Here is a 142847-nt window from a genome sequence, read left to right as displayed (position 1 = left end):
CATTAGAGGGGAAAAAGAAGGGGTTATCCAAATAAGACTGTACTATCAAGCAATGCTGCATCTGGTGTCAACCACAGTTAATGAGAAAAACTAATCAAAAAAGTAAATGATCCAACACCAAATCTGGAAAATGTAACCTCTTCAAGTTGCAGAACTCATTGTATAATATGCAACAAGCATGTAGAATCCTTCTCTGTGATCAGATAATCAAGAAAGAAAGAAAGAAAGAAAGAAAGGACATAATTAAACCTGCATGTTTTTATATTTCTTGGTAAACAACTGATGGTGACTTGTGAACATATTCATCTGGTCTGAAAGTTACCAAAGCTTGTTTTTTTTGTTTGTTTGTTTTTTTGTTTATTTTTTTTTTAACTTAACATAACCTAAAATCCAGCAGTATACAGTATGCTCAAGGTGGAAGTGAATCGAGTATACAAGGGTGAGTAGCACAATGAACCAAAGCTCCAAAGATTATAACAGGGTATTTTTGTTTGTGAAATATTCTCATCAACTGAATACATTTTATATTTTTATGTATACTCATGTGTTAAAAGATGCAGATTTAAGAAGAATGCTGAAATGCCAGAAATGCCAAAGACAAGTTTTCTTGGAGACCTCTCAGAAACAAAGTGCCTTTCTATGAGAAATAGTGGTGGATCACTCCTTTGCAGCATAAAAAACATCTGCTTTTAAAAGTTTTGGGTTTGATAATGACCATGCTCTTTCGGTGGCACACTGCCTGAAGAATTTCTACATAAAAGTAAATCTGGGAACCATGATAAGATTGTGACCAGGCTGGTGAAAAAAAGTCTCAGGTTAAAATTTAAGACTGCTGGATAAAACCCCTTCCTTCTGTTTAAACACAATAAAACAAGCATAAACTCTTCTTTTTTTATTTTAGTGAAATTTAGGGTGATAATATTGTTTTAAAATTGTAGATAAGTCAAAAAACATGCCAAGAGCCTTTTATGGTAAATCTGTGTTGGCAGTTATAGTGAAGAGACAGTAACTTTTCAGACTTTTTATTTCCCATGACCTCCAAATTCAGTCTTGGCCTTATCTGAGGAATGGTAAATGATATGTCCAAAAATTCAAGCCAAGATTCAAAGGAACCTATACAGAGGGAGTAAAAGTGATTCAAAATACTGCAGTGGTATTTAAAGAGGAGTTCAAGCTGACCTCATCTGATGTATGTCATTATGTAAATAACATGCTGACAACGTATAACTTGAACCTGTGTGAACTATCAGCAAGTTCAGATGCCCTCAAGTCTTTTTGCTCACTCTTCTGGGGATGAAGACATTAAACCCTGCTTTAAAAAGATGTAAAATCTTGGCCAAGGGGATGACTAAAATGCAGAACATACACGTTTTATTCTATGAGTAGAAATGTGTGTAAAAAGAACAATACTTTGGTGGAAATAACACCAAAAAGAAGCAAATTAGAGATGCTGTAATGTATGGCCACCCTCTTACCATAATCAGCACATGAACTATTGCATTGTATTTGGTTTGCAGTTTAATCAAAGCTTAGAGAGAACAGGAACAGGAAAGGAATATTAGCTGAGCCTAAAGGAATTAAAAACAATAAAAAGTTATACAATTATTCACTGTAAAGGAGACCGTAAAGACTATTTCTCTTGACATGATTAAAGACATTTGTAGGGCAATAACAGTAAAATCAAAACAAAGCAAAGCAAAGTATACTATACAATGAGTTTCTTAACTTATACTGAGCAACAAAATCAATTTTATTTATTATTTTTAAGCAGTTTTATTCATTATGAGAGTAAATATGCATGCTAAAAATACTTTCACCTATAGACTAGAAGCAGATGCAGCACCGGGGTGTTATGAGCAGTTGATGCAATAAAAGTATATCAAGCAACTTTAATAGCCACTTATGTAGAAAAGACTTAAAGACACATCACATGTGATGTCCATAGACAGTTCATTAATGGCATAATTGCTACGGTGTGGACTGCTGAAGACCTCTTCCTGTTCAAAGCAGCACTTAAGAGTTACACTTAAACTAATGCTGGCTGAGTACTCTGGTTGGTACTCAGCTTTAAATAATGTTCTCCAGTGAGTTTCACACCATTTAAGAGCCACAAACCTTACTGACGTGTACTTATCAGATCAGATATGAGTGCAGTCTTCAAATATATGTCTTTCTGTTTCTTTCTCAGTCTTTCCTCTTTACTTACCTATTCTCCTGAATAATTACTGAGGGTGTACTGCAAACTGGGGAGTGAACAACAAAACATTATCCCCAGGTTTTATAGCTGCAATTTTAAATGTTTATCCTGTGTAGCAACTGCATCATGCTCACAAATAAACATAAATTTGATGACACTATAAGCAACACTTTGCTTTGAAGTGTCCCCTGGCAAGAGTTTATTACATTTTATTAATACCTTAATTAGGCAAGGCATGAGAAAAATGACTCCCTTGAGAAATGGCTCCTTAAAAAACACTGTCCAGCCACCCCTGAAACCCAACGGAATAATTAGGTAGAGCTGAGAAATGTGTTTGGAGTAGTTTCCTTCTACCTCCTTGCTTGCGACAGCAGCTGTGCTTTTTCTCTGCACGCAGATTAAACTCTTGTGAGCAGCAATCATGAAGCACAAATCAGTTTTAATAACAACAGAATGTTTGACATTCCCTGGAAACTGGAAATTTCAAAATATCTCATGAGAAGGAACGTCTAGAGTGAAACTGTCAAAACCGTGGCATTAATTTTGAACCAACATGAAATCTGTTTTTTAAACTGCTGTTTGTTTTATTTCATTGAGTGAGTGGAAATTAAGATGAAGGTCAGCAGACAATCAGACGTCCAGGCAGATTTCTGCCCCTCTAGCTTTGTGTATGCTTTTATATTCCCATCGCAAATCTTCTGTCCTCCCTACAGTCTCAATCAGACATGAAACATTGTGTTTTAACTGACATGCAGTGCAAAATAAACCAATAAAATAGCCTTACCTTTAAAACAATTACTTAAACACAAGCAGATCACTATGATAGAAGTGTGTGTACTGTGTGCCAAGCAGTCTCCCTCCTTTCATGTCACATTCAACCTCTTTGTCAGGACCCCTTTCTGCAATCAACGAAGTACTTACTGTCAGGTTAACAATGTCAAATTTGGTGTATTTGAAGCAATTAGCCCAATTTTCTTAACAAAACCAGCAAGTTTTGCTTAAATTCTCATGGTTTCTGTTTCCATTTAGCTACTCCTTCATGTTGCTTCAGTCTTTCTTCACTTCTTTGCATCTTAGCTCTTCCTACCTGAGACACAAGCAGAGGAGGTGAAGCAACCAGCTAATTTAAAATTAAGATGATCCAGATTTGTATTTATTTATTCATTTGGTTTTGGTTGTTTTTTAGATTTAGATTTAATATTTGTTATAAAAATCAATTTTAACTGAATATGATGCATAAAACTGCAATCTCACTCCATTGTTTTGTTGTAGATGAGCATTAACGAACAAATGTTTCTCAATCTAGTTCTCGGGACATATTGCCCTGCATGTTTTAGATGTGTTCCTATTCCAACTCTCCCGATTCAGATTAATGAATATCTTCATCAAGTTGCTTGCAAGCCTGTTAACAATCCATTCCTTTCATTCAGGTGTGTTAAAGAAGGGTTAACTCTAAACATGCAGGGAAGTGGGTCCTGAGGACCAAGATTGAGAAACACTGTTTTAGATGTTTCCAACTTCAGCAGACCTGATATACATTAACTGAACTGCTTGTGAAGATTTTTGCAAACCTGTAAATGAGCCATTTATTTCAGTAAGGTGTGGTAAAGAAAGGAAACATCTAAAACATGCAAGGCAGGCAGTCCCAAGGACCAGGATTAGGAAACACAGATCGGTGTTCTTTTGATATTCAATCAAGATGTTAACCAGCTGCCAGTTAACATAACTGTTCTACCCATATTCATATCTAGTTCAAGTTACTATGTGAGATGAATGTGGCATGCCCCCTTCAAATCCCCCCCAAAAGACCCCTGCAACAGATATGATTGTGCATTCCCTCTTGTAGCTCCAGCAAACCTCCTCTCTCATCTAGGTGCATTGTACGAATTTGAGATATCCTTCAAAATTTGCTGCAGAGATCAATTTCCTGGCCATAAGCACAAGGATGGAGGACTGAGGAGACAAGGGGACACAAATGATAAAAATAAGCCTCTAGTGTTCACCTTTTCCCTCTATATATTTGTTACGATGAGTCAGGCAGGAATGGTTACTGGACCCCAAGATGCAAACGCTGAACAACCAAACAGCAGAGAATGGTTAGTTTTTAGTAACAGGGTTTAATAGAGTTTCTGAGCTGAATCCGGAAACAGATTGATCCGAGTGTGGGATCCAGGGACCACAGGAGTTCACGGTTGACCAGGTAGAGTAGGTGGCAGGTGGAGCGTAGCACGGAGCTGACAGGAGCTGGAGACAGACTTATCCAGGAGTTAGGTGAGGCAGGCTGGACTGATGAGATCCAGAGAACCAGGAATCTGGAGACAAGACAGGATTATGAGAAACGAGTAGAATGTAGACAAAGAACTAGAGAAGCCACGATATACCAGGTGAGTAACTGGACGATCCGGCAAGGAAAGAGGAAAGGTCCGGTGTTTAATATTGTGGTGGTTGATTGGTGGATGAGGTCCTGGTGTGACGATCAGCCCAGGTGAGGTGATTGCTGCTATTGTGATTCTCCTGGCTGGGAACAGACATGACGTACAAGACAGACAGAGGGTGCCAGACGCACACACTAGGGCAATCCAGGAACACACACACACAGGGAAGACAGACAGGAACCCTAACAATATTCTGTCCTTTATTGCTCTCCCCTTGTTGTTTATGTATGCATTCTGTGACTTTCTTATTTCTTACTTATCCAGTGTGTCTCCACTGTTATTGACTTCTCCCTTTGTGTTTCTTTTCCATCCTTTTGATTGCGTGCTCCATCCTTGTTAGTTTCACCTGTCCCTTGCCTGATTGCCATGCAGCCCACAACCCTACCTGTCACATTTTCCATATCTACTCTCACCTGGTTTCCCTGTTCAGGTCTGCTTTGCTCTAGGTGATCATTGGTTTTAAATTATTTTAATTAGATTAGTTTGTTGTAGTATGGATTTAAATAGTGTTTCCCCTGGATTTTTCAGCCACCCTTTGTTAAATTTGTTGGTTGCCTCAGCTTGTTCCTTCAATTTTTTTAATAAATTTCTTTCTTTTAAAAATCTACTAATCTTTTTTTCTGCAACCTACCTGCATGTTTCTATGTCCAGATTTTGGCTCTTGCCAGAATGGAAGCCAAATATGAAGGGTACAAACTGGTTTGGGTGCTCAAACCTGACAAAAAAGCAACAGTAAACATAACAAAGACATGAATGGACTCATAGCAGAGATGAGACTCATTGACATAGATTAAACTGAGTGGAAAAAAATATTCTGATACAAGAGGGGAACTAGATATCCAGAAAAAGTCTGACGACTATTTCACCATTATCCCTCCATTTAAATTTCCCAGACTGTTCAATTATAATATAAACATGTAATAGATTGACATGTTATCTAATTATAAAGCAGTAAAAGAAAATAATAAGAGATCCTGACTGTGATTTGATATTTATCAATGTGACCGGAAAGGGGGAGTGGCAGATATGAAGTCTATATTATTTTTAAAGGAGGACTCAATGATACTAATACATTTTACAAATTTGCATATTTACAACTGTAAATAGATTGTTTACTGGAAACAAACCTAAACTGATTCAGTCAAACTCAAACCCTTACTGGTCTGCCTGGACTTCCTGCAAAGTGATGCTGGTTTGTGACAATCAAATGCATCAGCAAACAGCTGCCAGAGGCCTTTTTTGTTTGGTATTGTGCCTTTGCCTTTACCAGAGGATTCAGCATGGCTGTTTTAATTTTCTCTGAAAGCTGAAGTCCTCTCTGCTGCCACATTACAGAATAGAATTATCACTTCAGTGAGCACTGTGCAATTTCTCAACTCTGCAAACACTGAATTTGGGTGAATAAGGGAAAAATAATTAAAGGACTTGTATATTAAAAATGCAGCATGACATGGATGTGAAAACAAGGTTATTTTGATGTGACAATGCAGAAAAGTTAAGTTAAAAAATAAGATAAGTAAAAATAATTGAGATAATTCTTTTGGCCATAATTATTTACCCCTTCATTTTGCATGTAACACTTTTGGTAGAAAACCTACTTTTATGGTAAACCTCGGTAAATGGACTTTACTTATAGAGCATTTTTCCAGCCATGTGTTGACCATTGAAAGCACCATTATACCACATGTCACATCCACCCATTCACACATACATTCATAGTGCATTTTTGTTTGTTATGCTAAGTGCTTTCAACCTATTACACTCATTCACACCCTGATTGGGAGGCAAGATGGCTTTCAGAGTCGTGCCCTAGGACACTTTGGCATTGAGTTGGGGGAAGCCTGAAATCGATCTGCCCACTTTCCAGTTGATAGCTGTATGGATTTATTGGTCTTTTTAATTTTATTTCTTTTATTTCCAAGCCTTGTACAAGACATGTACTGGAAATTAGCAGTAGCTACCAATGCTGTGATGTGTCGTTTAGAGAGCTGGCATTTCTCTTTCTACAAAATAAACAATAAATAAAATTAAATCAAATCAATCCACAAGACTTTGATCCATGGACTTGAAATTTGTTCACTAAATGGAAAATAATATTTTGTACAGCTACTGTCTGTGTTCTCCTGCTTCCTATTAGCCTGAGAAAATCTTTCATTTAAATGTTGTGGAGATGGCACAAATTTAGAAGAGTTACATAACCATCCTGACAAACTGATGCTAATCTGCATAAGGTTTGGATGCACACTCCCACCAGCTGCCTCCATTTACATAAAACTGAAATTTGATGAGCATTTGGGCTGAGTAAACAACCAAAAGAATGGTAAAAGAGCATGAGGTAGAGTATTCTAATTTCTCTTTGTGGGTATGTAGAGGCCACATCTACCCACATAACCATACATAACCTTGCCTCATGGTATGTTTGTTATAATTTTTTTAGCCTGTTTGCTGAGTATTACACCATGTCTGGGAAAAAAGAAGTAAAATAACATGATCTTAAACACAGTTAGAGAAGCAGAACACATGAACAGGAATAAGTTCGGTGGAAAATGGATGTTTTTATAGGTCAACAAGTGTGCTGTATTAAAATCCAAAATGCAATTTCAGTAGTGATAATCATTTACAGGGAAGGAGAAAGTTTCTAGTTGCTTGTGCAAATGAATTTAATTATTATCAAAAAATTAAAAAATAAAAAATAAATTATGGGCTTTGGAAATTTTGTACACCGCTGAAGTAAGAATCATTAATGAGCAAATGCAAAAGTGTGTATTTCACAAAAATGTCAATGCATGCCTAACGCATATGAGTATTTGTGTGTCATATGTTGGGATAACAACTCTTTGGCAACCTAAGTCCTGCAGCTCAGTGACCCAGAAATGAATGAAACTTGCACTAAAAGGCAATCAACACACACCACTCCATCATTTACCATCAATAAGGGTGACTGCCTGAACGAAGGGGTTAAATTACCTGATGGTGAAAATGAGAAAGCAAAACGGTAGAGGACTGAAGGATTGTAGGACACAAAGAAAGGAGAGACATTGATGGTGTTTGAGACAGCAGCACCGGGAGGGTCGTTAGGCACTCAGGAAAAAAGAAGAGTCAGCAGACCAGAGAAGCTGTAAATGAGGGAGTAATGAAGCCCTGCTGGTGGGGCAGGTGATCTATAACGAATGAAGCTGAGAGGGGAGGAGAGAAGAGATTGTTAGCTGAGCTTTGCTTGGTCTGTAATAAACAGGCATCCAATCACAGAAACTCTCTGACTGACCTAGCGAAGGTGTGCAGCGTGAAAGAGGATTGGTGTTTAATGATATTCGCATTCCGTGTATGAATGATACTAAGATTGATTTTCTGACATGGTTTTTGCAGCTCCCAGCAATATAGAAACATTTTCTGACAATACCAACTAATTTTAATTTAATTTAATGTGTTTTTGTTGTGCTCCTAAAGCAACGTTAAGTAGGTGGATGTAAGAAAAGAGGCGGTTAAATTCTGAACTTCTTACAATAGTTAAAACATATCATGTTATAATGTGATACGGTTCATGTTTTTACATTAAAAGGTTCCATTTGTTTTTTTCTTCTTGTTCTTTTATTTTTTTTGGTTGGGGGGTGGGGGTGGGGGGCGTTCCTACCATTTTTCAAACTCACACTCACAGATTTACTGCCTTTCTTGTGTGTGTACCAGTTTGCATGGCTCACAGCACCTGCAGACTGAGAGATTCTGGATAATTGCTCAACACAAATGGACAGACGTGCAGTCCTTTAAGAAGCTAACAATGCAGACAAAGAGGGGCTAAATGTTACTATTTACCCAAGGCCCAATGCAGGGTGGGGGCCCTTGAAAATCCTGGAATGAAAATTTTTTTGTGTGTTCCATTTTAAAATGATTTATTAATTAATATCATTAACAAAATCATTTTGCCTGAACGAAGGCGCAGAGAAAATTAATTTTCCACCAACGATAATGATGGATCTTCTTTGAGTTTCCCATCACTCCTTTAAAATTGTACGAAATGGTTGAAGCAACCGCACCGTCAGTTCAGCCGTTTGATTCTGTGTAATCAGTAAAGAGTTAATATTTACACAGTAAAACTCTTTTATTAACTACTTACCAAAGAAGTCACTTTCACCCTTATTACACAAACAACACAGAACCCCTCCTTAACCACAGCTGCCTACGCTCTGAATGAAGCTGTTGAGGAACATTAATGTGACATTAAAGTGATTCAATGCAGCCACTGCTGTTACATAATCCACATCTTAAAATGGAACTCTGACATCTATGATAAGGTTACCAACCTGTCATTCTCTGGTTTTGTTTTGCACTTGAATGTCAAGTGAGATAAAATTTCTGCCATGATAAGTTAATGAAGAGAAATCCTAGACTTCAGATGGAAAGAAACATAACTGCAAACGATTATATTGTCTTATGCATATTAGATGTTAAAATATGAAACTCTTTACTAATACAAGCAGATTATGAGGTGATATCCACTCAAAGGCTGCTTTAACAAAGTTTTAAAGCTCCACTACTAATTTATTTTGCATTTTCACATTTCTTTTCATTTTCATATTTTTCATAATGAGGCATAATGAGGCACTCCTAAAAAGCATAAAAATGGTTAATTTGGCATCTATCTTGTCATCTGTCTTGCATCCTGTCTCTTCTCTGAGATCTCTCCAGCCAGTAAAATCTGATGTTGACTCTTGTCCTCTTGGGTTTAGAGTGTATCCAGTCCCAGAGTTTGACTTGGTGCAGTAAAGCGAAATGCTGCTGTAAGGTAATGCACCAGGATGAGAAAAAAAAAGTTCTGAAGTGCAGTTTCTCAGCCTCTGTAAGCTGCGGGGCAACAACGACTCCTGTAATGTGCATAATAAAAGGCTATCAAACAAATCAGAAGCACAGAGTTTTAAGGTCTGAATGTTTTGTAGAGTTACTTTAAAGTGATTGTATTACACTTTTAGCTGATCGATTTGAACGTCAGTGACGAAGCTACAAGGACCTAATGTTTCCACGTGATTTAGCCCAAGTTAATTAGATCAATTAGATGACTACATGTTTAGTATGATGACTAATCAATCTCAAGCAATCTTCAAGTCTCTGAAATTTGATTAAAACACTGCACTGAGAGAAACTAATGGCTAAGTATAAAGTAGGAAATCAAAAAGTTATGGCTTGGAAAATCACTCTAAGTAATGCAAAGTAAAGATAATTTGCAGTTAATGGACAAAATCATATAAAATACAGATTTGGTCTTTCAATTGTGCACTTACCATCACTTACAAGATGCATAGGTAAAGCTTTTCTGCACGCCACAAGGGAGTAATGTGAATGTCATGTCTTTTAATGGAGCTCTTTTTCCAGCAGTCAGTCAACAGCTCTCCTGTAGCTCTGTTATAAATCAACATAATGAGGCATAAATCAGCATTAATTAGCATATGGGTTATGGGAACACTGGAAGATACATAATGGCAGATGACATATAGCCTTCATTATCAACTCACAGAGAGTAGCGCCAATCAACATATCATTTCACCCCCCCCCCCCTTTAGCATCTTTTCAACAGATCATCTTTATTTGCAATCAGTGTGTTGGGTGGCTTCTTCAAATTAAATGTGCCAGAGCAGAGAGCCGGACAGACGGTGGCTGCAACTGTTTTGCTCTGCAGAAGACTCTTCGACAAACACAGTGGTGACTCTGATGAGGTGGAGGGCAGGAAAGCGATGACAGGAACAATCTGGTAAATGCTGAGCTTTAGAAGTCAGTCCTGCTCACTCTGCTGAAAAGACTGAAACTTGTACAATCGGACTGAATAAGGAATGAAATGGAAACAAGTAAAGGAGAAGCTGAAAAACACATTTAATGTATCCATTAAGTTTGATAGGTACATTCCTCTATCCATCACTTTTTAATGTCTTTCTTTCCTGTGCATCCTTTATTTTTAAATCTTTTGTTTTACCCCATTGCTCTGGCACCCAAAAGAGAGTTCAGTCAATTGCAGCAGGCGTTTAAAGAGTCGCCAGTCACCAAGAAAGCAGTTCTGTCATTGGTGCTCGGTTGCTGGACCACAAACACACACCCTGTCGAGTCCCAGCAGTGATCTATCAGCTGAAGCGTCTACAAACGCCTCTCTCAGTCTGCCACTCTGCGTAATAAAGCCTCCAGTCTCAGTATGTGGTCCCGGCCCCCTTGGCTCAACTTTATCTGAAAAGACGGCATGTGTAGATAATCTAGAGCTGGGAACAATTTGTACAGTCTGGTATAGAAAAAGAAAATTATTTCTGCTATGTGTCTGGTGTCTGGTCGTAGGATCCCACATGTATTTAGGATTGAAAAGCAATTAACTCTATTTGTTTATTCGCATCAGAATCTTTACTTTATGCATATAATTCCTCTCCTCTTTTTTAACCTCCCTTTCTTCACACTTTCCAATGCTACATTTAGTAGTTTGAGATCCTGAAACTGACAGACCACACTGTCAACCATAAAATGTCAATGTTTTGACTAAAAGATGATGGTTCATACATGGTTCAACCTTATACTGTATATACAAAGGTTTATGCTCCTCTCCCGTTTAAGACCTTCTTCTTCAGTCATGGTGAGAACTATTCTGATATTTAATAACTTAGGCTGCAGTTAATGTAAAATCAAACAAATCCCCTCCATCAGTTTCCACAGAAGGATGCAGGGATAATAATCACAGCTTCTTATGCATATTTAAAATGGAAAAGCGTGCCTGGGGCAAAATGAATTTGCTTCTATTTCATGTTGATCTTTCTCTTGTCTTCTTGAGTAAAATGAAACAAAAGAGCAGCCAGGTTGCTATCTTATGGTGATGCCGTCGCTAAAGAGACAGTGATCTGGCTATCACAGTAATGAATTATGTTAGATATAATGCACATCTGTGTGGAGGTTGAATTTTGAATGTTTAAACATCTGCTTAAATCAGCTGTTTAAGTCAGATTAGAAGGAAAACCGCGTGATCTCTGATGGGTTAATGGCTTCAGCAGAAACAGCATGATGAGACCAAATTAATGTTTTTTTTTCAGTCTTTTTGCTTTGTTTCACACAGTTACGTCAATGAGTGACATTTCAGATAAAGTGACTGCAGTGCTTAAAACAGTATTGCATGTCACTTTCACTCTGCCCCAGCATGATGTCATTATATTCAATAATAAGCTAAAGGTATTTTCTGCAACTGTTCCTTTAAATAAAAAAAAAAAAAAACATGTAACCACCAATTCACTGCTGCATTTCCTAACTATTTCCTCATGCCAACACATGAAGAAAGCTTATTGGGGTCTGCCTGCTGGGACCTTTATTTAAAAAATGGACAGAACTGAGCAGCAGTAGTGTCCATATGGTTGCCTCCAGTTCTCCTCTAATTATCTTACTGGTGAATAAACTTGCAGACGCCCACTGAGGGAGAGGCTCGCAGACAGAGCTGGCACACTCTGTTTTCTTAGGGTGTCATTTGTACCACTGTTCTGGTTCCACAGGCAAAAAAAAAAAAGTGGGTGTAACCCATTTTTCCACAGTGAAAGAGAAACAGCTCACTTGGCAAGACATCTGTCCTTACATAGCTGCATTTGCTCTGCTTCATGCTGTATTGCACTTTCACACAAATACAAACACACCATGTAAATACACACTATTTACATAGTTGAGGCACCCCACATCTTCAGAAATGACATTTCTAAAGAGATGTTGCACTTCCTTCTCTAAAGCCTTTTATTAGCCTGCCAGGTTGCCCTACACATAATCTTTGGAACTTCCTAATCTTTATTCAGTGGTGTCTTATATGTGAGGACGTAAGTGTGTTGGGAATTTCTGTGACTGACACTGCTGGTTGCAAAGGTGTTTTGATAGAAAGCTTAATGTATATTATAAATGAGTGCCTAGAGTATTAAATGTCACGATAAAGGCAGTATTATAAAGTCCCACAGTATTTGAATGTCACATACATTCTTTTTTAAAACTGCTCTTTAAATGCTCTTTCTTCTGACTACTATCTGCTGCAGATAAGAAGAATGTTTGTACAAATACTTATAGTTAAAAACTGTTTTTATTAGCTTTCCCCTCTGATTTCATTGTTTATAATACTGTTTCTAAAATGTAGTAATTCCATCACAAGCAACACAGGAATGGTTTATAATACTAAATTCTACATTGAAACTAATGTTAAATAAGTGTTTTGTAAAGGAGAAACTTTAATTTATTTTCACTAATGTAATGAAGTTGATAAAATGTCTACTTAAACTGTGATAATTAAGATGCATTTAATTACTTAATTATAAGCATTTTGGGTTATTTTATGTATTATTTTTGTTACTTGGGTACAAATTGTACTGTTTACCAAAACCTAACATTTTTAACTCTAACACTATAAGTATTTGTTTCATTAGCCTATTAAAAAAAGAAAAAGTTTGGTGGAATCCATTGCTAAACGATGAAGCGTCCTATTGCAAAATAAAATTAATATTTTTTTTAATGGTTAGAAGACTTCAGAAACCTTCTGAATTACCAGATCTCTATAATAATATTACTGGCCTGCAGTAATATTATTATAGTGAACTTCGTCAAATATGATTAAAGCTGTTTGAGAGGCCAAAAGGATGTGGATAAATGCAATTAAGTTGTCTTCTCATAAAGAGAAAATAAACATTGGAGCAGATCTGTAATAGGTAGAGTGAAAACCTGACAAATTGTCAATAAATAAAAGATCCTGTAAATCAAATTCAATCATAAAGCTGTTTGAATCATTGATTTGTTGCTCTGCCTTATTGTTGGAATACAGCCAAAGATATTAAAGGGTTCATGAGCTCAATGCAAGGAATAGAGTAACCAACCTCTAGGGATCTGCTGACCTATGTCAATGTGCAAAATTATTTCATTTGCATTGTGTGAAAAAATTTTAAAAAATCAGATCTGCAAGATGGTTTAAAGATAAGTGGAAAAGAGGCTCAAGGGAGATTGAGAGCAAAAAAAAGGGAACATAAATGAAGCACCTTTAGCTAAGATTAGAAGATAGTGAGAAATGAAAAAGAGAAGGTCAGAGATGAGTGAAAGGAGAGGTGGCAAGGGACCTGGTTTGGGGATACAGAAGGATAAAGGGACGTAAAAAGAGGTACTAAGACATGCGTGGCAAAAGAGAACTCACACCATTCTTTGTAGGCCCCTTCCTGAAAAAGAGTATGTGTGCATCCCTGACTCATTAAACTCCAGATGACCTTTGCTTTCTGAGAAATCAACATAACTTTAATCTTGCATGCAGAGGCCTGTCTTCACATTGAGTTTCACCTCATTCCAGCAGTGTGGAATCATCAGGAGAGCGGTCTGGCATGAGGTGTTTGTCAGGGTGAATTAAACTGAAGACAAGAATATTTTCACATCCTATTAAAAATTCTGATGCCTTTATCAGAGTCTTCACACCAAAGCTTGAATTTTCTGGAGCCAAGTCCACAATTCAATTAATAGAATCAGTTACTTTATATAGTAAAGCATAGTAAACAGTATTCTCTGCAAAGATCCAGTCATGCCTCATTTCTTTATGCAGTATTTTGCATGGAAAACAGCAAAGAGGTGCTGCAGTTAATAGAAATTTGTGGAAACATAAATGGAAATATAGCATGTAAGGTAAAAACAGAAAATCAGTATTTGGTATGATCACCTCAAGTTTTTAACACAGTCTAAATCCTGTACTACAAGTATTAGGAATAGTTACTCAGGCGTCTTGAAGTTTTTGTTTTTGTTTTTTTTCCTGTTTTCTGTCAAAATGATCCCACGCTGCTTCAAAAGTATTGAGGTCCAGGTTTTGGAGAGGAGTCATTCCTCCATCAGACCTGTTGCTGCTGATTTTCAGTTCAGTTATTGTGTTCTTCATCCATCTTGCTTCCTACCCAACGAGTAAATGAGTCCAACGAGTCCAACGAGTCCAACGAGTAAAGTCCAGCCCAATGTTGTCTCTTGTCTTATTGCTTGTTCTATCCCTTTCTCTCCTTCTTTTCCTCTATTCTTCTGACAAAATCCTTCTGGGTTTCTTTGCTGAATCAGCCACAGTGCACCAACCGGTGTGTTGATATCCAGTTGCTGGCATGTGATGGGGTAAAGCAAAATTTAGTTGTAACATGGTTCCAGGCTGGAAACCCTGGAACTATGTTATGAAGTGCAGTTTTTCAGCCTTGGAACACTGCAGAGAAACAACGGCTCCTGGAATGTACAAAATAAAAGTTACTGCGCCACCAAAATGAGTCTAAAACAGATTTTTAAGGTTGTAAAATTACATAGTAATCCTTTAAAATTCCAGAAGTGGCTCAAAACTTTCACAAATATTTCTCATAGACAGTTTCCGTTTTATTACATGAAAATTAACTTAATTAACTTAAGTCACAATAATAAATTTTTTCTCTTTTTTTTATATTTTGCTGTACTCAATTTTGTACATTTTCTGTCTGTGAAAAGTTTTGTTTCCTCTCTATAATCTAGGAAGACATCCCAATATCAGTCACAAAAATGCAGCTGGGAGGAAAACAAGAAGACAAAAAAACAACACATTACTCAAAACTGTATTAAGCATACAGTGAAACGAGCCCAAAGGCTCTGGCAGTTGTTTACCCAAACTACAGCAAACACGCCATCACTTTTAATTTGCAGACTTTCAGGTTGTTTGGTGCTCCTCTCTCTGGTGCAGTTGATTAAAGATGGCACAAAAAGCAAATTAAGCTCATTAGAGATATTTGGTTTGCCAATATTGTCATACATACACAGACTGGCAGCATCTCTGCTGCCAGAAGTCCATTAGCGTAGCATAACCAGAGTAACAGTTCTTTACTGGCATAGAAAAACTTGCCTTTAGCTGCAGACATGTGCAAGCATTGCTTTGTCTCATTTGACAGTTGGTAAAGTAGCTGACTGGTAATCAGCTGCTTGAAACTGCCATAAAACCACAGTGGGACCATGAAGTTTATGGCAGACAGCTGAGACTCGGAGCTTTGTCACTGTAGGTTCAAAAATAAAAAGGCAGGGCTGTCAAATTATACTTTTAGAAAATATCAACTAAGATCTAAAATAAAAGAGTGGTTAAATAATTTGAAGCACTTCCTGTTTTATTTTTACTTTTCATTTGTGTTGGAAAAAAAGCCTTTGAGAGTAATTAATGCAAATAAATGCTCCATCTGAATGATTGTAATCACCATAAGGCTCCTATCTGGGCCACATCATTATCACCAAATATTACATCATAAAAAAAAAGAAAAGAAAAGAAAAATCACACTTAAGACTTAATTGAGTTTAAATTCTTAATTGGCTCCAGCTTTTCACTGGGGGCATTTGAAGAAATAGAAGCTTAATGGTGTTATATCTATCTGAGTTATTGGAAATATGATTTTAAAAAAAGACTCCTTTGCTGAATTGTGGAGTGCTGTGAGAATAAAGTACACAGTATTGATTGCTTCCATCCATCATTAGTTTACTTCTTTGTTCAGCACTAACTCTGAACAGTGAGGCCACTCTTTGAGCTGATGGACTCCCTCTCAACTTTCCTATTTCTAACCTCTTATTATGGTACCGCTGCATGATATATATACTTTTTTTTCTTTTTATTTATGCAACTGTGCACCACAACATTGAGCTGCTTTAGAAATTATGGATGAAGTCTCTTTCAAGATGCCGTCTCATACACCATGTCTGCTCTGTTTGATGTTGGCAGAGGAAGACAATTAAGGATATATAAAACCTGGCTTCTCTTGTGTTTCCTCCACTCTCTCTTACACTGTATCTGTCTCTCATTATTTTCTCTGGAAGCACACACACTGAAACTGTATAAACCCTCCCAGTGCTATATCATCCTGTACAACTGATCAAGTTGAATGTGGTCTTAAAATACAGAGGCTCTGACGTGTCTTTTAGATATCCATATATATGTGTAAACATTTCTGAATCAGTCAGCAGAAAGACAATATCTCTATTCTATTCTACAGTCATTTAGCAGATGCTTCTCCCCAAAGCAACTTACATCTGAAGGTGGTTAGGAAGTAGTGTTAAGGGTCTTGGCCCATGTGGAAGATGGATACGCCAACTGAGCTAACCAGCTGCTAGCTTATGTTCATCTGGGAACTCAGGAGCAATTTCCCTGCCACGATAATGTAAGCTTTAAGTCATTTAATGTCTGTTAATGGAAGGAGGAGGTTGAAGTGGACATCTGGGGTGGCGTCGTGATGAGCTTGGTGAGGGAGAGTCCGGGCGGGGTACCATTTTAGTTTCTTCTTGTGAACCTGGCTAATGGAACCCACCCACAGATGGTACCTGAAAATAGAGGGGACGAGGGATGGAGAAGAGGGGTAGGGCGGGAAAATGGGAGGCTGGATTTGATGGATGAACGTAGAAGGGAAGGCAGAATGGAACATCTTGAGAACTGTGATGGAGTTGAGGGACTGAACCAAGAATAAGAAGGCTCACCAGGTGACCAGGTGTGGTTGAGGCGTGGCCCCGCTCCCAAACACAAGTTAACCATTAACTTCTTCAAACTCCCTGATTTCAGCCACTTAATATGCATGAAATGGAGCTAAATTAGATACAGTGCAGCACATTCAGTAACTACATCAAACTGCATAAACATCCATGGTCAGAAACCTTACGACTGTATTGCATGTCATTTCTAAAAGACATCCAAAGTGGTGCTTTGTGTTTCTGCAATAGTAAGAGGAAAGCACAGTGAAACGAGTGTCAGTCATGTAGTATGATAGTCAAGGAAATATCCACATTCCATGATACTGTCTGAATATTGCATCTGTCATGAGTTTTGATGACAAAACACACATCGGATAATTGTAGTCGGTACTCTGAGGCAATATTAACGTGTTTGATAGCAGGATGCACCATTAACCTGGAGGCAGCTTAAATACGGGCTTAAAGCAACATTCAGTTTTAATTATATTGATGTTTTTTATGTTCTTATTTTCTCTTTTCTTTCTTTTTGCATAAAGATAAACAAATTCTTGTGAGTTATTGTAGTGCTGGACTGGAACTGTCACAGTGTGCATTTCTAGCTTACATAGCACTGTTTTTGATACAACAAAGAATTCCCATATCCAGGAAAAGCAGCTTTCAGTTTAAATAAGATGATGTTTTTTGTTATTATTATTATCATTATTCAATTTGCTTCCCACGAAACGCCCCTCAAACATAATCCAAATATTTATCACATATTCTATTTGTCCTCAAAAGGAAATGTTTTATTCATGAAGCACTACTTAAAAATTCCAAATGAGAAGTTCTAGGCTCGCCGAATGATTCGAGACACAATCACAATGCATCTAAGAAGCTATTATTTTTCCCATCACAACTCAGTTGTACCATGTTTATGTGCATACGTGGGGTGAGGAAGCCAGACAGACAGAAAGAAAAATAAATAAATAGAGAAATGGGCAACAACGAGCTGTCTAGAATTTGCTTTCCATGCTCTCCTTAACCCCTGCTGCTGTAGAAATAGCCCTGCAGCCCAGCAAACCTCATAACTGCCAGAAAAATCAATAATAAAAAAGTGACTGTGCTGACAGAGAGTAGTGGTGTGAAGGATTGTTTCAGCTTTATTAGTTAACTGAGTCTTGTGAACTGTTGCTGAAAATGTTTGTTTAGCAATCCTACGGTCTAACGAAGTAGCGATTAAGTCAAAATAAGTCATTTACAAAAAAAACAAAAAAAAAAAAAGAAAAGTGAGGGAATACTCTTTGGTTGCTAGTAGAAAGAATTTTCTTTTCCTGTTTTGCATTATGTCAGGCTGATTACATTTGAGTCCCAACAAACGATGGGAAAAAAAATGGCACATCTCACTGTGCCCTGAAACTGATACTTCACCTTGAATAATTGATGATAAGCAATAAATGTTAATTGTTCTCAGTTTATTTCTGTCCATAGCCTCTGAAAAACTCCAGGGTGATATCAAAATATGGGGATAACTGTAAAGACCCCATCAAATTGCTTATCATCATGGTTTTTGCATAAAAAAAAAAAATAACAAAAAGAAACTGGGCGGCTATAGCTCAGGAGGAAGAGCAGGAGGAAGGTCGGTGGGGTCAGGCTTTCCATGGCTACATTTTGGGCAAGACACCCCACGTTCCCCCTGATGTGTCTATTGGGGTATGAGTGTGTGTGAATGGGTGGAAAAGTGCTTTATAAGTACAAGTTTATTTACCAAAATTCCATTCCACTGTCCTGACACAAGGATGTTGTTAATGTTCAAGCTTGACTTTAGCAGTTACTGAGAAAATATAACTTCATTGTTTTGTTTATAGTTAAGATTTCACAAGCAGGACAAAACACTGGAACAGATACAGCTTCTTTTAAATGTGATTTGCATCATGTCTCCTCTAAGAGCTCTGCTCAAGTTACAGGCCCTTGTAATGTTTTTACAGGTTGTGCAGAAGGAAATTGTCTCTGGGTGAGGAGATGGGTTACATGAGCCAAAAAAATGCAACAAAAATCCACACTTTCGTTAAACATCAGCGCCTCAAAGTGTCCGCAGTTGGGGAGCTTTTGTTTTATGGTATTTTTGTGAATGGTGTGTATGAATCAAAGCAAAGAGAAGAGAAGACAGAAAAGATGCACGTTATTGTACTTCAACTTCTTTCTGCATGAGTAAAATAGTTAAAATAATTTTTCAGAAACTAATTCTGAGTTGCAGCAGGACCATCCCAGTGTTTTTAGGTTGGTCTCAATGTTAAAGCACTTCATACATCTGCATCTCTCTGAGCATGAAGCTTAGTGGCTGGAGAGAGATGAAAATGCATATCAATATTCTCTCTATAATCTTATTCACATGCAGAGTCCTCAAGTTCCAGATCTGTCTCTAATGTCTTTGCCTTTATGTGGAACGCTCCATATTCCTCTATACTTACTACAGAGGTGAAGTGAATGCAGTGATTTGGTTTTTTTTCTCTATCAATTCACCCACGATCCATACCCCCAGCATCTGGTAAATGGGCTATGGCTGGCAAATATAGCGGTTTATTATCATTTTACAGAGTTGGAAACTTATTCCTGCAGATACAGAAAAAATCATATTTCACCAGTCCTGTTTGACATTGATGTAGTACTTTGGTCAAGAGCATTCTCATTCACCTCTCAAGTAATTGCATTTAGATTCTACCACCTACAGTCTGGTGGAAAAATCTGAAATGTAAACAAACTACAAAAATACAATTATCCAGTTTTGAAAATGCACCCAAGGGGGCCTATATGACCGTGTCTGAGGCCGCAGCAAGTTTGATAGCAGGACAGCAGTGAAGACAGAGCTTTCACTGACCGAAACTTTTCAGTGCTAGCTGTGGTCGAGTAGAATTTTCACAAAATCAGCTGGTAAATTTTAAGCAAGAAAGGAAATATGATAAATATATTCCTGGGTTTGAATTCATTTCAGTTCAGTCTCCTTGTTTCCTGTAAGCTTTTCAATATTAAGTCTTCCGTGGAGATAAAATTATTTTAAAACAACTCATGTTTCTAAAACATATCCATTACAATTTAATCCTAAAAAACAAAGTGTGAGTAGTCCTGTAAATACCTCCATTTGTAAAAATGAAAACAGCCAAGTGAAATCAACACAAGACAAAGAAACCCGAGCTCAAATCTGCTAAAATAGACAAGCCGCTCTCTCATAACTCATTCTCGCTCACTTTTTGGGAGACAGTTTCAAGGCCAAACTTTGTTGTGACAACTGAAGAATCCTGTTGTCTCCAAATTTAGAAAGCTGAGTTATTATTTTAAAAAGCAAAAAGAAGAAGAAAAGAAATCCTCAAGCAGGTTAACAGTTAAGGGAGCAGAATAACAAATCAAGAATAATGAAAGTTTATGTGAGGGAATAATGCAATAATAATGCAGTACATGAATGCCTTATGGACTGAAATTGACTGAAAATGCCCATCTGTAACATCTTTTTCCTACCAGAAGCTATTTGGATTTCCCTAAATCCATCCATTCCAGCACACCAAAGTTCCCCCTGTCCTCCAGCAGACTCATCTGGAAGCTATTTACATCAGTTTTGCATTATTCATGACCTCCTGCTACTTACTACCATACCACCAACTATGATATCACCTTAGGTATGATGCAAAATTTATCATGCTGCATCTTTTCTGCAAATAATGACAGTAGCGATTTAAGAGCAGGCAGTGTGTGAACAGGAGTCTGATCCAGTTTGATGTTTTGTTTTTTTTTTTAGCAGATTGTGACAGCAGCAAAATTCTCTTTAACTGACTTGCTCTATAAAAAAAGGAGATATCTTTCAGCTGTTTTATTTCTATGCTGTGTGTTAGCAGTTAATACTGTTTACCAAGAACTTTTTAAGACACTATAATTGATGTAAGAGCTCTAAGAGGTTATGGGTGATTTGACACCAGATACTTGCACATGGTAATGCAATTTGTCTTCTGAATTCCTTCTTTCACCTTCTTGCCATCACTCACTACTTAAACCTCCCAGCAACAGTAGCAGGGTTCGTTGTGCCACCTGTGCAATAAAGTATAATTGAAAGATCTGACCATATGTTATGTAGGTGAACCAGAGATGGATGGATCTCCAAGTTACTTCCCCTGATGAATGACTCATTTGCTTTTAGATGCAGAAATTAATTAGGTCTGACCAAGAATTGTGTTTGTGTTGGCAGGCCAGTCAACATGCTGACTTGAACCTGAATAAGGCTTTGCAAGCTGCTACTAGTCAGTTCTTGTTTCAGTTTACCATAGTTTAGTCTAGTATTGCTTTTTTCTTCCTTTTTTATATAGGCTTATCCATTTTATTAGTTGCTAAAACAAGTAATATGCACATGAAGCACACCACCTGTCTATCCCCTTGCACATGAACCAGTCTTTTACAACTTTCACAATACACATCTCTCTGGTTGTTGCTTAATATGCTATTACTTTTAAAGTTCACATTATGCTTTTATTGTGAGCTTGTTCTAATGAATGCACCCTATTCTGCTAGCTGTATCATTAAAGAGTCTAACAGAGATGGAGAGAAGGAGGGAGCTGGGAGGAAGGGAGAAAGGGTTGTTGAAGGGTTTGCAGAAGGGCTAACTCAATTTTAGAGAACACAATGGAGCCAGAGCCTTACTTCCAAAAGGCAAATTGTCATTCTAAGCACTATGGCACCTGTCTAGTGAGTTCATCCCCCGTACGGTGGGTGTATTTGCTTGAAGAAGCCAGGGACCAGACGAGAGGGCCACATTATGGTGGGGCCTGCAATGGGGGGAAACTGAAAGTGAAAACGTCTGAAATGAGTCTGAATAGCATTGAAATGAAAATCAGGGATGCTTTTATGCCAGCCTTTGGAATCCATTCATATAGGCCTTCATTTGGTTTTCACCAGACTAAGTGGGCAAACAGGTGGAGTTAGAGTGAATCCACCCAGACAATGATGCTGTTGCCGCAGAGACAGAATAAGAGCCTCTGATCCCCAGGACCACATGCCGCCAGGCCTGGTGTCCCCATGCACACATTTGACGCCCATCCTCCACCTCTATTATTTCTTTATCATTTAGACTTTAGGGGGTGGGGGGGCACCATCAGCTGCAGGTCCCCTCACCATTCAGTTCTGAAATTACAAAGCTGTCTGCACAGATTAAAGAGGAAGCCCATCTGACAGCAGAGGAACACATACTCCCACACGATGTCACACAAGCTGTGCTGTTCAAGCAAAGAATACATCGAACCACAACGACCTATGTACACAAACACACAAACATCTGCCCATGCACACCTCCTCTCAACAATTACTCTTCTTCTCCGTAGCATTAACTTGACACTTTTAATAACACACACATAAACACACACCCATCAAGCCCCTCCACACTCTACAACACTGAGCAGGTCTTTGAAGTCTGCCACATCCACAATGAAACAACAGGTTATAATGAGAGTGAGAGCTCCTAATTGAAGGTGCTGTCTTCTTTAATTGTTGTGTAAACATTTAGCCACGGTTAAACTAGGTATCCTTGTAGTTGAAGTGTGCAGTCACAGTTGTCTGAGCAGTTTTTTCCAGCACATGCGACGACCTTAATCTGTTGCGCACACTCCGATGATAACACATGACCTCAAGATGACAGGCTAATTTTCCCTGTTTTGTACCCCCATCGCTCACTTGTCTGTCTCTTACATCATCAACTACTTCATTTGAATATCTACCACATGCTTGAAAATAAATAAATAAACAGAATTCCTCTCATTCCACTCTCAATCAATCACAAATTATTCATGTATGAACCACACCATAGTAAACAGCAATTAAATAGTAAAGACTCAGTGATGAATTTGGCAAAGACTAATTCAGTTTAGTTTTGTTAATGAGTAATATGTCATTTGCATTAATGTGTCAAAGCTTGATTTGACCATATAACCACAACAACTTGACACTTTTTCTCCCTGGCATAAAGTAAGATGAAAACTGAGTGTTATAAAGTGTTTATCTTCTTTTTGTGATGCTGTGACTTTGAGTCTTTGATGTTGAGGAGTCAACAGCCTCCTCATACACTGAGAGAATGAGGATGGGAAGGGTCTGTGAAGTGCCTCTGATGGTTGGTTTTCATGCTCACAAATTATGATGCTTCGAATAAAGTGATACAGAGAGATAAAGATGGTGAGAGGTTGAGCTGTCCAAAAGACCAGGATAAAGCTGGGTAGTATTAACTTACTGGGTGAAAATGTGAAGGTTCTGGAGAACTCAAAATACCCCCAGATTTATCTAGAATAAAAGATCTAACTGAAAATGGAAAGTCAACAAAATAAATAAAATAACCAGAGCAGACTCTACTGCTTAAGGAAACTTGGATCCTACAATGTTTGCAACATCTTGTCTTCGGTAATTCACAGTTGAGTTGAGTGCAGCTACAGTCATAGCATGAATATTTATTTGCACCACTGCCCACATCCCAGTATACATGCATGGGATAAGAATCAAGTTATCAGCTGTGGTATGTTGACACCACACAGTGGGCTGTGTGATTAATAAGTTCAAAACATTCTGCCACTTCTGTCTCTGTGGGAGGTCATTGTACTCGGTAATATAGTCAAATTCTCTACACAGATGTTGTCTTTAAGTTACTTGAAAAGTGAAATTTTTTATGACACTTTGGTTATAAAATCATGACATCTATATTACTATATTAATAAATGGCCTATTTAAGGCTTACTGATTTCACAAAAAGATGCAAAAAGACTAAATTTACGCACTTCCGTGGAGGGTCTAGCCTCATTTGAGTTGACTTTTTTGACTTCAAACTGCATCTAGGTGGATTAGTCCAATTAAAAAAAAGTTCCATTTAGTCCAATTTCAGTCAGACTACATACAGTTCCAAAAGTCCAGTCCTTCATCACTCTAACACAATAATTCTTTTTCTGGCATCATAAACGTGCATGGTGGCTGAAAGAAAATCAATAAAAAGATAATGAAAGTGGGTTTAATGCTGGGGATTGCCCTGGAGTCCTGGTGTGATTATGCAAAATAAAAAAAATAAAATAAAATAAAATAGTTATCACTGCATACTCTCTGAACAACACAGTGATCACACAACAGCTTCTACCAGAGGCTTCTTCAAATCTGGTTCAAAACCAGTAGAGAAGAAAATTATTTTATAAAAATAAATTTAAATTAAAAAATTTAGGACATTTAATTTTTATAATTTTTTTTCATATGATATTTTCTTAAATTATCAGTCTATTAATACCAATTGAATTTCCCTTACAGATAAATACAGAAGGACTTGTAATGGACTGGCTACCAGCTCATCTCAGCAATCTACTGATGGTAGCTAGCACTGGCTCTGGGTTGTTCACAACTCTGAATAGGATAAAGAATAATTAATAAATTAGTATTCTATTCTATCTAGTCAGGCTTACCCACTGGAATAATAACTATGAGGATTAGCTTTCCTCCGTGTCTAGACAGGTAGAGCTGCAGTAAAGCGAAAACAGCCACGTGTTTGACTTCAAAGAGCATAAAACAAACGCCATTGGTGCAGTCTTAAATGTCATAGCTTTGTGTCTGCTGTGTAATTGCAAAATCCGGCAACACCTTACAAAAAAACTACAAAATGTCACAGTCTTTCCAATCCAAGTAATTCCTCTACTGGTGTTCTATTCTCACACTATAACCTGAACCTGTGCATTCAAGATAGATTCCATGAACCATGAAATCCCCTGCCATTTCTCAGGACAAATCCCTGCGACCTCACCATGAAATGATACGCTTGGGTGTCTCTTCACACTGCGGTCTCCTGTGAGGTCTGCTAGCACATCAGTCATTACTATAGGTCTGTGTCTTTGCTCAGATATCACAGGCCAGGCGTGCGGTTGCGGTTGTGGAATTGCAAACTGAGCAGGGGTGAACGAGGCATGTCCTGTGGGCCTCAAACCACATCATGAGCAGGCAGGGATTCTGACTGCTAGGGCATGAAGTTAAGAGAAGGCACATCTCATGAATCCCACCCATCATGGCACCACACACAGTTGAGGGATCAAGGGGGAACAAAACATTGCTGATCTTACATGACCTGTTCAGCTAAACAATGTAATGATAATAATACATTTTATTTATAGAGCGCTTTTGAAGATACTCAAAGGTGCTTTACAACAGAAAAACAAGAATGCAAATGCAACACATTTTAAAGAAATGATTTAAAAAATTAAAACATTAGTTAAGATACCCATTAAAATCTATTATAAAAAAAGTAGCAGCATGTGTGTAATTCAAACCCATATCTAAAATTTATCGTTTAACTTTCCTTGTACCTTTTTGTTGCCATTTTTTTTCTATTATTCTGCAAAGTAACTGTGTTAGGTCTTTTGGACACAACATAAAGGTAAGTAGGCCAGTGGCATCATTATGCTCCAAGTCATCAGTGAATCTTATCAGTGCTAAATTGGCAAACCACAGCAGACTTTCAGAAAGTACACATCACAATCACATCGACCTGTTACCAGGACTTCTGGCTTCTGACCACTCAGAATCAATTAATATTGTATGGATCAACCAAGATGTCCAGCATGCATGATGAAGAAAGAAACAAAGATTTTATAGTTACCGATCAGTCTGTTGGTAAGTAAGACAAGTTCACGCAGAATTCAACTTTGTGTGTGGATCCCACATTCATACACAGAGATAAATAAGAGTTCTCTTTTGTTACGAACCCTTGAAGCTCAGGGTAAACAGGGCCTGTAACAAAACAAGACGGAGTCAGGATGCGTATAAGAAAATTAATTTATTCCCAACAACGGAGTCCTATTTACAATGTATACACCAAACACAAAAGATATCCCAAACAAAAGAAACAACTTACAAAAAAGAACACTCCGCCTTCAACTTAAAGCTCAATTACAAACAAAACCAATTGTAACTCAAGGTGTCCAATAATAGGTCATTTACAAATAACAACAACAAAAAAAAAAGAATACCACTAAGGTAAAGTATCTGGGTCTTGCACAGACACACAAAACAGTCAAACCAAATAACTAATAAGCTCAACAATCTGTCCACAAACCAAATACCAAAAACCCCACATTGGGTAGCAAACAGCCAACAGACAAAGATTTCTGTCCCAAAGTGGTGAGCTGTGTCCCAATAGTCCACAGCTGCCCCGAATGATGGCAATCCACAGCATTTGAAGGTGAGGAGTCCTCCTGAATGGCTAGCCACAACGAGTCTTGAACAGCCAGCGATCAATCCAGGCGGAGGAGGGCCTAAATATTATAACTTAATGGTATGATAAATTCTAATGTGGTGTGAGTTACTTTCAGTTACTTACTTTTTATTCTTTTTTTTTTTTTTTTTACAAGGATGGTTTCATTATTAATGTTTTATTTGTTTTTCATTATTAATTTATTTATTTATTCAGTGCTATGCTGCAAAGTGGTAATAATTATCACCATCATGGATGGATGCAGACATTTTATAGTTTTAATAAGAAACATACTTCTGGTTACGAAAAAGAGATGACAAAATGCCTCCTATTAAATATAGCTGTCATATGGCAAGAACATTTTTAAATGCTGCGATTTGATACATGTTCAGAGTTTGTTGTAGTAACAGTACTATAGCAAGTATTGCCTTGACTCTATAAAGCGGCTGATGCCTGCAAGGTGAGAGATATTCAGGTGGTGAGACTTAGCCTGAAGATCAACATGGATGCTTTTTAAACTACTTTGAGGTGATAAACCCTGTATGAACAGTACCTTCCAGATGCCTTCCTCACCCATACAGCTTAATGACTTGGGGTGGTCACCATCCTCCACTTCAGTTCAACATCACCTGCAGGACATCTGTTTCTTCCACATTAGATTACCTGCCTGATCCATTGATGCGGGTGGAACATCTGCAGCCAGTGCAGGAAAACAGACAAAGGCCTAAAGGTTTGTGCACAATGTGACATATTTACATGATGGCTGATACACAGAGACACACACACACACACACACACACACTTATGCTGGCAGCTTTTTTGCTTGACTAGCTTTAAGTAGTCAGTCACTCTCAGATATATCAAATTTTACGCCATTCAAATAATCAAACATATTAACAATCCTTTAATTTTGCACACAGTGACAAAGATATTAACATCACTGCCATAAACACAACACATAATTAGTTCTGCTTTGGTTAATGCATGAATATGAAAAAAAAAAACATGCATTCATGGACTCATGAACTTCCCAGATCAGTAACTACATTGGAACACTGCTGAAACATAAACAACATTTCTTTCCAACCATACTGAAGCAGACAAATCACAAGCTACAACAATGGTCTCTGTTCAACCAAAAAAACGAGATGTGCCTTCTGTTGTCCTTAATGTTAAAGTGGGATATGCTGCAGTTCATGATGACTTTAGTTTTATTTGTACAAAAATGTTCCTGTTTTGCAACTCGATCTACATTTGTTTGAGTGAGAGAAGATAATTAAGCTTGGCTCTGTTTAGGGGGGTTATGTTTTATTCTGAACAAATAGCTGAATGCTCCTTTTAGTAAAAGTAAAAAAAAAACACTTGTGTAAGCTTAATTTCTTCTTATAGAGGGAAGAATAGTAACTAGTCAAAACTGGAGTTTGCTGGTCAGACTAAAAAATAAATAAATACATCTGAGTTGCCTAAGATTATTGTAGACAGTGTGCCTCTAAAAGTTACACCTAAACCTTCAAGTCTTTCCTGTTAGCCAGCTGTGAGGCATTCCTGTGCTGCCTTTTTGCTTTTATTTATATCTAACAACCATTTTAATGCTACTCAATGCTGTATATGCGTGTTGTAAAATGTTAAATTCATTGTTTCCTTGTGCTGAAGTGTTTTGTTGCTCTTGTCCACTACAGGAAAATGATTTCATTCACTGCTCAAATTCATCTTAAGACAGGGAACACTCCCTCGCTGAATTTGCATTACCAGTGATTGTTCTTCGTAATGAAAGCAGCAGAACATATTGAGAAAATGCTTGACTTTTTAATGACTTAATTAGAGAACCCTGCTGAAATTGGAGCAGAGGATTTCAGCATGGAGATGAACGAGGAACCCTGCCAGACAACAGCATGCTAACTCAAGATCCTGTTAATTGCGGCATCAGTCGACAGATGTGCCTCACGTTCCTACCCATTTCCTGCTTTATTAAAATTAGCTGGGCTCCAAAAAATGCCAAATGTTGTCTTCCTTTACTAAATGATTTACGATCACTAAGCGGCATCATGTCATTCTAATTTCTAACCATTTACAAGGATGCTGTCTGAAGCTTTAGGCAGCTGAGCTTATTTAATCCCTAACTACAGCTATTATTAGCAACTAAGCTGCTCCGAGGTGACAAATGCTGCATAAATGCAGATGGAATTCTAGATTCATGTTAGCCTCATTGTTATAAACCTACAGATGTCACACCAAGAGTTTTCCTAACTTTCCAGATGGAAAGCCAGTTTTTCATCTAGATGAAAAGAAGAGAGCTGCATGTGCTAAAGTTCTGCCCCGGTGCATTCCTCAGTAAACAGCAACACCAGCATTAATCACCCAACTCATTAAGACAATCTGCACAAGTGCCCACAGCACACAAAGTCTGTTATAGACCGTAGTGATAGACTGTTGGAAGTGCCATCTTATTTACCTTCATACACTCTCCCTTTCAGTCAGACTCTCCCTTTCAGATGACATTAGGTTATGACTTCCAACATTCACAGTCTCAGATTAAATTTCTACAAAACACATGTTCACCTCAGCTGGCAAACACTTCAGGCATCTGCGAACAACAAGGAAAATCTTTAATGGTAGGTAAAAAATGTACTCTTGTTATTTATCATTTCCAACAAGTATTTTATCTTCCATCTTTCAGTGGAAATACTTTTTACTTAAAACACATTTAATGGTCACATTGGGACTATGAAAAGATTTTTTTGTTCACACTGATATGTGGTCACCACATACGGCCTCATATCAGACCAGTCGACCTGCTGAATTTAAGCATATTAGTAAGCGTGCGAAAAGAAACTAACACTGAGGTCATTGCATTTAACAGTGAACTAAATATATGAGGAAAACTGAAGAAAACTTCAACTGAACAACAAACATTTCAAATTAATTAATGAACACATCAATAATATGGTAGAGGTTCATTTTAAAATATCAGAAAGAGCAAAAACACCAGAGTCTGAAAGAAGAGAAACTTCTGAAACTGGTAATATCACACCTTTACATATTTGCTTAGATGGCCTGTGGGTTTTATGAATTGCCTAAGTTACCATCAATCAAATCAATTTTTATTTATAAAGCACTTTTCATACATAAGTAGCACAAAATGCTTTACATAAAATGCATACAAAAACAATGTTTGCAAATAAAATCATATAAAATAGCAATTAAAATTCACACTTACTCTTTTTCTCACACACACAACTGCACACACACACACACACACACACACACACTCACACTCATACCCAGAGCTACCATGAGCCACCATGATCACAGAGGCTGTCACCACGGGGACAGCCCAGGTCCAGGCAGGCCGGGGACCCCAGAGACTACAATCATTTGGGATGCAGTGTAAGGCCCCAAGCCACCCAGACCACAGCCATCTCCATGGTAACAATCCTGCAGAACAACGTGGAGGGTCCCCATGAGGAATAGACTGGACTTAAAAATGGCAAAAGCAGAAAATTAAATAAACAATAAGAACAAATAAAAATGATAAATATGAAAGTTTAACTAAAGGAGCTCATAAAAACAATGTGCCTTAGTAAAACAAAGTCATAAAAAACAGAACTGAAAAAACAGGCATTTTTAAATAAATAAGTACATGAATAAGTAAAATAAAATAAAAATAATAAAATGAAAGAGCCTTAAGACTCTGTTTAAAAGCATCAATAGTCTCTGCAGCCCTGTGGCAGGTCGTTCCATAGACGAGGGCCATGGTGGTGGAAAGGGGCCTCGCCTTAAGTTTTAGTCCTGACTTTAACTAAAAGGCTGATACCAGAAGATCTCAGAAAAGTAGATCAGATAAATAAGAAGACCCAAGACCATTAAGACATTTATGGACAATTAAAACCACCTTAAAATCATACCATGATAATATGCAGAAAGTAAAAAAGTAAGTAGAGAAACTAAAAAGTCAGTCACAGTAAACATTAAGTAAGTTTGCTTACTGCTACTCATCCTTCCTTGTTGGTCACAGCCTGGAAACAGAGGTGACCAAAGCTCAGAGGAAAAGAGCAACTGCTGCAGAAAGAAAAGACACCAAAGATGACTGGGTGGAAACAGGCAGACGTCAGAGGAGAGGAGAACATAATGCTGTGACATGTGAAGCCATAAATGCATCACTGTTGAAAATTGACCACAAGACATCAGAATTCAAATTTAAACTGTAAACTTTCAGAAAAACAAAAACAAAAAACATTTTTAAATGATAATAACCAGAAGTGAAAACCCATGTTCTATCCTGTCACAGTCCTGAGGGAATAGTTTGGCATTTTGGGAAATGTTATTTTATTTATATGCTATTTAACGATGAGACTCTCACAACTGTCTGGTAAATTTAAATGCAACCTGCAGTCTGATGACTTGCTGATCATTTATCATATCACACATAAAAAGGTAAGGAAAGCAGCAAGCCTGTTCCTGCAAAAAGGTAAAAGAAAGAAAAAAAAAAAAAAAACACCTACAAATACCCCATAGGCTCACCTTTTTTTTTTTTTTTTTTTAGTAATTTCTACAATGAACCAAACTTGTAATAAATTACATCTTGTAGTTCAGTATGGGTTATACTGGGCACACACTGACATCCCAGTGATCTGACTTGTTACCTTGAGTTACCTTGCAATTTCCCAGTCTCCAACTATTCTTGTAATGGACACAAAAAGAGCACATGTGGGTTCTTGAAATTAATTGCCAACTAGCAGCCCACCTTGGCATCATTAGCAGCCCACATGGGCACCATTTTACAAGTCTGAGCGACAGCTCATCACTCACCAATAAGAGACTCTCGTGGGACTGTTGGCCAGGTGGGTATCCAGAATGGCTCCAATCCAGAAAATTAGTGTTGTCACACAAATAAATGTGCACCTGGCAAAGTGGCTGTTAAGGCAGCACTTCTGATTAACAGCTTTACAAATCTCCAAAGGTATTTGCCAATAAGACGAAACATTAAAACCACTGACCACTAATGGGACTAACATTGATCATTTTGTTGCTTTGCCATGTTCGTCTAGGAAATCTCGGGTTGTGACATTCATGTGGATGTTACTTTGATATCCCAATAGGCATTGCTAGCGAACAAGCATGTATACCCTCATGGCAACAGTACACCCAAACACCAGTGGGGTCCCTCAGCAGGAAAAAGTTCCAAGTATGTGTGGTTGTGACTTTTGATTGGATCACCCAGCTCTGCTGAAATCTATGTCCATCCACATCCAATTCAGCTGGTTAGGGATAAGGGGCAGGGTTATGGGTCAGTGGGTATGGCTTCTAAAACAAATATACATAGCGAGCAGTTCGGACATGGATGGAGTTGGATGGTCCAACTTCACATTTCAGCAAGATGAATTGAGATGTTACTCAAAAGCTCTCCGGCACATCCTAAAAAATACCCAGGAATAGCTCGAGGAACATACCAAAAGACAAAGTGGCACATCTGCCAAACCCCCAAGATTTCAGTTTGATCGAGCATCCACAGATGCAGGAGAAGCCATAAAGGCCACAACCCTAAGGACTCAAAAGAAGCACTGCCAGCATCCTAATACAAAACACCACAGGAGACCTTAGAGCTCCAGGGTCCACCTCCCAAAGCAGCAGAGCATTGTAACTAATAATGATTGTATGAGACACTAAAGACATTACTGTTGATTTAATTTACTATTCATATTCAGTCTAATCCTTGACAAACCGCTACAGAAGCTGTGACATAAACAAGCAGTGTCATGTGAGATCAGTCAAAAGTTACACCGGCTGTGGTGAAGGTAAGTGTGTGTATATGTGTGTCTGTGTGAGAGGTTTGTGAGTGGGGGTGGGGCTGTATCCAAATCATATAATACACTCACTCTCCCCAACCCCCTTGTGCAATTTTCACAGCGAATGGGTTTCATCAGGTTTTGTATTTTAGACCTATTGATTATCTGCACTGAGGGGGCACCGTGACAAAACCTCAGCGGGACTTCTCCATCTACAATGAACTACTGACTCTCTCCTTCACACATATACCATCACACACTCTTTTGTGTTATTGGTTCCCAAGTTATGAGAGATATGGGGGGATAGGGTTGCAAGAAAAACAGTAGAACTTCCAGCCAATGTTGGTTCCTTTTATGGGATTATCTAATCTACTGTGACCCAGAATAAATGTGTTATCTTAACACACGTAGCATCTCTGAAGGCATCTCCTATGTCGAACTGGTTTGCATTTGAAGGTTGAAATCGGTTAGCTGATTGATTTGCCTTTACTGACAGTTGTGTTCTCTTCCTAATCAATTCTTATCTTCTTGACCTTAAAATCTCACGTGAACAAAACGCTGGGAGCCAAAAGGGCAAAGATTCACCACGAACGTCAAAGTTTAATGTTTTATGCTCCAAAGCAGGGGTGCCAGTCCTTGTGCAGGTTTTAGTTGTTTCCCTGCTCCAACACACCTGATTCAAATCCAATGGATTCAGCATTTTCTTGACATCTTCTTCACAGTGTCCCATTAAATTCAGTCAGGTGTGTTGGAGCAGGGAAACAAACAAACAAAAAAGAAAAATCTGCAAGATATCTGCCTTTAAGGACCAAAGGTTGAGCTGTAGCTGAATATGGACAAGACTCTTTCCCCCAGCATTTGATTTTTGGACGGTACGTGATTCCCATCTAGTGGCGAGAAGATAAAAAGCCAAGCGTTGACGTCAGTGTCGTAAAGATAACACCGCGTGGCCGCAACATTTGACGGCAAATTGTGATTTGAAACATTTTTGTTATGGCTTCTTCGTTGATTTGCAGCAACACGAAAAGCAGGTAAAAGTAAATGTATGGATTTAGCGGAATTAATCCCACAAAGACACATCTAATGGAGTCTTTGTCTCTCATTTGTCCACCGACCTGTGAATACTGTGCTTCAGTTAATAGTTCGTGACAGCTTGTAGACGTGAATCATTTAATCTCATTTTAGGGTGAGTTCAGTGTTAAACAGAGACGTGAAACAGTATGGAAAGAAGTACATGTTCGACTGTAATGAAGAGACGTGCTGGAATTCAGACCAGGTAAAACAAACAAACACAAAAACAGCAGTATCTTTAATCCAGACTACATACTGAAACAGTATTATCATCATCATCACACTATTTTTGACTAATGAAACGCAATACAGTAATTAAACTGTACTAATGCAGTATAAGCGTATCCTTCACCCAAATATTAAGCTCTCAACAGCTGTGTTTCTGAATCAGTTTGACCACTAGCCACAGAGTTATGCAGTGGTGTGCAACCTCTTTATATTTGTATTGTGGCAAATTAACAAGAATCATCAGCACATTTCATACGTTTAGTCATTCTGGAGTAATAGACCTTTCTCGCAAGATATAAGACAAGAAGCACTTTGTGAACATAAAATGATCCATTTTATTTATTTATTTGTTTTAATTTTCTTTGGGAAAATTAAAAATAAAAAATAAAAGTAAAAAAAACGTTAAATGAAGTATCATTTTCAGATAAGAAATTATTGAAGCTTTAGTTTTTCCATTGCCAAATTATACTGTTTGTAAGGGCTATTCAGTTTGGTCCTATGGGGGCTGCAGTCCTGCATCTTATTCAGTGTTTCTCTGCGCCAACACACCTGACTCATGAGTCATTGTGCAGAGCTTCATAGGTTGTTGGAAACCTTTAATATGAGTCAGGTGCATTAGAACAGGAAAACATTGAAAACCTGCAGGACTGCGGCCCTTGTAGGACCAAATTGAGTAGCTCTGCTGTATGTATGGCAGTCAATGATCAATGTTTCGTCTTTTTCAGGGTGAATGTCAATGGGTGTTGCTGGAGTTCCCCAAGTCTGTAAGGGTGTTGGAGGTAAAGGTCCAATTCCAGGGAGGTTTCTCAGCCAAAACCTGCAGATTAGAAGGTAAAACTTAAAAGATCTTGTGCAGTGTTTTCCTTGGAGGTGTGAAAAAAATTATGCAATGTATTTTTCCACTTGTTTTGTTTGCAGGTTGCCTCAAAGAAGGAGACTTCACTGTGCTTAGCCATTTTTACCCAGAGGACAACAATTCTCTTCAGATATCCTTCATTTTTTTCCACATGTGGATGTTTTATTAACGAGATGGTTACATAAATTCAACCAATCATGTGATGGCTTAATTTGTTATAGAATCGCAAATTGGGGAGTAAATCATCAACCAAATATTTTATTTAACATACTATAAATGATTTATTTTGCTGGTAGCAAATTGTTTATATTGTAGTCTGTGAGTTTAAACAGCTAATGCAACATAAAATGTAGTTGCTTTAATACTAAATATTTCATCCGCCAGGGATTTAACAGAAAATCGTCACTCAGAGAACACTGGACTTGCTTTTTGTTATTACAATCTGTATCTTTTTCTTAACTCTACACCCACAGCTTTCCCATACAGGAGGCTTCTGCAGTGGACAAAGTAAAAATAATGTTTGAGAATAGTGCTGACTTTTTTGGGAGAATAATTGTTTACTCCTTGGATGTCCTGGGGGAAAAAGCCTCATGACCACTTTCTTTTTTCAATCTATCATGAGAGAGGAAATGACCCCTGGGTGAAGTACAGGATGGTGTGGTGGCACTTGGGAAACATGTCATCTACGCCAGCACCTTGTGAACTGACGTGAACGTGGCCTTTTTTGGTATAAATGAATTCAGGGATCTGTCAGGCAGTCTCACTCAACATCACCAAAACACTCGTTGCTTTGTTTTGTGATTTCTGACTGCAGGTTTATGAATGTTCTGTAATCATATAAAGTGGTGTGTTTGGCTCTTTATCCTGTATTGTGCCTTTTTATTTAATCACCATTCCACTTTAAAAAAATATTTTTTATTTATTCCTGTTTGCTGACTTTTGTTTTTGCTTTTTCTAAGTCCAAAGAATTTCTGCAGCACCACTGTCACATTGTAGTCCTTGTACTAACTTTTTACATTGTAAAGCATTAAAGGTAATGCATTCCTGTGGATTCAACAGTTTATAAATGAACAAATCCAGTTTACTACATTAATCCCTCTACAAAAGTTGACTTTTTGGTGAGACAGATGTCTTCACCATCTCACACGATCATTTGTGAATTTCAGATCTGCTCCATCAAATTGTCCATGTATTTACTTCCGCTGAATCATGTTGGTGGCTTGTAGAGTTTCAGGATATGGTCCTCCAACACTTTCTGAACTAGACAAACAATGAAAATGTTATTTCTACTAACTGAAAATTCAAATTGCAAATACATACATAAATTAATCTGAATATCTTTATAAGATGTAAAAATATTTAGACAACATAAGATGCTTCCTGACCTCAAACCTGAAGTTCCTGAAATGTTGTTCATTTCAGGAACTTCAGGTCAATAAGCTCTTTGACGTTGAATATAAAAATGCACATATGGAACACATGGTGGAGGCCCTGTTCTGATAAGGGACAGCTTTGCCACATCTGGTACAGAAGGGATTTACTTAACATTAAAAATCTGAATTTGACTTAGGTCTTAGTATTCAAACATTCTGACTGCACAAAGTTTATTCATCAGTTACCACTTACAATTCATGACCACCAATAAATTTGGCCAATATCTATATCAGATGGACAAATATAATACATACTTTTTTTGTGTCCCAGGGCGACAGCTAAGGCCATTGGACTGTACCCAGAGTCTGACTCGATGGTCATATCTGCTCCTTTTGCTAAAAGAAAGTACCAGAATGGGAAAGAAAGCATTTAAAAAAAATTCTCTACATTCATATAAACTAATAGGTATTCCGCTTACCCAGTAGTGCCTCTACACATTTGACGTGATTCCCACGTACAGCATAAAGAAGAGGCGTTCCACCATTCTAAGCATTAAAACATACTGTTTTTATTTTATTTTTTTTTAAAAGATTACTCAGTCTTAAATAAACTTAGCAAAAAATTAAGAAAATTTGTGTTTGGTTTATTATTTCTCTGCTTTAATAATACCTTTTAGTCACCTTTACAACAAGGTATAACCTGCAAGGATCATGCACTGGTAGCATAAGAAATACAGCTAAACATGCAGGTAGTGCCCCCTTAAAATATGCAAAATCCTCTGCAATACTCTCCTGTTGGTATACACTCTTGTTTTGAGTTGATTGGTGGATTGGATGATTGCATTCTGCCACAGTAATACGGACAAAACAACAGATATTGGACACTTTAACACTTCATTCATTTGACACAGTCAGGAATCTCAGTAGGGTGTGGAAGATCCAAACGCAGCCACCTTGGCACGGCTTCCTCATGAAGGTCAAGCACTGCGGGTGTGTTGCTCACACTAGCACATACAGCAGCACACCCAAGCTGATTTCACAAGTATTGAGTTGGGTTGAGGTCTGGACTCAAGGCAGGCTAGTCCATCCTCTCTGCTCCCAAATTCTGGAGGTACTCTGAGATCCTCCAGGATGACAACCTCTTCCTCTGTGGGGAAGAGGTTGTCATCCTGGAGGATGGAGTTGGATCCTAGAATCCAAAGATATGGAATTCCCACTGGCTCCAGAATATCATTCTGATATATTTGTCTATCAATAAGGTGCTAGTCATACATTTGTAACCGGCACACACCTGGGAGCACTTGAATCTCAAAACCAGAGTGAATACCAGCAGGAGAATATTGTAGGGGATTTTGGCACATTTTGCAGCTCAACACATTTAGCTGTGTAGCTCATTCTACAAATGCACAGTATTTACTAATTATACCTTGTTGTAAAGGTGACTAATCAGGCTTTTCAGCAATGTATAATACAATACAAATTGTTATTAAAGGCGAGAAATAATTAAACAAAAAATTTCCTTATATATTGTACTAAGTTTATATAACAGATGTTCTGCTAATAAATTTTAAATTTTAATGTTTGCAAGTCATTAAGGCATAACTACCCAATCATATGTGTTAATGTCCACTCCATGTCTGAGAAGAGACTCAACAATGTCCACATAACCCCCGGAGCTGGCCAGCGTCAGAGCACTCTCTCGCTCCCTTGCAATTGTTTTGGGGTCTGCACCCTGTAAAAAAAAAAAAGATTGCACAAACTTCAGTCAGATTGCACACTTTCTCTTCATGGCATAAATGTCTTCTTTCTAACCTTCTCCAGAAGAAGGTCTACCACTGCTTTCTCTCCAAACGCTGCTGCCCACATGAGAGGCGTAAAGCCTCGTTCATCCTGACAACTGAGCAGTGAACTGTCTGCAAGATAAAATAGGATGCAGTCCCTCTGTGGGCATTCTAAAAATCGCTTGATGCATGTTTAGAAAGCACATGTAACATGTTCTCACCTTTACTCAGGTGTGCAGCCACTTGTGACACATCACCCTGAGCTGCCAGCTGATGTATGGACAGAGCTGATGGGGTTAACAGACGATTACTTCAAGTTTCAAATGATAAAAATGCTTGTCTTAACACCAATGCTTCTTTGCCTGTGGGCTACTCACAATCTAATGTTGCTGGCCTTACTGTAACCTCATTCCCACGCTGCTTGTTGGTAAGGGTGGTGGAGTGTTTGAATAAATCATCTTCATCCACATCCATGTTTTCTGGATTCACCAGTCAAATCAAGAGAGATATAGCCATGCCAGAGGAATAAAGACATTTACTGTCTAATTATTCCAAGACTACACACTTCATGGGTGACATAGAGCTGTTATTATGACAGGAAAGTGGCCACAGATTGGACAGTTGTATAAAAATAAGACACAATACCACTGGACGACTTCTGTCTTGTATCGGAGGAACATTCATTAGCGTTGGATGGCTGAATTGGTTGGCCATCTGCTACCTCTTCTTCTCCTCTGGTCTCCATAATAACTGCAAATGTAAACAATATATTGTCCAAAAACCAAAGAGAGAGTTTACAAATTTAGTTTTCGATATGAAGCGAATAACGTTTTCCACTCACCACATCACACCATGGCCTCACAGTCGCGCTAACTTCCTTTTTTGAAAAACTGAAAGTAAATTGTTTCAGGTCACACAATTGATCTTGCGGGTCTCTTAAGTGAGTCCATTTCACATCGCTGAGTTAATAAGCTACTTAATAAATCTATTATTATAACAAATGAAATACAACACGTTTGAATCACGAGCCCGTACAACGCATGATCGCATCTGGTTCGCTTTCTTGAAGGAAAAAATGTTTTTGTGTGTGTGCGTGTATTCGCAATCGATATTTCTACCCGGAATATTTCACAGTGGCACACAACAACAATAATACGGAAGACGAAGAAGGAATCAGGTGACACTACTCGTTTGTTACGTTAAATAACCCAGCTATGGAAGATCAAGAGATGCAACTGAAAGTTCGACGAGGTAAATAATTACAAAATAAATCTGTAAACAACTTACTTAATTGTTGTAACTGTGGTAACGTTGAAGCTACGCGGGGGAACAACCTGGAGCCTTTTGCTCAGTATACCGGCTAAGCTAATGCTATGTTGCTATGTTTTCTTTGCTCATGGACCCAGCTGTGAAGGGACTTCGTTCCTCTTCAGATGTTTTACCGACACATGGCTGGTACTTATACTCCCATTTGTGTTTATTTGATGCTATAGTGAGTGACAAATTCACGGAAAGTATGTACGTCTTGGCTAACGAGCCTTCAGTGGCTCTCTACAGACTGCAGGAGCACGTCAGAAGGTCGCTGCCAGAGTTGGTCCAACACAAGGTATTCACCCACTGGCGTCTGTTTGGAGGTGTGACACGTTTAGAAAAAGGGAGGTTTTGATTTAGTGATATTCTAACAATCTAAAACAGGAAATATGTGTTCACAAACAGCTGGTTATAATCTACCTGATCAAATTTCTGTGTGGTGCTGTATTTATTCACTCCCTAAACTTTTCTGTGGAGTTTTCTCCCTTTTAAAATGCAAATGAAAAATTTAAGGAGGAGGCATAAGGAGAGGGGAGTTAAGGCTACAGATTACTTTGTATCAATTTCAACTTTTTTTTATTTCAGTATTAAGTGGTCTGAGATTATTTTCAACTACGGACATAATTTGTTTGCTTTTAGTTTAGTTCACAATGTGACACAATATGTGACACCTCTTATATATGTAACAGGTGAAAAAAAATGCACAAATAATGCATCTGTGCATTTCAGCATTTTGCTCAACATTTTGAGCTGAGATTGAATTAAAGTCACAGGCAGGATAACATATTTGCCCAGCAGGTGGCTTTCACTTGGTACCCCTACTTATATTATATTATAGTGGGGGCTGCACGGTGGTGTGGTGGTTAGCACCGCAGCTTCACAGCAAGAAGGTCGCCGGTTCGAATCTTGGCTGGAGGGAGGTTCGAACCTTGAGGGCGGTGGCCTTTCTGTGTGGAGTTTGCATGTTCTCCCCGTGTATGCGTGGGTTCCCTCCGGGTTCTCTGGCTTCCTCCCACCGTCCAAAGACATGCATGCGTCCAAGACATAATTGGTTATTCTAAATTCTCCCTAGGCGAGAGTGTGTGTGTGAATGGTTGTTTGTCTATCTGTGTTGGCCCTGCGACAGACTGGTGACCTGTCCAGGTGTACCCTGCCTCTCACCTGTTAAAATGCTGGGATAGGCTCCAGCTCACCCGCGACCCGTAATGGAATAAGCGGTCAAGATAATGGATGGATTATATTATAGTTTGCTTTTATTGTCTGTTCTTCACTCAGACAGACATGCAGAGCTGGGAGGAACAAAGTCAAGGAGCCATTTACACCGTAGAGTATGCATGCAGGTGAGATTATTCAGTTGTAAAGTATTTATGTAAGCAAATCCCCAACTGCTCTCTGCCCTGCCCATTAACCCTTGCATTGATGTGCTGGTTTTGCAGTGCCGTGAAGAGCATGACAAACAGCAGTCTGTATTTCAAAAACATTGACAGCCTCCTCCGTCAAGCCATCAGCATGAAGGAAGAGATTAATAACTCACAAGGACGCAGGTAGGAGGCAGTAATGAACATGTTCACTGAAGCACACTGATGGTAAAGTGCAGGGGGGTGCACATGATATCTAAGACTGTGACTGCACTGACATAATCATGGAGCGCTCTTATTTCCTAATTCTTGTTTTTTGTTTCTTAATTGTTGCGTTATATAGTATTATATTGCCAGGTAAGAGTAGCAAGTTTAGTGGTCTTTGCTTGCTTTAAGGTTGTAGGTGTTCTTCCAGTTAATCTCTTTTGGTTTTATTTAGTTATTTTGCAAACTAAATAGTTGTTGACACAGATGTTGACAATATTCAAGAAGTGTTGAGCTGTAGGATTACATTTTTCATGCCCTGTTACCCAGCCATAGAAGCATTAAACCTGCCACTTTCAGCTTTTCAGTGATACAGTACCCAGAACTTTTTCCTATCTCATTTATTTCTACCTTACAATCCCCTTTCTCCTGATTGTCTTTGTTTAAACCCTCCATTTAGAGTAACTTACATCCTCTTATGGTTTAAGTTACTTTCACTTAATCTCATGTCTGAATGTTTTTGTGGTTAATGAAAACGTTTTTCTGTTGCCTTTTTACCTAATTTTATTATTATTATTATTATTATTATTATTATTATTATTTTTTCCCCATTTACACCTGCATGCAGATTACATGATGTGACCCCATCTCCAACTCCCCTTGTCCCTACTCCTCATGCCACATCCACTTCTTCATGATCTGTGGACAGAGGTGTCCAAGGTTAGTAGTGCCTCTAGATGTGAGATTGTTAGCTTGAATGAAAAATGAGTGCAAAGTTCATTTGACTGCTCTTTTAAGATAACTTTTTTGTTATCTAAGCTAAAAGATAGCTTTTGTGAATGACTTAAATACCTCACTTAAGACAGTCTTCTTTTAAATTTAATTCTATTTTCAAGAATTTATTTAAAGTTTATGAGAAATCATTTGAAAGCTTAACAAAACACATCAGGACATCATTCACACATAAATGACTTAAAGCCACTATGTACAGCAGAATATAATATTTACATTATTATAACAAAATCTATAAATGTGCCACATTGATAATTGGGTGGCATTGGCATGTACATTTAATTCAAGTTCGTTCCTAATATGATGCAATATGTTTTCCATCATGTTAAAAATACTGCATAATGTGAATGTGTTTGTTGTCACGCTCAGTCCCGTGATGAAAAATTTACAAGCTAAGAGCTCAGCCTCCAAACGGGAATTTCACATGTAGCACCCATGAGCAGGACTCACTCCTTTAATTATTCCTTCCTTTGATCCGGAGTTCAGCTAATTTTATGTCACACAAGTGTGGAGTCTTTTGCCGAAATCCCCGACTTGCGTGCAAGAACACTCCTCATCTCATTGTTGACCCCATTCCAGGGTTTTATCTGGGCCTGCAGTAAGCCAGACTCAGTAGACAGGGTCCTGTGCATCCGAGGAAAACTACCACCGCTGCTGTATCCGTCTTTATCACTAGAGTGGCCCTGAGAGCCTTCTGTAGGGGAGTACTGCTGCTGATATGGTTCTCGCTGTCTCGGAGGATAGGAGAGGGGATGCTGGAGGTGGGACTGGCTGCGGTGTATCCGCGGTTTGTCCACGCCAATCCTTAGTTCACAGGGTCTAGAGACAGGCGTGCTGCTAGCACCGTGGTCATTCTGATAGAGGGTGTCAATGTGGTCGTTGTGATAGTGCTTTCCAGCAAGGGAAGCTTTCACCAGAGAGTGTATTACAGCCACTACCAGGATCAGGATCCCAGAGGAGAGCACGCAGGCATTGGCAATCCCCGTCTCCATCTCAAATATCAGGAGCATGAAGATGGACATAGCTGCCAAGAAAAAGAAGAGGGTTGTTGAAAACTAGAGAATCTATGTAAGACAGAAACACTAAATACTTTTCTCTACAACAGCAAACAGCATCAGTTTGTGTGGATTGAATAACTATAAACTAAACAAACTGTGAACGCTGCTTTTCTTAGTGAAATTGTTCTGCTTGTCTGCAGGAAAAGGACCGGAGATTCAGGCATGCTGAAGGAGGGGGGAGAAAGGCACAACTCTGGGATGTGACGTGACTTCCTGAGTTTGTCGTGTTGCCTCGCCAATGTCTCGCTCCTCTACCTTTTGACTGCGGCTGAAGTGGGGTCATAAGGGTGACACTTCCCATCACAGTGCCTCCAATGACACCCCACCCCCCATCATTCCCCAGTACAAGCCTCTCAGTGGAACAGTGTGCACCAGCACTGCCAGGTTCAGAATTAAAAACATTTAAGTCATGGCTACTCAAAGAATGCATTGTTCTCTTGGACCAGCTAACTGGATTAGAGAGAATGTGGTGGCGCTGTTTTGCCTCAGTTGTTGGAAATCCACAATGCCTACAATGTTTTGGGCTTGAGTTTACTGGTTTTTATTCAGTTTTATGCTACAGGTGGCTGTGTAAGAAGTAGCTTGCATGTTCGATTTGACAACATATGCTTAAAAGGAAAGCTAAAATTAAATAATAAAATAAAAACAAGGTTAATTTGCCACGTTTTGAGTCTGTTGTTCTTACCTGCCAAGTAAACAGACACCCCCAGGCAGAAGAGGCCAACAGCCACATGTCGCACAGCTCTGCTGTCCAAAAGGAACCAGTCTGCTCTGTTGAAAGAAGTCTGATATGTAGGTTTTCATGACATGTCCATGCTTTAACCTTTCTACTTTAGTCTTTTTTTAAATGATTATTTAAATTAAATGGGCACATGTGCAACAGTGTTTGTATTTACAGTTTTCTTTTATGTTTCTTGCATTAGTTAGTAGTCTGATTTCTACTTTGATTACTGGTTATTTGGTTTCAGTTTTGGGAAATTTGGTGCCCTCATTATTATTCAAACTTTCTTGGAATGTCCCATCTGTCAGTAGGGAGGTCCCGGGGTGTGCTATTGAATTTGTATACCGACGTGGGAAAGGGCCAGCTAGAGGCCGTGTGCAGGGTGCATAATGAGAGGAAAACCATTGTTTAGATGGGATTCGTAAGGGTTGGGAGGTGGGGTGATGACCAAGAACATTGCAGTGTGGTCATCTCTGACACACAAGGTAGCCCCCTCTGGTGCTTCTAAAGCTGTTTTCTTTTTAGGAAACCACATTTTAAATGTAATATCCAGTACAAGACTATGGTTTACAGAATTAACAATAAAATATTGTGTGGGCACCAGAATAAGGACATATAAATAGCTTAAATGTGTGTTGCTGGCTTTTTTCCTCACTTAAAACAACAGATCTGTCTTCTTTTTGACCAGAAAGTAGGACCACACATAGTTCAACACTTTATATTTTTTTGAAGATTTAAGTTCTTTTTAAATGCACTTGCAGGCCACACTTTGTACATTTTTTTTAAATGTGATCATTTAATATAATATATGGTAAATGAATACAACTGCACTAAGTACAACCTCACATTTTAGGTTAAAAGTAAACCAAAAAACTTAAGAGAAAACGGCTTAAAAAGTGAGAATTGATATATTAAATTCCCTTACATTGCTGTCACTTTACAGTTATTTAGTTAATTTTAAGAGTTGTCAAAGTAAAATCAAAGAGATCATATGCAAGTTCCTAAACAGTAGTTTAGTAAACGAGCCGACATTTAACTTTCACCACAGACTCAGTATAGCCATAAGCTAGGCTACTGGTCATAGTTGACATTTAAAGCTAAGGAAGAGAAACCTGTCTCTTTTTTAGGGTTAACAATAGACTAGTATTTCAGACTAATTAATTCCTACTCTAAAACAGATTTTAAAAGTATTTAATAAGCACTGGTGTATTTGCTGTAGCTGCAGTGTTAAGTTGTCTGAAGGTGCATCACAACTGACCGGAACTACATGTCTGAACTATTTGGGGCAACTGCAGCCGTTGCAGGTGTTTTCGTGCAGGCTAAATACCTGTCGGTATCCTGCTCCCCTCTGCAGACTTCAGTCGAAAAGTAGCTGTGGAGCAGACACACAACCACAGAGCTCAAGTTAAGGGTGAGGGACAGCGCTGAGAGCACCGTGGAGACTGGAAGCAGGACGGCCCAAATATGAGGGGGTATGACCGCGGAGATGGAAGGGGGAGACTCCTTCACCGTCTTCTGTTGGGACTGCAGCTGGAAGATTAAAATCACTGATAAAACGGTCATGATAGCCGATAAGATCCCCAGTAACGACAGAACAATTAAAGATCTCTGGCTGTATTTTTGCTTCATGTTTATCCTGTGGGGGAAAAAATAAAAACGCCACTGAACAGTTTGCTCCAGAGGAGAGGAAAAAAAATCAGTCTCCTTGTCGGACTGTTTTACACAACTCTCTCTGAGACCCTACAGTCCTGAAAAGTGTGCTGGCATTGCTGTGTTTATAAAAATGTTTCTCTCAGTCCTGTCTGGGTGAATGCTTTCCTCCTCGGTATGGATTTTAGCAGCAGTTTGCCTGTTGTGGTTGAGCTCCCCGCTGCCCCGTCTGAGCATGTGATGGACTTTAAATCCCCAGATTAAAAAGTTCGCAGCAACAATGGACTTTTTCTCTTGGATCGTCGGGAACAATGCCCTGACGTGCTCGCGGGAGTGGCAGAGCTCTCAGAGTAAACACAACCCCCCAGGACAGGAATAATGAGGACATTAAATATCAGAACAAATAAAAACCTGAACTGATTCTTTTAGAATAGCCCAAAATATGAATTAGAAAGATTAGCATTTATTTATTTTTTTAATGCAATGGCATCGCCGACTTTCTAACATTAAGTGGTTTTAGCACAAAAGCATTAATTATACTTCAGATTACATTTTTTTAAAAGTGCACCTGAATTTACCCCATAGATATACCTATATATTTTCTTTTTAAGAAATAAAAGTCTCCTCTCTTGGTTCTCTTTGTTGACTAAATATTTATTAAACCTTACCTTTTGTTTATCATAAGAATGGATGATGAACATTTTGAGTATTTTACTTTAAAAAAAGAGGCAGCATCAACATATTTGCAAAACATATAAAACCTCATATACTGTATAAATCCAGATTGTTAATGCTGTTTGTGGGTGTAATCTGACCAACAATGTAAATGGAGACAATGAAAATATTTTTTTTCTTACTGAAAGTCCACCACTGGGCTGATCAAATATATAGAGATAAAAAAAAATGGAAATAGCTAAAAAAAAACTGCTAGCCACAATATTTTCTCTGATTGATTTCAAAGTAATTGAGATACATTTTTTTTTTCATGTAACTTTAAACTTAGTTTGTATAAAGTATCAGACAGCAGACCAAGCTCTTTATGCATGTATGATAAAAGGCCCGTGTCTTCTTTTAGATTAGCCTACTTGCGTTGTAACATCGATGACAGCTATCCACCTGAAGTGATTAAGGGATTACTGTGGCTCTTTTTAATATGCCAGCTGATCATCTGTTGCCTAAGAGAAAGCATATAACTTGAAAAGCAATATAACCATATAGCAAATATGTATAGATAAAACTTTAATTAAAAATGACACAAATCCAAAACCAAATTTGACTGCTCAAGTATGAAAAGGCCTCAATTTCTCCCTGAGCAAAGCCAGCCAACTCTGGAAGAATGTGCAGCAGGCTAGCCTCTTCAGCTTGCCTCCTTTTTTTCATTGTAGAATATCCTTTTTATTCTTAGTCCGTCTCCTCAGATTTTCCAGATCTAATTAACTTCTAACCAGTTTCCTCAGAAGCATTCATAGCTAACCAGATATACTATAATTTTATGCTTTAATAATGTTCCTGCCCTAATTTCAAATACAATGCTTGCCCTGAACCTGCCTGATCAAACCAAACTGAATATTCATTATAAATACACTTAACGTGCTTTCTGCTGGACCACAAGCACCCTGACACACTTAAAAGTTGATGACCTGTGTTACAGAAGCCTTATTGTTCTGTTAAACGTTGGGGAGATGGTGAGGAGGTAAAGGTGTAACCCTTATTCTGTTGAAATGTAGATAAGAATGTAGCTAAAAAAACACACAATGTGAACAATTGCTCTCACACATGTACACTGATCATGGAGGCTATTTCTGAAACCGACAGCTTCACCACATGCTCTAAAAGGGTCGTGGCTGATCTTGTCGAAAGCAGAAGTGAGAAGTTTCAGGAAAAAGAAAAAAAGAAAATGGACTTGATACGTAAAGTTCTCAGAGGCATGTTTATCTCATTCTACTTTATCATTCATTTCAACTGATGGGCTATAATTCCACCCTCAGCCTCAGCACTAATGAAGCTGTTGGTGTTCAAATAAAAGGTACAAAGAATAGACTTAACCCCCAGGAAAGAGTTCCCTTTCGCTGCAGGTGAAGCTTGTTATGTTTACAGATGGGGATTCAGTGTTCTTGTTCAACTCAACTGTGCCCACGCAAATGAATCCTAGAGGTAAACGCTGTGGCGGTCTGCAGGGATGTTGCTAAGTATTGCATCAGATGCACAGTTCGGGACTCCGCTTGGGATTTGAAACTGTGTGTGTCTGTGGGTATACATAGCTCCACGTCTCTATGCCTGCATGTTGATGTGTTTGTGCGATTAAGAGAGAGAAATGGAGCCGTTATCCACATTTACCTAGATCATCTGCGCTAATAATTTGTCACTATTATTTGTTTTTAGGACCAGATTGTTTCACCTCCCAAAATAGACGATAATGCAGCTCATGCAGTGATTCAGTTATTACATCTAAATATATCTGTTAACTAAGAGTGTGTCTGCTCTCCGTCAGCGCTTTTGATATAATTATTTTGCCCTCTTAATTTTCACACCACTTGCTTTGTCTCCTGCTTCCATCAGTGAAACGCAGGTCAGCTGATACACATGGTAACAAGTCTTCATGGATTCTGCTGCATTTTAATGCCATAATTCATATTTGATTTAGGACTGGAGCTTAATAAAGTCAGAAAATAATCCAAAATCAGCAGTTTTACTTCTCTGTAGCTCATGGAAAAAGTTTGTTGAAGTTATATTCATTGTTAACCTCTAACCATTTTAAAGGTACTAGTGGAGTTGTATTTTATAGCTTTTTTATACTTTGTGGGCTCCTAATTGTGTCTTGCTTTTACAGAATTGCTTTTAAATAAAGAACAAATTTCAAAATAAAGATTATTCTTGTTTCTGTTGATTTGTTGTTGGCCTTTTCATGTCTTCTTTCAGTAATTGTAAGTTCAATACTGTTTTAGATGATACAATAAAAGAAAATCTAAAGGCAAAAACGACATTTATACATTATCATCTGCTTTGAGATTATGATGATGGAAGAGAAAAAAACAAGGCACACATTCTCTGTAATCTTTGCCTTTACTTTTTTTTTCTTTGCTGTTTAGTATATTGTCACTCACTGGGTCCCATTTATTCAGGTCAATAATTTTAAAAGGGGAAGTCACACTGAATGCTAATAACTGTAACATGTACCAAAGGTTAACAGGCAGACATTGCTTCATACTGCAGCATGCAGAGGTTTGCTCAAAATGTTTGTCAACCCTAGGAGTTAAAGGAGTTGAATACTAACTGGTCTAAAGATGAAAAAACAAAACATTATTTTCAACATTTCAGGCAAAACTAGTTTATTATATTTTACAGTAGAAGAAAGAAGCAGCATGTTTGGCATCATAAAAGTTTTGATCTGTCTTATAACTTTTATCAAGGTCACAGACTTTTGCCAGTTGGTCAGACAGACCATAATGATGCAAATTTTAAAGCTTTAGAAATATTCTCATTCCCTAAGCTGCTAGAAAAAGTCTGAAGCACTCAAAAAAGTAAAATATTTGATGCCTATAAAGCATTTCAAGCAACTTTTAGCATGAAGACAAAGAAAAATCCCTGAAACCACTGCTTAAAAGGCTCAATTTAGCAGTTTAAACAGAATAGGAGCTTAAGAAAGATCTTTCTGACACCTTAAGTTAAAAAACAGGCAAATATTCTTCCTTCAACTGTTCAGCGCAGGTAGAGAGGAGCTTTGGGATTGTTTTACTCAGTGGTGTGGAGAGCATGTCAGCTGAAGAAGAAAGAAATGGTTGACTTAAATATCTGCAAACTCTGGAGCCAAAATGTTAACAATGATTTGTTTATTTATTTATTTATTTAAGGACTGCTTCTGTAACAGAATGATCACAAACACAAATTCCAAAGTAGACTTGAATGTCTCAAGAGGTGCAAGTTTTTTCTTTTTTTTTTTTTTACCAAGACTCTCACAGTCTAAATATCAGTTAATTTTCTATGGCCAGAACAACAATAAACTCTACATGAAAGTTGGACAACGGGACCCACAGAACTAGAGTTTTTATTATTATTATTATTATTTTTTAACTAACAGATTGAGAAATTAAAGCAGAGACCCTGCAGGGTGCCCAGAGCTTTTCTTCAGGGAATTTCGTTTTATAATTTTTTAAATCAGGTTTATTTCACTTTCTGTTTATATACTTTAAGATAAATCGTGGTCAGGAGTGTCCAAACTTTTACACAGTGGCCCAAAAGTCTGACATGTACATTTTTTTTTCCAGAAAATCTAATGGTGATTTAAAGATGGAAATTAAATACTGGTGCACCTCTCTGGGGAAATTCAACACAAAATCAAACCTGTTGCGAAAATGTCCTCATGAAGACCAAAATCTCTTATTTTATACTAGCTATAGACAAATAGTCATAAATAAACCAGCCCAGTTTTCTGTTGTGAACATGCCGACAGCGTAACGGGAGCGTTTGAAGGCGGATGGGAGGCGGAGGAGTGTGTCCAATGGCACGAGCGGGGAGGCGGTGTGTGGTGACAGAGAGAGGCGGGCGGCAGCAGCAGCCAGCTGTTGGAAAGCAGCGCGCTGCTCTCCTCAACCATCGTCTGCATCAGGTGAATATCCGTACATCAGCAAAGGACAGAGCGCACGAAAAGACTCCTCCCGCTCATCTAGGTTTCTCACTACCAACTTTACTTTAGTTTGATTTCCTTCAACAGTAAACAGACGTGGGTAAAAGAAATAAACAAAAAAGAAGAAGGACATCGAGGAACAGGTGAGATCCGTATTTTTAGTTTGAACTCCATCTGTGTGTGTTTTAATTATTATTTCCGTTTTTTTGTTTAAGTCAAATGAGCAGCAGTTCCCTGAGGTTTCCTGTGCGACACATTTCATGACACAGCTGTGAGATAAGTAGCCAGACTACCTGTTGCTGGGTTATTGAGAGCTGCCTATAGATAAAACTATATTAGACAGGGACGCTTGGCAACCCGGGGACAGACGGGCTATTCTTATGCGTCCTATTTTTGACAGGCATAAACAATTCATTAGACCTAATTATGTAGAAACATTTTTTCAGAACTGTATTTTTACTGTTTTTATTTTTAGCTCCAAATGTCTCACTGTGCAAAGACGAATCTGCGTTCTAGTGGGCACATCCCATAGATAGATAGATAGATAGATAGATAGATAGATAGATAGATAGATAGATAGATAGATAGATAGATAGATAGATAGATAGATTGATAGATTGATTGATAGATTGATTGATTTTGCTGGAAATTTAGCATCTGAAATTTTGTCTTCAAGGCCTAAAAACCTTTTTGTCTCTATGTAAAGATCATATGTCCCATTCGTGCCTACAGTGTGTACCAGTATACTATAATAAAAAATTTCAAGGCAATGCAATTATCTCTTGTTAAAATTAGACAAATATTCCCCACCATTACTCTGCAAAGGCCCCGCGAGCACATGAACTGTTTGACCGTCAAAATGACACGCGCACACACACACACACACACACATATATATAAATATATATATAAAACCTCCATCATTGATCTAATGTTCTAAAGTGTAACAATGTCATACACATATAAAATGATGTCACAGGTATTTTCTTAAACGTAATTTCCACCTTATTCACTGACAAACTTATGTTTCAAATTGCAGCTTGGCCACATCCCTTTTTATTTGGGGTTGGGAGAATGTGCTTATGTTATTTTACAAACTCATTCAAGCAAATGGGGTTTGTTGTGCTTCCTAAGATAGTTTTCAGTCCAATTTCTTTCTGTTTATTTTTTTAACCCTTTGGGATAATCAAAGGTGTATTAAATAGGCAACATGACAGACACATCTGCTGCTGCAGTCAGAGTATGTCATTGTGATGTATCAGTCCCGAGAGATACAGCCACTCACTTATCTGACCAAAATGCTGTCTAAGCATGCTTTTTAAAAATGAAAAAATAAATAATAACCTGCTTGCATCACTTTATTTAGCCACATTTAACAAATAAAACTGCTGATGGATCTGAGGTCTACTTTGATGCCGCATTATTAGTCATAGCTACCTTGGCCAATATGCATTCACATGTTTACCGTGTTTTTGAAACATTTTCAAGCTGCTGTGCTCTGAGGGCCTCATGGAAAGAAAACCATCGAAGCAGAACCCTCAATACTTTACAAATGCCCTCCTTTTTCCCTTCTCATTCATGCGTAGAGTTCACTGCAATATCCAGCACAGACTGTTACTGCACAACAACGATCAAACCAGTTAACATCATCTTGTACTTTTTGTTGATTTTTTTTTTTTTTTTTAACTTCTCTGTGCACACCGATGTTGTCCTGGTGAGCTCCCCGGTGATCAGTCAGACAATCCCAGGGTGTATGAGAGAGCAGGGTTAGTGATGGCTTGCCTCATTTTCCCCTGTCTCCCATTTGGGAAAGTATCTGACAAAGCTGCTGTCTTCCCCTATAGAAGCCCAAGGGGCAGTTGAATATATGTTCAATTATTGAACTATTACAGGACAGACAGCATTTCTGTTTTGCATTCGTGTGTCGCCCTAATGACTACAACAACAACAACCACAAAAAAAAAAAAAAAAAAAAAAGTGCTCTGTGCTAATGTGCTAATTCTCTTTAATGTCCATCTTTTTTGGAGATGAGTCGTTTAAAAGTTGACCTTAGAGATGAAAGATCATGAGGAGTAGCAGCTCCATGCTACTGCTGCCTGTCTATTTCTGCATATAGGCCTAAAGTAGCGGTTGTCATGTGGGAAAATGTTGAATTAGCTGTGAGGCATAGCCAGCTGGCTTTTCCTGCCTGTTTCAGCCTTTGGGCTTTCTGGAAACCTGCAAAACCACAAAGAGCTCTATGGCTAACTATGCACTATCTGATTGGATATGGAGCTATACTTATTCAGCTAGTCATTTGTTTGTAGGGCTGTCTCTGGTGCTGGTAGTTGTCATTAGGTCAGTTGTTAGACATAAGGAACCTTCTGTCAGCCCATGAGATAAAGATCTTTCTGCTCTGTTTTGAACACATGTCCCACTTCCTTCTCTTTACACCATTAAAATGCCTTGAAATGAGGTTGAACTGTCTCATTTCTGGTCCAAAAGAACAACATTTTGACCTCACTTGGCATGAGTTCTTTGTGGTGACTGAGTTGTTAGTTACACAGACCAATGTTGGTTTTTATGGTTGTGTTTGTCCATCGCGTGCTTTGTTTTACCATAGTGACAGATGCAATAATGAGTTTGTCTGCAGCAGGAACTGATGAGTTTTCTTGTGCTATTATACAACTTTATAAGGTAATCATGAGAGCAAAGAGGTGGATTCCACCAGAAATGACACAGATGACTGTATGCCCAGCTTATGTTGAAGGACAGCGGGTACTTAAGGGGTCGTGGGAACATGGGTGCCATATCCGCTCAGGCAGCATCAGTAAGGGGCAGACAACTAAATATAGAAAAGTTTAATAAATATCCTGAATTTAGGGGGGGAAACCACAGAAAACTCTACTGGGTGTTGGAGAAGTTCTGTACACTCAGGTCAGAGGAGTCAGACCAGCACTTAACAAGAAGACGCTTACAAAGACCAAACCTATGTCCACAACTGATTTTACTTTGTATGGTTTTGCAGTCACAGTGACTTAATGTCTCCTTGGGCACACACACACACACACACACACACACACACACACACACACACACACACACACACACACACACACACACACACACACACACACACATACATGATTTGTCTGTTGTATATGTGCAGAGTATGTTGCAGAGGGAATGTAGTTTTCTGGACCAAAAAAACCCCCAAAACAGGGGGTGTGAGTCTCAAAACGTTCTCAAGCCAACCACAATCCATCCATATCTTCACCTTCTGCCCCTACAAGTCCTGCTTTTTCTCTGACCTGCTGTACATGAGAGAGGAGTGGGTGGCTGTCAGTGTCACCCATCTTTCAAAAACACTGTTTTCCTTCTACTGTTTGGTTTCAGCTATTGCCTGTTCAACCTTTAAAAGGAGCTGTGGACTGTATTTTTAACCCATGTCTCTTGGGGCAGCGCGGTGTATTCGAGCACTGTACTGCTGGCCTGGGGGTAACCCAGACTGCGAGTGTGTCAGTCTGCGCAGACTGATGGCCTGCTCTAGTCGCTCCAACTTTAGACCACATCACCTCATGCTGGTAAAAATAAACACCCTGCTTCTACCCAGAGAAAGAGACGTGAGTCACTTAAACCATTTGGAGGACATTTTCCGACCAGAATTACACAAATGAGAGAAATGTCATTGAACATTTGCTCTGTTTCAATTATAAAAGAAATTTGATAGTTTTTGTTTTATTATTACTATTATTATTATTATTATTATTATTATTCAACTGCTCTTTTTTTTGTTTGTTTGTTTGGTTTTGTTAAAAAAAACTTTTAAAATGTAAAAGAGTTCCTAAAACAGAATAATGGTTACAGAACAATATACACACATCATAAGCACAGTAATTATATAGAGGCATGCATAAAGAATGAACTACATTAATTCAGAGTTATTAGCGTCAAAGTTGATAAACTTACATCAGAATATTTAACTCATAAGAGCCTGGCGTGACATATTTGTTACATACAGTTTCTGAGACATTTTGCTTTAATTTATGGTATAAACTTTGATCAAAATCCTGTTGAACACAATCTGATACTTGTCATCTGTCCCTTAATAGATAACTAGAAGCAGAAAATCATATTATAATATTTTTAATATATCACATGGTAATAAATGGTAGATATCTCCCCCACCAAAAAATGTTAATTTATTTGTTACATTTTGTTATAGGGCCAAATAAATACCTCATATTTTAAAAATTGGACTTTTCTTACCATTTTTTCATAGGTCGAGCCCAAACGGGTTAAATGTTACAATCGGCACATGAAACAGAAACAGCCAATTGAAAAACCAGATAAATTCTAATTTCTTCTAATTAAAAGCTTAAACTAAAAAAACATTAATTTCCTGCTATCTATAAGGGTTAATATTGTAACTATAATCATTAAAGATCTTATTTGTTTATATTGCATTTAATTCCTGCAACATACTGTATTTTTCTAAATACGCCGTCTTTCACCTTCTTTGCAGGGTTCAGAGCAGAAGATAAAAAAATGGGAAGAAAGAAAATACAAATTTCTCGTATTCTCGACCAGAGAAACAGACAGGTGGGTCTACACACACTATTTCACATACACTAGAAATGTTTTTCCTTTTACCTCAGCGACTTTTAGACAGTGTTGTGTCACAGTGTCTTAGGTTTCTCAAATGAGAGCCGATTCAAGGATCAACACAAAATTAATCAAACTGTTTCTTGTACAAGAATTTAAAGCGTTTCTCTGGTGTACATATTTGAAACTCAATAGCTTCACATTTTCTTCTGGTCGTACAATATGCTACATGAAATTTAGACATCGCTTTGGGCTCTGGTGGATTTTCATGGAAATTATGAATGATAAAAATGAGAATTTGCATCAGATTTGCACTTGTTTTGTCTCATGTTGCAAATCTAGCACATAGCTTTCTGTTGAAGTACTCAGATTCACTCCCTTCTTAGCTTTAGGATGCTTATAATAAAATACAGTGGATAAAACTAATTTAACTGTTTGGAAACCCTTTTTTTGGGGGGGGGAGGTGTTCAATAGGAATGACAACAAATACTATATACATTTTTTTCTCCAAAGAGCTTTGGAAGGCATCGCTTTAAAAGGTCACATATTATGCAAATTTCACTTGCTAAAGGTTTTCTAACAGTCATGTGCGTCCTCATAACCTGTGTATGAGGCCCAAAAATGAGAAAATTCTGTCACCTCTCTCACTTGCTTGCTGCACTTTTTAGCGAATGTGTTCTCTAACGGGTGAGTCTGAGATCTTTTCCTTTGTGACAAAGGGAAATAACCACTGCCCGCTGGTAGTGGATAATGTCACTGACCTGTCCTCCGGCTAGCTGAGCCTGCCCTGTAAAATAACCAACCGGGCGCCACTGAAAGCTGGACCTTCTCCAAGAGAGGGGTGTGCACAGGCACCACTCATGAACATTTAAAGCTTCAGACACGGAAACAGCTCGTTCTCAGTAGAGCTTACTAGAGCCACATTTGAAATGGCTGAAATTAAGGCTGAATTTGGTACACTTTGAAGATAATGTAGTTGGACCTCTGATACCCATATGAAAATGTTGAAAAATGTGTAATATGGGACCTTTAATGTTTTAGTTTTCAAGAAAATATAACTGCTTCTATGTTCCATTGATGTGCATCGAGCACCAGTAAAAATGGGAGATTTTGCTCAATGCCAAAAGGATGGTAAAGATGACCTCTGACACAAAACAAATCAGAGTGAGCTCAACATGGAAAGAGGAAATATGTTTGAAGTCTGTAAAGAAGATGTATTTTACAGCTGACAAAGTTTTCATCAGCTTAATAAGGAAACAAATCTGATAACAGATCACATGTACAGTATAATCTTGATGAAAGCTTACAGCAAAGTTGTTCTTATCACTCACACCACATGATACACACACACAATACTTCTGTGTTAGATGCATGGTGTTAAAAGTTCATTAGTTAACAGACGTCAACCTTTATAGAAAACTGGAATGATAGCATGTTGGTATGTCTGTGAAATCGATCCGTTTATTTTCTCTTATCTGTGCGTCTGAGCACATTATGTGTTACACTCAATCACACCATAATGGCACAGATCACCTCCTCTTCCTCTTCTTTTAAATTTTCTTTCTTCTTAAACCTGTGGTAGGTGACCTTCACCAAACGCAAGTTTGGTCTGATGAAGAAGGCTTATGAGCTGAGTGTGCTATGTGACTGTGAGATCGCCCTCATCATCTTCAACAGCACCAACCGTCTGTTCCAGTACGCCAGCACTGACATGGATAAAGTGCTGCTGAAGTACACAGAGTACAGCGAGCCACACGAGAGCCGCACCAACACAGACATATTAGAGGTACTCCGTGAATCTCTTACTATGTGAAAACATCTCATTTAGTGATTTATGGGAGTTGTAATATAGTAAAAGGTTAAAAACTTCAACTTGGAGTATTGCATTGGTGTAGTTCAGAAACATTATGCTGCATAATTTTACAATGTGCACCCTCTCTTACGGGTCAGACGCTTCGTAGGAAAGGCCTCGGTCTGGAAGGCGCCGAGGTTGACGTTGAGGAGAGCGCGCAGGCAGCAGCAGACAAATATCCTCTCAGTGAGGGCATGGATCTCTCTGTGGCCCGCCAGCGCTTCTGTGTCAGTCAACACACACTTATGCTTTCATACATTCAACAGTAACACAGATTTTGAAGGATTTTATGTATACAGAAATCAACAGTCTAATTATAATACATGTTACTTTGCAGGGTCCTTCCCTGCTTTCACCAGAGGCACAGTTCCTGGTTTCAGCGGGTTGCGAGAATGGTTTCTCTAACTCTTCTGCATCCACCATGGCCTCCCACAGACCCCCAGGCTTTAAACCTCTCATCTCTAGACCAGGCTCAGCCAGCCCTGCTGCACCGCACGCACACACTGCATTCATGTCTCCACATGCAGGTGAGCCAGGCAGACCTTATGAATTATCACTTTAATAACATGAAATGCTCAAAATCTGCTAAATGGAAATACTGTTTTTAATATATTGACATCAGAGAGAACGATTCATAGCTATCCATTAACAAATTTATTTTAAATAACTACCATGCATCGTTAATCAATAAATCATTGATGAACATTCTTGAAATTGTCTCAGTTGGAGTTTTCTGTCACTCTTTTAGTTTCTAACAAAATGCTTGCTTTAATACTCACGTTAACCATCTGTGCAGCTGGCTGTGAACTCACAGGAAGTGTGTGCGTGCATGTGTGTGTTCACTAATCCACACATACAGTCAGCCTGTTTTGTGAAACTGGCCCTCTACCAGTGTAACAGCAGTCATAACCAGTTCTGTGGTTTCTATACAGAACATATCACACCTGCCGGCCATGCCTGCCTCTTTTGCACTCTTTGACTATTTGGATGTATATGATGTCATGAGATATTCATGGCTGACTGTTCCAGTCTCTAAATGCAGCATTATATTTTACATAAGAAATTACACTGATTTTTTTTGTTATTGATCTGTTCAAAACAGATTTTCTTAGCTCAAGACAATAATGAACCTTCAGATAATTGCTGCCTATTCTCACATACATATCACACAGTGACTCAAAGCACAGACAAAAAGAAGAAGTTAATTTTATCACACTTGTAGGCAGCAGTAGAGGGAGGTGAAGAATGTATCGCAGAATAAATTATTCCTCTGTGAGTGAAACTTTTCACTTCCTGCTCCTTTCTTTCACTGGTTAGGTATCGGCTACTCCGTTTTCTCCCATGGGAACCTGAATCGAACTCTGGACATGAAAAGCCCCCCTCCTCTGAATGTGGGCACAGAGAACATGCGGGCAGATGCTGTTAATCAGGGCATGGGGGTCACACGAGCAAACCACAGCTCTGCTGTAAGTAGTCACTATCCAGTGTCATCAACAAAAACAGGTGTCTCTGAATTCAGTACAAACTATATGCAGTAGTTTTTTATGTGTTTATATTTTTTAACTGGATGTAAGACAAGACTGTGTGTGTGTGTGTGTGTGTGTGTGTGTGTGTGTGTGTGTGTGTGTGTGTGTGTGTGTGTGTGTGTGTGTGTGTGTGTGTGCTTATACACACACCATTTTGCAAACTTGAAAAAGCAATTTCACAGTTTTCTTTTCTTTTTTTTCTCACTCACACCTCTCACACTTACAAAGGTCAAGTTCCGTATAGAATGAAATCACTGTATCACTGTATACATGAGAATTTCCTTTTTTCTCTTATCAGCGGGGTCTCTTGTACCAGGGGCTGCATAGCAGCAGTTCCATGGTAGCCATGGGGAAAGCTGGGCTCCTTGGTCACAGTTTGGGAAGCTATGGCCTTCCCTCCCCTGGAGCCTCTGGTATGTATTCTTTGATCTCTGGTGAATATAGAAAACACAACATATATTATTATTATTTATTATTGTTTTTTTGTTTGTTTTTTTACTGTTTTTATATAAATGGAATTACTCACACACTCTTGCCATTGTCCATTTTTAAAACATCATACTCACACATCACTGGACATGTAGCAAACATTGAGAGCTGCACAATTGACCATCATAGCACCAAAGCAAACTGGCCAGTGTCTGTTTTGATGTCACTGTTGGCATGTGCTGCGATATGCATGAGCAGGAACATAAAGTAAGCCCTATGTAACTCATGTGCATAATGCCTGCCTACCTAAAAGCAGGTCTCTAAAAAGAAAAAAAGCAAAACAAAACTGTCATTGTAAATGGACATAGCCTAGCTAAGATTACTTTAGCTTAGATCAGGTAAAGCTAAAGTAGCTCATGCAGCACAAATAAGGGGCAACAGATAACTGTTGTGGTTGCAAAATCAACCAATCAGCTTCTGAGCTTTCTAAGAAAAAATTATTTTCACTTAATTTTAATTTGTTCCTCATAAAAGACGATTGTACGAGGAATTGACGCGGGATTATTTTTAGGTGGATCTCAGTTTGCTCCTTGAGTTAGGCTGGTGGCCACGTTCCGCTTTCTATATTTAGAAAGAAAGTCCTATGTAACTCCAACTTGTACTGACCAAAAACCTGAAATAAAAGCTCACTTAAAACATGAAGTGGCAAATTGTTTCTATACGATGCTACGTTATGTTTAAGGCTGTTACATTAAGATAACTCAACGTACAAAGTTGTACGACTATATATTTATGTGTGTATACATTATAATATTTTTTATGAAATCCATCTGTCACCTGGTTTCTGAAGATTTATTTTATATCGCTGTCTGTTCCTTTGTTCCAGAGTATAGCCAGCCTGGATTTTATCACTCTGTTAGTTTACAACGTGGAGCAGTAAACCCCTGGCCACCAACACAACTGCCTCAGGAGCCCCATGGGCCTCATATAAGCTCAGGGTAAGCAGAATACATGTTATTGTACACATCACAGATCCATTTTGTAGATAAGCTGCTGTATGGCATTTGAACCAGCAACTGATTGCTTTTTTTGTTGTTGTTTTTAGATTGCTTTTTGTAGTATTAGTGTTAGGGTGTTTCTTAAAGGAATCAGGTTAGGTTGTTATCTATCAGGTTGACTGACAACTAGAGAAGTGGTCAGACCTCTTTGCGACATTAAATTTAATTTGACACTCTGATGATATCAGTGTTTCTAGAGACAACTGAACAGGAAGCCGCCACGTGTTGCAGCGGAACTTTTATTAGACTTGTTTAAAAGAAAAAAAAGAAAATCAAGTAATAAAATCTCAGCTACAAAGCGTATCATGTAGACGAACGTCTACATGTCTACAAATTTATCATGTAGACAAATAGAACACAAAAAAAAATCAAACCACTAAATATGTTCAGAGCACTCCCATAATCAAAAAGCTAAAACATAATAGTGTAATAAACTTGACATCTTGTAGAGAATTAACATATAACCAGGTATCAAAAGAGACTGGTAATTAAATCTATTGTAAATGGATGAAGAAAGGAGGATAAGATGCTGGAAAGTAGCTTCTGAGTGCCAAATGAAAGATGAAACACGTGACACACATGAAACCTCCAGGCAATGTTGACTCATTTGAGTATCACCATTTTAATCCACCAGAATCTTCTAGAAAAGAGAAACATAAAATGATAGAATGAAACTTCTGTGAAAGATCTATTAAATTATTATTATTCTTAGAAAAGTTTTTCCTTTACTTCTGTTTTTTCTTTTTTTTCTGTTTTTCTATTTCTGTCCCCTTAAAATCCACATAAAACACACATAGAACTGATGTTTAGTTTTATCAACATGAAGTGAAAGAAGTCTGGCAGCTGTTTCCTAACTGGTTCCATGAACATTTAAAATCATTCAGAGAACATTAAAAACAATCCATTAGTTATTTGTCAAATGAAGTAAAATTAAATAAAAGATGTCAATATATAGAGAAAGTAGAAATGTTGACTCTTCTTATTTAAAGTGTTATTGTAACCTCTTATGTAAAATGCAAAATTCTCTTAATTTTTTAGCTTTATATTCACCAAATTGTCCCTAAGCTGTGTGTAATTCCCTTCCTACATAAATGTAGATTTGATGTGTTTTTCTGTTTTTTTTTTTCCATCTCTTTGTTGTTTCTAGTATGTCCAGTGGGGGGTGCTCCTTCCCCTCTCAGCATTGCTCCTCAAACTCTCTACATCTGCCCTCCCTCAACCTCAGCATCAAATCGGAGCGAAGCTCTCCCGAGCACATGTCCTCACCATCCTCTCCTGCTCTACACCACCTCAGGCAGCATTCTCCAATTAGCAACCCTGATTCGACTCGCCATACCCCTCCGGAAAAAAAACCAGCCAATGAGACAAAGGAGTTTCCCAAAGCCAGCTACCCACAAGACGCACAGGAAGGCGGGCAGCCATTCAGGCAGTTAGAGATGAGTGACGGCTGGCAGAGATAGCCAGCTGCTGCAGTCTACCACCATTCTACCACCATTCAACAGCTGCCAGCAAACCCAGACCGGGTGGAAATGGGTGCCCCGGCATCCCAGAATGGGACGCCTTTCTTTGTCTCCTCACACAGAGCTGGTCTCTCACAGGTGGCAGCGAATTCTTCTCTGCATTACTTTCTTGATCCCATGAGGAGACAGATGCAAACAGACTTTCGCTTTTTGTTTTGTTTAGCTTTAGTTCTCTTAGTGTTGAGTCAAAATACAATTTGAAGGTGTTTATTTTTTTAATACTTTGTTGGAGACTGCTACAGCAGCAAATTGGGACCAACCCAGATTCTCTAAAAAGAGCTAAAACTAATCTGTAAACATATTCTGCTTTCAGTACACCAAAAAGCTCCGTTTAAATAAAAAAATAAATAAATTTTAAAAAGAAAAAAGAAAAAGAAAAAACTGTTTGTTAAAATAAGACATATTAGCCTCACAAGAAGCTTGGCCTTTTTAAAAAAATAAAAAATTGAAATGTAACTGCATTTAAAAGGAAAAGTTCTTGCTGTTTTTTAAGTGTCTTTAAAAGTGTACACGTTTTTTATTTGCTGGAATGCCCCTTTATGAATAAACAGCTTTACAATGGAATACTCCACAGCACTCCAGAAGCATATTCCACATTTAACGTAACAGAAGGCTTCGGCAGCCTCTCACTGTTGTGTATTGGTGTGTGGATCAGCTGTATCTGGAGGGGATATCTCAAACCTAAACAAATGCATCAAAATGCAGTTATTGTTTTCAAAAAGTCCAAATTTTACCCATAAATACTTGTCTAATTCAGACTGTTAAATCCAAAGGAGTAAAGGTTTTGCAGGATAACACCTAGTGCAAAGAGAAGAGGTTAGATTCCAGTAGCACAGGACATGTAGAAGCAACATCTGTGGAGAGAGTTTAGGGAAAGTAGTACGGTATCAGCATGATAACAGTGAAGGGTTAGGGTTAGCACCCTGCTGCATGGAATTAAAAAGAAAACACACTCTTTCATAAGGATAACAATAAAGCCTCATACGTACAGAGGCCCCATCTCTTATATCTCATTTGGACACGCGTACAGGAGCAACCAAAGCCTTCTTCAGCATTCATGTGGACATGTAAGCACTGTTAAAGACAGACTTGAAAAAGTCTTAACTTTTCATTTTCCTTTCAGGTTTATGTTTTAAGTTTTTGCTGTTTTATTCCTCCTCATGAAAGCCACGATCTTCACCTGTTCAGTTAAAAACTGATGTATATCCCCATGCACTGCACTCAAATACTAAGAGCCAAAGATGTATTTATTGTTGCTATTTGGTCTATATTTTGATTTCTGTAACACAAAACTGCACACGGTTAGCTTTTACTAAAGGGCTTCATGTTGTAAGTGCATGTTGTAGAAATGATTGAGCTTATGATGCTCAGAAATATGCATTTACTTAAATATTTACTGAATATTTAATGAAAATCATCTGGCTTTTGTTGTTAATTTTACATTTATGGATATCTGCATGTTTCACTGTTGCATACTCAAATTATGTTATTCATATGATAAAATAGAGTCTAAATTCAGGATACACACCGAATGAGAGATTAATTTTACTATAATAAATCTCCACAACAGGGCAGAGGTTCAGTGTTTCATCCTGATGACAATTAGCAAACACTTGTGCACCTACGTCTCGAGATTCATTAAACCGGCTGGTGGGGGTCCTCACACAAGTTTTGTTGTTCAGTTTGCTGTTTAATTTTTTTTAATCATGTAATTATCAGTATTCTTACATTTTATTTATGATTGCTGAATTCTTCACTAGCCAAGCAAACATAATTTTATTTTACATTTGTTTTGAGTCCTTTGAAATAATAATAATAATAATAAAATCATTTGTAACTTTGCCCCAGCCTGATTTTTATTTTGTCCAACACATGCCATTTAGTTTAATACAGTATCTGTCTTTGAGGAGAAAATGTGATTCTGTTGCCTTTTTTTTCCAGCTTGATTGAAGATAAAATGCTCTCTCCTGTGATGCTTTCATGTGCCTTTTAATTTCTTCTTTTTCACCCACATTTCCATCATTTGAACACACACAGACCTTCATTATCATGTCAGGGTCCTGTCAGGCAGCTCAACACGGCCACCAAAATGAGAGGGACGAGAGTGGACCACTTAAAAGCCTGGAGACCTTTATGTCTTCAAAATAAAGAGAAATAAAAGAAAAACAAATCTGCATAAAAAGACTCATTATCGCAGCTGGATGTCTCTCAGTAACTATGCCAGAGCACCTCCTCATGCCACCCCCATGGAGCATTTACCTTCCTTTATATTTCAACTAACAGCCAAAAGGTGGGAAATGGAGGAATCCAGACTGGTCTGGACTGTCTGCTTCCTAAATGAAAAGACAGTCACCGGGGTAATGTCTAGTCTGCTCCCCTGAGACCAGGCTGGGCCCAGTCTGTAGGTCACGTCTGTGTCCTGTGCACACACTCACACACACTGGTCTCTATAGCAACTGCTACTAGCAGTAGCTTTCTGACTTAGCATGTTGAAGTCCACAAAGCAGACTGAAGGGGCCCCGAGGCCTCCAGCACAGATGCACACAAAAAAGTGATTATATGAATGTCTCAGACTTGTCACCTTTTGCCTCATTAGGCTGCTTAGACTTGCCAGAGAGGAGTGGGCTTGTCTGCTCTTAGTGGGTGAAGATGAATTAAAAAGACAACTTATGACCCTTCAAGTATTACCCAATAGCAACATAACTGCTGTTTCTGGAAAGATTTATTCCAAAGCCATGTGCCAGTAAGAAACACTTTGGGGAAGTTTTAATTATCCAAAACTAAAATAACAAGCATTTACTTTTTAAACACCACTCCCAAAAAGAATTTCTAACTTCAGTCCAACTTCCACCACAAAATTATAAAGTTCCTCCAGCAAAGAGCACCCACAAACATTTCCTCTCAGACACTTGAAGGGGCATCAGGTTCAAGTCATTATGAGAGATTAAAGAATGATCTTCTCAGGAGGCCGGGGTCAGAGATCAAGACCCTGCACGGCAGATAGACACCCCATTGTCATGCATGATATCATTTGTCAAATGTAGGACCAGTTTTTAAAAAGAAAAGCTTTATAGGTGAAATATCCCACGCTCTGTAAGGGAAAGCAGAATTAAGGACAAGTTTCCAAATGAGACAAAAAAAAGTACATGTTTTTATTAAGCTGTAGACACACACAAAACATTCAGGTTACAGCCAAAAATCTGCACACCATGCATTCAAAAAATCTCAATCTCAATATGATCTTCACAGTATATTCATTTCAGAGCAAAACACCAAAATCACTAAAAAGTTGTCTTAAACAGAATCCAAAAGTCATTCTGAATTACAGAGCATGTCATTTCTAAGATCAGAGGCAATGCTACATACATAAATAAATAGGTGCTGATTAATCTAACCTGTACATGACTGACCGAATATTAAAAACACAGCACAAACTCAAACTTGACGTGGTTAATTAAGACAGTGCAGCTTAAAAATGTCGCTGATGGGTAGTGTGTGAAAATATATTAAAAAAAATGCAAATGTGTACAAGCCATTAATTAAAACGTTTCTAAATATGTATAAACATGGAGGAGGGAGGCTTTAAAAGTGACTCATGAGTCAACCCTGAGCTCCCAGGCACTTTGTATAAAAAGAAACTGTTCAGAGATCAGCTTCCAGACATTAATCCGCAAAACGCTGTCACAGAAAAAAAGAGAAACAAAGAGAACAAAAAAGAAAAAAGAAAAAAACCATTTAGCACTCTTGAATCGGTTCTTTAAGGGAAACAAAGTCCCTTACATAAACATAACATCTTTCTACTCAGGGAGTAAATACTTAAACCTCCTATGGTACCATTAAATATCTTAAATGCAGCATTTTACAGTAGTCCTACTCTGATAACACTATTATAGGTACCTATGACAAGTTGCAAAAAAATGTTCTTGTAAAGTGGATGGAAAATGCTTTTGGGGCGTGTATGACAAAGTGCAGTTAACTGGCTGGCTACGTTTGGGTTTAGTCTGGGTTTCCCACCCAGTCTGCAGGTCATGCTGGATGAGTGGTTAAACCACCATGGTAACGTAAAGTCGTTTAACACACAACCGTCTCAATACATTTTCGAAAGTATTCGTTATTTCAAGTGCATTCAGCGAAACAAAAGTGATACCAACTTGTGTTTTGATGAGAAAAGTGGCTTTTTTTAAATGCTAAACTAATAAAAAGGTATTAAAAATGTTTTTATCCATCATCTTATTCTACCTCACTTTCTAAATTTAAGCTTTTATTAATAAATAAATGTCCAAACAACCTGTTGGGCTGGCATCATGCAGATGTGTTAAATAGAGATGTTGATAAGTAGAGAAAAGCAATTTAAGGCAGCTCAGAGCATCAGAGTATTTTCTGTGGGAAATGTGAACTTTGAGCTTGATAACTTTGCTCATCTTTTCTGACAATTGATGGGGAGAACCAACTAAATAAATGGAAACAAAACTATTTCAGTAAAACTTAGTGACAAAACTAGATTTTATTTAAAAAAAAGAAAAAAAAATTCAGCCCGCCACAATCTGTTTTTCTCTCTTCATCTAAATTTGCATAGGTAATGTTCAGACCAAGAGTCTGTTATCAAACAGGTTTCTGCTTGTCAATCATGTTAAAAGTGTATAAACGTAACAGAGCTGCCAAACAGGAAGCATGGTCTCCCAGCGAGCTTTGATTGATCAATCTGGTACACGGACTGAGAACCATACCATTTCTGAGCGCTTTGCCACTAGGGGGTGCTCCTGATATTTGAAGGATGGTTTTACAAACAGAATGGAACTATCATGAAATCGTTCCAGTTAAGTGATGAGCCCTAAGCGCGTTCAGAGAACATGTGACCTGCAGTCTTCTCCTGTTTAGACATAAACTGGAGCTTTTGCTTTGGCAGCTCTAACATGCTGGAAAAGATGCACTTTCTGCATTTATGTGATGCATGATTTGGTGAAGCGAGAATAAAAGAAAATAAAACAAAAAAAAAAGTTGAATTTGCTTTGAGATACAAGCCCCAGTACTTTCTGTATATCTTTGTTACTGAAACCAGTGTCCGGCTGGTCGAAACTATAACAGTGTCCAAACTTAACCAGAAATGAGGTGCAATCTGTCTGTGGCTGAGTGTTTTCATGAAATGTACCCTTTGCTGCCTGCAGACATTCTTTGCAACAGCACACCATAGGCTGACAGCTTAGGTTCCATTGCAAGTCCAGACGTGAAGCACTCAAATTTCCTCAGTTCTGCATTAAGTACTGGTGGAAGTAGATGCCAAACAGAGAGCTGATGACTTGGCAGGCAGCCACCCACCAGGTGAGGAAGGCGAAGAAACCACGGAAGAAAAGTGGAGTAAGGACGGACCGCAGCGCTGTGAAAGTCTCTGTTAGGTGAGCTACTGTGGCCTGGATGTCCTCCTCCATGTCTTCCATCCCGTCTTCATCTTCATCAAGACCACCAGGCAGCACAGGTGCTGCTGTGGGCATCACCAGTGCTGGTGTCACCCCAGGAGTCTCCTCCTCACCTACACCCCAGGAGAAACCTCCTGTAAGAAAGAACCGCATGTTAGATTTAACTGACACTAAAACCTGAGTCAGAGTAAATAATATAACCTAACTCGACTGTAGGTGATATCAATAGATTAGTTCAACAATTTGGGACATTCCCTTAAGAACTTAATTTTTTAACTCTTTACAGACCAGAAACTGGGTCTGAATGAAGTGTTGAACTGGAGCCAGTTTTAATTAGCTCCAAACCAGAACACTACAGGAAAATCCTAAATTTGCTCCTCGTGCATAAAATCAACATTTTAAAGCTCTTTGTCATTATTATGCTGAAAAATGCAGGGTAAATGTCAGGGTGTTAAATTGTTGTCGCAGACGAGAGCAGAAGAATGGATATCCACCACACAATTAAGAATTTAGGAAGTAACTTAAATTACATTTAATACGCAAGAGAAACCGATTTTGGACGGAAGTGACAGACAACCAGGTGTGTATATATGCTAAGATCTCGCCGAGCCTCGGTAAGTTACGTGAGAGTAGGGTCACATCACCGTAAAAGACATATAAAAAAAATATCAATCTCCAAGTTTTATGAATTAATATAGGATTAATTAAATTTGAATTGATTCAAATCGATTGAGTTTTTACGAGAAACAGCCCTGTTATGCATCATGGTTTCGTTCATTCATTTTCACTGCTCTTTCAAAACAAACAACACTGCTGCTTCTAAAATGTTCTTGTGGAACCTGAAGTTCTAATCTTTAATAACTCACACACTTTAATACACTTTTACATTAAACATATGATTAATAAATCTACTTGACTTGGTAAACCTTTAAAAGTTGTGATAATTTCTTACTTAAAAATGCTGAATGATGAGCCAAGACAAGTTTATTTGTAGAGAGCATATCATGCATAATGCAACTCAATGTGCTGTTTACTTCAATTTAATGAGAGACTCAAAGTCTTGAGAGTTGTATTCAGTTCATTCCTACAGAACTTCAAACTTACTGTCTAGTCTTTTAGACTGTTTTTAGACATAATGCTAAGCTAATCTCTGTCTCCTCAGTGTGGTCTCACGTTTAACACATTACACAGGTCCTGATCTCTTTATTTGGTCCGAGTTCATCCAAAGCTGAATGTTAAACCAATCCTTCAATTCTAAACTGGAAGGCAAAGGGATGAATTTCAGACTAGCTCCTCAAATGTAGCGGTTCCGACTACAGTGGCAGGATTTTACTTACCTAGTGCCTTGAGTGACAGAGTGGAGAACAAGATAAGCAGAACAGGAATCAGATATTGAAGAGTAACTACGCTCAGGTAGCAAAACACACGTGTAACCTAGAGAAAAAAAAAACAAAAACAATCAAATACCTAGATTTTACTTCCTTGTAGACCAAAAAGATTTATATGAAATTAAAAGTTAAAATTTTATATATTTATTCTGCAAAAAAAGTAAAACTCTCAAGGTAGACAAAAAAAATCAAAGCTCAAGTTATAAAAGTCTAGCTAACCTTTCTTTGGATGTCAATGGCAGCGATGCGTCCTGCCTCCTTCTTCATCTGCTCTACCCACTTCTGGGCCAGGTTGAGGTAGGCCTGCAGGTGGAAGCGGGTCAGTCCCAGTCGCAGCGCACACAGTCCAACGATGATCCACAGACGCATGCTGTCAAATGCTGCACTGGGCACTCTGCAAAAGTAAGAGTATTAGAAACTAACCTGCTGACCTCTAGGCAGTACATGGAGGATAAAAATGTAGAGGATAAAAGGAACACACTCACAGTGTGATGGAAGTCTTTCCCATAGGTGCATTGGCCAGGAAGTCTCTAGCAATGGGTTTCACCCACAGAACCAACACAATGACTGGAGAAAGGAAACTCATGTGCAGCAAAAACCTGTCAGGAAACAGAGACAGCACTGAGAGCTCCAATTTCAAGGTAGTTTTTAATAGAAATTCTTAGATTCGAGTTTATTTACTCCATAAATAAGAGTTTGGTGGCGTTAATTAAACATGAATTATATAAATAAATATTAAGGCTGTTAAACATAACGTGTTAATGGCGGTTACTAATTCATGTAATTAATTGTTTAATTTTTTTTTACGGAATTAACGCTCCTTCCTCCCCCACACTTTTCCCAGCGAAAGGGTTCAACACTCGCACTCTTTCATTAAAAAAAAAGAAAAGAAAAAAAAAGTGCTTTTCCTGCCGTTCTGTACAAATGTTGCTGCTTTGTGCCGCCTCCTCCTCTCCGGCTGTTCTGCGAGGGCGTCATCACACTGACTGCCAGTGATCAGCTTTTCTGTCGCTAGTATAGTCTTTCTTGTTGCCCTTGTTTATCGTTCAGGAAAACGTAGGAGGAAGGAGGAAACGTAGCGGTTCATGGTTCATCTCATATTTTCCCCAAAGTATTATTAGTAGTATTACATATAAATTTATCAGTCTCATGTCAATCAGATCCACGTCGCTAACACGAGAAGCCTAAGAATGAAAAATGCTAACAGCCTATTTCAATTAGATGTTTTCCTTTATTCCAAATGACTTCAGTCAGTATTGATGAGGTTTGCTAGTCAAACAGCTGTAAAATCTACTAGTCATCGGACAGCCATGCACGCATCTATGAAGATAGATAAGGTTCAGATATCTAGTGAGAAGGAAACAGCTAAAAGAAGCAAGAGGACGTCTTCTCTAAATCATTGGTGCTTTGCAGATGTTGGGAGACACGGGTCTATTTTATGGGCCATGAGTCTGGTGAGAGAAATTATTAACAGGTTCTGGGATACAAATCAGAGCAGGACCCTTCTTGAAAAAAGTAGCTGACAGCTGGTAGAAAGGATTTATACTTCAGCTTTGCAGGGCTGTGTCTAGAAAAGTTTAGATGGGGGACCAGGCAGGGGTACTGGACAGGAAAAAGATATGTAAGAGATATATTTTATAAGATCTTAATTTTATGTAATATTGAACTTATTATTACAACTAAAGTGATCATCTAATGTAAAAATGTGAAGAAAAACTCACGTGAGCTTTGGCTTGCACGTTTTGTTAATACAGCTTTGTAAGCTGTGATTAAACTGATTAAAGCTGTACTCATTTGACAGCCCTTATTATAAATTTAATAGACCTCTTAATATATCAGGTATCGGTTTGGTGAACTTTATCGGCAGATACCTAAACCCCAGGTATCGGAATCAGTATTGTACAGAAAAAAAAATGGTATCTGAACATCCCTAATGCAAGTTAATGTTATGCTGAGGAAGGGCTGCAGCCTGCTTTTCTTCTTTTTTGAATAAAAACTTCTTACTGAATGAGTGGGCGGTGTGAGTTCATCTGTACAGCATCTAGATGAGTCTGAGCCAGCCGAAGTCCGGGGAAGGCCAGGAGAGAACCAATGTAAGCGCAGACAGCAGCCAGACCAAGCTTCACCGTCAGCTTAGTCACTGGGATCCTGATGTCAAAACAACCATCAACAGCATGAAACCAACATGGCTGCAGCTAGAGAAAATATCCCTTAATACAACAAGCAATATCAAACACTTTAAAAAGGTTCCTTTGGTATGCACAGATACTTACGACCAGTCAGCATAGCCCTGCTGTTTGGCAAATATCTCCAAGTTATCAAATAGGCTAGAAAAGCCAGGCTCCAGGCCAAACTCCAGGTAGTCCTCTCTGACCACAAGTACCAGCATGGCCACCAACAGAGACAAAAAGCCAAAGGCAAGGCACACCGAGCGTTCACCACCCTCCTCAGAGCGGAAGTAGTGGCTCATCAGAGTGTGAAGGGTCTTTCTGAGCGTCAAGGGTTAAAGGAAAGTAACCAAGAGGAAACTCATCTAGTCTATGACCATATATAATTTATTGAACATTTTAGAATACCAAATACCCGATTTAAGTTACTTCCTAATGTAACTTATTACTACTAACATATGTTTTCATAACTTATCACAATGATGCCAAAGTGACTAGATACTTCATGACCTTTGCTACTACATCATGTAAGAAAACTGAAAAAACTGTAGCTTTACAATGAGATTTTCAAGTTCTGTCTTTTTAGTCAGTACTTAATACACTTAAAGACTCACCTACAGACTCAGCTGCTGTGTTAGAAAAAGTTGATTTACAGTCAAAGGATACAGACCAAAAAGAACTGTAATGACACACCAGATGGCTCCGATATTGACCTCTTTGCTGGCATCAACCACACTGTAGTAACACTCAGTGAAGAGGAAGACACCAAATGCATAGACTGCAAAATCTACAAGCCACTGGTACTCCAGGAAAAAACGCAGCACTGTAAGCAGAAACAAAAAGTGGATTTCATGAAATTTATTCATGGAATGAAGTATATTGATAAATACTACGTAATATGTGTCAGTAGTCATAACATGTGTTTATAACATTATCTGTAATTGTAAATAAGTAACTGTGACGTAGAGAAAGGAGTGTTTGCTTTACCAAGAGCATCAACCACCCTGACTGGTGCTTTCTCCAAATAAAGGTCGATGTCTTTGGGCACAGTTAGAGGCTTGTTCTCCCCATTCTGTCGTCTATGAGCAGCAGTGAAATTTTGCGGGGAAACATAAGCATATTAAAACTTTGTAAGCGAGTTTTATCAAGAGGAAACCCAAAGAGACAGATCAGTAACCCATCAAAATAAAATGTTGTCTGGGCTAGCCAACCTTTAACTCAAAGAAATCTGCATTTTCAATTCATAACATACAGAGACTCAGATATTTAACAATAAATATCTAAACAGCAAAATGCATTCCCCGTTTTTTACCTGTCTCTTTTGTTTAGTTTTGGCATCTGCTTTCCAGCCAATGCACATAGCTCTCCCTCTGAAGGGTGTTTGAATCGGAACAAGCTGAAAGAATCAACATCATTTATCTGCAAATTGCATGTAAAATGAATGAAGGTGCATAAACTAGCATTAAGAGGGAAATTACCTGCCATTACAGAGGAGCCAGCGGGCAAATGAGCAGTGTGGAGCCATCCTCTGCATGATGCTGGCAGCCAGCAGACTGACCACCACCTGAATCCCAATCAGCGCCTGTCAGAGGAAGCAAGCACCAGCAAATGAAAACACTATTGTGTCAGATGGTAATGCATAACAGAGCAGGAGGTCATTTTTCTTGCGCTGCAATAAAAAGGACAGAAGTCATTCTTCGGAATGCTATTAAAATTGTTCACATTATCACACAATGTAGTAGAAGCTAAAGTTACAAACCACGATATAAAAAATAAATAAATAAAAGCGTCATCTGCCTGAGAAGAGCAACCCTAGATAAAAGTTTGGCTAATTTAAACACATGGTGTGTTGAAAGTCCCTACATAATTAATTAAACTTAACAAATGGTTATAGTGCTAAATTTAGCTAAAACTCCACCACCTGTCAGCCTGCTGCAGCAGTTAGCCAACTAGTTAGCATTAGCAAAGTATCTTTCCGCAGCTCTTTTGAGCTCACTAGTGAGCCCAAACGTGCTTTTCACGCCAGTAGTTGAAGGCTTTCGTGTCTGGATGTGAATGGATTTACCATCTCCTCTATCAAAAGAAGAGGTCAAAGTCAGAGCAATTGCCGGAGCTTCTGTACATGTAGGACAGTCTTTGACAGCTGGACCAACTGACATGTGAAACTGGCCAATGCTCCGGATGTAGTTGCTGGGTCCCGCGATACCTTCAGGTACTCCGCGAAAGCTCAGTAAATTTGTATTTTGTATTGTATTTTTTTTTAACAGAAGTCGTTACTGACTGCGAAACCCAGGATTTTATAAATATAACTTACAAATGTTTTACTTTATCTTCACCCAGTTGTGTTTGATAGTTTTTTTATAAGTAATTTTATATAAGTAAATACTTCATTACGTTCGAAAATGTGTTGCCTGCTTTATTGCTCCTACTACTGACACCTTTCCTTTTTTTTTAACTTACCTTGTGTGGTTTACAACGTGTGGACCGTTTGGATTTGGTAAGATTACGTAAGAAAGAATTTAAAGTAAATTGGTATGCATTTTCAATTCATGGGACATTCAGTACAACATTATGTAAGATGTTCTAAAACAAGTGTTTACACGGCTTAGAGAAGCCTCCCTTACCCTCTGACACACACAAGCACCCCCCCCCCCCACACACACACACACACACACAACACACATATATATATATATATATATATATATATATATATATATATATATATATATATATATATATATATATATATATATATATATATAACTTTTTAAAGCACGTTTTAAAAAACTTGATGGGGAAACAAAAGGTTATGCTACTTAAAGCTGTTTTAGAATAGGTGTTACCTTACATTTGTAAGGTAAGGTCACTTAACAACAGGTGAGTAACATGATTCAGTAAACTGTAAAGAGCAGAGACGCTGAGTTCTTTAGAAGTAAAAATGAAGACGCGTTAATCATTCTGATTTTAAGACGAATGCATGTCGGTCATGCAAGTTAAAACTATCAATCAGCCTCAATTATTCTTTACTCACGCTATTTTTTCATGCAAAATTCAAGTCAAAGAACCTTATAAAGTAACAAGGAGCAAAAGCAAAGATTAGAATAAGATTATAATGATAAAATGATTAAACTTGCGTTAAGAATAAAACATCAACAAAATCATCTCAATATAACGGTGGTAAAAGACACAGAGTGTGCTTCATCACCAAGCAAGCAGAGTACTGAAAAACAAAATGCTCTTCAGATGGGTCAGGGATGCACTGCTGGAGAAATGTGGTTGGGTTAAAGGTGGAGTAAATCTCTACAGCAAAGACTGGATTTTCGTACCATAAGAACACTTTAATCTATATACTCCTGAAAAAAGCTAATGCATAAATAATGGAACCAAGAATGTATATGTGACACTATCAAAGTATGGTGTAGAGAGTAATCTAGTGTGGTTTGGTTAACTTTTTACCTAGCAAGGAAAACAGAGTGTGGTGAAAACCCAACACATAACATCAATGCAATTTCATGCATGCCAAATATTTTCAATTTCCATTATGGAACTGTTGTCTGAACTATTTTCACTACATATGTTTTAGATAATTTGTAATACATTGATTTTTTAAAAGAAATGTATTTATACTTATTCTAATTGTTTAGAAAGCAGCTGTGTTTAAAAAGCATGGATAAATAATGCTAATGTTCATTAAAAAAATATTTACCAATGTACTTCCACTTGTCCTTCTTATTAAAATGTAAAGTTTTGTCTATCTTAGTCCCTTGTTCTTCTTTAGTACCCATGAATGCTTCTGTGTGATCCTCCTAATGATAATCTGCAGGTTTCATGCTTCCACTGTCACACATCTCAACATTTCACTGGATGAAAACAAACATTATGCAAATCTCCAGGCTTAAAGTCTCAGATATGCTCCTCTTACTCCTTGCTTTGGCATTAAAACACTGCTCACCACAAATGGGCAAAGAATAAGGATGTGCACATTTCTATGTCATCACTGTGTAAGCATTATTTTTCATTTTGATTAATAAAACTTGAAAACACTGTAAAGAAAAAGGGGTTATCTTCACAATTTATAGAAAATGTATATATCTTTATTGTGTGTAACTGTATACAAATGACTGTAACGGCCCAGATTGCAGGAAGCAATAAGGTGTTTGTGGACCGATGCAGGACACAATGCCTCCCTCATGTGTGGCTTGGTCAGATTGTGAACACATTCATGCCACACACGCAGTGGCCTGTATGTGCATCATAATGTCAGCTCATCCTCTGGCCTGCTATACTCTCTTGGAGGCCTATGTGCCTCCAAGAGAGTATAGCATTTGCAACATACTTTCTAAAGATCTTTTCCCAAAACCATTCCCAGCATTCAAATCTGTATTTAGCATTTGTGTCTGTGTCATTTGGGTGGTCTTCTTAAGTTGATTGAATTCATGCTTTCTGCTAATTGGTGGCACCCCTTTTGCTGAAGATGTGCCTGATCCTTTGCCCTGTGAATTTGTGCGAGAGAGTGTGACGTTTCAAATGAGAGCTGTGAATTTGATCAAATGAGGCTCTGTGCAGTGAAGCTGCAACATCTCTGCAGGGCAAATGTCTGTAAACATAAATCACCTGAAATTAGTTGTTCAGGTCAGTACAGAACGGCCTGTGGATGTTCAGTCTTCATACTTTGTCAATATGAGGCCAAACTACCCGCTAAGTCTAGTTTGTGGAATTATGAGGAAAATAGAAAGATTGTATTTTAATTTAAAATCCACTTTATTTGATCGCTTTTAGAAATTAAGTTTAGCTTCTGCTTAGATAAAATCTGCTCCAAATGTTCAGACTGTTGTGACAAACAGGAGCTAAAATGCTATGTTCATTTGTCCGACATCTCAGATATTAAAATGTCAGTCACATTACAAGAGAAAAAATGTCTGTGTCTGTCTGAAAAACACCTCCATCATTATCATCTTTGACACAAATGCTAATCCCTCCACCATGTCCGCCATCTGTGGTTGAAGAGCCGGGGCAGAAATTACTGGGGAAAATGGACACAAATAAAATGCAAATCCATGATGGGCTACAAGTGGCTCCCCTCCTTCTGCTCAGCTCGGGGGGCCTCTTGGTTCCCACACCACTTCCCTGTGTTTCTCCCAGGGTGCTGCTGGGATACTGGCGGCTGCTTCTGAGCCTGCTGCAGGGACGCAGCCCTCCCATTGGCTCTTCTTTGTTAACCCCCATGCATGGTATTCATCGCTTGATTTGAATATATGCAAATATGCAGTGGTGGCCCGTCAAAGGAATCCCACCATTTTCCCTTGCTCGTCTGCCTTAATTCCCCCCCACACACACCTTTTTGTCTCTTTCTTAACTGCTGCCTCCTCTGCAGTGTGGCGGGAGATTTGTGGGAACCAGCTATGAAGGACCAGATCTGCTTTGTCACAGGAATTTATTCAAAATAGGAGAAAAACTAATGATTGTTAATTAACAGGAGCATGGATGGAGATAGCCTTTCAACTGCAGTGCTGTGAGGATGCCTATGACCAGTCTTTTATATCTAATAGAAAAAGAAAAACTGTTCTAACCAAAAGGCCAAGCGGAGGAATTGGGATTAAATCAGATACAATAAAAATAACTCAAATATTGCAGATTTATAGTCCAATTCTGTGACATTTTTAACAAGCAATGGGGCTCGTAATGTAACACACCTTGTAAATAACACTGACAAGACTGCAGTTTGTACTGTAAAAAAGGAAGATCTCATCTTACAAACCCATTTTTAATTAAATACCTGTAACCTCAAGAATTTAAGATATTTAAGTAACCATTTTCATACTAACTTTAAAAGTACAGCTTTTGCCTATAAAATTAATAGCCTATTTGCTGAAGAAAGTGAGACCCCAAGCACAAAAGCAGATCTCTGAAACTGAAGCAACTTGAATGAAGCCATCCTTGATGCATACGTGAATTTTTTTTGTTATTACAAATGTGTTACTGTAGCAGTACTTTTATGTAGTCTTACTCACATTTAGTAAAGACATGTGGACAACAAGGACCATGTTTCTAAATGAGAATTGGTTCAAGCATTCAATGACTAATTTCTTGTCTTGGAATAATAAAAATAAAAAAAAAATAAAATAATAATAATAATAATAATAATAATAACAATAATAAATGGAAATACATTATGTTAAGTGTGCAGATATCCTTTTTCTTTGTGCATTAAATTAACAATATAAGTCTAAAAAGGACTAATGAATCACAATCAAGTGACTTCACATCATGTGTGCATCAGCTCAGCCCGACTGTGCTGCAGTGCGTTAAGCTGCGTCTCTGGTTTGTATATGTAGAGATGAAGGATTACACATTTTGGTTTTAATTACTCAAATGTACAATGATTTCTGGGTCGCTTGGGTGCTAGTGTTTCGGAAAGCAGAGATGATCGGATCAGCCACTGGGCTGCATGCACAGATGGGTGTGTGTTGTACACGGGTAAATTTGAGCTCCTTGGGGTCCATCTTTTACATTATTACCTTTCAGTCCTCAGAAAAAACCCCAAAACAAAACAAACAAAAAATAAATCAAATAAAACATTACACTTATTAAGACTGACTTGGATATCTTTAATTTCACATCACTTATTTTCAGATCTTTATTTCTTTTTCTTTGTTTCTATAAAGGCATAATTTTTTTTATGTATTCAGTGATGAAAATACAATTTATTACCCACCCAAAAAACATCCTGACAAAGTGAAATTTTAAATCCATATGTCCAAACACAGTAGGATGTTTTTCTTTTAGTAAAAAAAAAAAAAAAAAAGAAATTGAACAGTGTCAGTGAACTGATACAACTGGACCCAACACATAGTTAGAAATGATAATCTTTTAACACATTCCAAGAGATTCCCTTTCCCATCTAAATGTGTTTGCAGGCCCATTCCCTCCCCTCCATTAATTTTTAAGTGTGCATTCCCATATTTTGAATAACAATTGCGGCGCTGCGCTTGAACTTGACCGACAGAATTGGCTGGGAAAAGAGGCGCGACTTTGGCCCTTTGCTCCCCTCCTTTATGAAGAGGAGGCTGGTGGGACTGATGTCAGCCCCTATTTGCATAAACTTCAGCCTGTTCCCAATTAAACAAGGAAAGCCAGGGGAGTCCATCACTGTTTTCACTCGATGGGGAATGGAGCAACATCCCTCCTTCAGTCACCGTAAAAACGACCAGAAAAAGCAGCTGAAATGTAAGTTTTCAAAATTGTTATACTCCAAGAGTTTGTATTCATTTAAAAGTTTTACCGTCTTGCAGCTTTTATTTTTCTTTTAATCAACATGACAGCAGATTTTGTCTTTTTTTCTGTTCTGGCTGATGTAAAAGTGATGGACATGGCAGCAGCAGTTTGTTTCTTTCCTCCACCTGCAGAAATTTGTGCATGCATGATCTGTCATCTTTGATGTTTCTGAGCTCACAAATCCAGGACTAAAACTGATCTAAGAGCTGAAGTTTCCCAATCATGATGCAATATATCCTTACTGGGTTTTGCGGTCATGTCAGCTGGGATTTTCTGCTGGCAAACTGATAAATATATTATGGAGTTCTCACCTTTGTGAAGATTTAAATGGCGAAACTGTGAAAACACATCTCCAAGCATAAGGAACACATTTTACTCTCAATGAATAATAATAGCATTATGATGTAAAGGCAAAATATGGCCAAGAAAGAATGATGTATGGATGATGATTCATTTTAAATCTGACATATGAAAGAACTTACTGAGTAACTCAACATATCTTTGGTTTCTCTTGTGATGCAGTTTACAAATGTTTCTGTACCAAGTGAATGGCCATGATGAGCTGTAAATTCTGTATTTTAATTTGAGCATTTTAGATCTATTGTAGAAACATTTAAGAGTTTTTCTCCAGAATCAAACCACTGCAGCGTTCAGTAATCGCAGTACTTAGGTGCTAATTTAGCCTCATGACAAAGAATAGAACAAATATTGGCACCCTGTTGGTCTTCATGTCTGACCTTTGACACCTTTATGTCCCAATGTCAGGTCAGTCTTCTTTGAAGAGCGGCCATTACAATTCCCAGAAGTGGCTTCTTGAATTGGTCAGTTATTAGCAGTTGAACCCAACGGGCTCAGTGTGGTCATGCATGATGACGGCTATTCAAATCTGACAGAAATAAATGATTTTAAGAGGAAGTTGGGCTCAGTTTGTATCAGGGGGAGTGAGTTTATTTTTTTTATTATGTGTTAACTTGTTTGTTGAAATGCAGATTAACAAAAAAAGATAAAAAAAAAAAAAAAATGGTCATTTTCTTTTACCTCCAATAAAACTAAACAAAATATTTTTTCTTTCCAGGAAATGCACCAAGCATTGTTGTTAAAGGACTCACTTAATGAAGATGCTAATTAATTTATTATTGAACATATTTAGTGTTTTCATGTCTGCAGACATAGGTTTAAAGAAAAAAAAATGTAATTGTAAAGTATTTTCGTTAGGACAGATTTTGCAGTCTAAGCTTAACATTATCTAAAAAGTATTATTATTTTTATTTAGTCTTTTTGGAAATATTTAATTTAAATAGATTTTCAATTGATTGTTTATTTTTTTAACAAAAGAAATTCCACTTTATGAACGCCCCACTAATCTCCCAAATGTAGTTATATAATGCCTTTTAAAACGCTAAATGAAGGCTAAACTAGCATGAGATAAGAGCGCATATTGACAAATAAAACAGATTCTAACACTATTTTAATATCTTAGCATCACACTGGGCCATAAATATTTGAGATGTAAGTTTATCTCTACTAGATTTTCGTTTAAAGGTTATAAAAATGAATAATTATGCAATTTTAGAGCGTTAGAAGTATGCATTCAGTATTTATTTCTTTGATCTTGATAATACCTTTGATGAACCATGCTGTTACAGAAAACAGAAACAATAACTAATCAAACATCAGCACATCTGTTTGGACAAAATCTGAACATTTAACAGGCGTTTACGTTGTTTACATACTAATTAAGAATTTGATTTCAGCACATGCAGCTGAAATATCTCCTTAGTTTTTTCGCTGTGATGGTAGTCTATGCATTGGGCATATTTCCAGATATATTTTACGACGGTGAGTCATTTTTGCTCCTAAAGATGAAAAATGCATTGTGCACAGAATCATCAATAGGCCAGCTTAGTTGTATCCAAAAAAGAATTAGTCGACAAATATTTCGTTTCATGAATGAATCACCTTATAGGTTCTTTCATCGCGATGAATCCCAAAGCCTCTCAATTAATCCCAGTTTCATGTGTTGATAATCTGAATGCATTTGTACAAAAATATCAACCCTGTCTCGCATACCATAACATACACTGTTGCTTTCATTTGCAGTGTAAAATTTTCCCATAACATCGACTTAAACACTTTTAGATACACGGTTTTTAATGGCTATTGTAGTATTTTATGTAGTTTGCACGGTGCTATGGATTCAGGCCGGACATCAAGCCTGTAGGCCCGAGTTGAGGACCAGTGCCGCTTCACTGCCGCTAGGTGTCGTAGTTTGACCTGTTGAGCTAGATTACTTCAAGGTGTTCTGCGCGTGTAGGCCCAAAAGGCCCATGTATATAAAAGTATGGGTGTTCAACTTGATCATTCATCCTGAGTGATGATTAAAGATGTTTTTAATTAATATATCAAAAATGTTTATGGATTCTTTATCATATGTCTGGATTATTAAATTTAGATTTAAGACAGACTGCAAGTTTGTAGATGTTTATGTATTTATCTGTATTAGAGTTCCTTGTATCACCTGTGCTTATTGAATTCAACAAAGAAAATGCTATAGTGCTTCCTATAGATGGCTATGTATTTGTTTATTTGTGTACTGATTTATTTCTATTTGTCTTTAAACGAGGAAATGTCGAATCTTTTATGAACCAATAAGCTTATCCTTCTCTTAAACACTTGTTTTTTCTCTGATTTTAATTGTTCATTGACGGGTCATGTAGTCCATTAAGAGTTTGGACACATAAATATAGTAAATAAATATAAATAATATAGAGGGAAGAAAATGTCGAATTTCTTCTTCTTCAAAAATAAATCAATAAATAAAATTAAAATAAATAAATACATTTTAAAAATACATTTAGGGCTAAGTAAACACTGTTATGGCACATGCTTGTCTCTTAAATGTGCCTCTTGTAATAATCCGCGTCTCACATTGACATGTATTAAGAACATATTTGGGGGGAAATTAAGAACGTGTCACAACGTCTGACGTCAGCACGCAAGCAATCGCGTCAATTCAATGGCTTGATATGGTGCATTAATCTCCTCCTTCCATTTCTTGTTTTGCAGCTACAGCCTGAATTTTGTTAGTTGACTTAAGTTTTTCTCATTTTTCCCCCGCATCTACAATCTACATTTGGCACGGTTATCTACCGCGCACCCTGTTACGCACAGAAAGGAAAGAGACGTCGCGCCACGTAAAGCAACGTGACCCACGGAGACTAGGAAAACGTCAGCTTCTCCCGGCGCTGCTGAGGCTGCGGCATCAGCTCTGCACGCACCGCTGCTGCGCGCTCTGCTTTCATCTTCTCTACCTCTCAGCTTCTCTTTAACGCGTTCCTCACCACCGGCTTACATGGAAACTACAGGCTACAGGGGTCGATCTAGTTCCATTTTATCCGCAAGACGTAATCACAGGTGCATCAGCGAATCGACACACAGGTGTTCTGTGCAGTATCACCAGGACTTCTTAGTGCAGCTGACCGGGAGGAGGGACGACTGAATTTAGGCTGAGACGTGGATAAAGAGTGATGGTGTTGTGCCGCTGTTTGTGTTGCTGAATCTGTCTCCGAAAGGCCCTCTGGTTCTGTTCTCCACCCCGCTGTGCGCTCCACCAGAGGCTGCACGTGTCTCAGTACGTCTGTCATACGCGGAAAGCATCTACAAGGTGAAGGAGAGCAACGGCAGTCAAGCAGAACTCGACAAATAACATTTGGCAGACATTAATTAGTCAATGAGGAGTGTTTGGGTTTCTGCGCACGTCTTGCACACCAGCAGCCGGTATGTGTGCATAAGTTTGATCGTGTGTGTGCGTGGGGTGAGAGAGGGAGAGAGGTAAAGAGAGAGAGCGAGAGAGAGAGCGAGAGAGAGAGAGAGAGAGAGAGAGGAGGGGACCGGCGACGCAGCAGCTTTCCCCACTGTCATCCGAGGCTGCTGAGGAGATGTTGGGACGCAGGGAGCAGGATGCTGGCTGCATTAGCCTGTGGCCCAAAGAAAAAGTAATACCAAGTTTTTTTTTTTTTTTTTTTTTCTTTTGCCTTTTTTTTAATATTTTTTAAAGAAACAAAGCCAAACAACTGTGTTGGAGATTTACTGTCAGTGAAGGCTTGAGTCGCTGGGCTTTCTTCTTGGACTTTAGGTTCTTAGCTGAGTGACTGACGAGCGGTAACTGAAGAAAAAAAAAAAAAAAAAAAAAAAAGCTCACCTTAAAATTCTGAAAGGACTTGTGCTGGAGATGCGGGATTTACTCAAAAAAATCTGGCTTGTAAGTATGTTTATATGTTTTTTTTTGTTTTTTTTTAGATTAACTGGTTATAACCTTGAGGCAATGTGAAATCTGTATTTACCAATAATAACAATAATAATAATAACAACAATAGTAATATAAATAATAATAATAATGAGTTTTTTAAAGCAGACGTAAGGGGGGGGGGGGGGTTAAAATGACCATTTTTAGTGGGAATGGCACCGTGGTTAAAGTGCGCTGTCAATTATGGTAAGACCCAGACGGGTGAGTGGCAGCCGGCTGTTCCGTCGCATATTAGCGGGAGCATCCATTGAGCGCTGATGAAGCAGGCTGAGTGGCCCCAGAGCTGGCGTTTAGAAAGCAAACAGTTGTGTGATTGTTAGAAGAGCCTGGGAAAATGTCCCCATGGCTGGGAGGTGGAGGGACTTGACGCCAGAGTCTCTTGTTAAGAAGACTTGTGTGCTCCCAGACAGCATTGTGATGCTAATGAGCACCAGCACGTTGTTGAACTTGATGTTGACTTTTTTTCTTTCTCTTTCATTCTTTTATTTAGCGTTTTTTTTTTCTTTCTTTTTTATTGGTAACTTGTTTATGGGAAAATCTTCTCCGGTAATACAATGTGAAATTAATTAATATGGCCGTCGTTGCTGAGGAGAGAGCAACGAACTTCTCAGAGAAATTTTGAGTAACTTTTCTCCTCACCCTTTTCTCACCTTTTTTTTTTTTTATTGCTTAGAAATTATTTTTTACAAAAATATTTTTCTAGAGTCAAGAGTGACACCAGACACACACACCTTTTAATCTTTAAGATGTAGATTTCTACTGATATTTAAGAGTTGATCTAAAATGAGATGTTTGTGCCATAAAGTAAGAAAACAAAACAATTAAACTGTTTATTGAACAGTTCAAATAAAAAATACTACTTTGAATTTTATTTATAAGCAAAATAAATTACAATTATGCAGCTTTAAAGGAGGAAGACTTATTTCTTTCTTTCTTTCTTTCTTTCTTTCTTTCTTTCTTTCTTTCTTTCTTTCTTTCTTTCTTTCTGTCCCTCTCTCTCTCTCTGCAACAGGTGTAGGCCCTGTCGAAATGTAATTAATACCACTGAGCCTCTACTTTGAAGTAACTGTAGTCAAGGCTTACATCGTCTCCTGTCAGTCAAACATATAAAACCAAATTTAACTAATTATGTTGTTATAAGCTGTATTATGAGACTCGGATTAGTTTGAGAACCGATTCTTTTATACGCAACACGTAGTCAAGTAGGAATTATTTTAACATATAAAATCTGAGTGAAAACGTAAATAATAGCAGATTGAAATGGTGGTTATTTTTCTGTTTAAAAAGAAATTATTTTCAAATATATATGAGTACATTTGACTTTTTATTCAATTTACATAATTCCTTACATTTTAATTATTTCACTCTTCTCAGAAAATAACATATCTAATTAAGTAAAAAGAACAAAAAAAAAAAAATTTGCACAATTATTTTATATAATACGTCTTAGAGTTTATTAAGAGCTCAGTAGATTTGCCTGAACAAATTCAAAGTACTCCACCGTTTTTCTATTTCACTTTTAAAATTCTAACCACTGAAACGCTGAAACCAGTGAATTTAATTTCGTTCTTTTCAGCACCAAGGACAGAGACTGTGCTTTGGGTTTAACGTGCTGAATAGAAATCACTGCAGCTTTCTTCTGATATAGAATATTTTCAGATATAACATTCAAACACGTTTCCTTCATTTTACAGTTCGTTTTTTTTTTATTTTGTTACAGAAAATAATTTTAATGAGAGAAAAAACGAATTAATTGTTTGTTTTTCTGAGTGAAATGTTTACAGTGTGAATCAGGTGTAACATAACTATGGAAGGGGACATGTTGCTTTTTTTTCCTCTCTGTCGCTCTCTGTTTTTCGAATAGAATAGAATAGAATAGAATAGAATAGAATAGGAGGGGTTCATCTCGTGGTCTCTGGACACGGTACTGTATTTAATGTCTAACAGGACGTGACGCAGTTGGGGGCGTGTTCAGCTGAATCAACGTGAATCTGATGAGATGAAGAGCTGAGAGTTGGTTTTAATGTACAGTACGTTCACTATTAATCAAAGGTAAAGCAAAACATGACCTGCAACAAACAGCCTCTCTCTCTCTCTCTCTCTCTGTCTCTCTCTCTCACACACACACACACACACACACACTCTCTCTCTCTCTCTCTCTCTCTCTCTCTCTCTCTCTCACACACACACACACACACACACACACACACACACACACGTACATATACACACTAACCACAGACGCTTAAAACCGCTGTAGCCAAGGTTTTCTCAATCTATTAATATTAAATTAGCACATTTATTTTATATTTTAAATATGTAGTTAAAAAATCCATAAAGTGACCCTTTCATTTTACACGAATTTGCATTTAAATAAAGATATGCAATAAATCTGCTTTTAAGCCTTTTGTTTTCTTGGGGCGAATTTAAACATCAAAATTCATAATATGTAGAGAATTAGTTCTAATTTACTGTTTTTTTATTACAACCTTACCTGCACAGAAGTAACCCACCGTTTATTTCTCTTTATTTTCTCTTATTTATTTCATCTAATTGTAAAATCTTACCTTTGCTCCGCAAACACGACTCTTACCGGCACAGCTCCTGAAATCTGACACAGCTGCTTAAAAATCCAAATATATAAAAAAAATAAAAAAATAAAAAAATAGCTTACACACACAAGCGCGCGCAAATAATAGCCACAACACAGAGGCTCGTTATTTGGAATACACATTGTGAACCTCTAAGCATACAGTGTGGATGTTGTGATTCTCTGTTTAACATGATGACAATAAGCTAGCACATCACATGATTCTCTGACTCTGCAGGAGAGGTTGCGGGATAATATAATCCAAATCAGCATTACAGTACAGTAGTGCTTTTAATTATTTTTAAAAATTTAGTTAATTGGACCTCCAGATAATCTCCTCCCTGAAAGTAATAATTATAACATTATTACTGAGTTTTCTAAAGACTTGTTAAAGCCAACAGGGAAAATAAGAACCAATGTGGATAAAATAGTAGCGAGGGATAAATCTATAATTTAACTATGATTTTTTTTATAACAATTAAATCTCCTCTAAGCCAAATTGGTTCAGCTATTAAATGCTTGCACCTGTGATCAGTAGGTTGTCCCCTCGTTCATGCACGTGGTTCGCTGCTTCCTCTGCTTTGGAAGCAAACTTTCTGTCCTTCTTTACGCAGACGGGGTGTGGTTAAAAGATGGATTCTTTAGTGTCAGCAAGTCTTTAAACGTGACCGCTTGTGTGATAAATGGCCCAAGGTCTGTTCAGCCAGGTGATTTTTACTTGCTGCTTGAGCAAAGATGTGGAAGATGTTTCTGAGTGATGTGTTTCTGTCAGTGTGTACCTTAAAGGGTGAACTTTTATATGTTTTCTAAATAAATGTATTTATTCCTCGCTTTGCTGTTGGAGCTTTAAAATCTACTTCAGTGGATTTGGGCCCTTAGAGATCCGGCATCCTTTTTCACGTTAGGAAGCTGTTTATAATGGCGGAAAGCTATTTGGAAACCCCAAATGTTATATTGCTCGTTTCTTGTTTTCGTATCTGTGTTATTATTCAGTTATTAATGTAATGATTACCTATGTCTGCCAAGGAGCATGCCTAATTCAGTGGACATCGCGCCTATTCCTTGGCAGTCTGACCCTGGAGGGCCCCTGGCGACCCTCCGCCTCCTGCGCCTCATATCTGACACATTTACAGCTCGCAGCCGATGCGCTTTCTCTTCCCTATCTTTCTCTCGCGACTGGTCTTCGTTGTGTGTCTTTAACGGCTCAAAATGGACTCCGTTCGTATTTTATTTCCCCTTTAACACACGTGCGTGCAACGACAGTGCCGCTCTGTGTAAAAAAGGGCATTGTCTTCGCAATGTGCCGGTATCCCCACGTGGTCGGAGACACGCAGCACCACGACTACAGACAGTCGGATAGAAACGCTCCAAGCACGGATTGGGAAAAAAAAAAGATGTCGGAGGTACACAACCTGGTGGATTTTAATAATGTCACGAGGAAACACAACGACTGTCAAATACATTGCTAATGCATGGCTTAAACTGTGAGTATTGTTTGTGTTTATTAAACCAAAAACTGGTGTTTCTGATGATGAGCTTGGTAGTTGAAAATATATTTTAAATTGCATTTTATATAGATTTATTGAACAAACAATGTGCTTAAATAATCTCATTTAAATGGCTGTAAGATGCTTACAATGTCGCGTGAGTTGCAAAAGAGTAACAGCTATGGGGGAATATTTTTATGAGATATGTTAAAAATGTACTAAATTATATTTAATCCTGGTGTTACCTTACATTAATATAAAACTGTCTCTAAAACTGAGTGTTTAAGACTGTTAAGGCACCTTATAAATGGACAGCTTGGTGATTATAAAGGCTCTGCTTCAACTTGTTAGCACGTCACTGACCAATTAAAAGATGCAGTAACATCCAGTAAGGCAGGACTTGTTCCTAGATCATGTTGTTGACATTTAGCTGGAAGCCATTCTACTGTAGGTTACACTTTGGTAGTTTGTCATGCTTTCAAACAATTCATGGATTAATTCACTCAAGGCGAAACTATGGTCCTGTGGTTTACAGTGGGTCGATGTGAACTGGCATTTAAAACAATAATATAAGCTGGTTGTTTGTTTTGGGCCTGTGTTGTGCGGAAGTGTCTCTTATCTCACCTTATAAGTTGTATTTTTGCAATATGAGCTATAGCTGGACCTTATATGGTGTTATCAGTAGGAAAATGCATGCTGTGTCGTGGTTATTACACGTTTGTGGATGATGGATGTGTCATCGTCCTCCTGCAGCTGGATGACTTCACCCTGCAGTTGCTCGTCAGGACTCAGGCTCGTGGGAATATGTTCATCAGTTTTTTATTTGTGGAAAGAAGACGATGAAGGGAGGGGCTTTCTTGGAAAATGTATCACTTTGTTTTGTGGGGTTACTATTTTTTGTTGTTGTTGTTGCTGGCCTCGTGCTGATGGAAGCTTTGGTTTGCATTATGTTTGGTAGCCTTTTCTGTTGTTTTCCGTGTTGGCAATGTCAAAACAGCCTTCTGAAATGTTGATGTCAGTCTTTTTACAAGGACCAAATGAAAGGGGGAAAAGACAAAAATAAAAACATAACGTGGAGACAAAAAAAAGAGGGAATCACGCTGACTATAACCTGTTTTGTGCATGCGCGCAGTTAAGTGCTAATATTAGAGATAGATATAGAGAAGGAGAGAGGGAGGCGCGCGCATGCAGGCGGCTTGCAATGGCTCCATGTGACCACAACAAGCAGCTCCGGCGACGGCCCCTTTAAGAGACGTGGGTTAGTTTTTCTCTTTGGTTATCTAGCTGTATGAGTTTATGTAATATCATAAAGCTAGAGAACCGAATGTATAAACTAATTCTGCAGTCGTCACTGAGGAGCGAGCCAGGATCGCACCGACGAAAGGGGGATGCTGCCGGAGCGGATGGATGGATGGATGCAGCCTTCACGGAGGACCAGGAGCCCGCGACAGCGTCTGTGCATCGCGCAGAGATACGCCTCCCATCATCTTGGATGTTCATCGGTAACGAGAGGAACGCCGCCCCCCAGAAATGGATTCATTGCGCTATTTGTTTTGTGAGGGGATGCGTGGAGTGACAGTAGTTAGCAACCGGAGACAGGCTTCATTCATAGAGTGATGAAGAGGAGGAGAAGGAGGAGGGCTACTCGGCAGTGGTGCTGTTTCTCTTAATGGAACATACATGGCTGTTAGTCACGTCAAAAGCTGTTTTTAAAACAAAAAAAGACGTTTAGATGCTCTTCTTTTGATTGTATAGTTATTTGGATGCCGATGAGTAGGGGAGATAAAGTGAACACGATGTAAGAGGCACCTGATTGGAGGACTCTTAGAAGTCACGTGGTATACCCCCCCCCCCCTTTTCTATCTATTTAGGTTTTTACCAATCCAAGGTAATTGACCTACAGCTGGCACTTCCATTAAGAAGCTTCTGCACCTCTGCAAATCTATGCACAGACATAGTTTGCTTCTAGTAGGAGAGGTATGTTCACACAGTGCTCTAATTGCCTGTGAGGTTGAGTAATCTGAATATGATGTACATTTCTAGTGTTTACCATACTGCAAAAACTACAGGAGAATGTCTACCAGGCCATCAATGTCACAGGTTATGAAGTGGAGAAGAAGACAATATTACTGTTAAGTCAGTGTTTGTCAAAGGGATAATCTTATATCCCTGGATTTACCCTGATTGATGCCCCCATTACTGGATGTTCAGGTCTAATGCACAAGAAAGGTACAGAAAACTGACTAACACTACGTTTTGGAAGCATTGCCAGGAGGAAACGGCATATATTAGCATCATTTAATGGATTCCTTTGCCGATGATTTTTCAAGGATGCCGTTTATTTCTCTTGCTGGTTGCTGCTTCTGTCCTCTATTGTCTTGACTGAAATGTGTCCATAGCTGATGAGACAATGCTGGCATGTAAACACAAATGACAGACAGAGTTTATTATGGTTCCATTGCTGATGTGAAGTTGCAGGGATTTTGGAGGCATTGCCAGGGGGAAACACAGGGTCAGTTGTGTCATTCAGAGATTTGACTAGTTTTCAGGCCTGTTTTATAATGCTGTTTGTGCTGCACATCATCTGCTCTTTCTCTGCTCTGTCTGAGTCAAAGAGGAGCTGCTTGAGTGATGGGTTGGTGGAGCCTGTTGAATTTTAAACAAGCTAGTACTGTGCTAGCTGCTAGAGCTGTAGCTGCTTGTGGTTCTGCACTGTGCAGAGTGTGAGTGTGCAGCAGCACAAAGCCTGGTGCCACTTTTACCAGGCCCCAGTTTATACTGCGTCACAGACCAGGGTAGCTGTTAGCAATGGATACAGCTGATGCCATATGTGGGAAACGCTGTTGCAGTGTGTGCATGTGTGGCCATATACCCATTCACACTTGTGATTATGAACCTCGGTTTTCAGAAACTGTGATTATGTTATTACAGTGATTTTAGACTATCATAGTTTTCTTTGCAGTTTTTTTTTTTATTTAATAGAGTTGGTGCAATAAATGATGATCTCCCAATAAGACAATTTATTTATTGCACAAAATTAATATCTTCAGTTTAAAAATCCCGTGCGGCCATCATGATATTGTGATAAGATCAAAACAACTGGTTTATGTGCGTAAGGAAATTCTGCTGCATGCCTGTCCCTCTATGCAGCATTGAAATATTAATCTAGGCATTTATAACTCTGCATGATCCGTCAACTGCATTTGTTCTACGTCAACAGCACCACCCTCCCAGCTTCCACCCTGTTACAGCAGAAATTAATGCATTGCTGAAGGCTAATAAATGAGATACAGAGAATGCCCTTTGAGATTCAAATGCAGTCTGCTGAGTGACTGAGAGGCAGGCTAGACGTTGGTTTTTCCCACATTAATATGTGTCTGTCTGGGCCCTCTCCACCATCAGGAGGAGGCCCTCAACACCAGATGGAGCCCAGTCTAGACTAGGTCTAGCTTCCAAGCACCTGTCATAAGGCTGCATTAAACATTTCATTGTCTCAGTGATTTCTCCATCACTCAAATGGTTTTTATTATTATTATTATTATTATTTCACCAACCTGGTTTCATTCTATGTATATTATGATTACAGCATGGCCAAATTACTCAAAGCAATAGTTGAAATAGAGAGAATGGAATGAATGACTGAATGAATAAGCCATGTTCACTTCCAACCAATTTCAGGTCTATAGATGCCCCCCCCCCCCCCCCCCCCTTTTTTTTTTTTTTTTTTTTTTTACTTTGATGCTATTTTCATTATGTCCATCTGGATGTTGTTTGAAGGGTGTTGACGAAGATGGTTGGACAAAGCAGCCATCTTATACTCTGTCCTGTACGCAACAGAGCCATTGTTTTAGGTTTACAGCCCTTCTGCAGGCTACCACCCTATAGATGTTATCTTGTTTGTAACACTTGGCCAATAGATTGGAGAGTTGCTTGTATAAGCGTGTGTGCACATGTGGCTGTGCATTTGTACATGCACTTTCGTGCATGTTTTTATGTGTGCTGTTGCACATTGTTACTGAAATCCTCAGTGTCTAATTTTTTGTCACTATAGGGTACAATAAACATGACAGAACAGTGTGGACTGCAGAACAAGCCTTTTTACAGAGTGCAATATATAGTTTTGCTTCTTTTTTTCCCTTTTGAACAATGTGAGTGTTTGGCTTGCATTCCTTTGCAAATTGGGCCATGAAATACTCTCTATAATATATGTTCTTTAAAAAGAAAGAGGTTATTTATTTAGTTATTATTTATTTGTTTGTTTATTTTTTTAATCAACTTCTTCTGTTTCTTCTCATTATTTATTATTATTATTATTATTACACATATTCTTTTACATGTGAAATAGATAACTATTAATGCTGTGTGTGATTCCATATCATCTAAATCCAAAGTCTGGTGTTATCATTGTACATTGAATTGCAGTGGCCCATGTAAACCTGTTTCTCTGAACTTATGAATTCTGGGTTTGGTAGCCTAGCAACAGCCTCTGACCCATGCCAGAGAAAGAGGGAATTTTTTGAAAGACTGACATGCAGGCTTTAAACCCTCAAAGGACATCAGACTTCAGTGGATGTAATCTTTGAGTATTTTGTGTAATGGTTTGTAAGATTTTTTTTGTTGTTAGTGTGTGTGAGCGTGTGTTTGTGTGTATGTGAATGTTGGCTGAAGAGATCGCTATTGTCGTGAATTGAACACTGTCGGCTGCAATAGAAAATGTAAGAACCATGTAAGCTATCTAAAAAGGTAAAACAAGATTTAAAGAAAAACTTAAATATGAGTTTATAATCTATTTTACTTTATTAATCAACATTAGCAAAAAAAATTATTTGCTTTAAATTACAGTGAAATGTTGTAGATCTATCAATCCCACTTATTACTGTAAATTGTTTTATAAATCTTTAATGGATAATTTTTATTTTATTAAAAGACAAATCAGATAGAAATCTGATTATTTATTATGTTTCCATTAAAAAAGAACTTTTCTTAAGATTGCATATTTTACCTATTTATTTATTTATTTGGTGTTTTTTGCAAACACATCTGTTATATTATCAACAATACAAAACCACTGAACAAAGCTTCGTTCTGAATCAGTGTATCATTTACAACATTTCCTTTTGGAAAGAATTAAGTGCACCATGTAGGAAATGTAAACACGTGGATCAGACTGCCTTCTCTCACAAATAATTTTTTATGTTTTGCAGTGCAAACTAAGTACAGTCACAAAGAAAGCCCATCTCCCATCCAGAGGCACAGAGGTCAGTGACTGGGTCAGAGCAAGGTTTCGTCAACCCCGGCATCTCAGGTGAGACATAGTCTGAGCTACGTTAATAAACTTCTTCTGTAAACATACTTGAACTTCAACCAGTAATGCATGACTATAGGTTTGCTTTGGGGCTGGCATGGTAAAACGGAGTCTGCAACAGTTCAGCTTTTGATTTCATCTCTCTACACTTGACCAGAAAAGTTGATGCGTTTCTCACTTTGAATACGTACCTTTGTTAGTTTCTTTGTAATGTCTGATCCTATTTGTTAGACCCTTCACTTCTGCCAAATGAGTTGGGTAGCCATTTGTATGGTCTATATTTTTATTCCTTCCTTTGGTCTGTTTTGTGTGTAAGATGTGCTCATGTGGAAAGACCGCCATGGTGGTTAAGTCCCTCCATCCTCCCCTTACTTTCTGTTCACCTGCCTCTGAAGATGCCTTGTAGTCCAGTGCTTGAGCTCACACGCAGAGCAACACATTTCTTTTATTTATTTATTTACTCATTTTGTCTAATTCTGGAAAGTTTGAAGGTACACCTTCATAACTTTAAAGAATTTCTCTGAAATTTTTCATGAATACTTTTTTTTTCAACATAAAAAGATTTTACTTTTCCTTATTCGTTTCCTTTCCCTTATTCTTAAAAACATGTTTAAAAGATATCTTATTATCAGTCATTGCTGTGCAGATAGATTGGCTTCTTATTTTGAAATATTAACGTACATGTTGCATCACAAGGCTTTTGACTTCAGCTGTCAGCTCCTCTGCAGTCTTGTTGGCAAAGCCTTGCAAGCTGTGTTTCTGTGTTGAAGGTGATGGAAGGGTGAAGCCAGAAGTATGTGACTTGCACACTTTCCTTTCACTTTCAATCTCGGTGTTGAAAGACAGGACTAAAGATGACCTTCCTCATTCTAGCTGCTGAGGCAGCCCATCAAGGCCCCTAACGCTGCTCAGCTCGTGCATGTTCGGCCTCCTGTGGAGAACAAAGTAGAGGGTGTGATGGAGGCAGCACCGGGGAGTGAAGGAGAGGAAGCTGAAGCCCCATCCATTGAAAGTGAGGTCCATCATCAGGGAGAAACAGAAGAAGTGATTTTTTAATTTCCCTCCAGGGTAAGACTAGCATTCTGTGACATTGGCCTAGTTCTATATTGCCCGCCTCCCATTCCCAAGAGAGAAAGTTGCATTTGAGAATCAGACAAGGAAAGATCAGAGGAGATTTCACAGCCTGTGGCTATCCTCCATAGTGTTCGACCACCTCTTAAACCTTCTTTGCTTTGCCTCAACTCGTAGAGGGCTGTCGGTCTACGTAGTCAATATCATATCCACAAACTAGATAAATCGATGCAAACAAGCTTTGGCTGGACATGAGCTTTAGAAGTAGAGGCATAGCTACGGGCTAAATTTGATGCAGAAATGCATCAATCCAGAAGTGACACTCTTCACATCTTCTTGGTATTCATAACAGCAAATTAAGAGCTTGTGTGCACAAGTCTGCATTCATGCTGCATTTTCCCCTTCAAAGACCCATGTGCAGGTGGTGCATTTGTTACAATTGTTCAACTTGGAAGTGCAAGCAGAAGGACATGTGATTTCACACATAGCACTGTTGCTTCCACAGCCGAGCATGCTCATGTATATGGAAAGACTGGAAGAAAGGGAAGCAGTAATCCACTCATTTACAATACCTCAGATCTGCTGCCATCTCTGTCACACACATACCTCAGTGTACTGTCTACACCCCTTCACATCTCTCACCCCTTTTCCCATCCCTATTCTGGCTCATCTTGCCATCACCTCCCCAGCTCCACCACCCCACAGAAACCAATTCAGACCTCTGCTCCACACCGTCATGGCATGTTGGCCAAGGAAGATGGAGTCCTTTCAGATTCTTGGCTACGACTCCTGCCTCCCTCCGTCACTGCCCCCTCACTGCTTCTCAACATTTCCTCAATACGCCTGGTGTATCAGCAGGGTGGCTAGACAGTGTGAGATGACTGCTCCTGAGAATCTGTTAGTTATTCTGCACATTTTGTGACCTTTTAAAGTACAAAAATTGCATGTATTTTGTGATCCTATTGTGAGCTTGCTGTAGCCAGCATCTGAAACAACTGAAGCCTGATTATGTGTTTAAACAAGTTGTTTGGGAGTTCAACCAGTATCAGGTTATCTGTAATTGCACAGCTTAACACCCACCATCCATCCACTGCTTCTTAAAGTTGGGAATCTTCTTTTATCAGCCTCCTGTTTGCTGTGACTTTTTCTTTTAATGCTTTCAAGATTTGTATGCGTAAAGTGCACCACTTGACTGTTCTTAAACATTGATTTAAATTATTCCCCCCGCATTATGTGGCTTGATAGGAAATAAATCTCTTCAAATAAATACACTGGATGGAAGGAGGTGTGAAAGAGGCCTAATGCCTGTGTGTGCATGGGCGTTAAAACAGTGGGATATATTTACGTAAATTTAAATCTATTTTTTGGAAGAAAAGAGAAAGGAGAATATCTGGGTTTGAAGAACAAAAGGGAGTTTTAAAAGTAGGATAAACCTATTAGACCAAGAGGAATGACAAATTATAGTACCCTATTATATATGCTGGTGTGTGTGTGTAGTGTAGTAAATAATCAGAAGTTGCTTTTTTTTTTTTTTTTTTTTTTTTTTGCATTGGTATTTATTTCTTTATATTTTTCCTTGGAGCACAGAGGCCTCTGGCATCTCAATGCACACTGGCTGAATGGTGGCTGCATTAAAGATTGGTGATGCCTGTGATGGTGGGGTGCAGAAGGGTGACCAACAGAGGAGGGAGGAACAGGGGTCCCCTGAAAGGCAGCAGGCTGCAGAGTGAATGGAATGGGGGAAGAGAAGGTTGGGGGGCATTAGCGGCAGAGGCAGGATGGGGGTGGTGGGGACGATAGTGGGGGCTTCCATTGGTTCAATGCAACGGCTGAAGCAGCTGTGAAAGGATGTCTCCCCTTTTTCCCACGCCCAGTACAACGCAGAGACCCTGCTTCAGCCTGCCAGGGTCAAGTCACATTTCTAATACATACACTGGGCCTGTGGACCCTCACAATGCATACGCACAACTCATTTGTTTTATGTATGCACACAGACAGACACACACACTTGTATGCACGCAGCAAGCAGACAGCCTCTCAGACAGAGACGTAGGTGGGGGCCACTGGTCAGAGTGAAGACACAGATTTTTCTACCGTTGGCAGAGCTGCCTCATCTCAACAAGCTGCAAGTGCATTTACAAACATTCATTTAGACTTGACTGTTAGACTTGTCATTTCTGCAGTTTCAATTCTAGTTGGTCAGTTATCGTAATATCTGCACAAATAAATTTTGAGTTTGTATTTATGTCAGTTATTTTACACTCACATTTAACTCTAATCCCACTTCATATAATAATATATTTGTTGTTTTCACCAGCCGCTAAACTGAAGTCCCTTTCTTCTCTTCATACGTTCATATCTCAGTTGCCAAATAAACTATAATCATATACCAGGGAGGGGAATGTAAATGCTTTGTTCCAAAAGCCCCCATCATAGTACTGCACCCCCACCACCCAAGTGCCAGATGCCCTGTTGTATTGTGTGGGTGCTGGGGAGCAGACAGGCAAGCAGCCCCTTTCCTGTCCGTCTCTCTGCACCATGATGTCACCCCAGTTGTCTGTCTGTTAGGGCCTGGACGGAACATAAATGTGGGAAGGAAAAAAATAACTTTCACGGTGGGAAGGGGGTGTTGGTGGTAGCAGTTCAAGGAGGGGTTCAGGGTTGGAATAGGGTCCCTTTTTATGTGGACAAAGCTTGGGGGTTTGGTGTTTAGGGAAGACGCTGTCTGGCCTGAGAGGTCAGCTCAAGTGGACTTGAACCAGAACTGTGTGATGTGTGTGTGGGCATGTGGACTTTACATTAATCTGTTGGTCTGTTTTCTAGGAATTCAGTGTTGAGTTCAAACCCCTTGTTTAGTTACATAAAGGAAATGGGAGGAGAGTAAAACTAAAAGAAGAAAGAAAATTAACCTTCTTTGTTTATTATTAATTATATATGGAAAATCTACAATTATACACAAATGCAGTGAATTCAGACAATAGATCAGTTTAAGCATAAAGCATGTTATTTGGTATTACTAAATATCCAAGATATTACACTAAGTGAATATTACACCCTATTAGAAACAGTAAATGTTGATGCTCTCATTGGAAGTTTTTAGATTTTCCTTAATAAACAGGGGAGTAAATGGGGCTGCTTCTGGATGTGTTCCAGGATTACTAGTAGTTGTTTCATTGTTGTCACGCTCTGCTCCTCAGTTTCAAACGTTCAACCGTAGGACACACACTTTTTCTCGTAATAAAGTTCTTAAAAGTATTTAAGAATGCTTAAAACCATGAATTTTTATTCATAACAGTGTTTACAGGTTGTGACAATAAAAACTGGTAGACGTTATAGATCGTATGATATACCTCCATGCAAAGTGACAATGTTTCATTTCCAAACTTTTTATAAATTACATTATTATAAAGACCAAATCCTTTCCAGCTTGGTGTGATGTTGCTGCTTCACTCACATCCTTTTACAACTCTCTTACTGTTATCAGAACTCTTGTTTTTGTGGGTTTAAGGCTTGTAGTAGTGTAAAAACTATATTGAAACATTTTCAGCTTTTAAAAAGTTTTGCTGAATCTGAATGTTTTTCTCGTTTCTCGAACTGACTTTATGGAGAATTTTCATCTGGCAGCAGTAATGCGCTGTTTACAGCCCACTAGCAAACACAGACAACAGGCAACTTTTTCAACTGGTAAACATTTACTAGGACTCACACACCTTTCTCATTCATCCTGTTTGGACTCCTACCTTAGTATGTCTTCCATCTCCTTGCTCTTTCCATCTCTTCCTTTAATGCTTTTTTAGCTTTCTATCTTTCTCTGGCTGTGTGAAGAGGTGATAGCATTGGGAGACAATGGGGAAAACCCACTTAATTAGCTGGACGAGAAGATGCATTGTGGCAATTACTGAGCACAAAGGGACGGGAAGGTATGGCTCTGTAATGTGCTGCTGCGTGCATTTGCTTGGCTGTTGTAGCCCCAAGTACAAGCAGGCCTTTATAGGGAGAATGAAAGCAGTAACAATGGCAGACAGGATGTACTCCACATGTAGAGCCATTTCCAGTCCTTTTAACAAAAAGGGCCAATAGAAGCTGCAGTCTCTTAAAAGCTGGAAATGCAGAAACTGTATGATCTCCATAGATGGTGCCAACTTTTTAGGTGCTTTTGGTGTGGTTCTGTGATTTTTTTCCCCTTGTTTCTTTTTAATGAGATAATGATACAGATCAGTTTATGTTAACAATTATAAACATGGTAAATTGTTAGGTAGTTATACAAGTACAAAAATAGGGTTAAAACAAGTGAATTGTTTAATTACAGACTGCTGTGCAGCTTTTCAGTTTGTTATCAGTAATTTACAGATTAAAACAAAAATATGATATAAAAAGTAAGAAGGCTCTTGGAATATCACATGCTCATAAACCAGTGGGTGGCTTTCTGTTTTTATAAGGAATTTTAATTTTTTAGTCACAGGTGGTATTCCACTTCCTGTTTGATGAAGCCTTTTCATTTAAAGACTTTGGAGACTTGAGCTAACAATCTAACAATTATGTTACATGGCTTAAGTTTTAAAATAGACCAGCTGAAAACAATAAAAAGGCAGGTGTAGGATGTTTTCAGCCAATCGTGCGCTGCCGTTAGCTTAGTTTGCAACTAGCATATAGCTAGCTGCAGCTGATGTTCTAGTAAATTTCAGCCAGTAAAATTAGAGGTTGTTGGCTGGAAAGGAAAAGACTGCTTTTTTTATCAGTATATTGTCCAATCGATTTACATTCTAGATTTGCTGTTTTTGTCGTGGTTAAATTGTTAATAATTTTATCTGTCATGGCAGCAGTAACTAAAGTGAGAGGTCTGCAATTCTGAGTTTAATAGCTAAGTCAATGTCACAGAGGACTAAGAAAGTAGTAGGCTCAGTTAATAATATTCTATATCTCTAGTTTTAAAATGGATCTATTGAAAACAATGAAAACACAGAAGTATGTTTTCAACACACTAATGAATTTGCACTAGCTTAGTTTGCATTAAGCATTTTGCAGCTGATTATAAAATGTGGTAGTAAATTTTATCTGGTAAAATTACCAGTATAACAGTTGTCTTTACAGTAATGTAAAAAAAATTTAATGATAAATGTGCTGCTCTGTTAAATTGTTAAGAGTTTAATCTGTTTTGCCAGCAGTAACTTCAGTGGGAGGTCTTTGACAGTGAATTTAGCAGTTTATTTATAATCACAGTAGAGTTAAGAAAGTAGTAGGCTCAGTTTTTGCTCATTAATGTTCTGTTTATTTCATTATCTATTGCATTAGCAGCCACTGCATTGCCACGTTGTGAAAGAAAGATCAGGTTGGTGTTTAAATGCTTGTAGCACAGCTTGTTTTTGTCATTAATGTCATCACAACCCTTGAACCTTATGAACCTGATAAGTTTTAACCAGTAAATTTGGCCTGAACTTCTTCAACATTTCAGAATATTCATAACAGAGATTTGTTTTGTAACTTAATGTGTTAGAGTCATAAACTAAAAGAGACTGATTTGTATAATGGTATATTTCCAAAGTGATGTTAAACTGATGGATAATGCTCGATAGAAACATGCTTTAAAAGCATTAAATGTTTTATATAAAATATATGGAAATTGATCTACTTAAATTGTGTTCAGCAAGCTAAAGGCTTACAGATCATTGCAATGAGAGCAATTGTATGCATTAATGTTGGAAACTGCCTCCATGCTTTAGTAGCCAGGAGCTGCTAGTGGTGTTCTTAGTGGTGGAACGTGCCCTTTTGACATCATCAATACAGGCCTGTAATGTATTAGTTTTTGTGCAAAGACCAGCTCAGCAGGTTAAAATGTGGGGTTGAAATGCAACAGTTAATGACACAAGCCCCATGTTGATCACAATTTTTCTTACATCAAATTCTAACGAAAAGTGGTCTAAATGTTAACATTTAAACAATGTAAATATATTTTCACTTGACCGCAGTAATTTTTTTAAAGCTTGCTCACAAGGCTGCAACTAACCTAGTAACTCAAAAGCTTCTTTAGCTTGAAAAATGATAAATGATCTGCACTAATATAGCTCCCTTTTAAGCCTGTCTAGGTTCTACAAAATGCTTTACAATGTGTTTCATATTCACCTATTCACACAAAGACATATCCAGGACTCCTTATTATAAATATGCATTCTATATACTGTAGACCCCCCATTTTCCCCTAAAATCACAATCAGCATTTTGCCCACTTGAGCTGACATTCAAACCTCCATTAGAAGATGTTTTTAACCCTTTAGGGAACAGCTTTCCTGTTCACTGATTAGCTAAAACATTTGTAAATTAAGTTTTAATCTTTCAAACAATCTATTATGACTTTTAAACAAAGTGTGAGTTATAAGAAGCGGATCTCTTGTTATCCCTCTTGACCATGAGTGACACAACAAGGTCAGTTATTTCCTATGCTCTTTCATTTCCTTTACTCCTGCCCTTATTTCTATTCCTGATTATCCTGTTGCTTTGAACCAAAGTGGACACACTACTTTTCTATTTCAGTCTGGCCATGAGTGGGCCGCTGCTTGGTGCCACTCTATGTTCTGCATGTGTGTTATTGTGTTTGTGCAGAGTTGGGTCTAGCAGAGAGCATCTTCCTCTAGTGGAGTGGCCTGAGGGGATTTCTTTCATGAAGTCAGATAACATCCAGGCGACCCCCTCTTCCCTTTTTTATAGGAGTTCTTTAACCTTGATAAATGAAGTAGCGGCGGGAAGGCAGTGAGGAAGGGAGGGTGGGAGGAAAAAGTTGCGGGCTGTGTTGGGGGATGAAGCTCTGATGTGGGATGGAGGAGAGATAGAGAGAGGAGACACACCAACTCCCTGTCCGGCTTGCTCTCAGGATCAATAACGTTCGGAGAGCTGCTGAGCACTCCTGTCTGGCAGCTCTACCGTAGGGGATGGAAGGAATAGAGAGAGAGGGGGAGGGAGGGAGAGAGAGCAGGAAAAGTAGTGTTGAGAAAGCCTCGCTATCTCTGTCTTGTCACTATTTTGGTTTTTTTTTGGGTGGGGGGCAAGGCAAATGACATAGAGATGGAGGGAAGGAGGGGAACATGGATGTAGGGTAAAAATGAAGTTGTGATCAAGCCACCTATCCCGCTAAACATGCCATCCACCTGCCTATCTATCACCCACCAGAAAAGTACGCGCTCATGCACACGCACACACACTCTGAGGTCTCCTTTTACGAAGCCACAAGGTTACAGAGTGTCGATACAAATGCGCACACCCCTCCGACAAATGGGATTTGGCATGTTCAATCAACAGTGCTGCCAAATCCCTGTTGTTAAGTGTTGCAGAGCCATATCTGTCGGCGGCGGGTCTGAGCTATGCTACCTGGGCCCGCTAACTGTCCCCTAAATATCCTCTATTAAAGTCCTCAGTAATAGAATTATCTGCTGCATTTGTCATTGGATTTTAATAGGTGTGTGTGCTGTGGCATAAATAGTGAACAGAGAGGGAGTTGTCACATTGTGCATTTGTTATAATAAAGCCTTCAGTGACTCCTTCACCAGTGCCTTGAGGTCATGGACACCTCAGCTCTCCTCTCTTCATTCCACCTCTTCTACTTGATTTCCCTGCTTGGCGTTTAAGTCTCTGGTCTCTCTCCTCGGGCCATCTCTACTGGCCTTTTTTCGGTCCTGTGTTAGACCTGATCCTTTCATCTCCTCTCCCCTAATCCTGTGCTAGAGAAGCCTTCTCTTCACCCCTCCTTCTGCTTCCCATTGCTCCCTTTTTAACTCCATGCCTCTTCTTATTTTACCGTGTCCCTGTGCTCCTTGTGCCTCTTTCTTCTCCTCTCTTTTCCTCCTCTTTACCCCCTCCCTTTGCTTTTTCACCCAAACTCTCTTTATGACTTCTCCGTCAACTCTTCCTCCCCTTCTCTTACTTTTGCCTGCCTGTAATTAAGTTAGTGATCAGTTGACTGCCCCTATCATTGGTAGAGAACAGGTTGGTCCTCCCATCCCAGGAGGGGGGTACATTGTCTGTGCTGGTTAACCAGTGTAATCCCCCCACTGGGGACAAAGGGCAGTACCTTTACTGACTCAGCCACCTCTGAAGGGCATTAGCCCCCTGATGAGAGCCATACCCTATCCTGCTCCTGCCTGCTTAGGAACCCAGCATCATACTGCTGGCTGTTTGCTTATCTAAAGAAGCCAGTCTGATTTTAGACTGCATAGAGTGAATGCAGAAGACTTCGAAAGCATATTTGTGTATGTTTGATAATATCTACAGTTCCACATTATTCAGCTTGTTCCCTTAGCTACCTTGCACTGTACATTAAAATTTTGCATGAGCAGAGCGTTTATCAAAGTGTACACTAATAGGATCCCCCAATTCATATTTCCATCCCACAAGAACATATCCACACATAGTGCATCGTATGCATTAAAATCACGTAGTCTTACTCTAAACCCAAACACAGTATCTCCACATACTGTACCTCACTCACTCTCTCTGCCTCTGTTTTCTTTATCACACAAACACACATTCACACAGAGAATGAGTAGGTAAGGTTGCTATGGGAACGGCTGGTCAGAGTTTACCAGAGGGGAAACAAACAAAGTACTGTTCATGAGAGCAGGTTGGTCTATGCAGAAGGAGAAGTGATACTCTCAGTGTGTGTGTGCAAATGTAGGTTGTGTGTCATGTGTACTAAGTCTTTAGATAAATGTATAAAACTAGACGTTCTGTACCTCTTCATGTTTGTCCTTTTCCTCATGCCTCACTGAAGATATGCTTTTATTTAGAGAAAAATGTTTAAACTGCTTAATATGAAGTTGTGTTATTTCAAATTAACCTGATTGAATGTTTATGCTCATACGGCAGCCCAGTTTTTGCTTTGTAGTTCCGTTTAGTGAGATACAGTTACGCCAAGATCATTCTTCATACTGCTTCATTTTTAAAGCTGCAGCTGGTGAATATTTTCATGTCTGCTGGTCACAGTTTTGTCAAGCCCGGGTGGAAATCCTCAGGTGTCCAAAATAAAAAACATTTAATAAAAGCTAAAAGGTAAGTAGAAAACACAGATTAGTTAAACAAAAGGATATTTAGATTTTGTGATTAAGTGATTAAACTTTAGCACCAAATTCAAATGTCCTTATAATATGAGATTAAAAAGAAGACAGGAAGCTTAGATTTGCATTTTCTTTTCCATAGAACCTGAATTATGTCTAACTGTATTACAGCACTAAATTGCCCTATTCCTGCTTTGCTTTCTTAACTCTTGCAGGATCTCCTCTCTGTTTCTGTCCTCTTCTTTGGGAGTAGGTCTTTTGGCAGTTTCTGTTTAATCCTCTGACTCACAAACAGCAGCAAACCAGCACATCATTTCTGTAATTTCTCTTTCTCTAGCTTTCTCATCGTCCTTCTTTTGATTCATGTGAATAAAATGCATTGAAAGTCAAAAGCAGCATACAAATCAGTCCCATAAAAATGCCACTGTTGGCTCCATCTGCCCCCCCTCTCCATCTTTAAAGCCCCTTAAAGTCCCACACTTGGCTGTTTGAGTTCAATTATTACACATTTTGTTTTAGTCTTTGCTCCCCTTTCTATTTATTTGCCCTGAAACAAGCAAGTCCAAAGTCTTGGGGCAAAAACATCCCTGACGCCATCACCTCACCATCCTCCCCTCCATCACTGCCCCCCCCCCCCCCCCCCCCCCCCCCCTCTCCTTCAGGACTGACAGCTAGACAGACGTACTGTTTTCTCTTTCTTTGCCTTCCACCTCTCAAACCTCCCTCCATCCATCCTGCCTGGATGGGCACAATGCAGGCGCTCTATCCTGCGGCAGGGAGAATGCAGTCCTGAACTAACCATATCACCAAAGCTGCCTGAATGCCGCCGAGCCCTATTGTGCTCAGTCAGAAGGGAGTTAACACCCATGTCTGAGCCCAATGAATAGTATTATTGTGTCTGAGACATACACCGCACCCCAGGTCCCCATCCATGTCCCCCTAACTCAACTTGCCCCTGCCTGCCCCTCCCAAACTTGCCGCTCTTGTCCCAATAGTGTACCCCCCCCCCCCCCCCACACACACACACACACACACATACACACACACACACACACATCCCCACCCTCCCTTCACCCTCTCGTTGACAGAAAGCTCTAACTTCCAAAGCCTTGCTGGCCCACCGACTCAGAACCTCCTCACTTTACTTCTCTATTGGCCTGGCAGCCAGCCCATGGGTTTAAGTCTGGTTTTCAAACAAACAGAGAGGTAGAGATATGTGGGTCGAAGGCCTGTTGCAGCTTTGTAGTAACTGTGGTGAGGGAACTTTAGTGATTGTGAGGTTGGTGCAGCATAATGGGGGTTGAATTTGGCCATGGCTCTTTTTCTGCTGTGGAACACAATGGGACCATCAATCATCAAAGAAATGTCCCCCCCACCCTCCCATCAGCTATTATCATAAGAAGAGGGCAGCTCAACCCATCTGAATAACTCTAGATGATACAAAAGCTGCAATGTTTTCTTTGACAAACTTTCCATGGGGTAGCACTACCCTGGCCAAAACGTTTCCATTCCTTTACATTAAGAGTGAGGAAATCATAGTTTGAAATATCCTGTCACTTCTAAACATTCAATTTTTTAATCATTTATTTATCTAAATATTAGGGGCAAACGAATAAACTTTTATGGCTTAACTGCTATGAGAGCATGTTGAGGAAAAACTTTTCCTGCAAATATTTTTAATGTATTCCATTGATGCAGTGGTGATTTTTATAATGGGCCCACTCTCGCTATATTTTGCTATCTGCAGCACATCAGAATCTAATAGCTGAAAGTAGCGTTGGCAAGCAGCATCTCACTGCCTGACACACTTAACTCTCTGCAGTTTCGGCTTTCTAAGGTTAGCAGGTTCATATTACCAGCTGAGAGAGGATGCCAAAATTCTCACCCTCAACTTTTTTCTGATCAAAGACTAGGGCTGACATTCAGAGTGAGTAAAATGCTGAAAGTTGAGATTAACTTGTTTTTTTTCACCATCTCTGTCTGTGGTTGTTTGTGTGCAGCAGGAAGAAGAAGAAGAGGCAGTGGAGGAGGAAAAAGAGAAGCAGAGTGGGTGGAAGAATGGAAGGAGAGAAGGATAGAAGCAGTTCGAGGAGGTGGTTCGAAGCGGATGAACCCAGAGCAGGTGAACACAGCTGTGGATCGCCATGGGCTCTCTGGCTGCCTTCCTCCTGTGGCCCCGGTGTTGCATAGAAGGGTCCTGAAGAGCCAAGAGGGGCCAGCCAAAGCTGCAACAGAGTGGGCAGGCTAGGCCAGCCAAGCCAGGAGAGAGGCAGGTGAGGCGGGTGAGCTGAGCTCTTGTTCCCGCCGGCTAGGAGCCTCCTCGGCAGAGTGGAGCAGCACGGAGCAGGAGAAATCAATACAGAGGAGAGAGGCTAGCAGAGGTTGCCCAGCACCGCCTGCAGGCCTTGGAGCCCAGGGACCAACCACCACTACTCCCAGCTCCGCTCTCCATCTCTCGTTCTATCTTTCTCCAGCAGTCCCAGCACCAGCCAGGGCCAGGGCACCAACCCTGCAACCGCCCCACACGCAGTGTGTGTGTCAGCGTATGCACATTTGTGTGTGTAAAAGAGAGAAAAACAGAGAGGAAAGAGATAGAAACAGTCTTTGTGTGTGGTTCAGCCAGAGGGTTTTTTCTGGCGCCCAGCACCGCTTGATAAAACTTTGTCAGAGAGACACGGAGACGGCAAAGGAGGGAAAGTAACAGTAAAGGAATGAGGCAGAATGTCGAAGGTCTCTTTTCTACCCGCTCCCTCCCTCTTATTACTCATTCCACCTTCACTGTTTGAATGAGAATCCATCTGAGATGATACACAGGACTTTTCAGCTTAGTCCCATTTCTAAGCACGTAGCACGCAATACTCCAAAGATCTCATGAGCCAGGATGAAAAGACAATTTGAACTTTTTCTCTCATCTACTGTATCAGGCACAACCTGTCTTTTCGCCTTAGATTTTCTTACCCTCACAACAGCAGCTCCCATCAGAGGATATGGCAGTGCAGTATTGATCTGTAAGGTGGAAGAGGGAAAGGCGGGCCCAGGCTTTCATACCTCTCTCCCTTGCTATGTGTGGGGGGAAATAGCAGCTGAAGTCCACTTACTGCTGTGCAGCAGGGATCCCATGGCAGCCCAAGTGAATGGCTGCTAATTGAATGAGAGCTGGAATGGAAAGGACAGTAGTTTTACCTGTGCAGTTTTGCCCCTTCTCATCTGACTCTTTTCCCCTTCACATTTATGAAAATGTTCATCTCCTCACTAAGAGACTCATGCCTCAGACGTTTGAAGCAAAATTCTTGGAAATGGAAAAAAATTGCCAAAATCATCAGGAATGACTTTGCCTGGTTTGTTATCAGTGTAGACATCAGCACCTTCAGAAAAAAATTAAAAGTGAAACAAGATGATTTTTAAAGCAGTGGTAGCAGCAGACTAAAACTTCAGCTCTGAGAACATATGGACTTATGGACGGGGAAGTGGACGATTTCCCAAACATGACAACTTACAGAGATTACATTGCTCATCTAGGTGAGTATTTCTTTTGCATAGCTTTATTGAACTAAAGATAAACTAAACTAAGATATAAAAATGTTTCTCTCCTTCTAACGCTGTCATGGTGAAATAACATCCCTGCTCAGAGGACCACAAGTCTTTTTAAAGTGAACACAGACATGTTGTGTTGTAGCTGATCTCCTCAGTCAGCCCTGGGCTGTGATCATTCTGTCACAGCCCGTTGGAGGAGCTCGTTGTTGTTGCCTGTATCAGAAAGGGTATTAAAGCATTATTCCCCCTCGCCTGCCAATCTCCTGGCACACAGAAAGAGACTGGCGCTTCAGCCTGGCAGCGACCCGTGCTTACAAAATGGCCGATTCCTGTCTGCCAGCTGTCTCCCTCATCCAAGATGGCGCTTGGTTGGTTTTTAATGCCCGCTGTTTGCCATCTGCCCTGTAATTGTTAACGGCTATGCAAATATCTTGTAATTTCCTTTGCATGTGCTTGATACTTAACCCCTCCCTCTTAGTTGTAAATAATAGTGCAAGCGTACAAGGAATAAAAGGTAACGCAACCCTGAGCGGTCGCTGATTGAATACGCGCAGCAGGAACAATTACCAAATTAATGTTGCCTGTTGTTAGTCGGATTTTTACTTCTCTTTAAGCTCACCTTATTCTGTATGCAAATCACTAATGCTGTTCTGCTTTTGGTGCTTGCTGAGAAAAACGGCAGCTCCTTGTCTTTCTTTCGGTGACTCATTTAGAGATGCTCATGCGTCCTCTCATTGTGCCATATGTGACATCTGCGGTTGGCTGCATTACCAGGGCACCCTGCCTCCTCTGACAGGCAGGGCCCACACTGTAAAGGAGAGCAAAAGCAGGGGAGAGGCATAACATAATGACCTCATTAGCATGCTCAGCACTCCCTGCTATAGGCCCTGGTGCGCTGCTGCGCCGTGGGACCCACCGGTATACGCCCTTCTCACAGCACTCAGCATGCAACATTGTGTTCTCCCCACACAATGCGGCGCTTCATACAGGCTTTATTACGCCTTGTCAAAGCACAGGGGGATCAGGGGTATCAGTGCAGAAGCAGCAGGGTACGCGCTGTGTACGTGGAGCAGGAGATGTCTTGGTTCTTTATGGTTTTAATGTGGTGTTAACCGTGTTCATGGATCTTCTGTTGTTGCTGTTGTGCATTGATATGTGTGTTTATGTTTGTGTGTATGTGTTTCTGAGCTCCATAGTTGTGTGTGTTTGTGCAATTGTCCGTTTCATTGTCAGCTCCCATGGCATTTGTGGCTGTTTTCACCTGTCAGTGCCAATTATTGCAGAGGGTGATTTGGTGAATTGTCTATGTCCTGGAACTAGACTACTCATCCACTCCGAAGACATGCTGTATGGCATCTCTTCTGTCTGCATTGGGAAAATTTGAACTTTACAAAAAAGGAGGGAAGGATGACACAACCATATACGGTCTTTGTGCCTCTCTCCACGGAATATGACAACAATACATAGGATTATATTGATCTTGTTATTACTTTCTAAGTTTTTATATTTTAAATATTTTTTTCTGAAGATATAGTATCTAGTTCATATGCTGCTATAGTGTGCATATATTTGTGTATTTCAGTTATATTTCAATTATATTTGTGTGAGTTCAAAATATTAAAAAAAAGCAGAAAACACAGAGGGTGAGGTTGGCTTGACAGTAAAATGACTAATCAGTCTTGACAAGCATTGTAAAGCAGATTCTAGCAAATTCTTGTCTAATATTTTTAAATATGCTACTCAGTATTCAACATGAGTCAACATTTTCTTGTAAAATAAGTTTAGTGTGATTAGAGCTGTAGATTATCTTTAGCTGTGTGTAGTGCTGATGTTTACCCTTAAAGAAAAGAAATGTTGTCCATCTTCTTATCTTTCTTCTTCATCCGACTGAGGCAGGTTTAATCAAGCCTCTCTGTCTAATCAGTTCACAGTGACACTGATTAAGCTAAGGAGAATCTGAGCAGGTTAGCATAAATTGCCCATGATAGCTGTGGTTAGCCTCGACAGGCTGCAGGCCCACTACATCCTTTTGTTACGGAAAATAGAAAGGGAGCATGGAAAAGTGCTCAGAGTAGTAATGAAGAGACAACGGCTAATCAGTTCAATAAATGATTTTTATTTATTTCATTATTTGCATGTTTAGTTTTCTACATACATCATGAAACAAATTTTGTTATTTTTTTTATTTTTTTGCTTTACATTGTGAATAAATTTCTGAAGCAAAATTCTAAAAGATCATGTGAATTTGAAAAACTAGGCTGAGAAAAATCAGGTAAAAATGTTTAAACCTGTCAAACAGTCATGGATATCCATGTGTGTGTGTGTGTGTGTGTGTGTGTGTGTGTGTGTGTGTGTGTGTGTGTGTGTGTGTGTCAAGGTAGTGACTGCTTTATCTTTTATATACATTTAGTAAAACTACATCAAATGACAATTATCAAATGAAATACTGACTGAATGTAACACTCCAGCTTGCATGCAAGTGAGCCATCAGTACTCTAACGTACATCCTCATGCATACACACTGTATGAATGAACACACACACACTTGCACATGTCCATTCACACTTACTCACAGGAACGAAGCGCTCCAAAACACCAACTCCTGCAGAAAGCTTTTACACTAATGACGGTGGCCATGTGTGTGTTGCTATAGCGCTGCAGTTGTTTATGATTCAATGCACAGAACACGTGTAGGATGATACAGCAGACCTCAGCTGAGATGAACTCATTACATGCATTTGAATATTACATCTCATGTATGCACGTGCGAGCTGGAGACACTGAAAAGCCATGGCTGTTGTCTCTGTTTTTACTCTCGCTGACTTTAAGGTTTGTGATTTTATCCAGATGTCAAAGACGCCATCTGATCAGTTAAGATTTTATAACTTGTAAAGGTCAGCTCTCTTTTAACTGGTGATGTCTGATACTTCTTTTTTAATGTGAAAGACGAAAACTAAATATAATTGGATCGTTTCTGTCTTTATTGAGTCAAAATAACATGTAAGATTTCCTCAAATTAATAAACCACACACACATGGTAATGAAAAAGAAATATATAAATTCTGACAAGGCACACACAGTAAAAACTTCCTTCTAAAAATCAAAGAATTTTAAAGTGTGTTTTCTTCTAATCTTCATGTAAGGACTTGAGTGTGGACTGTTCATCTGTGTGTGTTATTGTTGCCCACTCCATTGCAGCCTTTCTCATTCTGTGCTTTTTATTTGCCTAGGTATTGATTGAATGTGGCCCACCCTCTGAAGTAATAGTTGCTGAAAGCATTTACAGCCATCACTCAATTCTTCCCGGCCTGTTCTGTTCCTTTGGTGTGACCAAAGTGATCTGATTTTGCTTCTGAAGCTAATTATCATTCAAATGAAAAATGGCATATAGATGAATAGTTTTTTTAATACACCAGAAACAAAACATTTTAAAACATTTTTCATCATTTTACAATTCGGGAGGCTAAAAGTGTGAGAATAATGTCCATAAAGAACATTTATTTATGGTATTTTAGCTTTACATTATAATACTTCCAACAGGGCACAGGTACATCCTACCAAGATTGCATGAATATTCTTTTGTCCCTGCAGCCATTGCCCTGTTGAATAAGCTGAATCAGTATCTCTATTTTATGTTTTTTTGTTTTTTTATCTATATATTATAGTCATTTTAGATATTTGTTGTTTGTGTGATTTTGCACTGACTGATTGTTTTTACTGCTTGCTGTACAACAAATTACCCTCACGAGATAATAAAGATTCTTTGATCCTTGAGCCTTGATGTCCCAAAAAATATTAAGACATCAGTTTCTTGAACGAGACAAGATGTTATTCTGATTTTTTTTTCTTTTTGCAACAAGAAGCCTGGCAGACCAAAGTAAATTGATTTCATTGATGCTCAAACACATTCCTTGGGTGAAACTACCCTTCTGAGGAAGTAATTCATAAGTCAAGTGTTGCTGCTGCAGTTTCCTCATAGCTGCAACACTGAGCCCCAAGTCTGATTATAGACTCAACGAAAAACAGTCAGGCATTTATCCAAGTCACTGATTATGTCATTTCAACAGGCTGCAAACACTCAGACAGGCTAGACAGCTCTGAGGGGAGAATTATGAAGCTGGAGTGGAATGGAGGCTGTATGAAAAGGAAATGAAAATGGAGTAGTGCTGTATGTGTGATTAAACTGCCTGCTCGCCTGCAAAAGGCCACGCTGCTGTAACACGGGCCTGAGACTTGGTCGTAATGAAAATGTGAAGTTGGTGGGGTTTAAACCCCCTGAATGATGCTTGCACGCACATATACTCACATTGTTGCACATATATTATATAGAGTATGTATGTGCGCTGTCTGAATGGATTATTGGATCTGCTGAGAGAGACTACAGGTGCAATTTGAGATATAAAACAGGAGACAAGCATTACTGTGTTCTTTTAAACACAAGCCTCAAAAATGAAAGAATTAAAAAAAAAAAAAAAAGAATAATTTGGATCATAATATTGGCACACAGGCCTGGAGATGTTGTTGCTCTTAGAAACAGGCAGATGATACCGCAGTGGCCACATAAATATTAAATTGAACCATTCAGATGCAGAGACAGCATCTCAGGCACGAAGCGTGGGAACATGCTAAATGATGAGGGGAGGAGGGAGTCTGTGCAGTAGAGGGGGGTTGTGGTTAGTTCACGGCCAGACACCCCAGCTGCACTGACTTCCATTCAGAAATAGGTTAAGAAGGACCTCAAGGGTCAAGGTTAGAGGAGGTTGGGGGGATGGGTCATCATTGCAGCATGGAACAGTGTGTGTATGTGAGTGTGTCAGTCGTCTGCCATTCATCCCCGGTTGGCTGTTTGGCTAGTCTGTTAGCTGCCTCTGTTTGCTTATTTTATAAGCTGCTTCTTATTGCCTCACTCCAGGGACAACGTTAGCACAGAGGATGTGGAACCTAACCCCCTTCAGTCAGCCCATGGCCAGTCTCCAGCCGGCCCAGAGCCAAATCATTCTAGAAATCAGTCCTGCAGCCCAGTCAACCCCATGGTCAAACAACCCCCAGCCAAACATAGTCAAACCCAGTCAGACACTTTGACAGCCCCCATGTCTGTCTCAGTCTGCTGCCCTCTGTAATTTAACATGTCGGTTCAGGGTTCATTGACTGTGCACGCCTCAATCAGACATGTATGTCTTTCATTTCTTGTCCCGCTTTGAAATGTTTAGGCTGGATCTTATTCATTTGAAATAATCCCATTTTAAAATCCACATCAAGTCACTGTTCAGATTCACTGTCTTGTTCTTCATCCTAAGCCATTTTCTGATTTTGTGTGTCACATTATGATGAAGCTGAACATCAAATGGCAAACGTCTTTACCACTGAAATGTAGTTAGTCACTGTGTCTCTTCCATTTCATCAAATCATCCAACAAGCAAGACCATGAGTTGCGTCTCATGCTTTTTGCATTTTGAAATAAACAGCGTAAGCCCTTTAAGAGGAGGGACTGCAGAACATTAGGGGTGGAGAACAGAAAGAGCGGATGGATAGAGTAAGAGAGGGCAGAAATGGAGAGGTGTGCAGGCACAAGCTAACCCACCCTGCGGTAGCCTGCTTCCATTCTTCATCGGGGACTTATGCTTCATTAGGCTGTCTGAAAGAAAGACCCGCTTTCCCTCATCACCTCAATAGGCTATAGTCCCCCTTCTCTTCCATAGCCTGGAGGGTTCTCCTACAAAAACCCACCTCCCTTACCCCCGTTTTCCTCTACATTTCTGCCTCTGTCTACTAATCGTCTCAACTCGCACTGAAACCAAGCTTAGTAACAGCAGTTTTGTGAGCCCCTCTGGTCCAACGCCTCTCCCCCTTCCGCCTCCTATCATCCTCCGATCCCCACCGGCTCCCCTTCTCTGCTCATTCACTCACCTTGGTCAGACACACCACCCACCCACTGCTTAAATCCCTATCAGCATGTCAAGTAAATGTCTGCCCAGCTGGGGTTGACACACATACAAACCCACCCACCCACTCACACACACACACACACACACACACACACACATATGCTGAAATATAAATGCACTACACACACAATCTTTTGCTTGCTTCTGGGGTTTAGCTTTCCTCCCTGCTGACCCTTTTCACCCCTGTTTTGCTCTCTTCCCCTTCTTGCCGGTTCTCTTTCCCCCTCCTCCTCTCCTCAGGCACTGATCTGACAGGATGGTTTGGCTAGCTGACTATATCTGCAAGAGGTTTATCACAGAGCTTCCCCGCTCTCCTTCTACTACCTGTCCATTTTTATTTTTTTCTAAATTAAAGTGCTTTTCTCCAAAAGCTGCTCTGCACCAGGCCATGCTCACCTTTACATCCCATCTATTTGATTAAAAGGTCTGCAGAATCCCATCCTCCAAACTTCAGTCTGTTTATCTTCTAATGCAATCAGCAGCAGATATATCTGCTTGTGTGTTAAGAAATAAGGTGTCATATCTGCTGTGTTTGAAGATGCTCTGCAGGAGGACAAAAATTTTGCCAACTAACATTCTTAGATTTAAGTTTTTTCAATTTTTCCACACAAATATTTAGTTATAAATATCATTTCCTTATCTTGCACTCACAGCTCCATTCATTATTAAATGCAACAGACTTTCACTGAGGGGTTATTGCTTTAAGATTAAACAGGAAAAGATTGTGATTAAAATGTTTATAACATCTAAAGATTAGATTTTGTCTGTTGGTGTGGATATACGGCTGTGGAGGCATCGGTTTTGAAGCAAAAGGATTTTCTTTTTCATGCAAACTCTTGCAAAGCTAGTCTTCCACCAGCTAAATTCTCCTTGGGTGTGAAATTATTTGTGTAATTTGTGTTTGCTATGCCCTTGTGGTGCTAACATCATGCTGCTACGCTCCATGTTTTCCCCCTGCATGTGTTCCTGCATCATATACTCTGCCTATATTATGAGCATAAAGGAAGACACTGAGCTCCCTGAAGACTCGTAGGTTCTTTTTATACCTCTGAGAAGAGAGTCATATTTTCCTTTTTTTTTTTTGAAGCTGCCACATTCCCTTTGTAGTATGTTATGTTTCAGTCATTGCTCTAATTTTGAGGGACAATGATGAGCTCAGTGCATTCTCAGCAGTGCCTCTGTCAACATGCCACAGTCTTTATGTAAATGCATTCAGATGCACTCTCAGCTCTCGTAAACCATCATCTCTGCTGGGTGGCGGTGGTACAGTCACATTTTCTCCTGTAGCGGGGAGACAGATTGAAAAACGTATAGCACTCATTGTGGTGGACCCCTGCCAATGCGTCTGAGAAACCCCTATTTAAGCCTATGTATATAACGGGGCTGTGATTTACAAATGTGCGTTTTCTTGCCTTGAGGCATGTGTGCCCCGCTTTGTCGCTTTGCTTTTTCATCAGGCACACAGCAGACAGCAATAGAACAGCGAGGACAGGGTCCTTGCTGCATGTGCACGGCGAGAAGGGAAGAAAAGGGGGGTGGGGGGGCATGTGCATTTTCATCTTAGTAGGTGCTCTTCTCTGAAGCCCAGTTCTCCACTCATATTGAGATATTTTCCGAGTGCGTTAACACAATCATGCACACACATGCACACACACGTAGCCGAGTGCATCTGTGCCATTCAGCTCGATCTCTAATGTTCTGAACTTGATTCAAGTTTATTGTCATACATTTCATCCTTGGTGTCCTGTGAGACTGACTAAAGTCTCCATAGCAGGTTTTCAGGGCAGGACCGTGTTTGTGACATACACAAGCATGCTCACACAACCCTATTATTTCAGGTGCAGGATGACTGTAGTCCTCTGGGTAAAAGTGTGTGCTGACTGTACCTGAAGACACATAGACGGGCCAGTTTGTCAGTGACCTGGTTGCACTGCATTCAGCTGCAGCAAAGTTCAGTTCTCTGGTGATTAGATGACGCAAGACCAGATGTACAGATTCCTCTGACCATACTGCTTTGGATGTAAAAAACATCTGATTCTAAGTTTAATATTGATTACAATACATAAATATATAAGAACATTCCATATTAATGTTGATATTGAAGAATTTTCTCACACAGACCTTTCTGGGAAACCTGCTGTCATTAATATTTTCCCTCCTTATTTATGCCCCTAACTCTCCTGCCCATTCTTTTTTTTTTTTTTTTTAAATTCTCCTTCTGTCACATGAAAACCAGGGGCTGCAGCTTGCTTTACTGAGTCCATAAAGAGGCGTTTTAAAAAGCTGTGTTAACAGACCAACAAAGCTTTAAAAGAGCCCCCCCTCTGAGAGAGGGTGGTTCCCATAGGGATGTGGCGTGGCGCTCCATTGGCAGGCCTCTACCCGGCCTCTCATTCAGCCCTAACACACGGTCACGGTCACTTATGGTAGGAGGGAAAATCACACAATTCAGCCCAGGTCTGATCCAATGACATGTTTTTTTAATGAGGTGGCTCTATGTCTTTGTTTGGGCACCAAATTCAAGTCCAGACCTGAGCAAGTCCTACTGAATAAGATGCAAGGCCATGGCCAGGCACAACGAAGCACACAAAAAGCACAAAGAGCTTCTGTTTAGGCAATGAATAGCTCTCTGCTTTCACACAGCTCCTCTGCAAACACACTGATGCTGACAATTAGCTTTAATTAGTTATTACTAATGACAATTTTGTGCAGAATTTGACATCCTCAGAGCTGAAAGATGAGCTTAAAACTCATATTTAAGAGAAAACAACTGCTTTAAAGCCATTTTAGCCCCTTGACTCATTTTTCCAGGGTCATAAACAGAAGAATTCTTTTTCTCTTTCATTTACACCAGCCCTAGTGTCTTTTACAGAATATAACACACCATATATCACACGTATACGTGCCTGTGTCATAAAGTGTGTGTACATTTGCGAACGTGCCAGGCGCTCTCTGGTTTGTATGTTCGGGGGTGAAGACTGTCATTAAACTGTCCACCTGCATCACCAGACTCAAACATCACCCTGCCAGGCTGTCCGCTCTGCCTATCGCTGGGCCCTTGAATGACCCACACGCACAGATTCACATGGCAATCAGCCAGGATTCACACACACACACAAACATACACTCTATCTCGTCACGCACGGCACAGAAATGATAAAAGATTCTAAGGTCCAACATTAGCTTCTACTGATATTCATCATACTGACACTGCTGCACTTTGTTTTCATTGTGTTGTGTTAGAAACTCCTGTCTATGATTAAATAATATGAAATGATAAGCGTGGTGTATATCCGATTTTTATAACTTCTTCTGAGCCTCAAAATAAAATAATGATTCTGTAAGAGAAATTTTAAATGAAAAGGAGCTGTGGCTTGGAGACAATGATGACCTAATGTCCTAAAGGTGTAAAGCTTTTCAGTTCTTGCCCCTTTTTATCAAGCAAGGACAAGTTTTTCCACTGAAAGCCTGACAAAACTGAAGGTCAATTAAAACAGAAATATGCAGGAAAAAAAAACATCTTAATGACTGACTAAAAGAAAGCAATGGAACAACACTTCAGGACTTTTCTGCCAGACTGCTGAAGCACTCTTATGCTCTCTCATACATCCAGACTTTAGTCTCTGATTTGGCCCAACTCGTTCCTTGCTCACGTTCAAGGCTAAAAGGGAATTAGTATGCAGAGAAGCAGACAGACAACCCTGTGGATCTAATAGGTAGCCAAACTGGGGAAGTAGACTGGAGTGGGTGGTAAGAGCCTCTCTTTCACCTCTCCTCCACCTCGTTCCCCATACCCTCTTCCAGACGGACAGCCTCGACTGAATTGAGGAGAAAGAGCAGCCTCCAAAGCCCTCTTGTCCACCCCCTCCCCAAAATAAAAAAGAGAGACTCCCCCCATCCCCCTTCTTCTTCCTGGTCCTCATTTGCTCCCACACTGCTTGTACCCATAGCTGCTTTCCACAGTTATCTGGGTTATTCAAGGGATCCCAGACACCCTCCATTCTTCACCCCCCCGCCAGCCTAACTCTGCATAAATTTGCCCCGTCTCCCTGGTGTCTCGTCAACCGGCCCGGGCACACCCGGTCTGCCATCTTCCAATCTGCTGTCACCTTCTGTCTTTTTCTACCACACTCATACTTTATTCTTACACATTTCAACTTTCTTCCATCTCACCTTCTGTCTCATGTTCTCAGCGTCTTCTAAATGCTACCTTTTCTAATTCTGTTCTACTCAATCTTCAATATCTATCTCCTCTTGTCCCCCACTCCCCCACACACTCTTTCCTGCCTTCCCTGCTTTATATTCTCCACATTCTGTCCGTCTTCTTTTCTTGTCCTACAGGCAGTCCCTTACCAAACCAAGCCCTCTTCTCTTCTTTTCATCCAGGATATTGTTTACATCTGTCTCAGTAATCACTGGCAGAGCCTCTCTAGACCTCACAGATGTTGCAATAATACAGGGGATTAGCAGGCTTAACACTCTGGCTTATTTAGGGAGTTTTCCCAATGGCTTGGCAGTGAAGCCCATCAGATCCTCTGAATTTGACCTTTTTTCTCTGAGCTGAGATCCTACAGTCCCACTTCTCTTTGATTTGTGATTTTTTTCTCTCTCTCTCTTTTTCTTTTTTTTTCACAAGCGTCTGGCACGCTGATGTTTTTTTTATCCGGATTGCTGCTCTGAGCTCTCACTTTGTACCTCGACATTAGTATTTGGATTAAATTAAAGAGCTAAAACACTTGACATTTTTGACTTTTTTCCCTAACATCTGGCCGCTTACTCACCTATAGTAACATCCCTCACATTTTTTTTACAAAATGTTTGCACAATCATAGCTGCTTTACAGAATCTGTTTGTGGTTTTGTCTGCCTCCTTGTAAGACTAACAACCTGGAATTGCTAGCTAGCTGCTATCTCTGCTCCCAGTGATGAGGCTTGAGCGTCCCCAGTCTCCTCCTCTCTCCTCTTTAACTCAGTGCTGAAAGATAATTAGGTGGTTCTCTCAGACTCAGCACCTCTGCTGCTTCTCTCTGCATCACGCTGCACAACTGAGTCCTGTTTTATGACCAAGCAGATCCAGCGTCTGAAGAAGTGTGTGTCTGTGCTTGGGGTCAATGTATTTCAGTCTGCATCCTAATCCCAAAGGTGATATTAGTCTGGTAGAGGTGCAACCTATTCCTACCCCCCACAGTGTGTGTGTGTGTGTATGGGTGTGTGTTTGTGCTGCAGGCATTGAGGTCAGCCTGGAAGCCCAGACAGGCTGTACCTCGGCCTTTGACCCATGACTGTCTGCTAGCTCAGGGGTCACATGCACCATTGATGCAGACAGCTGATAGGCGTACAAACAAATGTACATGCCCCCCCTCCTCCTCAGCTGTAAACATTAACAGTTCCGTTTGTCTGGGGTGATGATATGATGACACAAGCAGCGTCATCCTTTCTACACGTTACAACATAAATGCTTTAAACGCATCTGAATTCTCCACTGAGCTTGTGTTTATCTACAAAAAGATCTACAGAATTAGAAAAACGATAACAGGACCAACTGCACTAATTGCAAGATTATTTCTGTTGCTAAGCAAACTCTTTTTATATGCTTTTGTCTTTACAGATGCATTCTGAAAAGCCACTGTGAAGATAAAAACCAGCCTTGGGCCTTGAGTAACAGAGTGTAGTCAGGTTCTTTGAACAGGTGTAGCCTTGGCCATATTTCGGAAACACCACCTCCACACCTGCACAGTCAGTACAGTCAGTTAAACACATCATTAGAGCCAAATCATCGTCCATCTCGTCTGTTGTCTCGCTTGATGCAAACAGGTAAGTCTACACCACTACAAAAAGGTAAGATTAGAGCTTGAATCGATTTAGGAGTTGTCAAAAGTGTAAAATGGAAGTGCTGGATAATATTTTGCTAAATTTGTTTCATTAGATATGAATTACTGTCTTTGTGATCAATTTTAGGTTGGAGATTGAATGAGATCCCAAGGGGTCCATCTTCTCACTTTGTAATTTAGATTCAAGTGTTTGACTGTAAAATTGTTCGGTAAGAGTTTTCTGAAACTGAACTGCTTTAATTTTTTCTGTGCTACATTATGTACAGTTAAATATTCTTTAAAAAATCTTTGTCATTATGTATTGAACTTTTTTTTTTCTTAAAACACTGATTTAACCTGTCAAATGTAAAAGGTGCTCTGAAATTCTGAATAAATTTGGTGAAAAATGTGAAATGAAAAACTGTCTCAGTTGTTTTTTCTTCCTTGTGTGCATATATGTGAGAAATGTTGAAAGCTGTTAATCTTACGGGCAGAGGATAAGTCAGATTTTATATTTTGCTTTTTGTCAAATACTGCCTAATAATACCATAAAGAGAAAAACTCCTGTGTAGGAAAGCTTGGTGTGTTTCTCCCTGCTAAAAAGCTCCATAGATGTTAACTATGTCTTTATGACATGCTTCTGAGAAACATGGTCAAAGTTAGAGAGTCAGAAAGTTCTGATCAACAAATTGCTTTTGCTGTTTTCAATAGTTTAATGACAATAAAATCCAGAATGTTAGAAAATCATTTGTCTTATTCTTCAGCTCAGGACAAACAGTGCTGATGCTTCCTGTAGAAGCTTTACAAAATTCTGTATAAGAATCTGTTCACTTTAAATTACTCTGATTGTAGCAGCAGTGGCTGAAGGTTTGGACCAACAGTTGCACCAGTGGCCTAAATCTCTAGTGTCAATTAGGTGCTTTTGTATGTGAGCAGCAGGGGTGTTGAAGCGAGTTGCTGGAGCTGAAGGAAACACTGAACAATGATACACATTCATTACCACACACACAGGTTTTATTTTTTGTGGGGATCACACCTCCTTTTGTTTTCCCCCAACAGCCAGTGGAGGCGATGCCCCAGTGCCCCCAGTGTGCTCCACTGCTCTGGCTGAAATGGGCTCACTGCCCCCCCTCTCCAGCCTCTCTTCACTCTTCCCCAACAACACTGTCCCCTCGCTAAGTCCGGGCACCACAGCCCTTGGCCTCCTCCTGACTGGTCCTGACCTGAAATTAGGGCCAGCCAAGCCTCCATGGCCATACCAGTATAGAAAGGAGACCTGAGTGTGTGTGTGCTCCATGGCCCTGAAAGAAAGCAGGAGATTATCCCATTCTGTGTGTCCAGTCACCAGTGCAGTATTGACCACAGTGGGCCACCCAGGGAGCGTCCAGCCAGCCGTGAGATGGCCTGATATACATGCTTACTGGCCGTGGTAGATTCCCCTACTCTCACCGGGTAGAAGAACCAAGCCCTACAGGCTGGACGCTTTCTAACAACACAGTGTGTGAAGTGACCAGTCCTCAACACACAGGGACACACACACACACAAAGTGCACAAATCCACATATTTCAGACCACCCTCTGTACAGTAAAAAACATTGCCATCAGGTCGTTTTCTGTGTCCTGTGAGGCGAGGCGGAGGTCATTTGGAAGGTGGAAAACCTCTTTAATGGTGGGAATGATACCATAACACCTATAGATAGAGTTACGGATCATGTCACATAAAGTCTGTATACAGTGTACAACTCTGACAGCATGGCCTGCTCCTTTCTGATGGTTGATGTGAAGACAAGCGGAAAAAAAGTAGCTTTTGTTGGAAGAATTTATTTTTTCCATCTCACAGGTTATTCCCTACACTCTTGTATTCTAATGTCCCTTCAATCACTACCCACCAATTTCTTTCTAAACATAGTAAAAGTAATTCAAACCTTATATAAAAGATGTCTAATAAAATATCCCAATCACATGTAAGTTTTTGTAAATTATTCTTAAAGTTCTTTTCTGCAGTATGAAACCCGTAATTAAAAACTCTGTATTTATAGATCCCTGTGTTGTAAAAAAAAGCTCATGAATGACTTAGATAAAACCCTCAGGGGTCAGCTAATTGTCTTGTAATTGCTTAGTTGTTTGTTTGTCGATGGAGGGTCTCTAACATCCTGCTCCTTTAACAACACAAAGGCCCTAAACAGCAGGACACACACACACACACACACACACACACACACATAAATGCTCCCTGACCTTAAAAATAAACAGGACAGTTTAGAGGTAGACATGCCTCAACATGTGTATTGTATTTTTTTTTATTACTGTATAGATATATATTGCTGCTTATGGGCAATGAATGACAGATTCTGTTAAATCTGTTAAAAATAAGCTGATATATCACTCTCTTTCCTCACTGTTTTGACTTGGATTTCCGCTGCAAATGACTGAATTTCTTCAAATACACACAAATGAATCAACTTATGAATCTTATTTTAACAGTAAAACAAATCAATTTAATAACTTTTTTTTTTCTTTAATAATTTTTAGCATTAAAATAGTTATTTTAATGTTGGTTTCCGTTGTATTAAAAGCAAATTGCAGAAACAATACAAGGATGTGCGAAACAGTGGGGAATTAATTAATTATACAGAGAAAACAACAAATCCTCTGGTACATTGATGGATCTTCCTGTAACAACACAAATCATTAAAATCTGTTCGGCTTAAATTGTTTATACATTATTGATGATATGGGGAACATATTTGTGGGATTTAGATGAGATTTTCATCAATTAGGCTTATACCTAGATTTCAGAGTATATGCTATTTTTAATTTAGCTGCTATTAGATATTGTGGCTTCCTCTGAAATTACTCAAATAAACAATAGAATATTTTTTTAAACTGGCTTCATTATGTGGTATCTCTGCAGTAATATGTTAGCAAGGGGTGTCATTTTTATCAAGGCCCTCAGTAAGGAAACGTGTGCATACACAACTCAAATATAATCCTTATTAACAACTGTTTTAACCTTCAAGACAAATTGGTCCTTATATGGCCTGAAAGATTACAGACACAGTCATCTACTATTAAAAACAAAACAAATAAAAACAGGACTGTGGAGCTTATTTTTAACATGTTGCTCAAAATTGAGACTAATGTTTGCAAAACAAGACAGAAAGTGTATTTTTTTGTGCAAAAATGAATGTGTAAAAACTATTTTGTTGAAGGTGATCAGTGGCATCTGTGTGCAACATTGTTAGTTTGGTGTTGGCCTCTGATAAATGGGTGAAAAAGCAGATGAGAATAGAAATTAATTTTTTATCTTATTTTATTTTGTTATTGCAATTTACTAAGGCACAATCAGCTGATCCATATCCAAAAGTCTGTCAATAGGAAGGTATTTCTTTTAATCCCTATTTAAAGACATTAAACCCAATATAATGTAGATATAAGGAAAACTTCCAACTCAGTTACATTTATGTAATAGTGATGCGGAGGCTCTCGAATGACTTTTTAAAGACACAAAATGCTTCCAAACAAGCATGAAACAGTTAAGGTGTTATGCCATCATTCACAAATATTTTGCATTTAAAATGATTAACAAACTATATGTAACTTCATATCAGAGCTGCAGGAATCAAATGAACTTTTTGAACTCAAAGCACAGCTGTGGCCCACCAATGCCCTCTTTCAGTAAGTACACAACCAAAATTATATTGTTATGTAAGTGCTCTAATTTCAGTTCTCATGCTCACTTGCAATGAGAGGCTTACTTGGGAAATGTATTTGAACATTAAAGTGAGGGGAAAAGGTCTTGCTTTTTGATTTGACTCAGTATAACACAAGCAGGTTTACAAAACCACTGAAAAATGGAACATGTAATTTAATAAATGCAAAAGTATTGAGATTAAAAGTAGTAATGCTCTGACTTGAAAGTTCATCTTGTGCTTGATAATTTTATCAGTTATCAGAGAATAACTGTTTATCTGTGTATAAGTGAGGGTTGTCTCCCTGGCTTCCCTGAACTTGATAGTTCCCTAGACACCTAATAAAATGCGTAGGCTCAGCTCACAGCGTTCACACAGGAACAAGTTGAGGGTTTGTTATGAGGAGTAAGGACAAGGATGGGTGTGGGGTGGTGAGTGGGAAGGGGTAGGGGGGTCTGCATTAAAAGGTCCAAGAACTTGGAGCCTAGTTTGTCATGCTAACTGCAGCAATGGCATTGAATGCGGACATAGGGAGCAGAAGGTTCACAGGACCCCGGCCATTCTCATGCAAAGTCTGTCAGGGGCTTCTCTTTCTGCCGTCCGCCCACACTCACACCCGCCCCCAGCTTCTGCACTTGCTGAAGAAATACATACATGTTTATAGATGTGTGTGTGCTCACTGAGGGCAGAGAAGCAAACCCCTTTTATTAATGCATGCCTGAACTGTGAAGTAACATGGAAGAGCAATAAATACAAATCCATCATGGCAGCTAACTTGTTATCTTACAAAACGCATTTTATTTAAATGATAAAATATGTTATGTTTCAAATGCAAATGCTTTTATAAAACAAAAATAATATTGCACATTAGCAGCATTTCAGTCATTTAAAAGGTGTGGAAAAAGAAAGGAAATAAAGGCAGCTGTACATTTCCTGTTAGAATTATTACCAAAGCATTTTTACTTAAAAGTACCACAGTTTGAATTAAAACCCATCTGTAACTTCGTATTACCCTGACGCTGCTTTGACACATGGAAGCATACAATTGACTTTACTTCCTGCCTGACTGAAAAGAATAAATTTGCCAGTTCATGTTCCAAGAAAACATAACTTCTATTCAAAATTCTATTTTAGCATCTCTATTAAATCGACTGCTCACCCTAATTCTTATTTCTGCTGTCTGCCGTGAGCCACACCTCTCATCAGTTTCACCTGATCCAGAGATTGAGGGACGCTACAACTCATTTGGTGTTGAATCCATTTAAATGCCAAGTGGTGAAAATGTCACTTGCACCTATGCATTTGCTTTCTTTAAACACGAACACCACATGCAAATGAATGTGTTAACCGCCTCCAGGCTTGAAATTGTGAAAAGAACTAACAAGCATGTGTGTGTGTTTGTGTGTAGATGCCAGGATTTATGTACTCAGTTTTATGCGCGCTATAGTTTCACAACCAGGGACTGAAGGAGTCCATGTATGTGTGTGTGAAAGTGTGTGCCCCCTCATCTGCACTTGGAGCAGCCTTTTGGAGCTGGTGTTTGATTGAGTGAAGGCCAGCACAGCCTGAACACTCCCTCTAATGGAAGAGAGGGGCCCAGCAGCTCAGTAATGCACTGACCTCAGAGCTTTTACAACGCTGCCAGCCGATAAGTGGCAATATGCTGGATCTTATAAAATTAACAAGACTGAGCAATGGGGAGAGGGAGCTCAGAGGGTCGTTGCATGGGGGGGGGCAGCAATCCTAAAGCGCTTGTAAATATCAGCATGTATGCATGGGAGGGCTGTAGGTTTTCCTGACTCCGTTTTACAGCCGCAGCAGCATGATTAGCCACTTTTTCATCCATTTTGTGGCTTTTTTGGAGGGGATTTTAGAGGCTCTTTTATGCTAGATAAAACATCCTTCAAGGCATTTTATTACCAATGATTTTATGAAAGCTTCCTTGGTGACAGGCGCTTAGAAAAGCTAAGACAAGAGCAGGCCTTTAGTGTGATGGCTGTCAGCCAACATAGCTTCTGCAGAGTGTCACAGGGACTAGGAACATTTGTGCATATGCATGTACTGATTATATACCACGCTCAAACCTAATGGTGCCTATATTTTGTCATTGTGTTTTGTATAAAGTGGTCACACATTTTAAATGTTCTAAAATACATGCAGATTGATGCTGCAGGAATGGAGATGAGCCTCATTCCTGGATATCTTCCATTATGACCTCATCACCTTTCACACAATCTGTGAGATTGGTTATGTGTGTGTGTGTAAAATGCAGCTTTTTTGTGTGCATTTTAAACCCTGTACTGTGCATTTGTGTGTATATGTGAAAAGCTTTTATCTGCTTGCACTTCAGCAGGGGCTTCACAGTGAATTATTCATGCAAGATTTGAATACATGCAAATGGTCCACTCCCCTCTCTTGGCACAGATCCAGGTTACCTATGGCAACGGCACCTTCAAGAAGCATCTTTTCTACCCCTCCTCCTGCTTGTCTTCCTGCTTCTCTCAGGCACCCACCCTCTGCCCATGTTATCCACCCAGTCGCATTGTTTCGACTGTTGCAACACCAGGCTGGGTGGCTGCACACTGTAGGGTGGCAAGGTATCCCATAATTCACAGTCAAGGTCATATAAGCAGGAACGATGGCGAGAAGGAGGGTGGGCAGGGTCCCTCCATCCTGAGCTGGTAAGATGACAAGTCAGCCTCTGGTGAAGAAAGAGAAGCTATTTTGGGGGTGAATAAATGTAATCAACAATGCGACAGACTGGATACACACACACACACACACACACACACTCACATATGATTCAGACATACTCATAGCTCATGCGCAGTAATCCATGCAGTAAAATATAATAAGACAAGGAGAAATCTGTAGACTTGAATGCAAAGAAATACTCTAGCATCCTTTTTGCTTTAATAGAGTTGAACAGATATCAGGATGCCATAATAATACATGAAAAATAAGCTGGTGCAAAATAAATTTATTCTGAAACCTAAATTTAGGTTTATTATTTATCTGCAATAACTCATTTGAAATTATTCTGACTTAGACTGATGTGTGTGTATACAAGAGTCACATTAAATCCACTTGATAAAAGTGCAAACACTATGTCCTTCATATGTTGTGAATCTTTTTTTTTTAAATAAATGTGCAGGTGAAAATAAATATGATTTATTTACTCTGCAAGAAGATGCACTTTTATCAGCTGTAAGAAACTACAAAAAGGGTGAATGATTTCTTCTTAAATTTTAATTATTTTAATTCTAGGTAAATAACTAATTTTCAAATAGCACAATATGTAATTAAAAATATTATTGAGAAGTATTTGAAAATTATAACACATTTTTCTCTGGTATGTACAAATAAAAATTTGCACAAGTAAGAAATTTAGCTTGAAATTTCCAAAATAAAATGTTACATTTGCACATTAAATAAAACTGACAGCGTCTCAGTGAACAGAAAGCAGGTCAAGTGTAGGCCATGAGGTGATCAGCGCCTAAATAACCTCCATAATGCTCCAGAGCACACAGGAAGGAGGAACTGCTCAATGCTGCCGTCTAGTGATTGCAACACATATAAATTGAATCAAAACATGATTCAGAAGTGGTACATTAACAGCATATTACAAATTCACCTGATCATTATTAGATATTATCCTTTTATTTGCCTATATTTTTAATTTTCCATGAATATTTGAGGAATCAGATGAGGCTAGAGCAGACAATAAATATCTATATGATGAGATTAATAAATACAGACGTTTTCAGGACAGTTAAGACAAAAAAGAAAATAGAGACGACTATTTAAGGTTTATGTGAACCTAAAAAAAAGAAAAATAAGAGTTATTGCAACCACACTGTGTCAAATTTAAAACTGCTTGTCATTATTGCGGATGCTGTTTAATCTTCTTATCACATGGCTCCCTCAAGTGGACAAAAGGACTCGTCGCTCAGTTCTGTGAATGGACACTTTATTGCAAGGTCGGCATGTAAACTGGAATCTTTGGACAAACTTTATCTTAGAAATGTACGTGAGCAGGAAAAGTTTTCACTTGTTTTATATGAAACATGAGTGACTTAAATTGCTTTACAATCAAGTAATAGCAAAAAAAAAAAAATCTTAATATGGAAAAACACCAAAATATATATATATACACAATATATATATATTTATTTATTTCTGTTTGATTAGCATCCACTTATGAGACATCAGAGGTACTAGAAGGTCATAATAATAGACAGTGAAACTGTGCAGTCCTGCTGACATGATCACCCTCCTACAATCATTCACTCCCACAGCGTAGATTCAGTACGCATTGGCACCATCATACAATTCAGAAAAACATCAATATCAATTTTTCCATGCACATAACAACCCTCATAATCAGGCTCTTTAACAGAACAGAAACCATCATTAAAATAGAAATGAAATTTCTAGCCAAATTAAAAAGAATCTAAAATTAAAAATGGGTCCATGTTAAAAAACAAAAACCAAACAAGAAAAAAGAAAGAAATGTGTTAAAGTGCAAGCATTAAGTAAAAGTCCTCCCTAATCAACCATGAATAACAAAATTCTGCCACTCTGCCATCATGTATGTCCTTCTGACGGTACCATCATATCACCACCAAGTCTGATTGTGCGAACAGCAATTAAACAAATTAAACCTTCACCCTCTCCGACAGCGAGCGCTGACTGTGCGTTTAGCAAAGTTTGTAATACTGTGTTCACGCACAACAGATCTCAGAGCTCATGTCCACTCTTTCACAGCTGTAGGGAACAGGAGTGTGCAGGGGGACGGTCCTGCACAGAGCATACACTTGTTTTAGCCATGTCACAGAGCCCCTCCCCTTTCATCATGCCAGTCTTCTCTAGTATTGTTTGTCCCTCTTCAGCTCCATCATGACTCAGTGGATAGAGTAGCCCATCTGATGCAACTTCAGCAGGAGGTTGTGTGTGATATCAAATGTGGTGAAGCTAATCCCAACTGCAACGGGCCCTTTAACCCAGTTCATGCTCAAGCCTTTGTACAGTCCACGTCTGATTCCTTCTTGTCTTACGATCTCGTGCATGGTCCCCAGAATTGTGACGTATGATGAGCCGGTTACGCCAGCTGTCTGCATACGCCGGCGCACCACATCCAAAGGGTATGAAGCCGATTGTCCAATCAAGCCTGCACAGGCACCAAAGGCCAAGCGCTCGTAAGGGTAAGGTTGAGCTCGCTTCGTCTTTTCTGCAGCGAAACAGGAAAAAAAAAAAAAGATAGATAAACAAATAATAAATTTTAAAAAATTTATATATATGTGTGTGTGTTGAACGTCTGCAAGCTTTAATTCACCTAAATCTGTCAAATGTCTACTTAAATTGACCAAAACTTCTACATAAAAAGAAAAAAGAATGGTCAGTACCCGCGTGCAGTTTTTTGAGGGTCTCATAAGTGAAGAACGTGATTCCTGCATATGGGATGACACCCAGGATGGTGGGGGTAAAGCCTCTGTACAGGGTTTTCACACCTTCCTCTTGGGAGATCCGCACAAAGACATGCATGATGTTACTGTACCTGTCACAAGCAAACACATGACAGGTGAGTCACAATTTACTAAAATAGAATACTTTTCCATTGAGCGAGTAATACTGTATTCCAAAGCAGCAACTATAAGCAGGAACTTTGTGAGGGTAAGACAACTGCTGGATTACTGGAAACAATAATGAATCCAGAGGAAAAAGAGGGATCTGGTTGATGCTATAGCCCTGAAACAGGGTGATAAAAGCTCAATGCTTGGGACCAACTAGTTACACTGGAGCATTTGTAATCCTCTTACTAAATGTTGTGATTGATTTTATTGTTCAAAGATGCCATACTTTCTCATTTCCAGACAACCCCAAGTCAGCTGAGTGATACATCAGGGTACAAATTATTATGGGTAGAATGTCTTACATGGCCTTGACCCTGACACGGTCCAAACAATTAGCTGTATTCACACTAATTTGAAGCCAAAAATATGGCTTTGCCTTTTGAATTTTCACCTTTTCTTGCCTGCCAAACAAATTAATATGGATTGGTTGGCAAACCTGTGACCAACCAAGCCTGACAAAGCAGGTGGACTTGTAACTGGACAAGATCAGCTTTACGAGCTGTAACAAGATATTTCCCACTGAAGTAAAAAAATGTTTAACGACAATTAAAAAAAGCTGTCAACAAAGAAATGCTTGATGTCATACGTGAGGACCCAATCTATGCAAAGTTAATTAGGATCTAAATCAAAAAGGAACCAAATAGTTTTAACTTTTTTAGTAGCCCTGCAAATAAATAAACAATGCTGAAAACTTTCTTGGCAAAGATACATTTGAGATAAAAATAAGCGATGTTTGATTAAATTAAAAAGAGGAGTTGAGTATTTTGTCCAATTCTATGATAAAAATATTTCAAATAAAAATGTCTAAAACACTTTGTCAAAGTGACCTGACCAAATAGCACCCTGCCTCTCGGCCAGTGGAGCCAGTAGCAGCTGGGATAGGAATGAAGACCTAGACTAAAATAGCTTCAATGTTTTTTTTTAAGTCTGTGTGAAACCCTAGCTGCCTCCTGCCATTTATAAATCAAGTTTTTAATAAACTAGAGTGACAATATAGATGTCACAGAGAATAACTGAAGGATGTAAAATATAAATATCACTCACAAGTACATTATTGATATAACTACAGGGTTGAACCTCACGTTTAATATCTACAGTGTAGCTCATTTGATCTTTGTTTGATTTTAAAAAGATTAAGAAGTTTTGTTGTATTACACGACATCTTGCTTCAAATTTCTTTACAACCAGTTGTTGTAATTGAGACAAGTTAAAATAAGTTAAATTTCAGCCTACTCCTGTAGCAAAAGGACACATACCTGTGCTCTAATTAGGCTCATAATGTAGGGGCCTAAGAAGTTAGAGCGATATTTGGACCAAAATGAAACTGAAGACCCCCCCCAAAAACCCCCAAAACACACTTCTCTTCTGATTGGATCATAACTTCAGTACCAATGTGAATGTTATCAAAACAGTAGCAACACACAAAGGCACTATCACATCTGTTAGTTACCATGCCAAAATGAACTCTGAAGTCAAATCAGTAGAAAACAAAAGGTGTGAACTGCGTTTTGTGACTGTTGTCACAACAAAAACCTGCCTGCAACTACAGGATTGGTCCAAACTGATCCAAAATGAAGTTGTACCAACAAAGCTGAAGCTATGGGTGAAGCTATTAAAGCATGGGTTAAGTATTGATGGTTTTAATAGTCTGATGATAATCTGCTTGCCTAGCATGCTAATCCAGGAATTGCAGGTGCTTACATTTCTCTGGCAGTAACAGCCATCCTGGCGCGCACCATGTCCAGAGGGTAGGTTAGCATGGCAGCGGTCGTACCGGCCAGAGAGCCAGCTAGGAAACGTGGGAAAGGAGGCAGTGCTCTGCAACAAAAACAAAACAACTGTATGTTGTAAACAACGTTAACAAGCAAACTTTCTTTAGTATGTTTATGAAACACAGTAGATGTACAAGCAGCTCTGAGGCTGAACTGCTTTGAGCTAAATGCTAATGTCAGCATGCTAGGTTACTCTCAATGACGAAACAAATATATTGTGGATGTCCAGGTGTAACGTTTACCAAGTCACCCTCTTAATTAGAACACACTGGGCATAACAAATGCTTATGGTGTATTAAACTAAACAGAAAGTACAGCAGATGCTGATGAGAATGTCAGTAGTTTGGGTCAAACACCTAAATCTACTCATTCAAAATGGACAGATTGGTGTGTCCAGACTTTTGACTTGTACTTTATCCAACAACTCAAGAACTTTTCACCAATTTCAGACGCTAAAATTATTCAAACACATATGCACGCTCTTTACTTACTTGCCCTGGAAGCCATAGCGGTCCCCCAGCAGTTTTTTGTACTGTTCATGGGAGCAGAATTGGATGGCAGCGTATGGCATGACCCTCACCATGGTGGCCGAGTTCCCCCTCCACAGACTGAGGAACCCATCCTTCATGTATGTACAATAAAGGACCCTGAAGGCCTCCTGCAGACAACATGTGTAGAGAACTATAATGTTTTCAACTTCTTAATCATCTTAACATGTTAAGCATATTTCCATTACATAATCAATTGTGCAGTAATGCATAAAGCTCTTAAGCTTGAATGTGTGTGTAAATGTGTAAATGAGGGCATAGATATTACTGCTACAGCAGAGGCAATCCAGATACAGGCTAAATTCATTGTTATTGATGCAATAAACTAATTAACTACTAAATATATTATAAACCTTGATGTACCAGAGCTAAATGTGATGTATTCAAATTATCAATAGATTCTTATCTATTTTAAGTATCCTACAAAAAAAGATTTTTGCAGATAAGGTCGAAACAAACAGTTGTGGAGTATTTATATGCAGTAAATGGTCCTGCTTATCACTTCAGCGCCTCCTTAGGGGTCAAAAACAGAAAATTTATCAGTTCCTGTTTGGCTGATAAGAGACAATCTGAACTCACCTTAGCTGAGAATCTTTTAGAGGACACTGTAAAATGACAAGAGACACAGTAAACCTCAGGGCTGAACAACACATTCTCCCATGTAGGCTAAATATCTACTAAGAGGATTAGCAATTAGTTTAGTTAGAAACAGTTACAGCTAAAACTCTGGTACAAACAGAAAAAAACAACACTGATGTTGATCCCATAAAAGGTCACTTAAATACTCCCTATTTTCTGTCTTTATGTGGAAATGAACTGTTTGTTCTTGCCTTGGAAAATGATCTTGGTACGATCCAGAGGTGCAATGACCGTTTTAGCCACAGCTCCAGCAAACGCACCACACAACAGGGAGTCCAGGGGGGTCAGCCTGGGCCTCAGGTCCTGTTCCAAGACACACACATTGCATTACACAAACAGCCAGTTAACCTTACATCAGCTATGTTGTAAAGTGAGAATGAACAAAGTCAGGTTTTATCTTTTTTTTGTTTACAATGCTGCGGAATCTTCTTAAACACGACATGCTTATCAGCAACCACACTCCCATGTTTCTTCCGTCAGCAAGAATGACAGCAACAAAATAGGTAAAATATGCACGTGAATTGGAGTCACAATGACTCATTTCACAAAAGATAATTCCTTCAGGGGGATGGCTGAACCCAACAAACAATCCCACTGACTGATAAGAGTTTCTGGCATGAAAAACATGTATCTCAACTCACAAAAACTTACAATGCCGTCTCTCTTTCTTACATATATTTTATTAAAGAAAATGATGTGCCTTTAAATAATTCAAAATAATGTAACTAATTCATAAGCCATTATAGGCAGAGTAGTTTTTATTCTGATGCTTGGGTCTTAAAAGTTAAGCTTGTGCAAATTAATGATACAACAAATGGCGCATCAGCACTACATCTGGCAAAATCCTAAAACAACATGCCAGTTTAACACCTCTAACCAAGATGGCAATGGTGGTGGTCGGGTGATGATTTGGGCTTGTATTGCAGCCACAGGACCTGGGCAGCTTGCAATCATTAAGCTGACCATGAACTCCTCTGTATACTTAAGTATTTTAGAGCCAAATGTGAGGGTGTTTGTTTGACAGCTAATGCTGGGCCAAAATTGGGTCATGCAACAAGAAAATGAGTCCAACCAAGCCAGCTAAACATTTACATGAATAAAAGAGAAAAGAATCAAAAATTAAGACCTTAACACAATTCAATGCTGAGAGTTGACCTAAAGAGAGCTGTAGATGAATAAATGGTCACAAACCTTAATTAACAATTGGGTGTACTTCAGTTTTCTTTATATTTTCACTTAATTTTCTTCAATTAATAAGGACACTTGATAGATACCAAGTAGTGTTAAAAACCTATCATAACTCAGCTTATGAAGTGCCCACCAAAGCATTTCTTTGAAAGCTGAGACAAGCTTTGGATTAGCTGGCATCTCTCTTCTATTTACAGCAGCGTACCAGCAGAGACGTGTTTACCATCAGCAAGGCTGTACTGGATGTTACAACAACACCACAATCATAAAGCTGAGCAGAGCTTGGGAGGGACAGACTGTGATTTGTTTTCGGGTTAATAATAAATGAAAGATTACTCAGCAATTTTGGATTCTTTTAATAAGTGTTTTCTTAAAAACTACTTTGTGTTGTATTAACTGCTATAATCCACATTACCTTCAGAAACATAAAACTTTCAAAATGACAAATAGGTCACACTTTCATTAGAATAAAGAGTGCTTGAATAGCTTGAAATGCCATTCACGCCCAAACTGCTCTAACCTGTTCAAACAAGCTCCAACACTGGATAATCTGTGCAGTTGCACAGCATGTGAATTATGAGTATTCGTTCTCACCTTTGCTTGGTTGGACGGTGGCAGGGTCAACACCGTGGCCTGGGCCACAGGCAGGCTGCTCTGGTCGTGCACACGGTGGGCCATGAGTGCCTTTTAAAGATTACCAAGGTAGTCAAGACACTGGCGTTCTCATTCAGAGTAAACAGTGTGCTGCTGCAGGGAAACGTGAGAAAAGTCTGCATGAGCAACTTGGAAAAACTCCGTGTTTGTCTAACACAACAGCCCCGCGTGTCGCAGTGTCTGTACCATAAAGCGAGTACGTGATTGCTCTCACGCCCATGTTCCTATACACGCAGCCTGGCTTGTAAACAAGGTGTTGTGTTGGCTTGGGCTCAGTCTACCGTTATTTACCAACACTGAACCAAACACATCGATATTACCGCATTCAAATAAAAGAAACCTGATAACTTAATGACCACACCTCATATAAATAAACTGGGATTCATAGTTGTGTAAAACAAGTAATAAACAGACCCCACAGTTAAATCTATATGTGCAAGGTTTAAATGCTGCATGAGTTACCTTCGTTGTGTTTCAAAGGCTCGTGTGTTTACAAATCTTCGTCGTGTCAACTTGGTCAGCAGTCTGCCGCACAGCCTCTCGCACACATCTCGTTTGCTAAGAAAAGCTTTAGTCCTCGCTTTTATAAACTTCCCACACGCTGCGAGGTGTCCTTCACGTCTTTTCACGTTGTTGACGTTTTTCTGAAAATGATTGCCAAAGACAGGTGTCACGCGACGTTGCCTGTTTATAGTCGACGTGTGCAAGATAGCAGTTAGCTCGGACCGCCCCCCCTCTGCCTCAGCACTCAAGATTATTCTGGACGAAGTGGTTTTAAAGAAACTGGGACAGTGTATATCAATATTTTGGACTACAATACCCAAGAACTAATGCTGCTATTTATGGCTGATGTCGCGAGATCATTTATAACATTGGGTTGCCATGTTTGCTCTTTGCATTTTCACGTGTTGTTGATGATAATTTCTCAGATTAAATAAAATTGATCACTTTTGTATAATTTTTTTTTATCTCAATATTTTAAGTTAATCTGATAAAGGTTGAAATGTTGATTTTATATTCCACATAATATCTCTCAATTACTTAATCTGTCTCACCAGCAGTTCAAAAGTAAGACATTAAGTCAAGAATCAAATGCAATACAGAAAAAAATCGAATCAGTCTGGAGCTTTAGAGGTATATCTAGTATTTCTACTTGAATAATTATGAATTTATCCCAACATTTAGTAAAATTACTTTAGATAGATAGAAAAACTGCAAAGACAAATGAACATATGAGCTGTTATGTAATGATAACACTGTAGCCATGTGTCACCATCTGACATATTTACTAATAAGAATAATGAAAACGGAATAAACAGAAAAGTTTGATATTAAAATACTTAAGTCTTTTATTCACATAATAAAATAAAACCAAGGGAAGGTTTTTCTGTTTTTGCAAAGAAATTAATGAGATTCAAATAGAACATTTAAATAGAAATAGGCAGAATAAAATCTGCTGTGGTCTCTGTATCTTAAATATGAAATGTTTACAAAGGAAAAGAAAAAGCAGAAAAGAAAGAAAAGACAAACCAAGTTTAATGTAGCACATTTTATGTACAAGGCAATGCAAAGTGCTTTACATAAAACATTACAGATGGTGCAATGAAAGTATTAAAAAGTAGTAAAAGGCAGCAACAAATAGCAAAACTCACAATAAAATCATAAATTAAATTTAAGTGATTAAAAGCAAGATAAGTTAAACATTAACATGCAGATTAAATGGATAGGCACATGAGAAAAGAAATGTTTTTAACCTGGATTTAAAAATGTCTACATTTGGTGAAAGTTTAATCTCCACTGGCAGTTTGTTCCACTTGTTTGCAGCAAACAGCTAAATGCTGCTTCTCCATGTTTAGTCTGGACTAGTTGACCAGAGTCTTTGGATCTAAGAGCTCTGCTAGGTTTATATTCTCTGAACATATCACAGATGTATTCTGGGCCTAAACCATTCTGGGATTTGTAAACAATCAGAAGGGTTTTAAAATCTATTCTGTGACTGACTGGAAGCCAGTGTAAAGATTTCAAAACTGGTGTGATGTGTTCAGATCTTTTAGTCCTGGTTAAAACTCTAGCAGCAGCGTTCTGGATGAGCTGCAGATGTTTGATGCTCTTTTTAGGAAGTCCTGTTAAAAGACCATTACAGTAATCCAGCCTACTGGAGATGAATGCATGGATGAGTTTCTCTTGGTCTTTCTCGGAGACCAAACTTTTAATTCTGTTGATGTTTCTGAGCTGGTAAAAAGCTTCTTAGTGACAGCTTTGATGTGGCTGCTGAAAGTCAGGTCTGAGTCTATCAACAGTCCAAAGTACGAAGTTGGTCTTTGATTTTAAGAGCCAGAGTCTCCAGGTGTTTTTCAATGCTGACCCTCTTGTCTTTGCTACCAAACAGAATAATCTCAGTTTTGTCTTCATTTAATTGTAGAAAATTCTCCCTCATTCGGGTGTTTATTTGCTCCAGACACTGACACAATAAGACTATTGGACTACAGTCATCTGGTGACAGAGACACATAAAGTTGTGTATTATCTGCATAACTGTGATAATTAATGTTAAAGTTCTGTAATATTTGACCCAAAGGGAACATATACAATTTGAACAGAAGAGGTCCAAGACTGACTCATGGTGGACTCCACAAGTCATAGCCACTCGCTCGGAATCATAGCTGCCGATCGTAACAAAATAACCCCGGCCTTCTAAATAGGACCTGAACCTGTTAAGGACCGCTTCAGAAAGTCCAGCACAGTTTTCCAGCCTGGAAAAGATTCTGTGATTCTGATTCCATTTTGTGATCTGAAGTATCAAACACAGCACTGAGATCCAGCAGAACCAGGACTGATACTTGACAAGAAAAGAAAAGAAAAGAAAAGAAAAGAAAAGAAAAGAAAAGAAAAGAAAAGAAAAGAAAAGAAAAGAAAAAGAAAAAGAAAGTAGTAACCAAAGACAAAGCCACCTTGGTTTTGAATTGCTATATTTGACCCAACCTGGCAACCCGCGGGTCTGGTCGCAGCGCTGAAAAACTTGTTGTTGTCTGGGAAAATGGCGTCAAACGTAGAGGCCCCGGAGCGCTGGTACCTCGCCCTTCTCGGCTTTGCGGAACATTTCCGAACCTCCAGTCCGCCCAAAATACGACTATGTGTGCACTGCCTTCAGGCTGTGTTTCAGTTTAAGCCACCGCAGAGGATCGAGGCTCGAACACATCTTCAACTGGGCTCGGTTCTCTACCATCACACCAAGAACAGTGATCTGGCCCGTAGCCACTTGGAGAAAGCGGTGAGGGGCGTTTGAGCTGGGAAAGAGCGGGGATGCTGCAGAGAACGGGACTGTTGTAGGCCGCAGACAGTAAAAACAGCGAAGCGCGGAAGTCTTTCAGTTGTTCTTCATTCGCAGATAATAAAATTGTAAAAAAGGTTTAAATGTAGGGTTTGTTAGTCTCCAAATTAGTCAGTTCTGAAATCGGTCCCGGGTCGGCTACTTTAGTTCTTTCCCCGGTGTTAAAGAATGTGTTGTCAGGGATTATTGTGAAGAAAAAAAAAACGATAGCAAGTGAGGCGCCGCTAAAATGTTTTCTTTCTTTTACAGTGGTATATTTCTCAACAAGTTCCTCAATTTGAAGATGTTAAATTTGAAGCCGCCAGCATTTTGTCAGAACTCTTCTGCCAACAGGTAAGCCCATTTAGATAACGACACCCTAATTGTATTAGAAACAAAGTAAAACTGACACTGATTAATTTCTTCTTACATTAAAAGGAGGAGATAACGGCTTGATTAGCGTGATGCTATTTATTAACAACTATGGATTAATGATTCCTCTTACCAATTTCAGAATTTGGTGGACTCTGCAAAACCTTTGCTGCGTAAAGCTATCCAGATTTCACAACAAACACCATACTGGCACTGCAGACTGCTGTTCCAGTTGGCGGTATGTATCAGTGTTGTGGCATGCATGTGTTTCTTTAGGAGTAACATTGTTCCATCAACTCCACTGGCTGTTCAGCAGTGTTGGACTTGAAATTGGAATATGATTGCACTCTTTGCAATAAAACTTTTTTTCTGTCTTTCAGCAACTTCATACACTGGAGAAAGACTTGGTGTCAGCTTGTGACCTTCTGGGCGTTGGAGCAGAGTATGCCCGAGTGGTTGGCTCAGAATATACCAGGTTAATTTTGCTTTTAATTGTATGCCATGCTTGACATATACTCAGCCCAACATATTTATAGACCACATGTCTCGGTATTTAACTCTTGTGATACACTCTGTGGGTTTTATGGTAGAGCATTACCATTTTTTGTTCTACATCATAGAAACTCTAAAACAGTTTTCATTATTATTATTATTATTATTATTATTATTATTATTTATTGGACACATTTCAATAAGCTTGTGTGAAGTGTTAATTCATTCATTGGGCACATAACATTAGTGAACCTTGGCTTGGCCAAGTGAAGCAGCCCCAGATCATTTACTTATTCTCTTACAAAGAGTCCTCTTTGATTGGATGTTTAGCTTGGTGAATGATCTCTCTATTCTGTTATTGGGATGTTAAGCTTAATGAAAACATAAAATGCAACACACATGAAAAAAAAAAAAAAAATTCATGCAATGTGTTGGTTTAAGCACAGATTTTATAGGCTGAAGTCCACAAAAATGCGACATGACCATTCAGGCTGACATCGCTTTGAAAAAGAACGGACATGCATCCCATTTAGTTCCACGTATGAAAGTGACCTAGGACGGATTTTTTAAAAAAAATGGGAGATGTGTTGGTCAGACTGAAATAAAAAGATATGATATGGGTCAAATATGGAAAAGAGAAGTCAGATTTTATAGGCTGAAGCATGAGAACCTCTTTTACTGAACTAGAACTAAGTCGACACTAAATTGGAACTTATAATAACCTGACTTTGTACAAAGATTTTTTTGGTTTTATATAATTTTTTGCCTTATTAAAAAAAAAACTTTATGCCCTCTTACGCAGGCTTAGCTTGTTAGCTGGCTGTTGGAGAACACAATTGTGGTGCGTTCAAGTGCACTTTATATTTTTTTATTTTTTCCTCAGACACTGAAAACAAGTCAAGAAGACAAGAATCCAAGCCTGTTTTTAATAAAACTGGGAAAATTAATTATGAGCTGAAAAACATACGTAACAAACACAAAAGAAAATAAATCTTAAGACTCACCTTTGGGAGGAAAAACATCCCATAATCCAGAGTACTTTTCACCACTGTCTTGATAATAAAATTTACAGATGTATACTGAGTGTTATTATTTATTCAGAAGTGCTCTATTAATGTCTCTTTGTTTCTCTAGGGCTTTGTTTCTTCTTAGTAAAGGAATGGTGAGTTTTCTCTTTATATTTCACTACAGCTGTGTACATGCTTACAAACCTTTTTTTTTTTCATGCATTCATCTTGATGTAAAAAACTGGTATGCTGTATTTCTACTTTATTGTTGTGTATCTGTTAAATTTTGATTGTTTGTTTTCTCACTTTCTAGTTGCTGCTAATGGAGAGGAAGCTCGGCGAGGTGCATCCCCTTCTCACACTGTGCGGAACTATCGTGGAAAACTGGCAGGGAAACCCAATCCAGAAGGAGTCTCTGAGGGTCTTCTTCCTGGTGCTGCAGGTCACACACTACCTGGATGCTGGACAGGTAGGAAACTCACTCTGGAAGGGTTAGCATGATTAAAAGTGCTGCTCAGCATGCATTCAGATATTAAATTTAATGATATAAGACGTGTGATTGGTTGCAATGTTTGTGTCGTCCCAGGTGAAGAGTGTGAAGCCGTGTCTGAAGCAGCTGCAGCAGTGTATCCAGACCATCTCTACACTCCACGATGATGAGATCCTGCCTAGCAACCCAGCCGATCTCTTTCACTGGCTGCCCAAGGAGCACATGTGTGTGCTCGTTTATTTGGTAATGTGCTTCTTTTTTTATTTCAAATATCCTAAATGCTTTAGATTAGTGGCACACACCATCACAAAATTCTATTCTTTTTTTTTTATCATTTAGGTTAAATATAGCATGTGGCAAGTTTTGTCATGGGAAGGTTGTTTTGAATCATTCTGAAACTAAAGAATTAGCTTGCTGCTAAGTTACTTTGGAACCACAGAGTCTGCTTCTGCCTGGTGCAACCGTTTTTTTATAGATGCATTCATATTTTTAGATACAAATGAGTTAAAAGTATCGTTTTTATTTTACTTTACAGGTGACAGTCATGCACTCCATGCAAGCAGGCTATCTGGAGAAAGCCCAGAAGTACACCGACAAGGCTCTTATGCAACTAGAGAAACTAAAAAGTGAGTTGCAGTGTTGTGGCTGACTTTGATGTACACTTTTCAAGCTGTCGACAAGTTGCACAGCAGGTTGACAGGTGTTTGATAAAATTGTATTTCCTGTTTTTAGTGTTGGACTGCAGCCCCATCCTCTCCACCTTTCAAGTCATTCTGCTGGAGCACATCATCATGTGCCGACTCGTCACAGGCCACAAGGCCACAGCATTACAAGAGGTACATTGTTTCTCTCCCTGTGCCCACCTCCTGAGTTTTCTTCTATCTTAAAGTGCATCATCATGACAAAGATGCAGTTAAGCCGAGTTAAGCAACCTTGAAAGTTCTTTCTTTTTAAATGTCACAAAAGTAGATTTGCATACTTTGAGTAAGTTTTTGAAAGTGAGCAGATTAACTCGCTGTTCTGTCTGCTTAGATCTCGCAGGTTTGTCAACTGTGCCAACAGTCCCCCAGGTTATTCACCAACCACGCTGCTCAGCTACACACACTATTAGTAAGTATTTCAACTTGTTTCATATGGGTCGTTGCCATCAGATCAACAGATCAGTGTTGTGTTTGAATTATCATCCTGGTGCTTTTCCATAACATTTTGAAATGAGAAAATGACTCTCCAAGACCTACTAGTGTTTAAAAGTCTGAACTGCAGCAGTCACGTTAACATACAATCACTCACGAGCGTTTGCTTCATCTGACTCTTGAGTCAAAGGCTACTTGTCACATTATCATTAAATGCGACTTCCTGTACACGACCCTGAATTCATCCGCATGTGCAGAAGAAGACATGGTGTCACACGCAGCACACTGTGTGTATGGAAGTAAACATGGATGCTACACTTGTTTTTGTATTAGTTTGGAAGTTCTTGTGCAGTCAGAGCCTACAAAATTATAACCAACTAATTAGAGAAAGAAGTGGAAGCTACCTCTGTAACTCTCTTGATGCAGAGTCGGAAACCGGGGCAGATTTCTTCCGAGGTCTGTCTTCAATGACGTAAAAGTCCACAAAAATGCGACATGACCATTCAGGCTGACATCGCTTTGAAAAAGAACGGACATGCATCCGATTTAGTTCCACGTATGAAAGTGGCCTGGGACGGATTTTTTAAAAAAAAAAAGGGAGATGTGTTGGTCAGACTGAAATAAAACAGATATGATATGGGTCAAATATGGAAAAGAGAAGTCAGATTTGAATCACTTTTGCCTGCAGCGTGAACGGAGACAAAAATCCAGAATGTTAATTAGCCAACAGCGTTTTCAGAGATTGTGTCAGCCTCTCCTCTGACACACCAAGCAAGCACAGAAAAGAAGGAGGTTAAAAGTCTTTTTAGTTTTGTTTGGTCAGTAAGCTTAAAGGAGTATTTTTAGCTGGTCCCATCCACTTCCTGTACGTTTGACACAGTCCCAGTACGCTTTACATGTACTGTGTTCCTGCAATGGCTTTGGTCTTGAGCTTCACTTGATGGATTTTCTATTCTTTTACGAATCATACAACACATACAGAGTAAAACTGCGCCTCAGTGTTTGTCTGATTGAAGCCATGGAAGAAAATTATATACAAATAAATGAAAAATTTGTTTTGATATTTTACCTTTTAATAAGTTAAAGGAATTGTCAAATGACCTACTGACAAGCGAGTAGATGATTTTTTTCCCCAATTACTGTCAAACATGAAAACAAATAAGACTTTATTTGTCCCACAATGAAGAAATTTAAATGTCTCAGCAGCTTCAGAAGAATGGTACATTATAAAAAAGTAAAAAAAAAAAACAAACAAAAAAACAGCACACAGAGGGAAACTATGTCAGAAGGAATTATATAAACAGGTCCAAGATCTGGTAGCTGCATGTATAAAATTTACTGTTTATTTGTTGTCATTGAAGAGTCTTGATTGTTGTGGGAATGTGTTGCCACAATTAATAAGGTCGTAGGTTGTACTCTCACCACAAGAAAATTAAAAAATGAAAATATGTTATATCTTGATTTATAGGGAAATTTATCTATAGTTTCTCCTCCCACTATCTTCATCTCTTAGGGTCTGTACTGTATCTCAGTGAACTGCATGGATAATGCAGAAGCACAGTTTACTACGGCCTTGCGGGTGAGTGCATACTGGATGTTTTATTGTACTTCCTGCTGCGGTGCCCTGTTCTCTCATTTCAAACATCTCCAAATTGCTGTTTGTGTACCAGCTGACCACACACCAGGAGCTGTGGACGTACATTGTAACCAACCTGGCGAGTGTGTACATAAGGGAAGGAAACAGACATCAGGAGGTTAGTTGAATTGTAATTGAGTTGTTTTACAGTTATTAGTGTAAACGAATAAACCACTTTAAAAAATGTGGTTATGATGTATTATTTTGTACTTGTGGCTCGCTTAAAATCAATGCTTGATTAATAAATAAGTATTTTGGTGTTGGTATGCTCTAGATATCAGCCAAGGAGGGAAAATTTCCACCAAGACTGTAAATTAAAGTGTATATTAAATGTTTTTTTCTGAAACAGATGTTGTCATTACATCGTGTCTCCACCAGAGGGCACTCCAGAGCTCTTTTTAATATGTGCTGTCCCATGCATCTTAACCATCTCATAACTTAGGCGATACTTACCTCAGTTCCAAATACACAACATGTTTGCTAAAAGCACAGCATTGGTTTTTGAAAGGGAAAACTTTAATACATTTTAACAAGAACAAATATTTGATATTCTTTTTATCATACCCGTTTTATTTCTTCTCCAGCTTTACAGCCTCTTGGAGAGAATAAACCCAGACCATAACTTCCCAGTAAGGTGAGAGTATTTATTATTATATCTTTGTATTTGCAATACAATAATGCATTGTAAATCTAATAATCAAATATAAATATATTAATTGTACATGTCTTTGTTTTGCATTTTCAGCTCTCACTGTCTTCGCGCTGCAGCCTTCTACATCAGAGGACTCCTGTCCTTCTTTCAGGGACGCTACAATGAGGCAAAGTACGGCAGCTCACAAGTCATTTGATGCAAACACCCACGCACCCACTTTGCACTGATAATACTTCTCTTTGTGTTCCAGGCGTTTCTTAAGGGAAACTCTGAAGATGTCAAACGCTGAGGATCTGAACAGACTGACTGCCTGCTCTCTGGTTCTACTGGGCCACATTTTCTACGTATTGGGCAACCACAGAGTAAGACTAAACACTTAGCAAACGGGTCTCATGCTCACATTAGAGCTGAGTTGATTTTCACTCGAAACAGCTGGGGGTTGTCTGCAGAAAAATATCTAGTTTCATGACTATACATGACTATGTTCAAATAAAGACATTGCTGAGGTTTCAAAATTAAAAAAAGAAAAAAGAAAGATGAGTTTGTGTTGTAAACAAGAGGCAAAAACATTAGCTCACACATCACATCAGGGGCAGTTCTGGAAGACCGGTAAACCCAGCTTTATCTGCAGCTTAGCTTGGAGATGATCAGAAGGGACACAAATGCACCGATAGATCCTGTTTTATTTAGTTTCTGTCTCTTCCCTGTTTTCTTAATCAGCCTTTGGAAGACTATAAAAGGATATGAGACGGTCTTGTGCTGTTAATACAAAAAAAATCTTTAAAAAGCCTAATTAGTGAAGTCTTCTACAGCCATCATACACTGTAGTCATCTACAGTCACCACAGTTAGCTAAGAGTATATGACAAAAAATAAGAATCTATGAAACAAAACAAAATCTTACTTGAATAAATTTTGTCCTCATCCTGTTTCTGCTTCTTATCAGAGGCACATTGCACTGAAAAGTTTTGCATACGCAATCTGAAGGATGCATGAGGTGTGCACATTCTCACCCCACAGTCTTCCTGTGTAATTACCAGCTTTTATTGTGGGTAAAGACAAATGCCTGGTTTTTGTCTGTACACATTATTTCTGCATTTGGCTCCTGGACTGTGAATGACCAGAGGCACACACTGACACACAAGGCAAAGCAAGAGGGTCAAGTTAACGTACTTTAATCTGGTTTTCCGTATAGTGCCAAGTCACAATAGAAATCATTTAAGGTTCCCTTTCCTCTAGAACATGTTTATACTGTCTTAGGATAAAAAAAAATTAAAAAAATAACAGTCTGATGTATTTTATCTGACTGACATGATGACATGTCATAGCTGCTCCTGGTGTCCCTGGTTGAGTTCTGCCCTGATGCCTCACATATAGACACATGCACACAACACACACACACAGGTGATCACACTTCTGTCAGCGGACAGAGAGCGTGGGGCTGAAAACACGCCACCCAGCTGAAAAATCTCTCCCAAGGAGGAGAAGATGGAAAAGGTTGAGCTCCAGTAGATGAATATTTCTCCTGCTCCGGTGTTAAACAGAGAATTTCACGTCCACCACAGCTGAACAAGCCGAATCTACCGTCACGCTAGAGATTTCTAGGTCATATTACGGCTTAAAACGGATCCAACGTTCTTTGTAGGTTTTTATTAACGGCAACATGTTATCTGAGAACTGAACTTTATGAATATTTAGAGCGACTCCACTGAAGGAAACGGTCTAAATCAGGATATTTAACAAGTTTTCTGTGCCGTGTGTTTTCTTTTTGTTTGTTTGTTTGTTTTTATCGCCCCCCCTTCGATCATGTATGGAAAATTAGTCTGCGATGAAGTTTTAAAAAGTGACGCAACTTCTCAGCTCAGTCTGTCACATCATGTTTAAATATAGCTATTTTGTCATTTTCACATGTCATATTCCCACTGTACTGTAACGGGCCGGCTACCTGTTACAGCCACAAAGTTAATGAATAATGATTATAAAGTTGAGATTTACACCCTGTTCGTTAAGATTACATGTTTAAAATTAAAGAGTCAAAACAGAATTTTTATTTGTTGGATGGATTGGTGGGTAGGTGGGTGGGTTGTCTGCCTCCTCGAAGATTGTGAACCTGAGGGAAACACTGAGAAGTGTTTTTTTTTTTGCCCTCGAATGCAAAACCATTTCCCAGATTACAAAAACTGTTCTGTTAAAAAATGGTAATGGTTGGCCATCTATCCTTCCAGCTGCAACCCTACCCACTTGGATACCCTATATTTTAGGCTCAGAAATTTTAATGTGTTTTAAGCTCTGGACACCAAATAAATATTTTAAAATATCTTATAAATTATTCAGTAATTGTAACATTCCTTCACTAAACACAGTTTTAGGCTAGCTTTTCCTTAACTGATGATCGTAGCCACATGATTTTAAAGGGGTCATTACTACAGCATCTTACAATGATTAAAATTTTTCTTGATTTGTAAAAGCTTTATAAAAGTATTTTATCATAATCACTATTTATTTACATCTGTATGTACGAGGAGCAGCAATTAATTGTCTATATGTTTGTCTCCCTGTCTAGGAAAGTAACAACATGGTGGTCCCTGCCATGCAGCTGGCCAGCAAGATCCCTGACATGTCTGTTCAGCTCTGGTCATCAGCCCTGTTGAAAGGTACATAGACATTTTCATTCATCATCAGTAAATGTCATTTACAGCATGTTTGCTTGGAATTTCCAGTAGGTGAAAGTACAAGCTTTGCAAATGTATCACTGTATGCTATTTTGTGAACTCACCTTAGGACAACATTTTTGAGACTTAAGCTGCATTTGAAGACTTTGGTCATGTGCTGTGCTTTCAGATTTGAACAAGGCTCTTGGAAACAACATAGATGCCCATGAAGCTGCACAGATGCACCAGAACTTCTCCCAGCAGCTGCTGCAGGACCATATTGCAGCCTGCAGCCTCCCCGAGCATAACCTCATCAGTGTATGTGAAGCAACTTTGACTGATTCTCCAAATATACGTGTCATGACTTTCCTTTATAAACTTTCACTCCTGTGGCATAATGAATTTATATATTCACAATGATTATCAGGCTATTTCTGTCTTCCATACATGTTTTTTAGTTATGCAATTATATATCTGTTTTTCAGTGGACGGATGGCCCTCCTCCTGTTCAGATCCAAGCCCAAAATGGTCCAACTACCAGCCTTGCAAGCCTGCTATGAAGAACCTCTTGATGCACGTGATTGTAGCTGGTAAATTGTCACATGCAGCAGTTTGATGCCTAACAACCTGCTTTCCAGACCACTGTAGCTTGAAAGGATTTAACAAGAGACAGATTGGACATTCACTTTATTTGCTTCTCAAGTTTTTTTTTTTTTTCCAGTTGTCTATTGCATTTTTTTTAAGTTGTAAAACTATTAGAATTGCTGTTGTTCATGCATTTTACACTCTAATGGCATTGACACTTACGGGGTACAAGAGCAGAGTTGGACTGTTGATTAGAGGAGTGAAGGACACAAGGCAATGTATAAAAGGGCTTCATTGTTCATATATAAGGAACCCTTCTCTGCATTTGCCAGGATTTTTTTTTCTCCCAAATGTTGGAGAATGACGGGTTTGATGGGGGGTGGCGCAGTAAAGAAATGTAGAAGAAATTAATTTATTCATGTTGCTATTTTTGTAACTGTTGGTAAATATTTTACATCTTGCCTTTTTTGTATGGATGATGATTTTCTTTCCCATGCATGGAAGTTACTGATGTGGACTCTGTACATTAGTTTTTGACCTTGGTTGCTAACATAAAATTCTTTATAGATAATCTCCTTTTTTTTGCACAAAATCCATAGTAGGAAGAAATACAGACCTCATATAACTTATTTTCACACAATGGCAATTTGATGAGTGTCATTTTACAAATTAACGGTGTATGATGTTTTAGAACAGTAAATGATCTACTCTGTGCAGGCGATGCATTTAAATACTGGTGGTTTCATACAATTTGATCACACATACCCTTAAACACTCATTTCACTAATGTTTTTTAGTGTTTTTTCCTAAGTTCCATAAAATGTTCATACATTACTTTTTGCAAATCATGCTTAGATTTTTGGAGTTTTCTTCAGACATTGAAAGGAAATATTTAATTTGGATATATTTTCATTTGTCTTGATAGTTCCACTAAATGGTCTGTTCACAGTATGTTTGTATAGATTTGCCACTTGTTGAACC

At 38.9% G+C, this 142847-nt stretch overlaps 8 protein-coding genes and 1 long non-coding RNA gene across 10 annotated transcripts; 5 read left to right on the top strand and 4 right to left on the bottom strand.

Annotated features, from left to right (window-relative positions):
* The first annotated feature begins 33009 nt into the window (after positions 1-33009).
* Positions 33010-35138, top strand: LOC121652966 (nuclear receptor 2C2-associated protein). The gene is made up of 5 exons (XM_042006134.1): positions 33010-33113; positions 33268-33358; positions 34107-34212; positions 34300-34367; positions 34709-35138. Exons 1-5 carry the CDS (start codon positions 33076-33078, stop codon positions 34829-34831), a joined length of 426 nt encoding a protein of 141 aa, XP_041862068.1. The 5' UTR covers positions 33010-33075; the 3' UTR covers positions 34832-35138.
* Positions 35131-38475, bottom strand: rfxank (regulatory factor X-associated ankyrin-containing protein). Its single transcript, XM_042006133.1, has 9 exons — positions 38233-38475; positions 38037-38141; positions 37769-37870; positions 37613-37678; positions 37423-37523; positions 37217-37342; positions 36090-36156; positions 35926-36006; positions 35131-35497 (listed from the first exon to the last, which is right to left on the bottom strand). The coding sequence occupies exons 2-9, from the start codon at positions 38134-38136 to the stop codon at positions 35445-35447; spliced, it is 696 nt and encodes a 231-aa protein (XP_041862067.1). The 5' UTR covers positions 38137-38141; positions 38233-38475; the 3' UTR covers positions 35131-35444.
* Positions 38476-38518: 43 nt separating this feature from the next.
* Positions 38519-42996, top strand: borcs8 (BLOC-1 related complex subunit 8). Of its 2 annotated transcripts, XM_042006135.1 has the most exons (6): positions 38521-38642; positions 38885-38997; positions 39978-40042; positions 40139-40246; positions 40893-40984; positions 42255-42996. In XM_042006135.1, the coding sequence occupies exons 1-5, from the start codon at positions 38606-38608 to the stop codon at positions 40960-40962; spliced, it is 393 nt and encodes a 130-aa protein (XP_041862069.1). In that variant the 5' UTR covers positions 38521-38605; the 3' UTR covers positions 40963-40984; positions 42255-42996. The 2 variants fall into 2 exon arrangements, with proteins under 2 accessions (XP_041862070.1, XP_041862069.1); XM_042006136.1 differs by lacking the exon at positions 40893-40984 and having other exon boundaries at positions 38519-38642.
* On the bottom strand, positions 41144-44938 carry tmem221 (transmembrane protein 221). The gene is made up of 3 exons (XM_042006132.1): positions 44163-44938; positions 42800-42885; positions 41144-42080 (listed from the first exon to the last, which is right to left on the bottom strand). Exons 1-3 carry the CDS (start codon positions 44462-44464, stop codon positions 41554-41556), a joined length of 915 nt encoding a protein of 304 aa, XP_041862066.1. The 5' UTR covers positions 44465-44938; the 3' UTR covers positions 41144-41553.
* Positions 44939-49113: 4175 nt separating this feature from the next.
* On the top strand, positions 49114-61920 carry mef2b (myocyte enhancer factor 2b). Its single transcript, XM_042005398.1, has 9 exons — positions 49114-49252; positions 53614-53690; positions 55276-55479; positions 55644-55772; positions 55883-56072; positions 56863-57011; positions 57370-57484; positions 58387-58498; positions 59706-61920. The coding sequence occupies exons 2-9, from the start codon at positions 53637-53639 to the stop codon at positions 60016-60018; spliced, it is 1266 nt and encodes a 421-aa protein (XP_041861332.1). The 5' UTR covers positions 49114-49252; positions 53614-53636; the 3' UTR covers positions 60019-61920.
* A 1483-nt stretch (positions 61921-63403) lies between these two features.
* Positions 63404-71211, bottom strand: tmem161a (transmembrane protein 161A). The gene is made up of 11 exons (XM_042006913.1): positions 71114-71211; positions 70527-70630; positions 70361-70444; positions 70036-70127; positions 69715-69871; positions 69154-69369; positions 68885-69028; positions 67366-67479; positions 67100-67274; positions 66830-66926; positions 63404-65626 (listed from the first exon to the last, which is right to left on the bottom strand). The coding sequence occupies exons 1-11, from the start codon at positions 71114-71116 to the stop codon at positions 65322-65324; spliced, it is 1491 nt and encodes a 496-aa protein (XP_041862847.1). The 5' UTR covers positions 71117-71211; the 3' UTR covers positions 63404-65321.
* A 9135-nt stretch (positions 71212-80346) lies between these two features.
* Positions 80347-115409, top strand: LOC121653482. The gene is made up of 5 exons (XR_006012794.1): positions 80347-80587; positions 86538-86544; positions 89914-90014; positions 102127-103645; positions 115213-115409. It is a non-coding gene; the product is annotated as an uncharacterized LOC121653482 (long non-coding RNA).
* Positions 115410-122474: 7065 nt separating this feature from the next.
* LOC121653470 (mitochondrial coenzyme A transporter SLC25A42-like) lies at positions 122475-130333 on the bottom strand. The gene is made up of 8 exons (XM_042006987.1): positions 130003-130333; positions 129481-129633; positions 127890-128001; positions 127639-127664; positions 127003-127169; positions 126441-126557; positions 124512-124663; positions 122475-124336 (listed from the first exon to the last, which is right to left on the bottom strand). The coding sequence occupies exons 2-8, from the start codon at positions 129562-129564 to the stop codon at positions 124011-124013; spliced, it is 984 nt and encodes a 327-aa protein (XP_041862921.1). The 5' UTR covers positions 129565-129633; positions 130003-130333; the 3' UTR covers positions 122475-124010.
* Positions 130334-132550: 2217 nt separating this feature from the next.
* On the top strand, positions 132551-142471 carry LOC121653432 (MAU2 chromatid cohesion factor homolog). Its single transcript, XM_042006912.1, has 18 exons — positions 132551-132810; positions 133120-133203; positions 133364-133459; positions 133602-133696; positions 134848-134875; positions 135034-135189; positions 135307-135453; positions 135746-135836; positions 135943-136046; positions 136243-136320; positions 137857-137922; positions 138014-138097; positions 138564-138613; positions 138725-138802; positions 138882-138993; positions 141194-141284; positions 141472-141599; positions 141767-142471. The coding sequence occupies exons 1-18, from the start codon at positions 132577-132579 to the stop codon at positions 141839-141841; spliced, it is 1797 nt and encodes a 598-aa protein (XP_041862846.1). The 5' UTR covers positions 132551-132576; the 3' UTR covers positions 141842-142471.
* The last annotated feature ends 376 nt before the right edge of the window (positions 142472-142847 follow it).

This window comes from Melanotaenia boesemani, chromosome 14 (genome assembly GCF_017639745.1).
Source record: "Melanotaenia boesemani isolate fMelBoe1 chromosome 14, fMelBoe1.pri, whole genome shotgun sequence".
Lineage (NCBI taxonomy): Eukaryota > Metazoa > Chordata > Actinopteri > Atheriniformes > Melanotaeniidae > Melanotaenia > Melanotaenia boesemani.
This window is presented reverse-complemented; position numbering and strand designations above follow the sequence as displayed.

What these genes read in the sequence shown, in the direction of transcription:
- LOC121653470 (XM_042006987.1), bottom strand. Translation starts at nt 129,564, where the DNA reads ATGGCCCACCGTGTGCACGACCAGAGCAGCCTGCCTGTGGCCCAGGCC. An exon ending in TACCAAGATCATTTTCCAAG is followed by an intron (nt 127,665 to 127,889) that starts GCAAGAACAAAC and finishes GTCATTTTACAG; the next exon opens with TGTCCTCTAAAAGATTCTCA. An exon ending in CCTCAAAAAACTGCACGCGG is followed by an intron (nt 124,337 to 124,511) that starts GTACTGACCATT and finishes GTTTCGCTGCAG; the next exon opens with AAAAGACGAAGCGAGCTCAA.
- mef2b (XM_042005398.1), top strand. Translation starts at nt 53,637, where the DNA reads ATGGGAAGAAAGAAAATACAAATTTCTCGTATTCTCGACCAGAGAAAC. An exon ending in TGGCCCGCCAGCGCTTCTGT is followed by an intron (nt 55,773 to 55,882) that starts GTCAGTCAACAC and finishes GTTACTTTGCAG; the next exon opens with GGTCCTTCCCTGCTTTCACC. An exon ending in GAGCAAACCACAGCTCTGCT is followed by an intron (nt 57,012 to 57,369) that starts GTAAGTAGTCAC and finishes TTCTCTTATCAG; the next exon opens with CGGGGTCTCTTGTACCAGGG.
- tmem221 (XM_042006132.1), bottom strand. Translation starts at nt 44,464, where the DNA reads ATGAAGCAAAAATACAGCCAGAGATCTTTAATTGTTCTGTCGTTACTG. An exon ending in GGGGAGCAGGATACCGACAG is followed by an intron (nt 42,886 to 44,162) that starts GTATTTAGCCTG and finishes TTCTTTCAACAG; the next exon opens with AGCAGACTGGTTCCTTTTGG. An exon ending in GGTGTCTGTTTACTTGGCAG is followed by an intron (nt 42,081 to 42,799) that starts GTAAGAACAACA and finishes TTTTCTTGGCAG; the next exon opens with CTATGTCCATCTTCATGCTC.
- tmem161a (XM_042006913.1), bottom strand. An exon ending in TGGCTCCTCTGTAATGGCAG is followed by an intron (nt 70,445 to 70,526) that starts GTAATTTCCCTC and finishes TGATTCTTTCAG; the next exon opens with CTTGTTCCGATTCAAACACC. An exon ending in GGAAAGACTTCCATCACACT is followed by an intron (nt 67,275 to 67,365) that starts GTGAGTGTGTTC and finishes TTACTTTTGCAG; the next exon opens with AGTGCCCAGTGCAGCATTTG.
- rfxank (XM_042006133.1), bottom strand. Translation starts at nt 38,136, where the DNA reads ATGGAGACCAGAGGAGAAGAAGAGGTAGCAGATGGCCAACCAATTCAG. An exon ending in TAGACCTTCTTCTGGAGAAG is followed by an intron (nt 37,343 to 37,422) that starts GTTAGAAAGAAG and finishes TTTTTTTTACAG; the next exon opens with GGTGCAGACCCCAAAACAAT. An exon ending in CGCCCTGGGACACAAAAAAA is followed by an intron (nt 35,498 to 35,925) that starts GTATGTATTATA and finishes TTGTTTGTCTAG; the next exon opens with TTCAGAAAGTGTTGGAGGAC.
- LOC121652966 (XM_042006134.1), top strand. Translation starts at nt 33,076, where the DNA reads ATGGCTTCTTCGTTGATTTGCAGCAACACGAAAAGCAG. An exon ending in CGTGCTGGAATTCAGACCAG is followed by an intron (nt 33,359 to 34,106) that starts GTAAAACAAACA and finishes CGTCTTTTTCAG; the next exon opens with GGTGAATGTCAATGGGTGTT. An exon ending in CAAAACCTGCAGATTAGAAG is followed by an intron (nt 34,213 to 34,299) that starts GTAAAACTTAAA and finishes TTTTGTTTGCAG; the next exon opens with GTTGCCTCAAAGAAGGAGAC.
- LOC121653432 (XM_042006912.1), top strand. Translation starts at nt 132,577, where the DNA reads ATGGCGTCAAACGTAGAGGCCCCGGAGCGCTGGTACCTCGCCCTTCTC. An exon ending in GTAGCCACTTGGAGAAAGCG is followed by an intron (nt 132,811 to 133,119) that starts GTGAGGGGCGTT and finishes TTTCTTTTACAG; the next exon opens with TGGTATATTTCTCAACAAGT. An exon ending in AGGCCACAGCATTACAAGAG is followed by an intron (nt 136,047 to 136,242) that starts GTACATTGTTTC and finishes CTGTCTGCTTAG; the next exon opens with ATCTCGCAGGTTTGTCAACT.
- borcs8 (XM_042006135.1), top strand. Translation starts at nt 38,606, where the DNA reads ATGGAAGATCAAGAGATGCAACTGAAAGTTCGACGAG. An exon ending in CAGAGTTGGTCCAACACAAG is followed by an intron (nt 38,998 to 39,977) that starts GTATTCACCCAC and finishes TTCTTCACTCAG; the next exon opens with ACAGACATGCAGAGCTGGGA. An exon ending in AATAACTCACAAGGACGCAG is followed by an intron (nt 40,247 to 40,892) that starts GTAGGAGGCAGT and finishes ACCTGCATGCAG; the next exon opens with ATTACATGATGTGACCCCAT.